General features: G+C 41.5%; 3 protein-coding genes, 1 long non-coding RNA gene and 1 pseudogene across 8 annotated transcripts; 2 read left to right on the plus strand and 3 right to left on the minus strand.

Moving 5' to 3' along the window:
• Positions 1-2,212: 2,212 nt before the first annotated feature.
• GPATCH8 (G-patch domain containing 8) lies at positions 2,213-101,633 on the minus strand. Of its 4 annotated transcripts, XM_032615860.1 has the most exons (9): positions 101,538-101,633; positions 76,466-76,540; positions 68,381-68,453; positions 45,555-45,622; positions 44,836-44,922; positions 29,635-29,706; positions 23,364-23,507; positions 10,015-10,145; positions 2,213-7,071 (listed from the first exon to the last, which is right to left on the minus strand). In XM_032615860.1, exons 1-9 carry the CDS (start codon positions 101,580-101,582, stop codon positions 3,168-3,170), a joined length of 4,599 nt encoding a protein of 1,532 aa, XP_032471751.1. In that variant the 5' UTR covers positions 101,583-101,633; the 3' UTR covers positions 2,213-3,167. The 4 variants fall into 4 exon arrangements, with proteins under 4 accessions (XP_032471751.1, XP_032471752.1, XP_032471753.1 ...); XM_032615861.1 differs by lacking the exon at positions 29,635-29,706; XM_032615862.1 differs by lacking the exons at positions 76,466-76,540; positions 101,538-101,633 and adding an exon at positions 47,670-47,714 and having other exon boundaries at positions 68,381-68,435.
• Positions 32,445-46,066, plus strand: LOC116745276 (60S ribosomal protein L23a-like). 2 transcript variants are annotated; one of them, XM_032615864.1, is made up of 2 exons: positions 32,445-32,960; positions 46,051-46,066. In XM_032615864.1, exon 1 carries the CDS (start codon positions 32,457-32,459, stop codon positions 32,919-32,921), a length of 465 nt encoding a protein of 154 aa, XP_032471755.1. In that variant the 5' UTR covers positions 32,445-32,456; the 3' UTR covers positions 32,922-32,960; positions 46,051-46,066. The 2 variants fall into 2 exon arrangements, with proteins under 2 accessions (XP_032471755.1, XP_032471756.1); XM_032615865.1 differs by having other exon boundaries at positions 32,445-32,956; positions 46,048-46,066.
• On the minus strand, positions 58,929-60,078 carry LOC116745277. Its single transcript, XR_004347361.1, has 2 exons — positions 59,381-60,078; positions 58,929-59,051 (listed from the first exon to the last, which is right to left on the minus strand). It is a non-coding gene; the product is annotated as an uncharacterized LOC116745277 (long non-coding RNA).
• Positions 84,839-93,641, minus strand: LOC116745398 (annotated as a pseudogene).
• A 33,499-nt stretch (positions 101,634-135,132) lies between the features above and the next one.
• Positions 135,133-137,109, plus strand: FZD2 (frizzled class receptor 2). Its single transcript, XM_032615034.1, has one exon. The coding sequence runs from the start codon at positions 135,179-135,181 to the stop codon at positions 136,874-136,876; it is 1,698 nt and encodes a 565-aa protein (XP_032470925.1). The 5' UTR covers positions 135,133-135,178; the 3' UTR covers positions 136,877-137,109.
• The last annotated feature ends 7,070 nt before the right edge of the window (positions 137,110-144,179 follow it).

The following is a 144,179-nucleotide window of genomic DNA, read 5'->3' on the forward strand; positions in this document are numbered from 1 at the left end:
TAGATCTGAGCATCCAACCCAAGGTTCAAGTTGAATAGCTACTCTTTTGTCAAGGGGAGAACACAGCTGTATGAGAGTAGGAAAGAAATAGACCATGTACTGTTCCTTCCTGAAAGGTTGAGGAAGAGAGGAAACTAATTTATCACTACAGATCTATGGTTAGCTTTTAATGCTGAACTTTCCCTGCCTTTTGAGACTTTTCCATACAGAAAAGTAGATAGAGGCTTTTATCTGCTCAGTAACAATTAGGACGTACTTCCTTTTACCAGGTAGCTCTCAAGCACTGTAGTGGTATTAAAGGGTTGAGGAGAATAATTCAGGACTGGTTCTGGTATACAAAACTCCATCTGGAGGGCAAAGGCCAGGCAGGTGACTCATCTCAACTGCCCTGAAGTCCATCCAAAATCCCCAAAATCAAAGCTAGAAATTCCAAACACATTTAGTGAGCACCTATTTGCCATACATTCTACTACACACAGATTGTACATCTAAAATGAGCAAAAGGATAGAAATAGAAGAGAATCTGGGGGACTTCCCTGGTGGTCCAGTGGTTATGACTCCTCGCTTCCACTGCAGGGGGCACGGGTTCAATCCCTGGTCCAGGAACTAAGACTCCGCATGCAGCTCAGCAAGGCAAAAAAAAAAAAAAAATCTGGGGAAGGGTGGAACGGAGGTGCACATTCCAAGACACCTCCATAAGACTGAGAAACTTAACCCTTACTTCCTCCCACAGCATAAGCTTTCCCCTCTACTTGGGCAGGCTGAGCTTTGAGAAGCACAGTCTAAACATCATATGGTTCATAAGAATCTATGATCACTTCAAACAAGATGTTATTTGTAAACCATAACTCCCTCCATCCCTTCCCCACTTGAGTGGATGGTGCAACAATCACGACAGACTCCAAGTTTCCACAAATCATTGGTTTATTAGAAAGTTCCTTTCCCTAATTTTACAGCATATATATCTCTATCATATGTGATAAAGTTAAATACAATCTGTTATGCTTGTAAGTAAGGATAGGTTATTTTTATTTTTTATTTTTAAAATCACTATTCTGGAAATTAAAGGAAACTGCCTCCAGGAAGGCAGAGAGGCAGCCAGAGTATGGCTCAATCTACAAGCTAATGGGAAGCAGCACAAAAATGTTAATACTGTATTATTTAAATATTTACATGGGCTGAAAGCAAAGAAAAATGAGTCCCTTCACTTTGAACAGATGATTTCATTTTCCAGTGCTAGTTATCAAAAAAGTGATGCTTCTGAATCAGATGAGGAAGCACTGAACAGGCAGAAGGCTCAGTCAAGAGTCTTGTTTGCCCAGCACTTGCTTGTCATTAACTCAAAGCCTTTCTCTTTTGGAAATTGAAGAAAGGCAGAACAGAGCCCTGGCCCACGTAAGAAGGGCTTGTTTTTCCTGTCAGGTGACCACCCAACCAATTCTAGCCACAGGAATAGGCAGGGATATGCCAAACAGGGAAGTACTAACTACACCAAAGATGAGACCTACAATATAAACACCTTTGGGTCAGTGTATTAACTAGGTCTGAGAGCCGGGTGAAACGCAAGAAGAGGAGGAAGAGGAATTGAGGTGGTACTTCCCCTGATAAGTGTCATGGGAGAAAAGAAAAAAGGTATCTTTACTGCTTAAACTAAGCTGGGTAGAAGGCATGGAAACAATGAAGCAAAACAATCTGCAGAATCTATAAATGTGCTCACCTCCCAGTAAGTGGAGGAGGAAAAACTGTCCCAACTCTATCATCCTCCAGTCTACTTCTACTTCAGTTTCTAGCCAACCCAAAAGGCACATTAAAAAATTTTGTCAGAGGGGGCTAAGTACTAGGAAGGCAAACGGACTGCCTGGGACAGGCACCCCTGAAACCCAGGAATCCCCCAGGACAATCATACTGAATCTCACCACTTCCAGAGAATAAAGCTCTTGAATCTCTCTCTCCTCCTCTGTGGGGTGCACCTGTTTCTCTGTATAAAACAGCAAAGCACGTGAGGGAGACTCTGTCGTAACTGAGTATCCCTCTGGCACCCCCAGCTGACTGCTGCCCATTAGTTCAAAAATTCTAGTGCTGGGAGCACCACTTACTGCAAATTTTGTCTCTGCAAAGAATGTTAAACAACGTTCCCTCTTCTGTTTTAACGTTTTTATAGTTCGTAACTTCAAAAAATACATGAGCTTGATAAAATATACATGCTTAGTCATTTTTGCATCTAGCAGAAAACAAATACTTTATTTTTTTGTTTTCATTTTATAACCTTTAAAGTTTCTTAATTCAACTAGGGCAAACATATTTACACAAAGCCACCAGAACAAGGATCACTTAAAGAGCTGGATGTAAAAAATATTATTGCAGTATACTACAAATATGGAACCTTTTTTATATGAGCTACAAAAAGCAGCATTTACGTTTATAGAGTTCAGTGCAATTTTTTACATTAAAAAATCCTATAAATTAAGAAGGAAACATCAACATGACAGAAGAAAATACACCCTTCAGACACATGAGCTCCTCTCTGGGGAAGCACATGGGTGACTATGTTCCGCATAGCTTCTATTCACGATAGGATCTTCTTTTCTGGGATATGCAGATGTCTCTTCTGGGATGAGGAACACGAGGACAACAGTGCCAAATGTGTGGCTGTTTGTGTGGGAAGTGGATCGAATGACAGCCTGAGTGGCACCTGGTTCCAGGTCAGACTCCCTTTCCACTTCACCCGGGATAAATAAGGTCACCAAGGTCAAAGACACTGATAAGGCAGGACCAGATGGAAAACCCGCCAGCCAGAGAGGAGGAAAATGTTTTAAAATTTATAGACAAGTGCAGAGGATAGAAAGTAGAGAGAGGAGGAGAGTATCTAAACTCAACAGTTTGGAGATGTTGCCAAAGAGGGGTGGGTAGCACTTACTGGTGTTCCCAAGCTTAGAAACACAGGAGAGGGAGGGACAAACAGAAAGGGGAAAAGGGAAAAAAATCCCTGATAGTAAACCCAAAGCAAACCTCAAATCTAAAACCACCCCTGCAAGCCAAAACTCAATTCTTTGGCTGTCAGACACTGCCCATTCCAGCTTCTACTTGCTGGTATTAATGGCTCAACACCCCAAGGGAAGATTTATGGGTCACCTTCCCTGGCCCTACCTGGGCTCGTATCCCCCAACTCATGTTCCATGGCTGGGGGGGTGCTGCAGGTCCTGACCTGAGAAGATGGGGTGAAGTAGTGGGTGAAGGTGGAGGGCAGTGGCAGCTGCTGCAGCAGGCCGGGGGGCAAGTAGGGTAGGGTAGAGGGCAGCATGTGGAACAGGGTGGAAGGTAAAGGGCCCAGGATGGATGGCTGAGGCGGGAATGATATGGATGGGATGGCTAGCTAGAAAGGTGGCAGGATGGCCAGGGATGATCGAGTGAGTGAGGTGGGACAAGGAAATGGGGGTCAGGTGGGGCTGGGGAATATGATGTACTTGGGCAAGTGGCTGGGGATGAGGGTGGGGGTGAATGCCAATGGCAGCAGCAGCTGCTGCGGCATGATGCTGTAGGATGGCATGCTGAACAGTTGTGATGGAGGTGGCAGAGGCTGTGGCTGGCTGCTGAATGTGGATGGGCTGCAAGGCTGGAGTGGCTGGGGCCAGGGCAGCCGAGGCGGGAAAGGCCTTTACTTGCTTGGCCAGAAGCTGCTGCTGGATGTGTTGCTGTGCGGCCTGCTGGAGCTTGCTGTACTTCTCCATCTCCTCGGGAGTGAAGGTGATGGGCTGGCTTTCCAGTGGGGCTAGGGAAGCATCCTCAACCCCATCAGCTGACTCAATACTAGGCTCCCCACTGGGAGGTGCATAACTGGGGAAGTGCTCAAGGTCTGACGCTATAGGCAGCAAGCTGGATTCCACAGGGCCTGGTTGACTGCCACTATCCAGGGACTCGAGGGTGTCCCCATCACTGGGGTCAGGGAGGTAGTTATGGGAGATGGATGGGTCCCCAGGATAGCAGTCAGAGTGCACTGGGGTGCCTAACGGAGCCACAGGGTGATCAGCAGTAGCTTCTTCAGACTTTGGCTCTTCTGGGGGTGGGTCTGATAAGGGGCCAGCTGTTTCCTCTGAGGAGAACTGATGTCCAAATGGGGCATCACTATTCCCTGGAGGCCCTTCTTCTGTCTCTGACTGCTCTTGCTCTTCCCCCCTTTCTAAGCCAGACTCTTCACATTTCTTGGTGTTGGGCTTTCGGGTAGCTGGGAGCTTCCCTATCAGTGGAAGGACAGGCTTATTGCCAAGAGAAGGGGGGAGCCTGGGCCCAAAATAACCTTGTGGAGGATCCTTGAGCTTGAGCCCAGCTTTATTAGGGGTGGCCAGCACCTCCTCACTCACACTGGGTTTCCTCTCCACTTTCCTTGACTGGATCTTCTCCAGTAGCAGTTTGGCAGTGACAGAGTTCTTGTCTTCAGGGCTGCAGTCACCTTCTGACCCTCTTCCTGGGCCAGTGTTGCTGTTCTGGGAGGGTGGGCCTATCCCTTTACCATCATCTCCTCTGCCATCTTCTTTCTTCTTCTCCCCGGAACCTTCTCCCCGGCCTGATCGGAAATAGTGGGGAGACTGGGAGCGGTAGATCTTAGAGCGAATGAAGTCTCGACGACCAGAACGCCTCTCCTCAGGGCTCTCGTGACCCCACGATCCCTTCCTGGAGCCTGATCTCTGCGAAGGGCTCCGGGTGCTGCAGCTGCGGTCCCGGCTATAGCTCCGACTCCGCTGCCAGCTGTGGGCTGTGGTGCTGCGGCTTCTCCGTTTGCTCCGGCTGCGACTACAACTGCTGCTGCGGCTGCGGCCCCTGGATCTTGAGCGCTCCCTAGTATGACTCCGAGATCGGCTTCGGGACTGGCTGCAACTGAGGCTATAGTCGTCATCAGAAGATGAATATTTGTGCCGCTTGGACCGGTGCTTGGAACTGGTATAGTCTGAGTCATCAGAGTCGTGGGAGCGCTTGGAGTGCCTTCGTGATCGGTCACTATAATCACTATAGCTGTCATCAGAGTAACTGTGTTGTCTACTATAGCAGCTCTGGTCTGAAGAAGCATCTGAGCTACTTGAGTAAGAACGCCGGGAGGAACGGCGAGAGGAATGGTGCCGGCCAGACCGTGAGCGGCTACGGGAATGCTCACTGCCCGACTCTTCTTCCTCCTCTTCCTCCTCCTCCTCCTCACTGTACTGGGATGGAGACTTCTGGTGCAGCCGGCGTGATGAAGCATCATCACTATCCTCATCTCCACTACTGGGTCGACTTCGATGGCTAGACCGGCTGCTCCGTTTGCTGCTAGCTCTTTGCTGGCAGGATGAAGTTGGAGGCTCACCTTTGTGTTTCCTCCCACCATGATCTTGGGAGCTGCCACCGCCTCCACCTTCATCCTTCTTGCCACTGCTCCCTTCTTCAGCTGGAATGGATCTCCGCTGGGAATCATCTTGGGCTCGCCGCCGTCTTCTTGGTGGTGCAGGGCTACCACTACCAGGGGGTTCTGGTTTGGGCCCCCGTTCAGAATCTGCTGGGGCTGATGACTTATTCTTCTTTCGTTTTCGCTTCTTGCGCTTCTTAGACTTCTCCCCAGACTCTGCCTTAGAGCTTTTCTCTTCTGGGTCAGGCTTGTGTTTCCGTTTGTGTTTGCTGGATTTTTTGTGTTTCTTCTTCTTTTTGTGTCGGTGGGACTTCCCAGATCGTTCTTTATTGCTAGGAAGGCTTCTCCCTGTGTCTTCTGTCTCTGACCCATGGCTACCCCCAGGCTCCTGCTTATTCAGGCCGCTACAGGCAGACCCTGGAGCAGGTGCATCTATTCTGCCTCCTGAAGAATGTTCTACATTCTCTCCCTCCTCTTTGCTTTTATTTGGCTCACTAGGATCAAGGCTTTGGAGATGGTCCTTTGAGGAGCCTCCTATATCCTTTGGTTTTTCTGTCCCTTTAGCTCTGGCATCTTTGTTCCTTGAAAGCTTGAAGTCAAAGTACAAAGGATTACAACTGTAAGAAATGGAGGGTTCTGCCTTCGTGAAAATTAATAGTTCTGATGGCCACTGGAGGGCAGTGCTTTCATCTTTGCTTAAAACTGGAAAGAAGGGACCAGTAGGATGTCTGGGTCCCTCTTGGCTTTCTTTCCCTGCTGGAGTGGCCTGAGAGATTTCTTTAGGAGGATTAGACTCACACATTTGGATCTCTGAATCCTTCTGACTCTGACTCTCTAAACTATGCTCACTTACATCGCCTCCTGAGGCCTTCTTTGTCTCAGCTTTGCTTTCAGGCTCTGAGGGCTCAGCCACACTGGTTTCCATCTGCTGTTCAGAGACTTCACCAACTGTCTTTTCTGCTCCTTGGCTTGCTGCCACCTTGATGCAGCCTTTAGGCTTGGGAGAACTACTTTTTTTGCTGTCTAGGGCATTCTTTGGGTGTGTACTACTATCACCTTCCATTTGTTCACTGGCTCTCATAAAGAGTAGGAAAGGAAAATTAGGTTTTACTTTGCAGTGTGCTGGGGGGATGTAGTGGTAATACTCTGGCTCTGTAGCCCCAGCTCCTTCTTCTCGCTTCATTCTTTTTAACTTAGATAATGTTGAGGCAAGGGACCCTCCATCCTGAGGGTCTTCATCCTCTTTTTTACCATCGAGATTACTGCTACCATCGGAGTCTCCCACCTTCTGCAGTCCTTGGTCTGTACCCTTCTCATCAGCTTTTGTTCCATCTTCAGAGGTCCCTTCCTCGGCGTGGTCCTTGAAAACTGATGCTATTGATTCGAGTTTGACAGGAGCCTTCTTGGCAAAGGAAAATGACACTCCCAGTTTTTGCAATGGGGTCCCCAGATTATTCTTAATGCCAAAGCTGACGCCTTGAGAGGCTAGCCCAGGAGACTGTGCCAGTCCAGTGGTATTAGTGATTTGTACTGCAGTGAAAGGGCCTCCTTTATCTGTGGAGAATTCAGATCCCAGGCCACAAGTGGCAGTGGCACTTGTGCCACTGTTTGTTGCTGATTCTTCTTTATCATCATCTCCACCTTCTTCATCTACAGCCACTGTGGTTGGTCTGAACATGGGACCACTTCCAGGTGCACTACACAATGGTTTAGAAAAATGAAAAACAAAAAAAAACAGGTTTAGGGAACATTTCATACTTCTTTTTTTATTTTTGGCCTCCCCACGCAGCATGTAGGATCTTAGTTCCCTGACCAGGGATCAAATCCGCACCCCCTGCAGAGGAAGCATGGAGTCTTAACCACTGGACCACCAGGGAAGTCCCTCATACTTCTTATGATACTAATCCCTTATGCTTGACCATTCATCACAGGCAGATCTTAAAAGACATTGAGTGGTGGTCATTCCCCAGCCCTGTGCTAACAAAAGGAACTTCCTCAGTGAGGTTAGGCAAAGTCTCACACTACTAATCTACCAAGCTACATTCGTAAGGATAGCCAGCTACTGCTGTTCCTTCCCTAGCTGTCGAAAGTATAAAAGCTGAGGTTTACCTCTCAATTCGAATACACTATCATTACCGTCTGGTACAGCCCACCTGTCCTGTATCCACTCTCAATTCTTATTGTATCATCCTACTATCAAACATATGGCCGAACATCTATTCACAAAGGTTGCACAGTTCACCCTTGAATACAGGTTTGCAGGTTTGAACTGCGAGGGCCCACTTATGCACAGATTGTTTTTTCAATACATATCACACAATCTGCGGTTGGTTGAATCCGTGGATGTGGAAATACGGAGGGTTGACTACAAAGTTATACACAGATCTTTGACTGTGTGGATGTGTGAGTGTGTGTGGGGGCTGGGGGTCACTGGCACCCCTAACCTCATTGTTCAAGGATCAACTGTATTTCATACAGCTAAAAAACAAAACAAAAAACCCCTCAATTTCTTCTGTGCTTTCAAATTTCAGTTTTTAAATACGTGCCTAGGGATTCCCTGGTGGCGCAGCGGTTGAGAGTCCGCCTGCCGATACAGGGGACACGGGTTCGTGCCCCGGTCCGGGAAGATCCCACATGCCGTGGAGCGGCTAGGCCCGTGAGCCATGGCCGCTGAGCCTGTGCGTCCGGAGCCTGTGCTCCACAACAGGAGAGGCCACAACAGTGAGAGGCTCGCGTACTGCAAACAAACAAACAACAACAACAAAAAAAGTGCCTATTCCCTGAGTTGAACACAGTCAGAAACCTCCACTGTGCTATACTATGATGGTTTGTGGTTAGGTTAGTATGTCTGTTATAGAAACTAAGAGCCTGTGCCTATCTCCTGGCACCATGCCCAAGCATTAGCTTTGGTTTTCTGATACTTTCTGGGCATTCCATACAATGATCATAATTCTACCAAGGACCTTCTCAGCTTTGAAAACAGGAGCACCAAGGAACCTGAAAGCCAGTGTTTTAAACTCCTGTCACGTCTGAAATTTTTACAGTGTGTGGATTATACAGGTATCTCTCATGCCAAACTCAAGAACTGAAGAGAATTATTTGGATGAAGTCTTTTTAATCTAAACCCTAGCTACTAGCTGCCCTAAACTCAGGGACCAAATATATTTGGATAATATGGTATCCCCTTTGCTATATGAACTCTTGTTATTGCAGGATGGAACCCACAAGATTTGGGTAGCAAGAGATACTCTCACTGTGTCACAAAACCTATCCCACGGGCTTAGTTGCTCCGCGGCATGTGGGATCTTCCTGGACTAGGGCTCGAACCCGTGTCCCCTGCATTGGCAGGCGGATTCTTAACCACTGTGCCACCAGGGAAGTCCGAGGTAGTATATATATTTTTAAGGAGGTACCCTTGCTACAAGTCCAAGAGGAATGTGTTTATTACATAAAGAGTTGCCAAAGAAGGAATCAGAACCAGTTTAATAGGCATTTTAACTCAACATTAGAGCTCATGGGTTAATTCTGTTTTAAAACTTACACTATATGTGTTCTTTCCCTTCTTCCTTCCTCCAAAACAAAAGAAAAGTAAATAAGTAAAAGGATCCAGAGACAAAAATCCAGAGAGTCTATGACCTTGGAAACTCTGGCCCCAACTTGGCTGTAAAGTTTTAAAAGCCACAATCACAGTTTCTCCTTCCACTGTAACCAGTTCCTCCTTTGTTACTGGCCAGCCATTAAAAACAAACATAGGGACGTTAAGTCCTTCGGATTGAGGCACATAACCTCACAAATTCTCAGATGCTCAAAGACTGGGTCCCCAAAGTCTAGTCGCTTGGAAATTCAGCCCTAGGTGGGATAAATTCCACCTAAGGCTAAACACCAGCCCCAAATTTATCATTAAGAACCATGAAGGAACATTAAAAACAACATTCAAGAAGGCAGGAATCTGCAGAGAAATAAATGGATAGAATTTCCTAGGTTTTAATGTTTAGTACTAACTCTACTCTATAGTACTTAAAAGGCAGTTACAACACTTGAATCTGTGCCCCAGTAGAATACTGTGATGTATATGCTTTTCTACATAAGAATAATACTGGAGGGGAATTCCCTGGTCTAGTGGTTAAGATTTGGCGCTTTCACTGCCATGGCCCAGGGTTCAATCCCTGGTCAGGGAACTGACATCCCACAAGCCGTGCAGGGCAGTCAAAAAGAAAAAAAAACGATAAAAGAAAAAATAAGCTGGAGAATGGGAATAATAATTGTTGCATAATTTACTGATTTACTGAGCATCTTCTATGTGCTAGGAACTCTTTTATAAGCACTCTGATATAACAACTTAATGACTTCTCACAACAACTATAAGAAATAAATTGTTATTTCATCTTACAGATAAGGAAACCGAGGCAAGGAGCTTGGATAACTAAGGTCACAAAGATCATAGGATACGGCCTCAGGAGTGCATATTCTTAATATGTTATACTCCAAGTATAGACACGCTTTTAGTTTAAAAGAAGGATCTATTAAAAACTGAAGGATTATATGTCAATTATACCTCAATTTTTAAAAAAAGGATTATAATTCTTAAATCTTAAGGGTTATAATTATTTGTAGAATCCTCGGAGAGAAAATGTCCTCACCATTCAGCTTGTTTTCTTTGCTCTGCCAACTCGTGGAGCCGCCGTAGGGCTTTCTCTTGCTTCTTCTCATCTTTGCGGGATCTTGAAGAGACATTTCGAGCAAACTCTCTCTGCTTGAGATCTTTCAATCTCTGGGTAACAAAAGGAAGGAACAGGGAGTGGGTGATTTAGAATAACCTGGGGATCCTGAAAGCAAGGCTTTCAGAATATTTACCCATAATCAATGGTTATAGCGCTAGTGTAGAATACACTGTTATACTCTCATGGTAATTGAAAACACAATGGCTGATTACTTTGGGTAAAGCACTTGGAGTATCTGCATTCATAATTAGGACAGCATACCATTTGCTTTATTGGGTAAAATTAAATAATTTCAGAAGCAACAAGCAACATTAGGAGAAAAGAACACTAGGAGAAAAGAAAAGGGACTATTTAATCACCTGCTCTTCCAGGATGCAAAACTAGACAAATAGAACATGAGTTAAATTGTAGTAACACAAGCCAAAGAGAACAGAAAGGGGTTAAGCTAGTATAGAAAATTACCCAGGTGTAAGATCTTAAAAAGCAATGTACAGCTTACATGGGGAGGTTATCTGAATCATTCAGACTAATAGAAAGCATACTTTTATTTCACCATAAAAAGGTGCTATTCTTTTCATCATGAACCGTTTTCTTGCTAACTAATCAAACAAACCATCTTCCAATGCTTGCATGTTCAGAGCTCACCAGTCTGACCACTTTCATCTGGTCAGTCTGCTGAAATTAGAGAGTAATACGTGTGCTTTTCATTCCTTCACGGCCCTGAGAGGAACATCCAGGGAATGAGATGGGAGAGTAGAGACAAGTCAAAGTATTACTTAAAATCCTGATAAAAGAATGGGTCTTTTATTCTCAGAGGCTACTATATATAATTTTCCTTAAAACAAAACAAAAACAACGTTATGACACACTGATGACAGACTCCAGACATATCTATCTGCAATGAAGACGTAACTAAAATTATTTTCAACATACTAGATAAGATAAAAGCAAACAAACCAAAACACATATATTAACCTATGCTTTTACAATAGCATTGGGAAAAGGAATCTGACCCAACATAAAGTGGACATTGCTTTGTTTGAAAGGCATGATGTGCAACAGACAGAGGAATTTTCTTATCTAATATTTATGAAATGTGTTTTGAATCTTTTTGAATTGGGAGGGGAAAAGGGTAGAAAGACACACACAAAAAAAGATACACAGCTAAAGACACTAGTAGAAAAACTCACTCTTGTGATCTGGGCTCCCAAATTAGAAGGATTTGCTTTCAATACATCAGCTGAAAATGTCACATCACAAAGAAAAAAAAAAAAGTAAAAAATAAAAACAAGAATGGAAGAGAAAAAAAAATAAAGCAAGCATTACTACACAAGCTCTCTTAGTGAATGTGCAAACTATTATACTGAACAATCAGGGATAAAGCCATCAACTCTAAAAGGGTTGGGGAGAAGGGAAGCACCTATACAAAACATGTATGTGTACCTACACACAGACTGACACAGTAATAATCCCTTCTAGATAAATGGAACCATCTCCATTCCTTTAGGAAAAATGGTTACAGAACTTTAGGAAAGACCACTGTGGTCTAAAAGCAGTTAGTCTTATTTTCATTTACCTTTATTTTGGGTTCGTTCAAGTAACCAAGAGATGGCAAAATTGTTTTACTGAGGCTGGCTGCTCAGAATTAAGATTTTTATAAAAATCACTTCAAGATGGAGGAGCAACTATTTTAAATAAATATGAACTCCAATTTCCTCCTTCCAAGGAGAATGGGGCAGAGAGAAAGAGCCTATCAGGACTATTGTATGATTATTTTAGGCCACAAACCTCGTTTTTTCCTGCCCCAAACACTTAACAGGCTCTCTAGCCAAGATTTAAACAGAATGATATGTTTTTCTCTAGCCACCTCATAAGCCTGGAAAATCTCCCCATGCCCAGTCATTCCCTTCCCTCTTATACTTTTAGGAGTTATTCCCCAAACTACAGGACACTGTCTAAAAGTATGAGCATTTTATCAAAGTCTGGAGTCTCCAAGCTAAGTCAATGACTTCCAATCATTCAGCAGCCACCTGGTACAAATTTGAAGTTGAAGGGATAGAATTATTTCCACATCAGCCTGAAGACACCCTATCTCAAATTCCCACCACAATATAATTAAAGGTAGGGAGGGAAGAAAATGGGATGATGTCAATAAAACAAGTTCAAATCGTGGTCCTATATAGGGTATAGCAAACACTCCTGTATCACCTTTACAAACTTTATAGTTAAGACTGGGGTCTTAAAAACAGAATTGGGGGCTTCCCTGGTGGCGCAGTGGTTGATAGTCCACCTGCCGATGCAGGGGACATGGGTTCGCGCCCCGGTCTGGGAGGATCCCACATGCCGCGCAGCGGCTGGGCCTGTGAGCCATGGCCGCTGAGCCTGCGCGTCCGGAGCCTGTGCTCCGCAACGAGAGAGGCCACAACAGTGAGAGGCCCGCATACCGCAAAAAAAAAAAAAAGAAAAAAAGAATTGGGAGCCCTAGAATTCTAACCCAAACGTTAAAGACAGGGCTTGGCAACTCTCTCAAACCCAAAATGTATATTTGGGGTCTCTCTCAGATAAGGGTGTTCTGATGATAAAAATGGATTCCTAACTCCAAGTCTCTCCTTTCTTCTCAGGGTCAAACTAAATTCCCCTCACAAAGTCTCTACTGATCCCTCACAAAAGATAGGATTTTTCTTCTTTGTCAACTGTCTTATTAACACTTTGTTATAGCAGTGATCTAGCAATCATCATATTTAGCCTGACTATACTTATTCCTGTCTTTCAGAAGGGCAGTTTGTGTAAAATTTCAGAGTGAGAAAGACTTGGGTTCAAATCCATTAATTACTGGCCAAGTGGTTTCACCTCTCTGAGCTGCAATTCCCCCATTAGAAAAACAGGGCTATCTAGCAATAGATTTACGAGATTAAGTGTCAAAATAAATACGAGTAAAGCATTTAGTATGTCCAAATTGTTCAATACTGCCCCTTCCCCTTTATTTGGGGCAGGGACTACAGCTTATCTTTATAATCAACCCTGCAGCGTAAGGAGCAGCGCCAAGGCTACAGAACTCATCTGGTAAATGGCTGGTGAATAATTTGGCTTAAACACTGGATCCTTGATTTTTGACAAATCCTCGTTACCACCTGTAGGAAAGTTTGATATGAAATAGTTTCATGTATCAATATTTACTAGGGACATATTCAAGCTAAATAATGTTTTTCCTAGTTATTACTCTCATACAGTACGGAAGTCTCTCTCTCTCTCTCTTTTTTTTTTTTTTGCCCATGCTGTATGGCATGCAGGATCTCAGTTCCCCAACCAGGGACTGAACCCAGGCACCGACAGTGAAAACAAGTCCTAGCCACTGGATCATGAGGGAATTCCCGCAAGTCTCATTCCTTAGAGAACCAAAAAGCCTATAAATTTAAACCCCTTACTCCTGAACAGAATTGGGCCAATGGCAAAAAAGATACTGACCAGAAACTTCTCAATTTCCCATCTAAAAAGTAATTTTCATAAAGGTACAAGGCCCTCAATTCAGAATCAGATTTTCCAGTTGCCTATTTTATTCCAAAAGGCTACCAAGCTTGGCTCATATGCCACTGAATACCCGTATGAAATTCTCTCTGTGTGTGACCTGTACTTTTTACTTTCCACTTAAATTCTGAAGAGGAACTCAACTTCAGATAGCTTTTTCAAGGCAAGAATAGAGGAGCAACATAACTGTCAGAGAAGAGACAGAGTTCAAGTAAGGAAACCAAAAAGTACAGATGTGTCATCAATCCAGAAACTACTTTCAAAGGCTGAGCAAATTCCATACTGTACACACAAATTCAAGTTAGACTCCAAACTAGCACACAGTCTAATCTGAATGGATCTAATTAATCATTTAAGGTGACTCCAAAGTTACTATGTCCTTATGTCTGAAAATTATAAAGTATGCTTTCTGAAGAGTTACTAATAAATTTGCTTATTTATTAATACTTATTAATATAAATTTGAGCCACATAACACATTTTTAGCTGAAAAATATTTGATTCAAGGGAAAGGAGACCAAACCCCATTCATAATGAAAGGGTTTGAAGATCTTGTTTTCCTGAAAAACGCATAGTATATTTCCAAAAAAGTATACATTTGTGACAGAGAACATAATTTCTCACTGATTTTCACTCACATGGTAGCTGGGTTTTCTATTAAATTTCCCAAAAGACCAGTAGAGGGAAGAACTTAACAAATAACCCAGCACTTGAAATACCCATCCACAGTTGGGCTAAAGACCACTTCAAATGTAAATGACATTCTAGTTCTAAAAACCAGCTAAACAGCACTGTGTTGGCAGAAAAATATCTACTCCAGGCCCAAAATCCTGCTCCACTATTCATCTGCAAACAAATTAAACCAGAGAAATGAGAATCTGGTAAATCTCACCAGGTTTTCAGTGTAGGTGATATATTTGTCCACATTATCAATAATGTGGAGTGTCAATAGCAAGAAGTGGCACTGTGTTTGAGCTGGGAATGAATGAGACAGTTTTCCCTATCAACAAAAGATAACAAGGATCTCAGTCTAATAAAATACTTATATCTTGGGGCTTCCCTGGTGGCGCAGTGGTTAGGAATCCGCCTGTCAATGCAGGGGTCACGGGTTCGAGCCCTGGTCCGGGAAGATCTCACATGCTGTGGAGCAACTAGGCTCATGTGCCACAACTACTGAGCCCGCACGCCTAGAGCCCGTGCTCCACAGCGGGAGAGGCCACCGCAATGAGAAGCCCGCACACCACAACAAAGAGTAGGCCCCACTCTCCACAACTAGAGAAAGCTCACAGACAGCAACAAGGACCCAAGGCAGCCAAAAATAAATAAAGAGATAAATAAATTTATTAAAAAAAAAAAAAAAAAAAAAAAACTTATATCTTTTGATGCTACTCTTCTCTCTTGAATCACAACAAAATTTTATGTTAGAAGCTTATATTTGATTGAGTATACTTTACTAGGAATAAATCTATTATCTTTCTCAAGTATTTTAAATCTATTATTGCAATTTAAAGAATAAAAACATTGTTTCCATGTGAAGGGAATTTCAGGCACCAGAAAATAGGCAGAGAGTATTTTCTATTGCCACTAAAAATCCTATGTTCTAATATTTACTCAATTCTAAAGAGAAACCTAATTCTGTCTCTTCAGGGTCAGATTATCTGTGATTTCTTTTTCTCACCAGATAGCAATCTCACTCTCCCAGAGATTGTTCTTAGTTTTCCTTTATAACTAACCCTGCAATGCACACACCATTGTCTATGGCACAAAAGAGATGTTCAATAAACATTTATCAAACTTGTTTCAGTTTTAAAATCAGTTATTGGGAAAGGGAACACATACATACTTTTACGTATTATTTGTTGGTTACGAACAGAGATGGAAAATGGTGATCAAAGAAGCAGTGGTTGCTTGCAACTCAATCTGTTTTTCTGCCTAAACATGATCCAGCCCTTTCTGAACTCAACTACTCCCTTTCCATTATGTCAACAACCCCACATACCCTAAATCCCCGGCCTCTTCTTCCCACTGTTTCCTGCCTCTCTCCAATGACATAACATTAATGAGGAACTCCTTTCCCCTCCAAAACTGGAGTAGTCATGCTGTAGTTGCCTGGCCAGGTTACCCACTTCAAGTCTCAGTGTTTGATGCCTCTGGATGAGACCAGCCAGAACACTGCCATGTGATGAGGGAGGGAAAAGACCAGTGGAGAACACAGAAAGCCTCAGCGTTAAACTACTCACAGAAAAAAGATTATAGTTGAAAGGTTAAGGAAATCCAAGTTACTGGGCATTGAGGTGTAAATTCTTCTTTTAGCACATGCATATCAGTAAGTGATGAAAATGAGTTTTATTCAGTAACAGAGAAAACCAAATGTTTGGTAACAGAGAAAACTAAACACTAATGATGATTACAGATACTGAAAAAACTCAGAGGGGAAAAAGAGAAGTATACATTCTTTTGGCTAGGTAACAGTAGTTCTAATAGTCATTTATGGCAATACCATTTGTGCCCCATTACTCTGAAACACAATGACTTAGTATCATTTGGTTAATATCAAATTAATTTGTCATAAAATCACTGTTATATTTGCTTTATGTTCAGAAATACAGCAAAAAGCCTTAAAAGTATGTTATATTCTTTAATAGCACCAGGTGTATACTGCTTTAAGGTATTTTCACACACACACACACACACACACGTATTCAATATATGAAGTCACCATCATCACTACCAAAATTTAAGTTTGATAATGAAGTTGTTAAAAATAATTTTATTGATATGTAATTCATGTATCATAAAATTCACCCATTTAAAGTGTAAAATTTAGTGGGTTTAGCATATTCTCAGAGTTGTGCAACCATCAGCACTATCTAATTTTAGAATATTTCCATTATCCCCCAAGGAAAACCCATCCATTAGCATTCATTCCTCACTGCCCCTTTCTACCCAGTCCCTGGAAACCTGAACTATATTATCCATAGATCTGCTTATTCTAAACTTTTCGTATAAATAAAATCATACAACATAAGGGTCTTTTGTGATTGGCTTCTTCCACTTAGCATAATATTTTCAAGATTCGTGCATGTTGTATTTATCAGTAAGTCATTCTATTTTATTGCTGAATAGCATTCCATTGTATAGTTGTACCACATTTTGTATATCTATCCATCAGCTGATGGATATTTCGGTTGCTTCCACTTTTTGGCTATGATGAATAGTGCTGCTGTGAACAATCTTGTACAAGTTTTTGTGTGGACATATTTTCATTTCTCTTAGGTATGTGTTGGTCATGTGGTAGCTCTATATTTAACATTTTGAGGAACTGTCAAACTGTTTTCCAGAGGGGCTGCGCCACTTTACAACCCCACTTGCAGTGTAGGAGAGTTCCAATTTCTCCATATCTTCTCCGGCACTTACTGTGTCTTTTTCATTTTAGCCATCTGAGTAGGTGTGAAATAGTATATACCACTGTGGTTTTGTGGATAACAAGTTTTAAGTATATCTACACAATCCTCTAGAGATCATATCTGGAGGCAAAGATTTGCCCTCTAGGTAAAATCTGAAGGAGCATAATTCGTTAAGAGTTGCTTAGGTCCAAAGCAAATGGAACAGCAGCATCCTAGTTCAGAGTTCTCTTTTCAGTACTGTCGCTCACAAACTTATCATTATTCCTTAAGTTGCTTTAACTTTTCAGACTACAATAGAACATACAGGCTCATCCCAGAATCTCTGCCACAGTGCATCACTGTGATGAATGCATGTGTATAGAAGCAGAAAACCAGTTGAAAGCTACAAAACATAAATTAGGTAGAATCATTTTTATTCACTTTGGAATTGTGTGTCAAGATAAAGAACAGAGTTAGAAATACATAGTATGAGAATACAGGGTTTACCAGCAACCTTAGCTCCCAAAGGGTCTGTTTAGAGTTACCTCGGCTCACAAAAGCAGACAGCTTCCCTAAACAGATGCAGTTTTCCAAGGTAAACTAGGTTGTGACAGCAGGGTGTAAGGAATCTATTCTCAACAAAAGCAGAGGTGGTGGGTATATAAGATTTAACAGGTGAAAAGGCTCGAATCATGCTCAGTTGTTGGAAGACTGGCCAAATGATGTCAATTCTCTTATTAGACAAAACAGTCCCAAAGAAAATGGTATCCACAGTGTACAAAATATCACTGAACCTAAAATTTTCACCTCTCTGATACAGGTTATTAAAATACAACTATAATATGCTTTAGTTCTGAGATACATTCCTCTCTTCACACTTGCTTTTGCTTCTCAAAGAATAATCTCTTCAGAAGTGAACTGTGCTATTTAAGTCAACATTTATGAAGCTTTGGGATTCATAAATACTTTATGATTTTCCTAACCTGTTTCATATCTTTACAATAATCAATTTATGGTTTTCTAAGTATAAACATTCTATAAACACCCAAAATATACAGCACCTATGAAATATCTTCATTGGTATCTGATCTTAGGGATTTCACTTCTTAGAAAGGTCCTTTTCTTTTAGCCCTAGAATTATCTTTTCTCACCTTGCCTTTTTAATTTTGTTTTTACTTCTGCGCTGCCCCCCCAACACCTGCACTGAATATCAAAGTTGCACTGAAAAAGGAATACAGTTACATTTCATCAGATCTGCAGTGGCTTCCCAGAGGTTCAACTGGCTTTGGTGTGCTTACTGTCCTGATGTTACATGTGCCAAGCATACAGAGGATCAAATGCATCGAGAGGCAAAAAAATCTGACCAGTCAATAGTGAACCTTCAAGTGGAAAGTAGTCCAAACTTGAATGAAGTTTATGTGAAGTCCAAAAATGATCATTCCTTCTATCACCAAAAAATTTCTCAGAAAATACTTCAATTCAGAAGTATTAGACAAAGTTTAGACAAAGTTAACTAAACCATGTAGTAGTTATAGATTCTATTCTGTACAATTCAGAATAGAGAAATCACTAATGGCTGCTACAGGATTGATTTGTTTTAGTTCAGTCATTTATAAAGCTCAGGAAACCACGACTTTTACAGATAAAACAGACCTTCGTATTTCTTTTTTTAAAAAATGTATTGAGGTACAGGGGTTTTCATACTGAAGCTACCTTAGCAAAAAGAAGAGGCAGGCTGAAAGCATTCTTTCCTCTGATGGAGATACTGATTCTTTGTACAAGTTAAAGGAATTTCTCAAAGCTGCTTTACAGTACCAGATTTTGATATTGGATTGGACTACCACAGATGGTTTTGAAATTGCAAGGAAGTTGTACCCAACACTAAGGAGGAGTAAGAAGGCATCTTTTCAATGTGCTACTTCCCTAGTGTCAATGAGAACCTGTGGGAGCCTGTGTGGAAAAGAAGGAAAGGTACAGGCCTGGGTCACAAATTCAAATGTTTAGAGGGATCTGGTAGGTAATGTAATGAGTCTCACAGGCTTATGTAAGAGAAGAGATGAAGTGGAAACCATATCTAATTGGAGAATGAGAACATGCCTTTCTAAAGAGAAGGCAACTAATCAGCTTTACCCAACTGTTATGTTGATATGCAAGCCCAATGTTCTCAGATGTTTCAATTTTTCAAGATAAGCCAAAGCCTGAATGATATAATATCTCATTTTAAAAAGTTGGGAACCAACTGAAATTAAAGGAGAAAAAAACTGACACCACAAAGACCAGGCAAAATACAGCTGACCCTTGAATAACACGAGTGTGAATTGTGCCGATCCACTGATATGTGGATATTTTTCAACAGTAAATACTATAGTACTATATGATCTGGGGTTGGTTGAATCCACAGATATGGAACCACAGATAGGGAGGAACCTCAGATATGGAGGGCCAACTATAAATCATAGACAGATTTTCGACTGCCTGGAAGGGTTGGCACCACTAACCCCCGTGTGGTTCAAGGGTCAATTGTACATCTGTGGGACAATTTGTGATCTCTAGTTTATGTACTGGAGGCTAGTGAGGAGAGCCCCTTAGTGGCACAAATAAAAGAGAGTAAGACTGGAAGAATCCTGAGTAGGTAATAAGGCACCAAGAAAGCAAAAGCAAAACCAAAACACACCATCATTAAAATAAGGCACCGACTACTGTGCTGCTACAGATTTACCTCTGGGAAAGAGAATTTTCTTTGGAGTTTGAAATTTAAACCTTGCAAGACTAAAGAAATGGTTTCCATTGTTATATTCATTAGCAGATATGTTCTTTAAAAAGATATGCAAAATAAAGAGGCACGAAGGTAGAGACGGAAAAATGTTTAGTTTCAAAGTCAACTTTAACTTATAACTAAGCCAACAAAGGTAGAAGATGAATACTAATGTTTATTGAGCACTCAGGCATATCAGAACTAACGTATATAAAAATGAATCATACATTGGGTCATCCCTTGAGGAATGGAAGGCTTACCCTTGAAGATTTCAAAATGTATGAAATTATCACTTTTAAAGAGGATTAAACTGCTAAAAAGAGCCAAAATGTCTAATTAGGTTTTTCATCTCTGAAAATCAAGCTGGGTCTTAATATCTGTGTATTAATGACTCTCTTCACAAAATATCTTAGAAAAGTTGAGAAAAACGAGCGAATAGTGAGATGTACACAGCACCAAAGGGCAGGGGGATAAAAAATCACCACAAATAAGGGTGACCACATAGCTCCTTTTTGAGAGATTACTTGTGCTTAATAAAGATAAGGGCATGTTCAGGATCCTGCCTACACTAGTAAGTTTACCACTAACATAATATATATTATTTCTCTGGAAAATTTTAATGGTGAAAATTTGATGAAAGATGCAAACTAGGGATTACTAATATAGGGTTGAATGTACTTACCTATTATCTCAGATTCATAATAATCCTGTGTGCCTTCCTGGAAGACAAGACAGGGTGTCTTTATGATTTTAGAGCATAAATTTGGAAAATGGTAGGTCCATTTGTATGGTAAGTTCATGTCCGTCAAAGAGGAATGAAAAATAGGACCTACCTCCTCCTCTTAGGGATTACTTAGCTGTGTTGTATGTACCAAGGTCAGTTAAAGTCTCCTTAGAAATTCTAAGGGCAGGGAAAAGTAACTATAAAAAATTCAGTACTGTGCATTTTTTTTGTTTATATATTTATAGCATTCTGTTTCAAGATTCTACCACTTGCATTGAGAACAGTATAAAGAAAGATGAAACGCCTACATTTTAACCAAATAGAGAACACTACCAAAAAACAAACAAAATAACAAACTTACACCACATCTCTTCTTTGTTTAAGAACAGCCCACCTAAGATGGGCTTTTGATCAAGGTGAACAAATAAGCTTACATGCATTCATTAATCACACCAGCTAAAGACTTTTTTCCCAGACCAGGGATCACAGATATATTCTATATTAATGGATAAGGCAGTTCAATATAAGAAATCCTTAATTTTGTATTTTCATTTTGATGATAATCTAAAAAAGAGTAATAATAATAAATATTTGAGATCATTTAGATGAGAACATAGAAATGTTTACAACATAACTGGGGACTTAAAATGAAACTGACTGGTTTGTACCAAACAAAGGCCAAACAATACCACAATATCATATGTATTTGAAAGTTTTTCAGTAGTCTTAAGAGAACAGTTTCTCAACCTCAGCACTACTGATCAACATTTTGGGCCAGGTAATTCTTTGTTGCAAGGAGCTTTTCTGTGAATTGTAGGATGTTTAGCGGCACACTTAGTCTCTACCCACTAGGTGCCAGTAGCACCATCTCCCTAGTTGTGATAATCAAAAATGTCTCCAGACATTGCCAAGTGTCCCCTAGGGGACAAAATCTCCCCAGATGGAGAATCACTGCAAAAGAGAAAAGTGATGAGAGAACAGAGGCAACACAAGGTGCACGGGAGAATAAACATGTCAAATTCAAATGAATCAGTTGTAATAATTTCTACTACTCTCAAACTGAGAGCAATATCACTAAAACATTACCATCCATCACATTAATGTTGTCAATGCGAATTTTATTAGTTCCGTATTTTTGCTCAGATTTAATTTGTAAATCTGTTTTGCTCTGATAGAATTTTTTCCCCTTAAAAAGTAAGTCTATGCATGATTCAAGTTTGAATCACACTTTTCCTGGTTCATTTTTTTCTAATTGAAAGGGAAGTCAAGAAACTTCTTTCAACTAAAAATGTAACCTTTCTAATTGTTCTTTTTTGGTGCCTAAAGTTTCCTCTGGAATCTTTTCATTTTTTAAAAAAATTTTATTTTATATTGGAGTATAGTTGATTTATAATGTGTTAGTTTCAGGTGTACAGCAAAGTGATTTAGTTATACATATATCAATTCTTTTAATTTATCATACACAATTCTTAACTGAAGAAATTCTCAAGAGCCCAAAATGGTAGATATGTATTTAGATGTTAAATATCTTTGTTGATTCCTCCAAACAAACAAAACAAAACCAAAACCCCAAATCTGAACTACACACACACCAAAAAGCTGGAAAAGTTACTGGATGAGCAATATTCACTGTTGCATTTGTCTTTCTTGACAGATGATTCTTTGAAGTAGTAAGGTAATTGCTAATATATCTTGTCCATATATATGCTCTCTAGATTTCTCTTCCTCAAATCAAGTAGAGCTGACAATATATTAAAACAATGTCCAAAGTTGTATAAAAAGTTGAAAAGCTGTCTTCAATATAACTCTATCAGTGGAAGAATCTTAAACGGGTTAGGTGTGGTTAAACGTGGAAAAAGTGTAAGACCACAACCAGCTTACAAACTATTCCTGTGCCAGTAAAAGAAAACTTAGTCAAAGCTCGCCTTTTATGTGCACTAAAATCTTATGGTTGGTTGGAAGATGAAACAAAGGTTAAAAAAAAAAAAAAAAGTTGGTTTGACAGGTCCAGCTTACGAGAGCATTCCAGTAATGCTCATAAATCTTACAAATTTAACAACTACAACCATTGTATCCCCAAAGACTTAGCAAGTTCTGCTAAAGTCACCTAAGATCAAATGGCTCAAAATTCTTTAATAAGTTAGAATTGTTCTATAGATGTAAAGATTCATTTCCTCCTTCTAAAATCCCCCAAGGGAATTATTGCCGCCTTCTTTATGCCAGTACTAGTTAGGAATAAGTTTCTTTTCTAAATCAGTGAAAGAAAGAAAAAAAAGAAAGAAAGAAAAGAATAGAATAGAAAAGAAAAGAAAAGAAAAAGACCATAAAGAAGGTGTAATTCATTTTTCAGCAAGCTCTTCAACATGCAGCATCAGAATTTTCTGTTGAAGTTAAAATAGCATCTAACTTGATTTTCCTCCTCAAAATTTATCTATCCTCCAAGGTATACCAAGTAACAAAATGACTTACTGCTAGGAAATAACCAATACAGCATGAATTCTTAGATACAGAAGAGGAAATGACCACAGTCTGAGATAACTATTCAAAGTTTAACAAGTTCAGAAAGGGGGAGAAAGGGAAACAAAGCTCCCAGTGATCCTTAGTTGAAAAATACAAATTTAGAAACCACTCAAAGCCAAAAATTTTATGCACGATTTATGAAGCTCACAATTCTTCACTCTACATACAATCTTGGAAGGATGAGGTCAATGTCAGGACTCTGTCACTGGAGAAAAGTCAAGTCAGTCAGATGACCTCAGATAAAGACAGGCAGATACAAGAAACCATAGTCAACAAGCTTTTTGGGGTACACTCATAAAATGCAATAGTTATAACAAATAAAGTACCTTTTTCTTTGTTAGAAATTAACCGTTCCTCACCTGCTTGTGTGCGTGATCATAGGAGTTGATATGGTTGTCAAATTCCTGATGTTTCTGATATTGCTTATCACAGAGTTCACAGTAAAAGTTGGCTCTGAGGTCTTCCAACGCTTTGGCAATTGCCTTCTCTTTATCAACATAATCCTGTAAGAACCACAAAATAAAACAAAAAATGACTTGGTAGAGTTTTAAGTGAATGTTATAAAAAAGCAGTCTTCCCTGAAGAGGGAAAAAGGGCTTTTCATAACATTTAATGGTACCAGTTAAAGTCAGATAGAGCAGAAGTAGCAATATGGTGGGGTAATTAGCGTGTGGTTATACTAACGGTTGTCTTCAAACAAAGTTCAGAGTTTAATTTTACTTTCTCTTCTGGCAGTGTGGTGGACTAGATACTGTGGCATTCCCTACTCCTATCCCTGGCTAAAAACCCCTCAACTAACCAGATATATAAGACACAATTTTCACTGCACTGCAGAAACCACAGAGAGAAAAGTAAATCCCCAAGAAGGGCAATCGGAGAAGAAAAAACAAAACAAAATTTAAAAATCAGCTATGACCTGAAACTGACATCAGAGCTGTGATGGGCAAGGGCTCTCCTTAGGACATGTGGGTGACACTCGTGCTTGAGGTTTGAGCAAGGTGGGGGAACTAAACTTGAGAAGCCTCACTAGTAAGGAAAAGAACCTGGAAGTAGGCTGGAAATCCCAGGATCTCTGGGTTTTGGCAGTGGGAATAAAATATATTCTCAGAAAGCATCCTCAATTTTGGTCCCAAATTTTTTCCTAGATTAGGATCAATAAAATATGAGTTACAATCAAAGATTACTATACACACAAAAGGAAATAAATCTATCACAAGCAAGAGTCACAAAAAATAAGCAATAGATTTAGTTCCCAAGAACTCAGATTTTGGAATAGTCTGTTACAGAATATAAAGTAACTATAAAATGTTTAAAATATAAAATGGAATTACAAAAATTAGCAAACATAAAACACTAAAAAATCAAAACCAAAAGAATAGGCAGATTGCAGAAAGAACCAAATGAGATTTTTACAACTGAAAAACCTAATTGTAAAAAATAAACAAAAAAATTCACCAACTATCTAGAGGATGGGTTAAAAGACAGTCAAGATATAGCTCAAAAAAATGTAGCAGGGTGGTGAAAACGTTCTGGAATTAGATTGTAACAATGGTTGCACGACCTTGTGGAATATACTAAAAACCACTGAACTGTACACTTTAAAAGGGTGAGTTTTATAGTAAGTGAATTATATTTCTATTGATAGAAATGGCTGAGAATTTTTCAGAACTGATGAAAGACATGACTCCGGAGGTACAGGAAGCACAGGTATACCACACAGGCTAAATAAAAATAAGCACCTAGAAACACTCATTGAGTCCCATAACTATGGGAGCAAAGACAATGAAATCATACTACTACCCAGAAAAAAATTAAGGATCACCCACAATCAGACTGACAGAAGATTCAAAAGCAACATCAAAAGATGGAAGATAGTATGCTTTGGTGTGTGAGAGAAAACATTTTCATTTGTATACCAAATGAAAATATTTTTCAGAAATGATGAAATAAAGGTACTTCCAGATAAAAAGAGAATTTACCACCTACAGATCCATTAAAAAGGAACTTCCTAAAGCAGTATTTCTGAAATCATAGATTGTGACCCACTAGTGGGTCATGACATTGATTTCGTAGATTGTAACAGGCAGAAAAAAAGGAAAAAAAAAAAAAAAGAGTAGAAAAATACAGAGGATATTTCACATAATAAAGGTAAATACTGTCTTCTAAAACTTCTGTTTCAGTTGTGTTTGTGTGGTTGTAATATTAAAAATATTCTTACTGAGGACTTGAAAGTCACTGTTTTAAGGAAGGAAAATGATGCCAGACAAAAAGTCTGAAATACTAAAAGTAAGTGGTAAGAAATGAAATTAATATACAGATTAATAATCACAACAGTAACAACACCACCTAGCTTGCAGGATGGAAAAGAGTTAAAAAAAAATGCTAGCAGACACAGCCATATATAATAGGAAAGGGTGTTTGAAATTAAAGCGTTCTAGAGTCCTTCTACTGATTGAGATGGAGTTAACTTTAGACTTTGTTAAATTAAGCATAATTTGTATTAGAATTCCAAGGGTTGTTATCAGAAAAATAGGAGTAGCAAAGGGGGAAAGATTAAGATAACTTCAATTTTATAAAGGTAAGACAGACAACAAAAAAACAGGAAAATAGAAAGTAAAAAGATGTAAGAAACAGATTTATAAGTAATCACTAGAAATGTAAAGTATTAAAATAAAAAACTGTCAGAAAAACAAATCCAACTACATGCTGATTATAAGAGATATCCCTAAAACATGAGGACTTAGAAAGTTGAAAGTTAAAGGACAGAAAACAATATGCCAGGCAAGTTACTAACCAAAAGAAGCTGGAGTAACTATTAACGTTCAACTTTTTAGACTTTATAGCAAAAAGCATTACTTGAGACTGTGGCCAGCTATGGGGTTAAACGTTACAAGATTATTCTTCAAATAAGATGCACTGCCAACACAGATCTGTTGGTCATCCATTAGTCTTAATGAGGTTTTGGCTCAAAACTGTGGGACTGATCCAAAGAAGTGGTCCAATTTGCCTCAGCAGTTCCACTTAAAAACTAGACATCTCAAAGCAAGTTGAGAATATTCATTTGCTATAAAGCAGCACAGAAGAATGAGAAGGGGAAAGGAATGATAAATGATTCCTTGTTAGCCTTCTACAGCAGGGTAGATAAGTAGCTCCTTCTAGTTAACAGACCTAAAGATAAATCTCATTTCAAAGGCTCTACAATCAGCCTTTCTTTTATTCAGTTTAGTATCTTTTGGATACACTTTCAAAGCATCTCTATCATCTAACATCTCTCCACTATTTCTCACATGAGCTATTTAATCAGTATGCAAGAGAAGGCTGATGTATTTTGTGGAATGCCAGTATTGAACTCATTTGGATAAATTAGTTAAAATTGAAAAGTGAATATATAACACATTATGATTTTTTTCCCTATTCGATCCTTCTCAATAGTTTTCTCTCAGCATCCCGGGCAATTTCATGTTGTCTGGCTATTAAGCTCCACAATGGGAGAGGCCACAACAGTGAGAGGCCCGCGTACCGCAAAAACAGAAAACAAAAAAACCACATACAATCCAATTAAATATTGATTATAAGAGATTCTTTATTGCATCTCAAGTCTTTCAAAGGGAATCACATTCCTTCTTTCTTAAATACTTTCTTTGAAATTTCTTTTAGAAGAGTCTTCTGGTGGCAAATTGATTTTTTTATCCAAAAATTTATCTATTTTTAATCTCTACTCTTTTTTTTTTTTTTTTTTTTGCGGTATGCAGGCCTCTCACCGTTGTGGCCTCTCCCATTGCAGAGCACAGGCTCCGGACACGCAGGCTGAGTGGCCATGGCTCACGGGCCCAGCCGCTCTGTGGCATGTGGGATCTTCCCGGACCAGGGCACGAACCCGTGTCCCCTGCATCGGCAGGTGGACTCTCAACCACTGCGCCACCAGGGAAGCCCTAATCTCTACTCTTAAAAGATATTTTTGCTGGGTGTGCAATTCTAGGTTGATGGTTGTTTGCTCTGAGCACATTCAACATTCCATTAGATTATAACAGAATTGACACTGTATTCTGACTTCCATGTTACTACAACAGTTCTTCTAAGATTGTGTATTTTTCTATGGTATTGTACAGTTTTACTAGGATGTGTCTACACGTAGACTTCTTTTTTATCTTGCTCGAGATTCATTAGGCTTCCTGAATTTGTGAGTTGTGTCTTTCATCAAATTCTGGGATCTCCTCTTTGAACACTGCCTCTGCCCTATTCTTTTTTTTTCTTTCGTTCTGGAACTCTGTCTAGACACATTAGAGCTTCTCATTCTTTATCATCTAACTCTTAATCTCTTCACGTATTTTCCATTTCTCTCTCTTTCTTTCTTGCCCTCCCTCTCTCCATTTTTTCCTGCATCCTGATACTTCTTCAGATGTGTTACAATTTAATATTCAACTTTGTGCAAAATGCTATTAAATCCTCTCATTGAGTTTTTATATGGTCTCTTGCCCTTTACTCATGATCTCAATCCCTTTTTATTCTTAAACATATTAAATATTCTTGTTTTACGCACTGTAATCTGAGCTGACAACTCCAATATCTTAAGTCTTAAGGGGTCTGACTCTACTCTTCTTTTTTCTCCATTAACTCTAGCCCATAGTGTCTAGTTTCTCAGTTGGATTTGTGATATGACTATGATCTTCTGTTTTGGGGAGCTTTATCTATGATTTCTTTTTTTTTTTGGCTGCATGGCTTAGTTCGCCAACCAGGGTGTGAACCCAGGCCACGGCAGTGAAAGCACTGAGTCCTAACCACTGGCCCACCAGGGAAATCCCTAGCTAGGAGTTTTTTGAAGCCTAACTTGTTCTAAAAAAGTTTGAATTTTCTTCTTCCCAAGGGCCTGAGACCACTTCACCATATATTTCATTTACTCTTAAAATGTCATAATTAAAAAAAAAAAAAAAGTCATAATTTTATGTCCCACTAAAAAAAGAAAAGAGAAAACTTCTCAGCCATCATCTCTTGGAATCTATCCCATTTCTCTCTCCTGTTGGGACTTTAGTAATATTGTATTAAACTGTCTGGATATTACCCCATTGATCTTGGATAGTCTGTTCTGTTTTTTTACTTTTTCTTTCAACTTCAGTTTGGATAATTTATATTGACTTGTCTTCAAATTTACTGATTCTATCTTCTGCTGTGTCTAGTCTGCTGATAAGCTCATGGAGAGAATTCTTCATCTCTGATACTGTGTTTTTCCTTTCTCCCTGGGTGATTTAATCCATTTCCGTGACTTCATCAATATGCTAGACATCTCCCAGTCCAATATTTCTTGCTGAGACCAACAAAAGAATGCAGAAATAAAGAGGAAAAGAAGTGGGGAAAAGGGAGGTGGAAAAAATAGAAAGGACAAAATGAGATGGCAGATTTAAATCCAAATATACTGGAAATGACATTACCTATATTTAGATTAAATACTCCAATTAAGAGAGACTGGGGTGGGGGGAAAGATATTGGAAGACTAGATAAAACACCTACAAATAATCCAACTGAATGTTGATTATAAAAGCTAAAAGAAAAACGGTGGAAAAAGACATCAGAAAATACACTAACCAAAATAAAGCTATCAAAATTGATATCAGACAAAAGAAACTTTAAGGCAAAAATATCACTTTATAATAACAGGCTCAATCTATTAATTATAAGTTGTATGCAGCTTCAAAATATATAAGCAAAAATGCCAAAGCTATAAGAAGAAATGGAAAAATCCACCATCAGTGGGAGATTAACATTCCTCTCAGTAACTGATAGTTCAAGCAAGCAAAAAAATTTAGTAAGAGTATAGCTGATTCAAGGAATACAATTAACAGTCTCAAAACAAATAGGATATGTGTAAAACTGCAGCCAACAACTAGAGGATACATATTCTTTTCAAGTAAACACAGAGCATTTAAGAAAACTGACCACTTTAACACATTTCAAACAACTGGTATTATTCTCTGTATTACAATTAAATTAGAAGTCAGTAATACAATAATCAGGGGAAAAAACAGTCACATATTTGAAAATTAAGAAATACTTTTAAATAACTTAGTAAAGAAGAAATCATCATCAAGTAGAAAATATTTCAAACTGAGAGATAAAAATGACACACCTCAACTCCTAAGATGTAGCTGAAATGGTAACACTGAAGTGAAATGGGAGGGGAGGGGGAAAGGGAGGTAGAGGGTGGAAGCAAGGAAAAGGAAGGAAGGGAAGGAGGGAGGCAAGGACGGTGTAAAAACTGGAAAAGATGATGCTGAAATGTCACTATCTGCAGACATTATGTACAAAATCCAACAAACTCTTCAGATAATAAACTCTTACCAAACACTAGTAATGGAAGCTTGCTGGATACATAAAAAACAAACAAACTAACAGAAAACAACAATACCAGGATTTCTGGTATGAATGTGGCAACACAGGAAAACAACTTTCTTTTTCTCTTGAATACCACACAAAAGCAAAATAGTGATATGATCTGGAGAATGAAAAAATGCATAAGAGAAAAAGGCTTAAGAGAAGTATGTGAGGAGAAATGAAGCAGAAGCCATTCAAGGCCAAGTGAGCAGTGAAAAAAGGCCAGCAGTAGCAGATTTTCAGAAAATGACAGCAAAAACATACTTCAATTATGATAAACGGCTCACTTGAAGTGATATACCTACATCTCTTGCACTCATCAAGAATTTCTGAGATCTAGAAAAAGCAGAGGGAAGAACTTGGATTGGAGCAATGGGAGACATCCCTTCAAACATACAAATATCCAAATCCCTTCAAATATACAGGCCAAAAACCCAAAACCAAAACAAAAAAACCCCACCACATGCCTTGATCTACATGTTGAAGGGGCACATTTTGTGCCAATGAAAACAGTCCCAAAACAGTGGTCATAATCAACACTGCAGTAAAGTTATTGAATCTTAAAGGTAAAGAAAGACTCCTCTGAGCAGCCAGGTAAAACCATCAAAGGGAGAAATTAGCCCAGCCTTCAATTTCTTCAGGATTATATTCAATTCCAGAAGCCAGTGGTACAACACTACAAGATATCTAAGGAAAGAAAGTATTAACCAAGGATTTTATAATGTACATATATTTATATATGTGATTGAATTATTTTTATAGGTTCATATAACATATGAGATTATATAACCTCATATTATAAATATATAATATAAAATATAATCTCATATATATTATATATATATAAATAATTCAGGAAATATTGTTTGTACAACCCCCTTTAAAGAAGTTACTAGGAAATAAACAGCAGAAGTGATGAGGAAAAACTCAACAGAAGGACTGGAAGGCTGCTTTGAATACATTTACACGTAGAATTGAGGTTAAAAGAAGTGGGGCTACTAGGGTGTCAGATTACAATGTACATGTTATATGCCCTCATAAGAAAGAAATGGTATAACTAATGTAAGATGGGGAGGGTGGTAGAGATAAGTAAATGGGAATTAGAATTTGCCTTTTGTTACAACTATAATAGACGTAAAAAAGAACTCCATTTAAAACTGAAAATTATGTATTATACAACCATATTTAATTGTATGCTACATACACACTAAGTTTACTGTTATTAGGTGGTAGACGAAATGAAAGGGAGGAAAAAGAGGAAACAAGGAAACTTTCCCCTGCTTACAGTATGAAAATGATGGATACTCTCTAAAAGAAATAAAGAACGAAAGGTAATTTTATTAAGTTATAAAGGTAATTACAACAAAAATATAATCCAACCTATATCCACCTATTTATATCTATCCATCTATCTATAGCTTTATCTACCTTACACTCAGAGAAGAAAAACAGAGCACAGAGTCAGCGATTTAAAAAGATAAATATGAACTAAACATATCTGTCACATAAAATATAAAAAATTAACTCAAAAAAAATGTTTCATACTGTAACACAAAGCAAAACCCAACTCTATGATGATCATAAGAGGCACATTCAAAACAGGGTGATTCAGAAAGATTCAAAAGGATGGAGACATACTAAGCAATACATATACAAAAAATGAAAGCAGGAGTCAGGGTTTTTCAATCAAGGTAGAATTTACATTAAAAGCTTTAAACAAGATAAAGGTACTTATAATGTCAATGAGGTCAACTCATGGTATCTAAAAATCTTAATATCTAACTATCATAATCTAGCAGCAACATCCATAAAACAGAAATTAGAGGAGATTCAAGGGAAACACATGAATATACTAAAGTAAGGAGACTCAAATCATCTCATTACATGACAGGTCAAAGAGATAAAAAATAAACAAGGATACAGAACACCTTAAGGATATTTTAACACAGTTATGTGCCTGAAAATAGGGCATACATCTTTTATAAAAGTACTCATAGAACACTCACCCCAAAAGACCCTACTAGGCTACAGAGGAAACCATAATAAATCCCCCAAAGAAGAAATAATATGAGCAACATATATGAACACAGTACAATGAAACTGGGAATTAACATTTTTTTTTTTTTTTTGCGGTACGTGGGCCTCTCACTGTTGTGGCCTCTCCCGTTGCAGAGCACAGGCTCCGGACGCGCAGGCTCAGCGGCCATGGCTCACGGGCCCAGCCGCTCCGCGGCATGTGGGATCCTCCCAGACCGGGGCACGAACCCGTGTCCCCTGCATCGGCAGGCGGACTCGCAACCACTGCGCCACCAGGGAAGCCCGGAATTAACATTTTTAAAAAGGCCTTTCTACAAATCTGAAACTAGAATATCTAGGAAAAAATGATAACGACAACATTATATATCAATATACACAGGCTACAGGTGAAGCAGTGTTTAGGAAAAACACACATGTTTAACTACTTTAAAGCAATCAAATAATAACAAATAAAAGCCATACCCTGGATAAACTCTCATACGTGTATACCAGGAAATATATGAATCCATTTATATAAAAGTCAAAAACAGTTACATTAAACAATACACATTTAGGGATATGAAACACATGGTAAAACCATCTTAAAAAGGAAGAGAAAATAAAAGAGTTGATAACACTTTCTAATTCATTCCATGAGACCAGTATTACCCTGATACAAAGACATCACAAGAAAACTACAGACTAACATCTCTTATATATAGATGCAAAAATCCTGAACAAATTGCTAGCAAACCAAATCCAGCAGCATACTAAAAAGATTATACACCATGACCATGACCAAGTAGGATCTATCCCAGGAATGCAAAGATGGTTCAACATATAAAAATGAAATCTATATAATATACCACATTAATGGGGGTGGGGGGAACCTCATGTTATTTTTTTCATAGATGCAAAAACAGCATTTGACAAAATGTATCACCCTTTCATGAGAAAAACACTCAACAAACTACAAATAGAAGGGAACTTCCTCAATCTGATAAGGGCATCTAGGAAAACCCCCCAGCTAACATCATACTTAAAAGTTAAAGACCCCCCTTTTCACGAAGATGGCGCCGAAAGCGAAAAAGGAAGTCCCTGCCCCTCCCAAAGCCGAAGCCAAAGCAAAGGCTTTGAAGGCCAAGAAAGCAGTGTTGAAAGGCGTCCACAGCCACAAAAAAAAGATCTGGACGTCACCCTCCTTCCGACGGCCCAAAACACTGCGGCTCAGGAGGCAGCCCAAATATCCTCCGAAGAGCGCCCCTAGGGGAAACAAGCTTGACTACTATGCCATCATCAAGTTCCCCCTCACCACCGAGTCAGCCATGAAGAAAACAGAAGACAACACACTGGTGTTCATTGTGGATGTCAAGGCTAACAAGCACCAAATTAAACAGGCTGTGAAGAAGCTCTATGACATTGACGTGGCTAAGGTCAACACCCTGATCAGGCCTGATGGAGAGAAGAAGGCATATGTTCGACTGGCTCCTGACTATGACGCTTTGGATGTTGCCAACAAAATTGGGATCATCTAAACTGAGTCCTGCTGACTAATTCAAAATATAAAAGTTTTCACTTAGAAAAAAAAAAAAGTTAAAGACTGAAAGCTTGCCCATTAAAATCAGAACAAAGATGTCTCTTCCCCTCTACGACAGAGCTATCTGCTCTTGTCATTTCTACTCAACATCATATTGGAAGTTCTAAGCAGGGCGATTAGACATGTTAAAAAAAAAAAAAAAAAAGGCATCCAGATGGGAAAGCAGACGGGAGAAAGAAGAAGTAAAGCTATCTTTTTTCACAGATGATATGGTATTATATGTAATAAACCCTAAAGAATTCACAAAAAAAAACTACTAGAGCTGCTAAATGAGTTTAGCAAAGTTGTAGGATACAAGATCAATATAAAAAAAACACAGTAGCATAAAAAATGAGAATTCTTAGGATTAAATTTAACAAAAGAAATAGAGCTTAAAAAAACATTATTGAAAGAAATAAAGAAGATGTAAATAAATGAAAAAACATCCTATGTTCATGGACTGGAAGACTTAACATTGTTAAGATGGCAATACTCCCCGAACTGATCTACTGATTCAACATAATCTTTATCAGAATCCCAGCTGACTTCTTTATAGAAACTGACAAGCTGATTCTAAAATTCACATAGGATTACAAGGGACCAAGAACAGCCAAAACAATCCTGAAAATGAATAAAGTAGAAGGGCTCACACTTCTCAATTGCAAAACTTGTTACAAAGCAACAGTAATCAAGAGAGTGTGTTACTGCAAAGACATAAAGATCAATGGAATATACCAATAATTGAGAGAAAAAACCCTATATATCTATGGTCAACTGATTTTCGAATGGCCAAGACCATTCAATGGGGATAAAATATAGTCTTTTCAACAAATAGTGTTGGGACAACTGGGTAGGCACATGCAGAAGACTGAATTTGGACCCCCTACCAAACATGACATATAAAATTTTAAAAAATAAATTTATTTATTTATGGCTATGTTGGGTCTTCGTTGCTGTGCGCGGGCTTTCTCTAGTTGTGGTGAGCGGGGGCTACTCTTCGTTGTGGTGCGCAGGCTTCTCATTGTCGTGGCTTTTCTTGTTGCAGAGCACAGGCTCTAGGCGCGCAGGCTTCAGTAGTTGTGGCACGTGGGCTCAGCAGTTGTGGCTTGCAGGCTCTAGAGCTCAGGCTCAGTAGTTGTGGCACACGGGCTTAGTTGCTCCGCCACATGTGGGATCTTCCCGGACCAGGGCTCAAACCTGTGTCCCTTGCATTGGCAGGCAGATTCTTAACCACTCCGCCAACAGGGAAGCCCACATGACATATAAAAATTAATTCAAAATATATCAAAGACCTAAATGTTAAGAGCTAAAACTATAAAACTCTTAGAAGGAAGCAGAGGTGTAACTTTTCATGGCCTTGGATTAGGCAATGGGTTCTTAAATATGACATCAAAAACACCGGCAGCAGGGCTTCCCTGGTGGCACAGTGGTTGAGAGTCTGCCTGCCAATGCAGGGGACACGGGTTCGTGCCCCGGTCTGGGAAGATCCCACATGCCACGGAGCGGCTGGGCCTGTGAGCCATGGCTGCTGAGCCTGCGCATCTGGAGCCTGTGCTCCGCAATGGGAGAGGCCACGGCAGTGAGAGGCCCACATACCGCAAAAAAAAAAAAAAACAAAAAACAAAAAAACACCGGCAGCAAAAGAAACAAAGATAAAATGGACTTCATCAAATTTTTAAACTCTGAGCACCAAAGGGCATTATCAAGTGAAATGACAACAAAAAGTGGAAGAAAATATTTGCAAGTCATACACCTGACAAGGGACTCGTTCCAGAATTCATATAGAATTCTTATAACTCAACAATAAAAGGACAGCCCAATTTAAAAAATGGGCAAAAGATCTGAAGACATTTCTCCAAAGAACATAGTTAAAAAGGCCAATAAGGGGCTTCCCTGGTGGCGCAGTGGTTGAGAGTCCACCTGCCGATGCAGGGGACATGGGTTCGTGCCCTGGTCCGGGAAGATCCCACATGCCGCGGAGCGGCTAGGCCCGTGAGCCATGGCTGATGAGCCTGCGCGTCCGGAGCCTGTGCTCTGCAACGGGAGAGGCCACAACAGTGAGAGGCCCGTGTACCGCAAAAAAAAAAAAAAAAAAGGCCAATAAGCACATGAAAAGATGCTCAACCAAAACCACAAGAAGGTACTACTACTTCACACCTACTAGGATGGCTATAATAGAAAAGACAGAAAAGAATAAGTGTTGATGAGAATGTAGAGAAATTGTAACTCTCATATAGGACGAGTGAGAAAACAAAATGGTGAAACCATTTGTGGAAAAGAGTCTGGCGGTTCCTTAAAAGTTAAACACTGAGTTACCATATAACTAGCAATGCCATTCCTAGGTATATACAAAAGAGAATTGAAAAATATATTCACACAAAAACTTGTACAAGATATTCAAAGCAGCATTATTCATAACAGCCAAAAAGTGGAAACAACTCATATGTCCATTAACTGATGAATAATTAAACAAACTAGTATATTCATACAATGCAATATTATTCAGCCCTAAAAAGGAGTAAAGTACTGATATATGCTATTTATATGGATGAACTTTGAAAACATTATGCTAAGTAAAAGAAGTCAGATACAAAAGGCCACATATTGAATGATTTAATTTATATGAAATGTCCAGAATAGGCAAATGTATAGAGACAGAAAGTGGTTGCTGGGGGAGGGAGAAGAGGGGGAATGAGGAATGACTGCTAAAGGGTACAAGGTTTCTTCTTGGGATGATGTAAATGTTCTGGAATTAGTGGTGACAGTTGTACAACATTGTGAATATGCTAAGTCACTAAACTCTATATTATATAATGGTTAAAACGGTGAATTTTATCTCAGCAACAGCAAAAACCTACCTGAAAAATTGTAAGTGAATGATAAACACAAAATCCAGGACAGTGCTTACCTCTGAAGGAGGAAGAAATGGGACGGGATCATAAAGTTATGGATAATGTTCTTCTTAAACTGAGCAGAAGACACAGTGTCTGTAGTTACTCTTCATATCTTACACATATTTTTAAAATATCTTATCAATATTTAACAAGATACTAAGGGTATCAAAATGGGACTGCAATTTTTGTTTTTGTTTTCAGTTAAAAGCATGGGTAAAGCTATTTGCTTTAAAACTATGTACAACTTTCATAAAAATGAAAATTAAAAAAAAAAGAATAGAAGGCAGTGAGTGTAGAGACTATTCTTTCAGAATTTTGGTTCTAAAGACAAGTAAAAAGAAAAGATGGCAGTTACAGAGAGTAAGAGTCAACAGAGTAAGGGTTTTTTTTTTTGTAATTTTAGTGGTTCTTTTCCCCCAAGAATGTGTGAGCATGTTTATTGGTGATAGGAAATGAATGAGTGCAAAGTGAGTTTGCCAAGATAGGAAAAAAGATGTAAGGTCCTTGATAATACAGAGAGGATTAGGATCCAGAATTCAGATGTAGTTAGGAATTTTCATTTGACAGATTATGAAACAAGGGAGAAATATTTAAGGATGGGAAGAGGTAGACCCAAGTTTGATGGCAGATATTACAGGTACAGATAATACAGATATTACCATTTGATAGTCCAAATTTTCTTTAAGTTTTCTGCTAGGAGTAAGGGAAGATGGAGGAAGGACAAGGGTAGCTGAGGGAAGATGAGGGCTTAAAGATCAATGTTTGAGAATGACAGCTGAAGAGACTAAGAGGGAGTTGATGCGTAAAAGGATTCCTTGGCAGTTCTGGGAGTCCAGTGAGTTGGCACCAGTCCCACACTGCACTACAGTAAAGACGTAGAAATGAAGAATGCAAATATTTCTGAGTGGGGATAGGTTCTTGGTGAGTAGGTATGACAAAAAAAGGATTAGGAAGGGGGCTTCCCTGGTGGCGCAGTGGTTGAGAGCCTGCCTGCCGATGCAGGGGACACGGGTTTGTGCCCCGGTCTGGGAAGATCCCACATGCCGCGGAGCGGCTGAGCCTGCGTGTCCGGAGCCTGTGCTCCGCAACAGTGAGAGGCCCGCGTACCGAAAAAAAAGGATTAGGAAGAAAAGAAGTTGGAATCAAAGTGTTGAGAGAAGTAAAAAATCAATTTGTGGCGCTCAAGAAGTATAAATTAAGGAGGGGCTAAGTTACTAAAGGTTCCGAGGTCGTGTGAAGGTGAAGAACAAATATGAAATAAAGGAGTGACATCAAGAAGGGGAGAGGGTTTCGCAGGCTGTATAATTCAAAGTTGACAAGATTTCTGAGTAAATAGTCTGATCAATAAAATGGGAGTAAGTAATTCTTGTTGTACCTACCACAAAGAGTTCAAAAGTGAAATAATTTCTTGGTCGGAGGAGAAAGGGCCTCAAAATATAATGTGTAATCTAATGAGGTTGTGAATTAGCCACTTCATGTATTTATTATTTACTTGATAGTGTAACTTTTACTTGAAAAACAATAAAAATGTATTCTCTAAAATGTTTATATTTCTGATAGTATACCAAATAGACCTGGTTTTCCCCATCATTTCCAAGAATTTATTTGTTCGACTCGTATTTACTGAGTACTTATGTGCCAGGCACTATACTGGATGCAGTATACATATTGCCAGACAAATAGACAGTTTCTCTCCTCAAGGCCCTTTCTTTCCAGTACCACAGTCAGCCTATAAATAAGGTTACAAGCAAAAATTTATAATTATAAATTATATATGAGAGTGTTGCAAGAGAATAAAGTAGAGGATTTATTTAAATTGGGTGGTTAGGGAAGATTTCTTGTGAAGTAATATTTAAGCTAAGACCTAAAGGATAAAAGCCAACCACGTGAAAAATTTCTAAACAGTGGCATGATGATTCTATGCTTAAGGACAGTGGTTAGACAGAAGAAGATGGCCCAGGTCCTAACCTGAAGAACTCCAACACCTAAAGTTTAGGCAGCTCTTTTTTGTGGTGCCTCGGAGGCAATCAGCCCCTTCAGGATAAAGCGGAACATCTCTTTCCCAGCTACTGGCTGCCAGAAACTCATTGAAGTGAATGATGAACGAAAACTTCATACCTTTTATGAGAAGCGTATGGCCACAGAAGTTGCTGCTGACGCTCTGGGTGAAGAATGGAAGGGTTATGTGGTCCGAATCAGTGGTGGGAACGACAAACAAGGTTTCCCCATGAAGCAGGGTGTCTTGACCCATGGCCGAGTCCGCCTGCTACTGAGTAAGGGGCATTCCTGCTACAGACCAAGGAGGACTGGAGAAAGAAAGCATAAATCTGTACGGGGTTGCATTGTGAATGCAAATCTGAGTGTTCTCAATTTGGTCATCGTAAAAAAAGGGGAGAAGGATATTCCTGACTCACTGATACTATTGTGCCTTGTCGCCAAAAGAGCTAGCAGAATCCGCAAACTTCTCAATCTCTCTAAAGATGATGTCCGACAGAGTGAAATAAGTCAGAAAGAGAAAAACAAATACTGTATGCTAATACATATATATGGAATCTAAAAGACAAACAAAAAAATGGTCATGAAGAACCCAAGGGCAAGATGGGAATAAAGACGCAGACTTACTAGAGAATGGACTTGAGGATACGGGGATGGGGAAGGGTAAGTTGGGACAAAGTGAGAGAGTGGCATGGACACATATACACTACCAAATGTAAAACAGATAGCTGCTGGGAAGCAGCCGCATAGCACAGGGTGATCAGCTCGGTGCTTTGTGACCACCTAGAGGGGTGGGATAGGGAGGGTGGGAGGGAGGGAGACGCAAGAGGGAAGCGATATGGGGATATATGTATAACTGATTCACTGTGTTATAAAGCAGAAACTAACACACCATTGTAAAGCAATTATACTCCGATAAAGATGTTAAAAAAAATAAAGATGATGTCCGCCAGTATGTTGTGAGAAAGCCCCTAAACAAAGGTAAGAAACCTAGGACCAAAGCACCCAAGATTCACCATCTTGTTACTCCGTGTGTTCTGCAACACAAATGTCAGCGTATTGCTCTGAAGAAACAGCGTACTAAGAAAAATAAGGAAGAGGCTGCAGAATATGCTAAACTTCTAGCAACAGAATAAAGAAGGCCAAAGAAAAACGCCAGGAACAGACTGCCAATAGACAGAGGCTGTCTTCTCTGAGAGCTTCTACTTCTAAGTCTGAGTCCAATAAAAAATGAGATGTTCTAAGCATAACAAATAAATAAGAAGAGACAAAAAAAAGTTCAGGCAGAAGAGAAGGAGTCAACAAAGGAATCTATACAGAAGCAGCAAGAGAGATAAGGAGGAAGAATCTATAAAATCTTCAAAAGCAAGAGAAAAGAAATTGTTTTAAAGAGAAAAGAGTGGTCAATTGTATTGAATGATGCAAAGAAGCAGGACGTGGAAGAAAATAAGAACTTTAAAAGGTCTACTGGATTTAGCAAATAAAGGTATTTTGCAGCCTTGAATAAACTGGTTCAGTGAAAAGTGCTAAAGCCAGTCTAAATGGGTTGAAGAGTGCATAAAGAAAGGGGTAGGGAAAAGAGAACAGGGAAAGAAAAAAAGGAAGAGAAGGAAGAGAGAGATTTCACCATATTGTAACTCTGGATAAAATAAAACACACAGGGCTTCCCTGGTGGTGCAGTGGTTGAGAGTCCGCCTGCCGATGCAGGGGACACGGGTTCGTGCCCTGGTCCGGGAAGATCCCACATGCCGCGGAGCGGCTGCGCCCGTGAGCCATGGCCGCTGAGCCTGTGCGTCCGGAGCCTGTGCTCCGCAACGGGAGAGGCCACAACAGTGAGAGGCCCGCGTACCGCAAAATAAAATAAAATAAAATAAAAATTAATACATAGCTGAGCTCAACATGACAGGGCAATCCCTAGGCACCTAAAGATGAGGCCTCAGGACCTTGATGGTAGAAGGCCTACTAAGCTCTCCCTGTGAAACGCTCAGAGAGATGAATGGCTGTCTCCATCCTTGAAACAGGGACTAGAAAAACGGCACTACATCATCACTTGCTATCCCCTGAACTCATCAAAAAACTCACCATCTACCAAGGTATAAATGGAAAAGGTCATGCATAGAAGGTTGGAATTTCAGACCACAGTCATTGGTGGACCTAAAGAATGTACACCTTTCATCCAAAGCAGGAACCCTTAGCTTAGGTAATAACATTTTAAAACCAGTCCATATAAAGTTCTCAGGTCTTCAGTTAAAGACTTGAGTCTCTAGCAAAAGCACACATGGAACTGCCCCATAAGAACCCCTCTAAAATCCAGGATACGAAAAACATCCAGAGAATGAGATGACAGTCAAAACTGCAAACCACACAAGGAAACAAACCACTGCAAGAAAGTCAGAAGCAGCAAACTACGAAAACACTTACAAAGTACTACAGATAATAGAAGATTTGAAAGAAATTATAAAATAAGAACATTTAGAATGTTTTTTTAAAAAAGGCAGAAATAGTAACCAAAAGGCAAAAAATTTTGTTTTTGTTTAAAAAAATAGCAAATTTTGGGGAAAAGAATCAAAAAGATATTTTAGGAACTGAAAAAAGGGACTTAAAAAAGTGATTGATATATAACAATATTTATATAAGTGTTAATTGTAGAATATAGGTGGTAGGTATATAGGTATTCACTATATAGATCTTTCATTTTTTCTATATGCTCAACAATTTTCATTATAAAATATCACTAAAATAAAAAATAAGTAAATAACGTCAGGTGCGGTGAAAAGAGAAAATCCTCTATAATATCTTCTAAGCTCTATGTTTTTTCCTTTTACATTTAAATCTTTAATCCACCTGCAATTGATTATTATATGGTATGGGGTAGAAGTTCAAATTCACCATTTCCCATATGGATAACCAACTGTCTCAGAACCTTTTACTGAAAAATTCATTCTTTCCCCACTTCTCTGCAATACCATCTTTGTCTTATCAAGTGGTCAAATATGTAAGGGTCTGCAACTGGGCTCTCTTTTCTGTTCCACTGGTCTATCCTTATGCCAATATCACATGTCTTAATTACTGTAGCTTTCTATCTTATACTTTAAGAATGCTTTGACTATTCTTGGCCCTTTATACTTCCATACAAAATTCCATATAAAATCCTGTTGGGATTTTTATATGATTGATTTGAATATATAGAAAAATTGGGGGAAAACAGATACCTTTATAATATTGAGTCCTCTAATTCATGATCATAAAAAAATCTCATTTTTAAAATTCATTGTTCTTTAATGCCTCTAAATAATGCTTCAGAATTTTTGCCTTAAGTCTCCCGCATCTCCATACCCAAGTGTTGCATATGTTTTTTTTTGGTATTACAGTTGGTGACATTTTTGTTATATCCATTTTCTAATATGATAATTTAAATGTATGATTTTGAAAAAAAATGTATGATTTTGTATCTAGCATCCTGCTAAACTGTTATTTGTGTAATTAATCTGTAAATTTTCTTGGATATCATGAACATAATCATACCTGCAAACAATGACAGTTCTGTCTCTCCCTTTCACCTCTTGTATCTTTGTTTGTTTTTGCCTGTCTGCCTTACTGTGCTGCTTAAGACCACCAGCACACTATTTAATACAAACAATGACAGCAGGTATCCCTGTTATGTTTCCCCAACTCAAGAGGAAAGCTTTCGACTTTTCAATATTAACTATGATGTCTCCTATATAGTTTTTGTAGGCATCCCACCTGGTTAAAAAAGGTCCTTTCTTTGTCAAGTTGGACAAGACTTTTCATCATGAATGAATGTTGAATTTTATATAATGCTCTTGGTTTTTTTGCATCTATTGAGATGATCATATAATTTTTTTCCTTTAATCATCTAATATGGTTGACTACATGAATTGATTTTAACATTATATCAATCTTGCATTCGTGGGATAACTTGGTCATGGTATATCCTAAATTGGTTATGGTGTTTTAAGATCTGCATCTGTGTTATACATCATATAATTATTCTTATCATACTGTCCTTGTCAGGAGTTACCATCTAGTCTCTAATTAAATGAGCTGGGAGTTTTTCTTCATTTTCAATTCTCTGGAAGATCAGAAATTGTTGGTCAAGACTGAAGTTACTTCTTTTATGAATTGTGATAGAGCTCACTATGAAATTATTTGGGCTGTATGGAAAGATTTTTCACCACAGATTCAATTTATATAATTTATATATGTTATAGGATTACCAAGGTTTTCTATTCTCTTCAAGTCTATTTTAGCAAGTTATATTTTTTAGGAATTTGTCCACTTAAACCTATCTTTGCATTCAAAGCATAAAGTTATCCATACTATGTTTACCTTTTAGTGCCTGCTGCATCTGCAATGATATCCTCTGTTTTTCATTATTGACATTGGTTTTCTATGTTCTTTTCTTTCTTAATATCACAAGTATGTCAAAGAACTAACATGGATTTGTTGTATGCTTGTTTTCTGTTTCATTCTTTTGTGTTCTTATCTTTATCTTATCTTCATTATTTCTTTTCTTTAACATTCTTTGGGTTTATTTTGCTATTCTTTTGCTAACTTCCCAAGAGGAACGTTTACTTCATTTATTTCCTGCCTTTTTTTTCCTAAGATAAGCATTTAAGGACATGTATTTGCTATCAATACCTAAATAGACATTTCTCCAAAGAAGATATACAGACTGCCAACAAACACATGAAAGGGCGCTGAACATCACTAATCATTAGAGAAATGCAAATCAAAACTACAATGAGGTATCACCTCACTCCGTCAGAAGAGCCAGAATGGCCATCGTCAAAAAAATCTACAAACAGGGCTTCCCTGGTGGCGCAGTGGTTGAGAGTCCGCCTGCCGATGCAGTGGACACGGGTTCATGCCCCGGTCCAGGAAGATCCCACATGCCGTAGAGCGGCTAGGCCCGTGAGCCTTGGCCGTTGAGCCTGTGCGTCTGGAGCCTGTGCTCCGCAACGGGAGAGGCCACAACAGTGAGAGGCCCGCATACTGGAAAAAAAAAAAAAAAAATCTACAAACAATACACGCCAGAGAGGGTGTGGAGAAAAGGGAACCCTCTTGCACTGTTGGTGGGAATGTACACTAATACAGCCACTATGCAGAACAATATGGAGGTTCCTCAGGAAACTAAAAATGGAACTACTATACAACCCAGCAATCCCACTACTGGGCATATACCCTGAGAAAACCATAATTCAAAAAGAGCCATGTACCACAATGTTCACTGCAGCTCTATTTACAATAGCCAGGACATGGAAGCAACCTAAGTGTCCATAGACAGATGAATGGATAAAGAAGATGTGGCACATATACGATGGAATATTATTACTCAGCCATAAAAAGAAATGAAATTGAGTTATTTGTAGGGAGGTGGATGGACCTAGAGTCTGTCATACAGAGTGAAGTAAGTCAGAAAGAGAAAAACAAATACCGTGTGCTAACGCATATATATGGAATCTAAAAAAAAAAAAAAAAAAAGTTCTGAAGAACCCAGGGGCAGGACAGGAATAAAGACGCAGATGTAGAGAATGGACTTGAGGACACGGGGAGGGGGAAGGGTAAGCTGGGACAAAGTGAGAGAGTGACATGGACATATATACACTACCAAATGTAAAATAGATAGCTAGTGAGAAGCAGCTGCATAGCACAGGGAAATCAGCTTTGTGTGCACTTAGAGGCGTGGGATAGGGAGGGTGGGAGGGAGACGAAAGAGGAAGGAGATAAGGGGATGTATGTATATGTATAGCTGACTCACTTTGTTATACAGCAGAAACTAACACAGCACTGTAAGGCAATTATACTATAATAAAGATGTTAAAAAAAAGGACATGTATTTGCTATCATATATCATATTGCTTTAGCTTATCTTACAAGTTTTGATGTGTAGCATTTTTATCTTTCAGTCCAAAATATTTTCCAATTACCATTGTGATTTCTTCTTTTACTGACAGGTTACATGTAAAAATGTGCTTCTTAATTTTGAAACAGAGATTTTTAAAAATCTTTTTAAAAAATTGTTTTATGGCTTGATAACTTGATTTCAGTTCTTTGAAATCTGTTGATACTTTGTTTATGACACAGAACATGGTAAAATATTTGTTTAAATAAATGTTTCATATATATTTGAAATTTATCACTTTCAAAGTGATTGGGTGTATAGTTCTATATAATCATTAGGTGAAATTTGTTAAATGAGATGTTCCAGTCTTCCAAACATCCTTGCTGATTGTTTTCTTCTACTTTTATCAATTACTGAGAGGTATATTAAAATCTCCAACAACTATGGTAGGTATAACATTGCTCCTTGTAGTTCTGTCAGTTTTTGCTTTATATATTTTTTTTACGGTAGAACAGATTTTTTAAAATGAATCCCTTTTCTCTCTTCTCACCTTAAGTATCATGACCAAAATCAGCTTCTATATGATAATCTTCACTAATTCTCTTTCTTATCTTCAAATTTACCTATTTTATGGTAGAAACTGGGCTTACTAAAACATCTTGAAAGGCATGCACCCTTGTCAGTCTTTTCGAAAGCTAACTTATAACATGTTTTAAGCTGCAGTTTTCTATAACAACCTGCTTAAAAAGGAAGATACTGAAGTTCTCAATTGTTTGTCATTCGTCAGACACCTCATCCATTAAAAAAGAAAAGGCTTATCAACAGGTATCAAGCTCTCAAAGGACTCACGAATTTTTACTGCTATTACTACCTAATGTATACCTGGCACTGCATTTTCAAACACTAATGCACTCTCCCCAACAGATAATAATACAAAGTGGTTATTATTATCTCTATAGTTTTTACAGAAGCAATAAATAAGAAAGTAACAGAAACCCGAGGTCTAAGTCTAATCACCAGCAAAGGTCAAACAAATGTTGCTGTCAACAGATTCTTTTCACCAAAATGAATATCTCAGTGTGAACACCCCACATGCAAGAATGGCTTCATTTAAGTACCTTGTACTTCTGTCTCAGTTCTTCCGTGTCTTCTTTTTCTACTTCTAGGACACGGCGCCGTTCGGTAGCATCTTCGGCATAATCAAGCTTAACAAAAACAGATATAATTAGTCTTAATTCCTAAAGTACCCCCAATTAGCCATAAAAAAGTCATTTACACAACTACAGTATTGTATGAAAATAAGAAACTTCTAACTTTTTGCTCAGCTACCTCTTGCTTTATTGTCACCCCACAGAGAAAACAGCATGCAAAATAGTTCATTAATCTTTTCATGCTGGTGGTTCCCAACAGGCACATGTGTTGATGATAACAGACTTTACTTCAATGTTCAATGCCAAAGAATTAGGAGTAAATGGAGAAAAATATTTCAGGCAATGAAAAGAAGATATCACAGATGACAGCTGTACACAGCTCGACAGGGGCAAAGCTTCTACCACAGCAATTATTTTAAGGGTTGAGCAACACTGCCTATGGAAATGAGCACCGGGGTCTGGGTTTAAATCTGACCTTGCCTTGTGGCATAACCCTCGGGAAACCACTCAACTTCTTTATAACAGGGGCATTATTTGCCACCTACCTGCCTCAAAGGCAGCACTAAATGAGAATGTAAAATACATTTAAAAATTTCCCCTCAAAAACATTAAAACTACATCTGAATTTGGAATTAGTATCAATTTTAAATATCCCCAAAACAAGTGAACCAATGAGATCAACTTACCTCCATTTCCATGCGACCCATGCCCATGACATCATACTTGACAACGATTGGAATGGGATCTGTTCTCCCTGTAACAGGAACATATAATTAAGGTTAGATGCAAAGCTAAGTCAACAGTTCGCTTTACACATTGGGTTTGGGTGGTTAGAGATCTTGCCTTGGAGTGCAGAGACCAGAAAGCTACAGTGAACCAAACACAAGCCATTCTCACAGCTTACAACCAAACCTACCTCTCCCAGTTCAAGCCCAACTAACCACCTTGGTTGACCTTCCAGTTGGGGATGATTCCAGATTACTATGGCAAAATTAAATAAGTAATGCAAAAGCACTTCTAAGCAATGGCACCAGGAAGTTTAAAATCAAAAACATTAGAAATTCCTTTTTAAAAATACCTCCAAATAACTTTCCACCAAAAATCACTTCAGTCTTACTGTCCACTGACATCTTCCCACACACACTTTTAAAACTGGTAATAAATATCTCAACTGACATGTTTAAATCGGAAGAGCACAGTTTCAAACATGATACAGGAAAATTCAATAACAGCAACTCAGCATGTTTAATATATTTTTTGTATTCAAAAGATGCTTTACAATTAAATGAGGTGGTGAAAAAAATTAAATAGAAAGCAACAGTTAGTTGCCCTTAGGAACAAAAAATAGTTTCACTTTTAAACTGGTGCTCTGAGGTCCCATTTTCCAGAGTGGATTTAACACTGGCTGTGGCAATCAGTAAGCTGTGAAAAGGACTAGTTGCGAAGAAAATTGACTTTAAACTAATTGATCTATGCTGGAGATTTTAAAAAATGTATATTTAATCCACTCATAACCAGCCAAACAAAGCAAAATGGGGCAGACAAGCACTTTACTACCACAGCTGTTTTACATCACAACTTGCGCTGTTTATTGTGATGTAAGCCCACTGAAAAGAGGACTTACCTTATCCGTTGTATACCTTTAGTGAAAAAACACAATGTTTACTTCCCTCATCACTTCACTCAGGCTGGTGTAAACAACTGTTTTTTTATTTTTGTTTTTTTGTTATACACACATATATATTATACCTTTGGGCTAAAAGTTGAGTTTTGTCAGTCTAAATCTGAGATATTACCAAAAACAAATTTGGAAAAAAAAAAAAAGCAATAAAAGCCATGATCATGACTAGGATTAGTCCAGGAGGAAAAAAAAAAGAAACTGTTTCCAAAGTGACCAGCAACCACTTGTATCCAGTTGCTCTGTATTTGTGGGATTAATTTGTGTTTCAAAAAGTAATGAAAAACAAATTCAGAAGTTCAATTACTTATCACCAATATCCCATTATTGCTTGTAAACAATAAGAAGGTAATTAGGAACAGTGAAAAAAATGTTGAATAAAGAACATCTCATGCCAGAAAAGAGAACCAAGTTCTAAAATACAGCCTTCTTTTAGATACTATCAAATACTGTCAGTTAAACAAAATAAAAATGCATTATTACCTGATGCCCAATGGTATAATAAATAAGCAGTGACTGCAATCTTTAGCAAAAGGACCAAATTAAAGACAGGTTATAAAAATGACTTCCTAGGTGCAATATCACTTTCATAACGTCTCAATCAGGGATTTACTGGTAAAAAGAAATGGTCCAATGAAAGAATTGAAAACAAATGTCAAAGTAATTTTACTTTTCTTTTGATTTGATAACTTTCTATTTGTCAGAATTTGCTTTGTAAGAATCAAGAAAATTTAGGTATAAATTCATTACCTCTGTAAACCCCTGTTATAAACTCTGCATTAGTACTTTTGCCTTCTAAGGCAGTCAAAGTTTGTTTTAATTTATTTATAGATTGCAGTAGCAAGTGCTAGTGCCCGTTATATTGTGGGGAAATCAAGTTTTTACAGTATTAGAATTTAATGTTTTAACTGATTTTTTTTTTTTGGCAGTTCTAACACAAACAGATATATCCCTTCTTAACATTACCCTTTAATGAACAAGGATCAGACAAGTTGCATAAGGAAAGGAAAGGAAAATGAAAAAGACCAAGCAGAAGGATGAAGGCTACAACAGAGAAATTAAGCCTAACATATTGGTGCACTGATGACAAAAGGAGTAATTCAGTCTGAAAATAAAAAATTACCACTGCTAAGTTTACCATCACCACAACAAGTCCAGGATCATAATGCTGTAAAAAAGAAACACCATTTGTTAGGCAGAAACCATTAGGGTAGGAAACAGGCCTTCTAGCAGGCAGACAGGATGGGGTAAGTAACAATTGGGCTTTGTCCCTCCCCCAATTTCAGCTGGGGACATGGGAAGGACACTTTGTGCTACAACGGTTGTTTTCATACTGGTTGGGTCAGGGTGTGAGATTTTTGTACGGCTACTTGAGAACATGAACAACCTCCTCTAAAATAATGCAGGGGGAGGGGAGAAGGTGAGAGAAAGTGAAAAAACTAGCTCTACCTTCCGATCTCTTATTTAACTACTCATTCCGGTAAATCAGTACTCAGGGCCCAAGGTGGGACTTTTTCCTTAAAGAAATAACAGCAAAGACAGATCAACTGGACAGTGATCATCAAGTCATCTGCTACACTAAAAGAACGCTAAGAGGATTTGGGGGGTGGAGGGGTTCATCAAGACCTTATTGAAAATATATAATAAGTAAAAGGTCTGGAAAATAACCTTAGATCTTCAGTGCTTGGAAAACTTATGTGCATTTGAGTTCTGTTATGAACGAATAAAACTCTTGAAGGAGCTTAGAACTTTTGTTTCCTTTTAATGACGTTTTCCCAAGTTCGCCAACATCTCTCTTTCTGCACACAACAAAGCCAAGCTTTGAAGAACACCAGTAACTCCAGAGAAAGTGGCATCAAAAGGGCTGTCGCATTTACAATTAGTCCACTCAGAGGTAACTCACAGAAAACAAACAGTCTGGCTTTAAAAACAATCTGAAGGCAACATTACTGCCTGGGCCAAATAGTAATTTCTTTCATTAGAGGCTCCTGACCAAGGAAAAATCTCACTGGGAAAAGACACTGAACAATACATACAGGAAGAGGTTGCAGCATTTAAAAAAAAGAAGAAAATCCCCTTAATTTATTCATTTGTGATCAATGATAAATCCTATCATAGAGCACATCACTGTGGAACATCTGAATAACAACCTATAGTTATGACTTTTCAAAGGGTAGGTAGCAACAGAATGTTTGCTATTATAATATTCTCTAGAAAACTCAACTTCTTTTTAAAACACATTGAATGAAATCCAGGTTCCCTATTTCTTGGTTTCTCTTAACAGGGACAAATATTTCTTAAAATCCATTAAAATAAGAACATTTTGTTGTTTACTTCATTTCAAAGGAGGCAACTTCAACCATAACACTTACTTTCCTTAAAAGAAACTGTCCTCTTCAGCCAAAGATCTATATATAGATACTATGACTGTGATCTAGCCAACTGGACAAGAGGGGAAATAGGAAAGAAAACATACCACATCTAGAATGTTTCAATACCAATGTATTCATGTGATCGGGGAAAAAAATTGATATTCGTATTTTCTAAATCAAAACTGTAAATCTATATACAAATATCGAATCATTATGTTGTACACCTGAAACTAAAATAATATTGTATGTCATTCGTACCTCAATTAAAAAACTTTTTTAAGGGCTTCCCTGGTGGCATAGTGGTTAATACACCTGCCAACGCAGGGGAGACGGGTTCGAGCCCTGGTCCGGGAAGATCCCACATGCCACAGAGCAACCAAGCCTGTGCACCACAGCTACTGAGCCTGCGCGCTCTAGAGCCTGCGAGCCACAACTAAACTACTGAAGCCCATGTGCCTAGAGCCTGTGCTCTGCAATAAGAGAAGCCACTGCAATGAGAAGCCCGTGCACTGCAACAAAGAGTAGCCCCCGCTCTCAACAACTAGGGAAAGCCTGCGCACAGCAATGAAGACCCAACACAGCCCCCCAAAATCAATTAATTAATTAATTTAAAAAAATTTTTTAAAGAGATGGGAAAAACTTTAAATGATGTTTCATTAACCAAACAGTATTGTACATTCTATATTTTAGAAGGTAGGCTTACTTCTACAATGACAAACATGCTAAAATGTTCACATATTCATCTCTTGCTAAAATGTGATGGTATTATGACTTATCATAACTGAAGAGAGAATAAAGCTAAATACCAAAATCCACTGATTGCTTATAGCCACACAGTTTCTGAGAATAATCCCTCACATTAATCAGTTTTGATTTTGAAACACTTACGGATATACCAATCTACAAAACTGGCCCAAAGAACTGGACTGTGAAGAAATAATTTTTTTTTCTACAAACACTATTTTTTTATTTTATTTATTTATTTTTGGCTGTGTTGGGTCTTCGTTTCTGTGTGAGGGCTTTCTCTAGTTGCAGCAAGCAGGGGCCACTCTTCATCGCAGTGCGCGGGCCTTTCACCGTCGCGGCCTCTCCTGTTGCGGGGCACAGGCTCCAGATGCGCAGGCTCAGTAGTTGTGGCTCATGGGTCCTGCTGCTCTGTGGCATGTGGGATCTTCCCAGACCAGGGCTCAAACCCGTGTCCCCTGCATTGGCAGGCAGACTCTCAACCACTGCCACCAGGGAAGCCCTATTTTTAAATTTTTTTTAAGATTTTTTTTTTTGATGTGGACCATTTTTAAAGTCTTTATTGAATTTGTTACAATATTGCTTCTGTTTTATGTTTTTTGGCCGTGAGGCATGTGGGATCTTAGCTCCCCCACCAGGGATAGAACCCGCACCCTGTGCAGTGGAAGGTGAAGTCTTAACTACTGGACCACCAGGGAAGGCCCACAAACACTATTTTTAAACAAACTAACTCCAGGAATAGAACAACTGGGAAGAAAATATTAAAGGACAACCATAATCTGGTAATCAGCACACTTCAGAAACAGAAGACACGTGACTTCTCCACAGAAATAAATTAGAAATGAAGAAGCTTCTGAAGTGATTAAAACACTAGTTGGATATCAACAGAGGTAAGAACACCCAATTTACCTCAGCTGCCTTTTCCTTTACTGAGATTTACTCAACAACACTTACTGAGTTGCTACTATATACCAAGTACTCTTGGGAGGCTTTGGGCATATGGCAGTGATTGAAATAAAGTCCCACACCCCATGAATTACCTGTAATTAGGCAAAATAATCTTACCAATATAAACTTCTGGCATGGGGGGGTGGGTGGCGGGATGAACACTTGTGGAGCCAATGCACATATGGTTCAAAAAGTTTTTAAATGTCTAATGTCTTTTAAAGATGTCTAAAACTGTTTTTAAAGACTGACCCCAATAAAGCAGAAGTAAATATAAATGCCATCAAAAATAACACAACATTGTAAAGCAACTATATACTTCAATAAAAATAAAAAAAAAAAAAGCCATCAGAAAGTCACAAAATCTACTTCCAAAAGGCCACTCAACTAATAAAAGCCAAGAACCTCACCTGACATCTTTAAATCTATTTCATACTTTAAGCAACTCAAATACATATGTGAAAATCAAGAATAATACAAAATTAGGAGGGTGACTATTCTCTGATTTGCAAAACTATTCAAAATAAGACTCTATAGTAAGCTATGTTAGTGTGTTTAAATATAATTTCATTTACTAAAACATTAGATTAGATACTACTTTCAGAAATACTTCCTGGGTAAAAAGTGGTACATTTATTTCCAAATCAAAGCTTCACTTTTGCATATTTCTCCTGAAAATAACAGTCTTCAGTAGCATAAGAACAATGATTACTTTCAGCATCATTTAGATATTTTTTCCTTAGGAAACATCAAGCATATTAATTATTCCCTATAGAGTTTCTAAGGTTGTTTTTTTTTTTTAAAAGGCTTCCTACTCAAAAGAGAATCCAAATTTCCTAGCACTACAAAAAATAACTATATTCTTGTCACAGCCTGTTTAATGATCTATACAACAACCAGGTTATTTTGATTTTCAAACACAGGTGTTTTTCTAAAAGCACAGAAGTTTAAGTGTGACCAAAAGATCCTTCCATCTTCCCAAAGTATCAGAGCTGCTTTCTAGGATAAAATAGTTCAATTTTAATCATATAATCTAATATATTAATAAACAGGGACAGAAAAGGGGCAAAATAAATTATAAATTAAAATAAAGTGTTAGAATCAGAATGTTAAGCCTGGAAAAGATATCTCATTCAGGGGTGACATGAGATACTCAAGCCCTCAGGAGAGGTAATAAAGGGAATGCCTGAGGTACCATAAATTAAAAAAAAAAAAAAGGCACCTAAAGAAAATCATACTTTCACTCAAAATTTAGCTTAAATCACATCAACTCACTGAACACTGCCTGCTTCACGCTAACCATTTGGTAAGATAAAAATAAATTTATTTTTTAAAGGAGAAAACCAATTTAGTAAATAAATTTCAGGGTAAAATAATCTAAAATATGAGGCATAGGGGGAGAAGACAAAACAATTTTAGGTCCTTAGTTTTTAAAAAATGGGGAACACTTTTGTGCCCTGAGTTTTACTTATGTTTATATCCTGAATAACTGATACAGTATCTGGGACATAATTTGATATAACAAATTAAAAAGCATTTGTTGACTCAAGAGAATGAACATGTTCATAGTGAGTCTCACCTTGTTCAGGTATAAATAAATATTTAGTCATCGCAGTGCTTTCTGCTTCATGCCACAAGATACTGATGATTTAACTGTCTTGTAATCAAGGAATTATTTTATCAAACAGAAGATATATGCTATATTATACAGGTCTCCATATCTCAAAAAATATATACGCTAATATAAAGAAATAGTTGAGTTTTGCATTACTATTCATTACAACCTTGTTCAATTTCTTTTACCTATCATCACTCATTAGCAGACAAGAAGAAGCAGGCACCAAATGCTTAAGGAGTTAGACAGACTTAATGGTCTCTAAGGTTCACTTCAATTCTTAAGTTTGAAGAGTAGAAAATATTTGGGGGAGTTATGCAGATAGTAGCCAGTCCTATGGTATTGTAATAATCCAACAATCCAATGCGTTCTTAGAGCTGTATCCTCTTACTATTGGTTAAGTACTTCCATTAACTACACTGAGAATTTCTTAATATTCCAGGATCACTCTATAACCCCAAAAGACCTTCCAGCTTCATTTAGATTGTTCTTCCTTTACTCTACACATCAACCCCCTCCTCAACTCATCTTTAATTATTTTCTTTCTATATTTTCCTAGGTAGCCCCTAAAAACGCTGGCTACAAAAACTCAGTTCTCCAATAAGAGAATTTCTAAACACTTGTGTGACTTTTGACAATCAGCACATGAGTCTCAGCAGCCTCTCCTGCAAAATGGAGATATTATCCTCACTTTCAGGACTGGCATGTAGATCAAAAGAAACAACAAACAGAAGATGCTTTGTAAACCCTAACGTTTCACTATAAATCACTATACAGGATGCTGTTGAACTCTTAACACTGTCATCTTCTTAAGGCCTCAGAAAATTTAAAAATCAGTTTGTTCTTTCATTTCCAAAACTGGCAATAAGTACCTTAAAATTAAAGACACTCTAAGAAACTGTGATAAATTTTAATGTTCTACCTACAATTTGGTGATAATGAAACAACCCTATTTACAGATGGAGAAAATTATTACCAAAGTATTACCCTCAAATCCTTCCCATGTTATCATTCCATTAACAAAAGAGTGACTACTGAGTTTGAAAAGCAAGGTTATACAAATGTTAAATCCAAGCCAAAAGAATGAAGCATACTTTAGCAAGACCTTCTCCAAATTAAACATATGGTACAAATTGTCTAAGAAAATTAATTAAGCCTAAGCAAAACAGAATAAATTAAAATGCTTACTATTTTACTATTACTGTCATCTGAAGGAAGACAATAGCACCTATGTAAGTGTACTGAACAGCAACTTATTAATCCATAGTATGTCAAATTTGTAACAGATGAAGTCCACGTGGAATGTAGGAGTAAATTCAGAAAGTCAAGCAGATTGAAATTACTCAAAAATCCTCCTTATTTCCTCTGAAGTCTCTGCTAAAAAGCTCAGAGATCCTAGGTCATCCAGAGAAATTTTCTTTTCCAGTTCTGAAGTCTATGATTCCATACAACTTTGAGGGCATTTTTGTCTCCTCTTAGTTCCTACTTATCAAATATTGGTTTAACTAGTGAAAGTTTATATTTTCAACTATTTCCACCTTATTGGACTACTCTAATTACAATGAAATCACTGTCACTCTATACTCTGTATTTCTAATATTAAGTTTCTTGGACACTCCACTTTCTTGCCAAAGTAAGAAACCAGTTTCCACACAAACCAATTTCATTTTGATCATGCAAATTAACCTAGGGCAAGAAGTCCATAAGTAATAATGTAGGAAACAGTGCAAATCAGGCTAAGATAAGACTATAAGAAAAATAAATAGCATTATACTAATTCAGACTAAAAATTAATATATTTTGTATGAGCAAAAGAACCAACTGTCTACCCTACTTACTACAGTCAAGGTAACATTCTTAGAAGCTTATTTTATTCGTATGGTCCAAAGCAAATTATTTAGGGAGCTTGTTTAAAATGTTACTTCCTGAACCCCACCCCAGACCTGCTGAGTTGTGCTGGTTGGGAATCCACATTTACAAAAATATATATATACATATATTTTTTTTGGGGGGGGGGGTGCTGCGTTGGGTCTTTGTTGCTGCACGCAGGCTTTCTCTAGTTGCAGCAAGCGGGTGCTATTCCTCATTGCAGTGCGCAGGCTTCTCACTTGCGATGGCTTCTCTTGTTGCGGAGCATGGGCTCTAGGCTCACAGGCTTCAGTAGTTGCAGCACATGGGCTCAGGAGCTGCAGCACATGGGCTCAGTAGCTGCAGCACATGGGCTCAGTAGCTGTGGAATGCAGACTCTAGGGCACGCAGGCTCAGTAGTTGTGGCTTGCGGGCTCTAGAGCGCAGGTTCAGTAGTTACGGCACATGGGCTTCGCTGCTCCACAGCATGTGGGATCTTCTGGGACCAGGGATCGAACCCATGTCCCCTGCACTGGCAGGCGGATTCTTAACCACTGCGCCACCAGGGAAGTCCTAGGAATCTACATTTTTAACAAGCACCCAAGGTGATTCTGCTACACACTAACGCTTGAGAATCATAAGTCTAATGGAAAAAGTACTGGTGTAGAGGTCAGAAGACTTACAAACATAGCTACTATCCTCAGCAGTTTGACCATGGATAAACACTTATGTTTCTCAATCTATTAAGTGGCATTATCTCCGCTCCATGTATTAGAGAGGAAAATGAGATAGGATACAGGTATAAAACTTATATACCATCATGTTTAATTTCCCCAAACAACTCCCAAATCTTTTAAAAATTTGGGTATATTGAGGTTATAACAAGGTCACACCACTTACTAGTTGCAGAGCTTGAATTTAAACCCAGGTCAAATTTCAAATGAGGTCATAAAGTGGTAACCTGTGGATCAAACATGGGCCTTGAACATGTTTTGTTTATCTCAGATTATTTTAAACTTTGAGCCAACGTTTATCAACTAGTAAATGTCACCAAAATATCTGGATTTCTGGTTTCTTTTTTAAAAAATTCACGTCTGGCAATACCTGAGACTATATTCTTACATGGTAACAATGAGCATGAGCTAGCTGAGTGGCAGTTATTCCTCTCTAGACATGGCACAACTCATACTACTTCCTACTGTCTCACACTCAGTGGGCTTCAATTGTGTATGTTACCACCTGGCCCCAACAGGCACCACAGTTTGCAATTCCTACTCCTGAGACTGTCCTTTGTTCTTTCTGAGCTCCCGCTAGATTTTCTCTGTAACTCTCAATTGGTAGCTATCTACTTCACAGGTTTGGAAAGACTCAGAGAGATAGAAAAGACTGAATTTAAAACTAATAAACCACATTTATAAATGAAAGATAATATTATTTTGTTCCCTTTTCTAAATGTACAATCCCATTACTTCAAACTTTGGTAGCCATTTTTAATAAACAATTTTTAGCTTTTTTCTTTATTAAAATATATTTCTCACAAAACATACTTTTAACTTTGTGTTCTTATCATGTTTACATTTGATCCTACTTTTAAATACCAGTGTTTCTTATGGAAGAATGTGGAGATTCCATGTATCAACTAACAAGTATAGTTGGGCAAATATTGATATAGTTGTTTGCTTCCTTATTCGCACAATATGAGATTTTTCACTTGTTAAATCATTCAAGAAATCAGTTGAAATTCTAAGTTAGGTTGTTCAATTCTCTATTAAGCCCCCACTGTACCTTTAACTTCACGATTATGATATTATACTGCATTGCATTACATTTATTTGTTACATTTGTGTCTATATTAGACATGAGCCTCTGGAGGGCAGAGGCTCTATCTTACTCATTCTTCAACTCTTTAAGACTTACTACAGATCTGCACATTCTAAGGATTCAATAACTGTGTGCAGAATAAAAAACATGAAAAGCAACAGAGAACACATAAATGCCTAGCAATTATTATCATTTAGGAGTTTATAGTCTAATGAGAGTTAAGAGACACATAAACACAAATTATACAAGGTAGAATATATAAAATGCCACAGGAGAGAAATATAAAGTGTAAGAAAAAATAAACGAGGAAATTATAGTATGAGACAGAAATTATAGTATTTTCTTTTCCCCTGGAGATCAATTACCAACTATCCTTAAAAATGTGGCCAAAGTTCTTACCACTCAACCTAGTCTCAAGTTTCTAGCGAATTTATACAAATTTATATTTATTATAAACATATAAGACCACTTCAAGTGCCCTAAGAAAAAATATCACATTCAAAGCTATCTCCAATTTTTGCAGCCAGAATAACTATTGTATATTTTAATTCTGCAGTACTTTATTTCTCACCACCATCACATTTCTCCAGGAGACAGAAGTAACCCACCGCACAGCACTGAAGTACATTATAGATAGCATACTGATTAAAAGCATAGGTTTTGGCAACATGATTCTACCACTTATGCTGTAAGATCCTGGGCAAAGTATTCCTTAGAATGTCCCTTTCCTCGTCTGTAAAGCAGGAATACCTACCGCAGAGAGGATTTAAATTAGATTATACATGTGCAAGCACTCTGTAAACACTTAATAAATGCTAGCTATTATAAAGATTAATACTAAACCCAGTGAACAAAGGCTTGCTAGTAAGACACATGCATGAATTGACTGTACTTTATGCTTCGTAGTTGATTTATCATCCTTCATAACTATACTTTCCTTTCCAGTTCCATTGCTATCACTCTATTCTATGCCCTTATCAACTCATACCTAGACAGCTTTCTAAATAGTTTTACATCTTCATCTTCAGACATACTTTGGCTACACCAGTATTTAACTTCTACCACCAATGTCCTCATTGCTATAATGGAAAGAACAACAGATCACAAATCAGAGAATTGGGGACTGGGTTTCAGCACTTTGGAACCCTAAACCTAAATTTCTTCATCTGTAAAATGAATTTCAGATTAAATTAGCTTTAATATTTCTTCTTGCTATAAAACTCTATACCTCTCTTCTAATCAAAAACTGCCTTTGGCTTACAAAATAAAGTTCCAAATTGGAGCAGCATTAAAGCCCTCCACATTCAGTGTGGTAGTTAGGAGCATGGGTTTTGGAGTCAGAAAGACCAAGGTTTGTATTTTGATACTGTCATTTACTGGTAGCTTATTCTTGAGCAATTTGTCTCTAAGCCTCAGTTTCTTCCTCTGCAAAATGGGATTAACAATAATTATCTCATAGACTTGCTTTAAGAATTAAATGAGATATCTGTTAAGTGCCTAGGACATAAATAGTCAGTAATATTAGATTTGTGCCTATTTGAACCAATTTCCCATTACTGCCTTCTAGTTATGGTTTTCAGACTGCTCCTGGAGACCTAGAACCCTGCTTCAAACAAACAATTGTGGATTTTTTCCACCCTCTCTTTTATACATTAAGGTTCGACATTTAAAAAATATGTAATTTGAGAGGTTCTTCTGCTTTTAAAAAGTATGAAATGCACTGCCCTACGGGCATTCTCTGCTCCAGCCAGCTAGGCCTACTCTTTGCCAACTGTAATCACTTTGTACACATCAGTTATCTCCTTTCTTCCGTAATACCTATTCCTCCCTCCTCAAGACTTCATTGCGAAGTCTTCCCTAGTCATTCACCCTTACAGAATTTATTCTTCAGCTTTCTTCCACTTATCTCCTAAAATAAATGGCAAACTCTATGAGAGTAAGGGCGGTATCTTATAATGTCATGTATATTCTTTATTATGGTCTCTTGAACATAGTATTTAATAAAAGTGCAACTAATTCCATTTAATTCTTCACCAGCGATTGCCTCTTTTAAAGTAATCTACCTTGATAATGTGCAAACTGCTTCTATAACTAGTTCACCCTTTTCTTAGAAAAAAAGTACTAGAACAATAAAATAGCCTTTTATACTTATCTGTTCTAAATCTTCATTAGTAAAATTTGCTACTTCCTTTCTGGTTATTTTGCTGTGAACTTAACATATATTTAATGTCTTCTGATTAAATAACGTCTTAACATATAGTTAATGTCTGTCTTTTTTTTTTTTTTTTGCAGTATGTGGGCCTCTCACTGTTGTGGCCTCTCCCATTGCAGAGCACAGGCTCCGGACGCGCAGGCTCCGGACACGCAGGCTCAGCGGCCATGGCTCACGGGCCCAGCCGCTCCGCGGCATATGGGATCTTCCCGGACCGGGGCACGAACCCCTGTCCACTGCATCGGCAGGCGGACTCTCAACCACTGCGCCACCAGGGAAGCCCGTTAATGTCTGTCTTTAAATGTGACGATCCCTATGCTGAGAAACAAGTAGTCTATATGGCATCTGAATTCACCATTTCCCCTTCTCCATTCCCCCAATCCCTTTTCCTTTCTAGTCTAGCCCTAAAACCTAGACTTCTTACTACAGACTGACAATTCTGACGAATTTTGTTTACTAACTGGGTTCATCTCTTTTGTTTATATTAACTAAATTCCATTAAGATAGTCAGAGGTTGTATAGAATCTGTATCTTACTAAATTTGATACATGAATTATTAAAATTATGCTTACCTTTGGCAATGTATAAAGACTGCATAGCTCATTTAATTAGCAGGGAACAGAGGCCATTATAGCTACAGGTTCCTTCAGCTAGACCAGCAACAAGTATAACTAAGCCTTTCTGACAATCCATACTCTTTTGATTTGGGGGAACTACATGTCTGCTGTCCCCCTCAAACCTACTCTTATTTTCAGCTATCAGCTTTTTCTGAGAAGGGAAAAGATATAAATGTATTAGGTTGGCCAAAAAGTTCCTTGGCTTTTAAAGTAAAAATAAACGACAAATTTTTCATTTTCACCAAGAACTATATTGAACAACGTATTCACCCTTCTGTTCTGCTACCTTCTGCCATTTCCCAGGCAACTTCTTAATTCCATCTTCCCAAAACTTTTTTTTTAATTAATTAATTTTTTATTTATCTTTGGCTGCATTGGGTCTCCACTGCTGCACACAGGCTCTCTCTAGCTGTGGCGAGCGGGGGGCCACTCCTTGTTGCGGTGCACGGGCTCTAGGCTTGCAGGCTTCAGCAGTTGTGGCACGCGGCTCAGTAGCTGTGGCTCACGGGCTCCAGAGCGCAGGCTCAGTAGCTGCGGCGCACAGGCCCAAGCCGCTCCACAGCACATGGGATCTCCCCAGACCAGGGCCCGAACCCATGTCCCCCGCACAGGCAGGTGGATTCGCAACCACTGCACCACCAGGGAAACCCTTCCCAAAACGTTTTATCTTTTTGAGCAAAGAACTGTTCCAGGTGTCTTTTACAGTTTTCCAGGGAAATCAAATTTTTTCCATTAAGAGAATTTTGTAAAGACCAAAATAAATGGAAATCCGAAGGTGCAATGTCTGGTGAATAAGGCAGATGAATCAGAACTTCCCAGCCAAGCTGTAACAGTTTTTGCCTGGTCATGAAAGAAACACGTGGTCTTGTGTTATCCTGATGGAAGATTATGAGTTTTCTGTTGACCAATGCTGGACACTTTTCGTTGAGTGCTGCTTTCAGTTGGTTTAACTGGGAGCAGTAGTTGCTGGAATTAATTGTGTGGTTTTGCAGAAAGAGCTCATAATAGAGGACTCCCTTCCAATCCCACCATATACACAACATCACCTTCTCTGGATGAAGACCGGCCTTTGGTGTGGTTCGTGGTGGTTCATTTCCCTTGCCCCACAATCTCTTCCATCCCACATTATTGTACAGCCACTTTTCATCGCCTGTCACAGTTTGTTTTAAAAACGGTACATTTTCGTTACGTTTCAGTGGAGAATCGTATGTGGAAATATGGTCAATAACGTTTTTTTTGCTTAACTTATGTGGAACCCAAACATCAAAGCTATTAACATAACCAAGGTGCTGCAAATGATTTTCAATGCTTGATGTGGATATTTTGAGTATGTTGGCTATCTCCAGCATGGTATAATGTTGATTGTTCTCAATTAATGTCTCGATTTGATTGATATCAACTTCAACTGGTCTACCCAACCATGGAGCATCGTCCAGCGAGAAATCTCCAGCACGAAACTTCACAAACCACTTCTGACACATTTGATCAGTCACAGCACCTTCTCCATACACTGCACAGATCTTTTTTTGTGTTTCAGTTGCATTTCTACTTTTCTTGAAATAATAAAGCATAATATGCCAAAAATGTTGCTTTTTTTCCCATCTTCAATATTAAAATGGCTACACAAACATTCACCAATTTTGATAAGTTTTTTTTAAACGCACGCTGATATGACAGCTGTCACAATACAATCTAACAAAACTGTTTCAAATGAGGTTAAAGACAACTAAGCACTACTAGAGCCATCTTACGGAAAGAAATGAACGAACCTTTTGGCAAACCCAACAGAAACAGTGATTTCAAAGTTAGGCTTATATTCGAATGGCAGAGACTCAGTAGTTGTATGACCTTTCCAAAACTTCAGTTATAAAATGAGCATAGTAATATGTATTTCATTAAGTAGGACATGCAGAACATTTAGATTCTAGATTTGGCACATAATACTACTGAGTTAGGTGCTATTTCCTTTTCCCAAAGAAAAACAAATTTCAAAGGGAAACTAAGGTAGAAGGACAACTCAGCTTTTACAAAGATCCTATCCAGAAAATTTATCTATGTCATCAAAATATTAAAGGAAAGCTGTTTTCTCCTCAGCCAAAGAATGACTTTTCTTAGGAAGTTAGGTTTTAAAGATCAACATTCTAATTTAACAATAAAGTCTAAATTGTAACCACATATTTCTATTGTATTGAATTCAAATCTAGTTTTTCTTCAGTCAAAAAATGTAGTAGAAGCATTGTTGGGGCTTAACTAATGCAGGGTTTACCCAACTACATTAACCATTTGTTCGCTAACTGAAACTAGAGTGGGAGGAGGGACACGTACATAAAACCAAAGAAACCAACTCTACTCTGCTTTGATTCTGCCTATTCTAAGTGTTTTTCAAAATAATTATTTTCTATATTTTTAATAGTAATACAAGTATATCATATCAAATTTTAAAATACAGTAAAAAGCAACCCACTTTCCCTTCACAGTCTGCCTTAACAAAGATTTTTTTCTGCCTAGTCAAGCAAGTAAAAAATAAATATATAGGCATACCCCACAGAATGTACCCTTTTAATATCTCACAGTGAAATGCTTCAGTTCGTCTTTCTTGACACATTTTCCAGCCAATGGTTTCATACTGTAAAATTTTTATCTTTCAATCTCAAAAATCTAATTCAACATTTTAAGGAAAAGACAAGTGAGAAATCTGGAGTAAATCCACATACAACTTGTAGGACTTCGGGAAAGCTGCTTAAGTATCAACAAAAGGTATGGACATGTTACTACATAGAAAGCAACTGTTAACAACCATAGTAATTATCTGGTAATCAGGAAGAAATGTTTAAGTATTTTATACCTTAATTTTTTAAAAAATTCATAAACAGCCAGCTATGTTTTAGAAATTGGTTAGGGGTTGGGTTGATGTGTAAGCCATTTAAAATAATGGTAAATAGGTTCCCAAGTAGGGTTTTCATACAAAAGGTCTGATTTTCAGGAACAAAATAGTGATTTTTAAGCAGTAGGTATATATCTATCTGCCCACGTATACATGTATATGATATATATCATTTAACACAAGTGGTAGTTTACTATAATACACACTATTCTGCACCTTGCTTCTTTACTTAATGTGTCTTGGAAATTGTTCTATACATATTGAGTACATACGAAACTAACTCAATCCTTTTAAAGCTGCATGGTTTCCCTTTACCCATTTTAGTATCCTATTTCTTCAAATCTAAAATGCCATTAGGGCTCCCCTGGTGGCACAGTGGTTAAGAATCCACCTACCAGTGCAGGGGACATGGGTTCGAGCCCTGGTCTGGGAAGATCCCACATGCCGCTAAGCAACTGGGCCCGTGTGCCACAACTACTGAACCTGTGCTCTAGAGCCCACGAGCCACAACTACTGAGCCCACGCACCACAACTACTGAAGCCCATGTGCCTAGAGCCCATGCTCCGCAACAAGAGAAGTCACCGCGGTGAGAAGCCCGCGCACCGCAACAAAGAACAGCACCCACTCGCCACAACTAGAGAAAGCCTGCGCGCAGCAGTGAAGACCCAATGCAGCCAAAAATAATTTTCAAAATTTAAATGCCATTAACTGTAAAACAGTTTTATGTGCCACTAAGAAAGAAATTTAAAAAGCTGCCAATTGTAACTATAATGCCATTAATAAGGTGTATCTGGGGCTTCCCTGGTGGCACAGTGGTTGAGAGTCCACCTGCTGATGCAGGGTACACGGGTTCGTACCCCGGTCTGGGAAGATCCCACATGCCGCGGAGCGGCTAGGCCCGTGAGCCATGGCCGCTGAGCCTGCGCGTCCAGAGCCTGTGCTCTGCAACGGGAGAGGCCACAACAGTGAGAGGCCCGCGTACAGCAAAAAAAAAAAATTAATAAGGTGTATCTGATTTTATCTTTATTAAAATATGAAAAACGGTCTTAGAATCAAGGAAATATGGTAGACTATTTCTAATCTATCACAGTGATATAATGAATAACTTCAATCATACATTATTTTGTGCATTTCATGAATAAGTTAAAGATAGATAGAAACAGAATTACTGGATCTAAGGATACATGTATTTTAATCTTTAATTGGATCTAAGGATACATGTATTTTAATCTTTAAGTAATTCAAATTGTTTTCCACAGTGGTTTTATCAGTTTATAGTTTCACTGGCTATAATGTAAGAACCTTTTCTCCAAAATCTGACCAGGCTACTCTTTTTTTTAAGCCTTATCCAAGCCAACAAGTGAAAAACGGTATCTCATAGTTTAATATGCATTATCTCTAATATGAAAAGGATTGAGAATATTTTCAAACACCTAAAGGTCATTTGCATTACTTTTCTGTAAACAGTGCTCATATCGTTTCTCCCTTTCTATTTAGGTTATAAGTCTTTTACAAACTGATGATAAATATATAAGGAAATCTGTCCTTTGTCTGTAATGAAATATTACAGATACTTCCCCCAGTTTGTTTTTTTCTTGTTGTTCTGGTTTTTTACCTTATTTATGATGAAATACAGTCAAATTTATCCTTTTTTTAAATGTCTTCTGGGTTTGGAGTTAAAGTTAGAAAAGTTTTCCTCATTCTAAGATTTTTTTTTTTTTTTTTGCGGTATGCGGGCCTCTCACTGTTGTGGCCTCTCCCGTTGCAGAGCACAGGCTCCGAATACGCAGGCTCAGTGGCCATGGTTCACGGGCCTAGCCGCTCTGCGGCATGTGGGATCTTCCCGCACCGGGGCACGAACCCATGTCCCCTGCATCGGCAGGTGGACTCTCAACCACTGCGCCACCAGGGAAGCCCTAAGATTATTTTAAAAATAATAATTACCCCATTGTTCATCTTCATGATTTCATCTTTTACATTTAAATATTTTATTCATCTGGAATATATTTTGGGGTAAGGTATTTGTTCTTTTTTTTTTTTTTTTTTTTTTTTTTGCCGTATGCGGGCCTCTCACTGTTGTGGCCTCTCCCGTTGCGGAGCACAGGCTCCAGACACTCAGGCTCAGCGGCCGTGGCTCACGGGGCCCAGCCGCTCCGCGGCATGTGGGATCTTCCCGGACCGGGGCACAAACCCGTGTCCCCTACATCGGCAGGCAGCAGGTGGCAGGCGGACTCTCAACCACTGCGCCACCAGGGAAGCCCTTGGGGTAAGGTATGACAGTGGGGATCCAATTTCTTTTTTCTGGGTTGCTATACAGTTGTCACAACACCATTGCTCAGTGACTGAGGCTCTTTTAGATGTTCTAACTAAGAGCTCAGAATTACTGAAACAAACACCAATATTAGGGGCTCAGGACCCTACAACATATACAGCATTAAAAGCACAGATCTGGGAGTCAGATATCTAGCTTATCATATTAAACTACTACTGTTACAAATTCTGGGAAATAGAGAGTAGCAAGACAGAGGCTTCTCTATTTCTGATTTTTATTATATTTAGGTTTTTGATGAAGACCTAAAGACGGATTATCTCAAATTCAGTTAAAATATCTAAATATACACTATACATCAGAGGTGTTAATAACAAGTAGCATTTATATAGTGTTTTACAGTTTGTATAAAGTGACTTCACTTAACGTTAATTTACTTTATCCTCATAATCACTCTGTGAGAACAGAGGCAGAGATTTTAATCCCCATTTATTGCTGAGAAAAATAATTCAGTTATGGCAACTTGTCCCTTAAAGTAAGTGGCAAAGCCAAACTCTAACCGAAATCTTACGTTTCCAAATGCTGCTCACACTGCCTCATACCCTACACCAAGTACTTTTAAACAAAAATAAAAGAGAATCCCTACTCTCAAGGAACTTGAAGCAATTTGTCAATTAAATATTCAATTGATCACATACTAAAAAATATAAAACATGGCCCCTGGCTTTAAAAAACCTTCAAAGGTATACAGTAAGTTTAAAAAGCAAGACTTGGGGGACTGGAAAATAAGCCTGAAGAGCAAGAACGATGTCTTATCTACTTTGCCCATGGCTTATGCTATTTACAACTGGTATAACTAGAATACATTATTAGCTCAGTAAATGTTGGTTGTCTGTTACTGACTGAACCCTCTAGACAGCGTGAAATATGAAATAATACCACACCTCATTCATTTTTCTCAGGTGCTGAACTTTTCTTTGTGACCAAAAAATCAGCCAAATCAGCAAACGGCTTAGACAATATAACAAAGGAAGTTCAGGCACCACTTCTGGGCTACACCTACTTACCTATTTCATGGCAAAATAAAGATTCTGAGCTACATTCCATTCCATTTCAAAGCTGCCGGAAGGTTACAAAACAATTTCAAGAACCAAATCCAGCTCAACAGCCACAAAATACAACTATCATTTGCTGTTGCTTTATTCCAAATTAAACACATCCTCTGCCTCTATAATAAAAAACTGTCCATAACATTTCTCATCAACAGGCCTTTTTTTTTTTTTTTTTTTGCGGTACGCGGGCCTCTCACTCTTGTGGCCTCTCCTGTTGCGGAGCACAGGCTCAGCGGCCATGGCTCACGGGCCCAGCCGCTCCGCGGCATGTGGGATCTTCCCAGACCGGGGCACGAACCTGTGTCCCCTGCATCGGCAGGTGGACTCTCAACCACTGCATCACCAGGGAAGCCCAGGCCTTTCTTTATGTTGTTTCCTTCAGACATCTTGTCAACATATCTTTTCTACAGGTCTTTTATTTTTTTAACACTAATAATCACTTACCTGACACACACACAAGTTCCTATTTTTTCTTAACTTTTGAAATATTTTAATAAATACTAGGGGAGAACAAAAGGTGAATAATAAGGGAAATTCAAGTACAAAATTAAACCCACTTTACAAAGTTTAATTTTCTATCGTACCACAGATAATTTTGCTTCAGAGTTAGCATGCCCTATTCTCCAACCTATCCAGTGACAAGTTATATACACTGTAGCCCCAGGGACTGGCACCCTTTGTGAAAATCTTGCATGGGTTGAAATAATTTTTAAACGTTAACAAAAAAATCCTAAAAAGATCAGGTTTAAATTTAGTGGATGGTTGCATGTTAAAAATGTTAGAGCCTTAAAATCAAATAAAAGGAACTAAAGGTTGACAATAAATGAGTAAATGCAAAGAACTTACAAAGCCATGAGCCTAGAAATTATTTGCAGTGACTGGTCTATACAACAGTAAGGAGGCATGATTTTCAGTGGAGCAACAGGGCTTTCTTCAGTGGTTATTTATAGAAAAGGTTTGGTACAATGAAAAAAATCATCATGAATTACCTCAATATACCATAAAGGTGGCTGTATTCTAGATCAAATCATGTGGGTATTACAGAAAGAGCTATGTAAGAGAAACCAGCACAATACCTGCACAACGTTGAATGTGACACTAAAAAATAAAAGAGCCATTTACAAGACAATTAAAGTCACCCCTTAATACTGGCAATAAATAAGGTTCCATTCTTTTTGAAGGGTAAAGACTGTACTAGCTGTTCAAGGTAGATGGGCTTTTGCACAACAATGTGAATTTAGTAAACACTACTGAACTGTACACTTAAAAATGGTTAAGATGGCAATTTTATGTTATGTGGGTTTTGCCACAATTAAAAAGAAAAAAAAAGATGGGCTTCAAATTTCCCTGTTATTTTAAATAAATAATGGATTTATGAGTTACTGAGTGCTTATTATATTCCTATCACCATAGAGATGAAGGTGAAATATGGATAAAACCTAATTTCTCTTTTCAAGGAGCTCAAAGTTTAAAGAGAACCAAATTCAGAAGTGTTCTTAAAATGAAGCAATAATAATAATTTTCCATCACCCAAAAATAGGTGAGTATCCATTTACCTCACCTTTCTTAAACTCACCGTCTGTATGTCCCTCACTCTCTTTCCCTCTGCAGGTTCTAGTTGTACTTTAAAGTCTCTGATGCTTACAATGAAAAATTCTAGGATTCAAACAGATTTGCTAGCCCCTATGAAATGCCCCCCAGTTCTACTCCCTTGTGTCCCTGAACAAAGAGAGTAACAATCAGCAATGCTCCTGGGAATCTCTGAATAGGAAGAGAGGTTTCAAATAGTAGGGAAAGATCAAATCCAATCTTCAGACCTTATTCTGAACTATCGCCTCCATTCAATTCAACCCAACACCTAACTATGCAAACCACTGGGACTAATCCTATCAAGTAGTCATTTCTACTTTAGTCCTGATTACCTTTCTCTCTTCTGGACTCTTACAAAATCTATGGTCTATGCCATACTAATTGCTCTCAACTGTATTCTTTATATCGTGTGCAATAAGTTCTTACGCCACTGGAAAACAAGTTTAATGGTGATCAAATCTTTCTATCTGCCCAAAAGAATAGATGAATGCTTAGTAATAAATATTAATTTGAAATATATTTTTGAGCATTTCCTTTGTGTTACCACTGAATAGAATTTGTGGATGTAAAATATAAAAAGCAAAGGTTTTAAAGACTGAAACATCCTGCTTCATGCCCTGTCCTCTTGTGCCCCTTAATATACACATTTTTTTTTTTTTTTTTTTTGCGTTACGCGGGCCTCTCAATGCTGTGGCCTCTCCCGCCGCGGAGCACAGGCTCCAGACGCGCAGGCCCAGCGGCCATGGCTCACGGGCCCAGCCGCTCCGCGGCATGTGGGATCTTCCCGGACCGGGGCACGAACCCGCGTCCCCTGCATTGGCAGGCGGACTCTCAACCACTGCGCCACCAGGGAAGCCCAATATACACATTTGAACTGATCAGACTTCCCGTTCAAATTGTGGAAATTCATTTCCCAAATTCAAAGAATTAGTCAACAGTAGCGCCCCTCTCCCCAAAGATCCCTTTATACAACAAGACCCTCCATGACCAGAAGTAGAAGTGCAATGATTTCCATCATTTCTGAGGTAGTGTTCACATCTGCAAAGAACAAACAGTAGCCCTTGAATATGAGGGAGCTAAAAAGTGAATGGAGTTGGTTGGTTGGTTTCCAACTAGCAAGAACTCAGAAGCAGAAATGTTAGTATTTTGTTATCCAAATGGTTAGTATAGTTAAAAGAAAAAATAAATGCAATGGAAACTTTAAGCCATACCTTTCCCAGAGACTGATCTGAACTTGAGAAATGGCCTCTCAGAGAACCCTAAGAAGCCTCTGCTTCCATCTTATGTTTCATATAGGTTAATTTTTCTCTCTACTACTACATGGATTCTGATTACAGAAAAAGAACCAGGGCAATCACCAGCTTCAGGGAGAATTTGGGAGGGCAAAAATTAAACTCTGCTGTTGAATGGTTTTCTTTATAATACTGAAGCCACAATACAACATCACTAAATAATACAAAGAAAGCACACTCCAATACTATGTACTTCATTTATTTCACCCACCCATCACCTCCACCCACCCATCACCTCCACCAAAAGAAACTTAAAACAGGTTGAGCCACACACAGTATGTCTGATCTGAAAGTATCTGTGACACAGCAGCTTACTCTTGCAAATTATTAGCTTAATAGTGATTTAAAATATAGTCACAGGAAAAATAGACTATTCTGGGGAGTAAAAGGCAAGTGGGAAAACCCAAACACTTTTTAAAGAAAGACAACAAATATACTCAGGCATAAGATCTGCCATCAGAAACATTTTCTTTTTCTTTCTTTTTTTTTTTTGGTATATTTAACAAACTTACCCTGAAGAGATTTTCCCAATCCCTGGCCCAGCTTCCACCCATGTTTCTGGAGTAAGCGATGTCCAATATTATCCTGACAGACAGAACAGAGAGACAAACCAAAAATATTCCAATAATATATTCTTCCCTTCCTAGTGATATTTAAACAGGTGATGAACAAGAGATAATTCTACATATATGCATGCAAAAAGGTGCTAATAATAGGGTAAATGTGCCCAATAAAGGGGGCATTAATGTAAAAAGAAATACTGGCTAGTATTTTATATGGGAAGAACATACAGGGTAAGGGTCCTTTCTGATGGTGTGCTGGGCAACTTTTGTACATAACACTTTTAAAAGGAGAAAAAAGGGAAGGGGAAAAGGGGAAGAATACACTTATGAAGTTTAAAACTAACATTAAAAAGCAAAAAATCAAGGTACTTATACAATCATATCCACCACCTAGACAGCACCACTTTATAAGTTTTTTAAAGAAAATCTACATTGTGTTTAGTTATTCTGCTTATGTGTCAGGCTTTCATGATACAAAGTAAGTTGTAAGTGTAAGACTGCCCCACCACTAGAAATGAAAACACAATCAGAGCAAAATCCAGGCTAGACTTGATTGGTTTTTTAATATATATATAAATATAAATATTTAACTAGCATGCAGCCAATATTAAACTGAAAAAAGTGAGGTTAGTAAAATAAGAAATTAAATTGATTAAACAGAAAAATAAAATGAGCTCAAGCACAGACTGAGTGATGCATTTCAACATGTAATCTAACAAAAATACTAAAATGTTAGAATGAAACAGGCCTAGCAGTAAGTTAACAGTAAAGAACCATTAGTGCATGTAGGGGAAAAAAACCAATATACATAATGTCTCATCTTCCTAGGAGCACAGTGGAAAAGATCTTTCAATGTAAACCACATGAAAAGACACCAGAAACAACAATTAAATGTCAGCTTTTGTGTAAGGGTTCAAGATCTTAGAAAACTCTGCAGACCTTTGTCCAATTCTTTGCTTTTTACAAATACTGCGAAGTACAGAGACAAAGCTAAAATAACCATTAACACTGTATGAGATAAAATGATGTTACTCATCCAAAAGAAAACATTTAAAAATTTTAAACAAAGTGTTCTGTATGCATTAAAATGTAATTTATAATATTAATTGGGTATCACCATTTGAAAATAATCTCATATTTCCTGAAATCAAATTATTAAGTCAACTAAACCAATTAGTCTCTGAATTAGAATCAAATCTCATATTAAATTGCTTTTATCTTCCAGCTCCATATTCAACAGTAAAATGCTCTTCGGAGTTACAAAGGAAAGAAAAAAATTATTTCACTATTATATTCTCTGATAGTAAGTTACAAAAGGAAAATTAAGCCTCCCCAATGCTCTGTTTAAAAATTTTAAAAAAGGTCAACTTCCTTCTATGAGTTTATGACAGGATCCCAACTGGAAAACTGGGCTGAATTTCATTGATCAGAGGAACAAAGATCGGGATACTTTAAAAAAAAAACAAAAATGTGGCAAATGATAATGAGAAGTCTGTTTCTAAAACAAAACATGCAATTGTTTTAAACCTATATATACAAAATCATTACTGTGCACAAAAGGTCACTAGAGATTATTTTTTGCTAGCAACTGAGAGAATGAGAAAATGCGACGGCTATGTGTAATCCCAGTATAGAATGCCTAAGTATTTATAAATAACTTTATCGTTAAAAAAATTTTTGTAAGTCTTAATACAAGTAATGTTAGCAGAAAAGGAAGATAAAGAGGGCTTTATAATACTACTGTGGAAATAAACTTACCTGTACATAAAATCATTGTTTTACATCATCATAACTCCTACAACTGAATTAACTATGGGAAGGACAAGGATAGCAGAATGACTCTAAGATTATGTAGCTGACGGAAGTATTGTTTAATTTTTTAACAGACTAATTTTGTAACTATACTTGGCACAGATTTACGGTATTAAACCATGCTGACAAAAATTGTTGTCCCTTTTTTTAATTTAAGAAAACTCACTCTTTTGGCTAAGTGGAGATGAGACATTATGCTGTGTTATATTATGAATGCACTAAAATAAACAGACAGATGAAGCAGTATGCTATTTCCAAAAGCAGTGCAAGTGGAGTGAAAGCATTTCCATACGAACCTGGCTTTAAAAACTGGGCTGTCAAAAGAACAGTTAAATGTAACACAAAGTAAGAAACTGTCCAATCACTAACGGTCTTTTTTTTTTTGTCTTGTTTTCAATTCACTGCTTGCAATTAATGTATTTATTAAAGAAGAGTGAAAGCATAAGTAAATTCACGAGTCAAGACCAGCTGAGAGATTCAAGAGCAGCGTGTTGTGACTGGCAACAGTGAAAGGAGAAGCAAATGTTAAAGGGAGAAGGAGGAAAAAGAAAAATTTAGGGTTATACACATTAGCACCACTTTTACAAAACCACTCAAGATGGCTGTCACCTTCTCAAAAAAACTATTGATACAAAATGGCAGTGGCATTTCTCTTCTAAAACTTTAGGTGAAAACTGTTCTTTAATTAAATCTACTTCCCCAAGTATGCACAGGGGATGAACTGTCAGGGGTTATATTAAAATTATTAACATGCCACTCTGTGTCCTTGCAGTTATAACAAATGCAACAAAAATAATAGGCGTATCTCCCAGAAAGTCTTCCCCTCACCAACCTCCTAGATTAAGTGAATGACTAATACAGAAAATCTAAACCTTTCCTACCATTTCAGCCTATCTGCTTTTGGAGGAAAAAAGGCAGTTCTGTGACTCTGGAGAAATGACTAGTATTCATTATGGTCCTTTTTCTTACCAAAAAAAGAAAAAAGTTTTATAAACACTAGTCAAAACTCCAACAGGCTTAAGGATGATGGGTAACAAGAAAGGCACACCAAAATACCTTATAACAAAGTAGAACAAAGCAGACTTGTCTAATCTGAAGTGATCAAAATGTTCATTGAACTTTCACTGTGAAAGAGCAAGGGATTCAATGGCCAGCCTGTGAAAATCATTAATCTACTCTCTCTGGTTAGGTTGCCAATTCTTCCCATGAATGTTATAACAGTAAACTGCAGTAAATAATTTGTAGTCCTAACAGGTAATCTAGACCTAACATGGGCAATGAGTACTATTTAACTTCTGAAATAGTAACAATTTACTATTTTGGTCACTGTAATAGTGACTAAAAAACTTTCAGTTTTTTATTTTTAAATAAAATATATAATTTGCGATTTAGTTATAATCTCATAGAAGCAAAAATAAATAATAGATTTTATTTTTTCTTTTTTAACACAGCCTGGTTTGTGACTAACAAAGGGGCATGTACAGTGACAGGCTGTTTATAATTTAAATGCACATGGAAGAAATGCAGGGAAATACACTATTAATAAAGCAACTGAACTTTGCCCAAGGGAAGTAGGCAAAAAGCTGGTTTTCCACATGATTCACAGAGCTCCCACAACCTATTTGTTTTTTTGTTTCAGGCCGTGTGGCATGGCCTGTGGGATCTTAGTTCCCCGACCAGGGATTGAACCCGGGCCCTCGGCAGTGAAAGTGCAGAGTCCTCATCACTGGACCGCCAGAGAATTCCTCCCACAACCTATTTGTTAGTCTCTGTGCTTGAGACTCCAAAAATGGTGGCAGTGCAGCATTTTCTTTGGCTAGGCATGAAGTTTTTCTTAATTTTGGTTAAACTATGAAGCTGACCTAAAAACTCAAACTTTTTTCACCTAGATTATCTAAATTGGCCTTTACATTTTTTTATATTTCTAAACTTAAATGTAAATTAAAGTGCCATATTTTAACCCTTTGTTCCTCTGTATTATATGTGTGAGAAAGAATATAATTTTTAAATGGGAACATCATTTATAGCAAGAAATGTATATTATAAACAACTACCAATATGCTGAAAACACAATACCAGCCAAAAAACAAAAACAAAAAACCAACTCATTATTGTTTCATCCATTCCTCGACATTTTTATGAATTAAATACCAAGCAGAAAACTTTCCCAGGAACTTTGCTCCATGAAGCTGTACACCACCAGAGTTACAATGATCATTTTGGCAACAGCACCACCAATCTGTATAATGGGAGCCTGCCAAAATACAGATTAAATTTTACTTCACCGTGTGGGGCTGATTCCACATTTTCAATAGGAAATAAAATATCATGTCTCAAGAGAAAACTATACTACAATTATGTCAGTGACTAGATGAATACTAATTCCACACTGAATTTTCTTTTAGTTGACAGCCACATTCAATTTATACCATTTAGCTCATTTTCAACAGTGACAAAAATGGCAAGTCTCTTGAGTGGATTGTAAGCTTTGCTGATTGTGTATTAAAGGCTCTAAGCAAAAACCAAGTGCTACTAGGTGAACCCATGCAAACAACAAGTTGTAAAAATTCCCAAAACAAAAAAATCTATAGCTCACTACAGATGACACAATGAAGACTAGAGAGAAAAGCCATATAGTAATGCTACACCATTCAGCTCCAAGAAGCACATTATTTATAGTGCAGTCCACATATGGTCACTGCTAAATGTCAAATCAGCAGTCTTACGGAGTTACAGTTTGGAACTAGTGGAGTCCACAGATCTAAACAGATATGCAACATGACAAAACCCACTTATACATATACTTCTAAATCCCTAGATATGCAAAGGAAACATCAGCAACTGGAATTTGAAAACTTAACATAAATTTTTAAAACCTGCTCGGTTAACCTGACAACTATACAGACAGAATTTTAATCAGTCAGGTAGAGCAAAGACCAAGTAATGGCTGATGGGTAGTTTTACTTCCAGCTGCAACAATGACAACATATTTTAAGTCTATGGTGCAGGCATTTTAACTTTTGGATAGCTTATAATCACTCTCCCATCTGACTTCTCATCTTCTTTCTATGATAAAGATCATAAAGGACCATATATCCTAAATCACATCAACCACTTCTTGGATCTATGGTGGAATCCTAGACTGGCCTATGGTTTTAGATTAAGTTTTATTTGTTTTCTAAATATTTTATCTTTAAGTATATAGAGGTTATAATTATAGCTGGGACCTAAAAATCTCATAAAGCAATAACTTAAAATATAAGTTCTAAAAGTTTTTTGTAATGAGGGTAAAATATTAATACTTCCTACTTTCCTTTAATTCAGATAATCAAGTTGTCTGGCAATTCTTTAAAAATTTTCTTAGAACAGTGCTTTATTCTTGACCAGAAATTTCACTGAAAGATATCTGGTTGGCTGAAGTATAGAAGGGAAAATAAAACTTTATAACAAAGATTATGAAATACTTTACAAATGCTGGATTCTGATGTGTTTTAAACATTTCCTGATTGAAACTGAAACACCTGTAATCATCTCAGGAACAAAGCTAAGCTTCAGAAGTTTACCAAAAGCATAATGCATTATCACATCTTTGTATCTCATTTCCCATCTTGCCGGTTCGCAACAAATTTACCCTATTACAAAACAAAAGGACCTTAATCCTATACTCACAATAACCCTTCACAAGGGCATATTCTTGGCACAAACCTGTGCAGAGACTTCCTTGGTTACCAGCTGCTGCAGATTACCTTTGTTAGAAAAAAAAATGACTAGACCTTTAGCTCCTGCAATGATCTGTAGACTCCCAAAGCTGCATATTTCCAGCCACTTTTGAGTTGCATGCTGTAGCAAAACAGTCAGCACCTCTCAATAGATATTGCTGCAGAGAAAGATTTTAATTCAGCAGAGACTCTTTCTGTGTGTTAGAAACAACGCCATTTCCCCCTAAAAACAAGATAGTTCAACAAGATAGCCAGCCAGCCAGACATATAACTAATATACACTTATTTGGTGAGCATTCCTAAGGTGATAGGGCACTTGGGGGTTACTACACTACCTATTTTGATGCCAATCATTTTAGGACTTTCTTTTAAAACTTTAAATTTATCCCCAAATGATTTGGTAACAGAAATAAAATCCCTCTCTTTTTGTCCCACTTCTATCTAACACCATGTCGGCTATGAAGCTCCTCTCCCCTACTACCTAAACTACCACATCACAAATAAAGCATATTTTAATGTGTTTCCGGAGTAAATTTTCATTGTAAGTATAATTTATTAATATACATCTCTGAACATGTAACTATTCATAAAAAAATAAATATCTAGTCTGAGTACTATATACCATTTGCTATTTTTAGTGGAGAAGATAATAACCATTTAATAAATAAGGCATATATCAATTCCACTCCTACTTGTTGAGATTACTCAGTCCGACTGAATTCTGATAGTGTTCTCCCTATGACATGTGCTGGAAAAATTCCTGGACAGTGTGAGAGGAAAAAGAGCACTAGTCCCACATGCCAAAGGAATGACTTTTCCAAAAATCTTTAAATGTAGCCCTAAAAGAAGGCTTTAAAAATGTTAAATATCATTTAATTTACTGCTTTTAAAAAAACTTTCTTGAGTATAATAATAATGACTACTAGGCTGCAAACTTAGTCTAGCTAAATTTCCTGCTACTGTTGAGTCAGAGTACCCACAGAATTATAGCTTGTATAATATTAACCAACCATGTACCTTGTAGAATATGGTACTTGGGCCTTTCTTCTAACAGCCATCTGTTCTTAAACTTTGACCCAAAGAAACATTTAAATAAAATGGAAAAATTAAATTATTTTTCAAGTACAAGGTATTGACCTAGCTAGCCTACAGATTTTATTGTAAAACTCTACCTTATGATAATTCCCAAGATGACATAGAACAAGGCAACAACTTCAGTGATTTTTAACTTAGCAAAGTGGGCTTGGCATTTTATCCTTAAATCAAAACAAGACTGGGCTTTCAGCACATCAGGTGTGAATTCTCCCTCTGCAGCATTATCACATGCGTCATCAATTACTGCCATGCCTAAGTCTAGCATCATGCCAGCACATTAAGACAGAGGTACTATATGCAGTGTTCACTGGACCAGAAGAACAGAAATAAGAAGGGGAGGTGGGGGAGAAAGAAACCCTAGAGAAGAAATTAAAAAAAGGCAGACCGTGCAATACAAACCAGATCATGGCTGCTTAGCTAATATGGGCCAACTGCTGTGGAAGAAAAATGTCGAACACCCCAAGTTGTGTAAATTTCTGTAAACATCTAAACACACACACAAACACACACAACACCAACCTAATTAGGAACATAAATATATGTTGATCCTTTACTATGGTACAGTTATGAAAATAAAAGCTAAAGTTAAAATATCTGCTCTCTAAATTGCCTTATTTTCCTGAGGGAGGAGGAGAAGCTAGTGTTTCTTAAAGGGAGAAGGGGGATGTCTTGACTGCTATAGAGATTCTCTCTTTGATGATTTTTCATTCAAGTTAACCAATAACTTCCTGAAACCCTTATTAAATACGTACACTTAAGCACAAATATTAAATACTGACAATACTGACAAGTTTAGACATTTTAACAATGGGCTGTGTAATCTGAAAATAAAGGGCTTTTCAAAATAAAAATAATGTTCAAAAGTTAAGAGTCAGGAAAATAAATCTCCTTGTTCTATTGCTTTGCATCAATATTTAAAATTAAGTTGTGTGAAAAGATACAATCAACTTTTGACAAACACCAGACATCTCAAGCCACAGAAACCAAAATTACCATGTTTCACAAGAGTCTGGTAAATAAAACATATTAGTCCTTAACTGTTCCTAATGGAACATTTCACACATGATTGTGTTGCCCAGGAAAGGTGAAGCTTTTTAAAGGATCAAAATACATTTTACTCCTTTATTCAATTTACAAAAACACTAAACTTCAACTTGCTATCTTTAACAGGATATCAGTATGGGCCAAAAATGATATTTTTCCATCGAAATTCTAAATTGTCTCTAGATTTTTCACTGATTTCCCAACATATTAAATATTAGATTACAACCCAAATTCTATTTGATTACTGTCGGGCATGCAAGACCTCTAAACTGTACTATAAGTTATTAATAAGTTTAACTTCATTCACATCAAGTGTCACACGAACACTACCTATCTGTGACCCAAAATTAAGCACTGATCTTACCGATTCTATAGGCTTGTCAAGTGATGCTTGTTCAATTTCCAAATGTCCTTCTTCATACTGATCAAAGTGATTACCCTGAAAAAACAAGACAACAGTTATTTTTTCTGAAAGCAATAAATGCCAAAATTATTAGTAAAACTAATCAAACTAGGGGTTATTTTAACTTTTCATTCTTTTTTCCGTAAACAATCAAAACTATGCCACAAATTCAGACTTTCTTAAATTTATAAAAACCATCAGAAGTCTAGATCTAATAATGTGAACTCGTCTTCCTATGACGAACATTGAAACTGCTAACTAAAGCATTATCAAACATTTGGGCTATCAACTCTTTCACAGACTGTATTAGGAAGACTGCAGAATCTTAAAAACAGAGGGTTGTATTGTGTTTCACTTTTCCTAAACAATCTTGTGCTACAGAAAATAAACCCTAACGGCAGAATGCAAATAAAATCTGTATTACAATACTGTTCAATGTTGACAACATTGCTTTTAACTAAAACTGCTAAAACATTCAACTTTAAATCATCAAGTTCTAACTCCAAAGTTTCAAGGAATTCAGAAACAATCTCTTGACACAGTATCCCTAATACAGCTATTCCTCTAATGATCTGCCAAAAGAGATAAGCATGCCTGTATAATGCCATATTTGACCACAATCAAGCAAGCTGTCACTGCAATTAGAATAAGTCAAAACAGCTCAATTGAGGATAGGTGCAGACAACTAGGAAATTCTCTCTAATCCTAGTTTTCTCTGCTCTATGAGAAAGGAAGAGCCCACAATTTGGCTTTAAATCAGAGTATCAATTTTCCGGTTTCCTTCGTGTTACAAAGTAGAGGGCATGAGGATTTGTGAGTCCTGAACTGACCTAAGTCAAAAGACTAAAGACCTCAGTCTAGCCTAAATTTAATTCAGGTGTGGAGTGGTATGACAACTTGAATGTTAACCTAACCAAAAATTACTTTGCTTTTTCAAAGTAAAATTTCAGTTGAAAGAATAAAGCTTAATGATAGCAAGCTCCAACATATAGTTTGCCACACTGTATCACAAACATTAGGTTACTTGTTTCCCTCACCAGAATGTGAAGTCCCTAAGGAGAAGAATGGTGGTCTTATAGTGAAGAAAAAGTTCTGCAACTAGACAGTGGTGATAATGGTCGTACAACACTGTTAATGTATTTAATGCCACTGAACTGTGCACTTTAATATAATTAAAATGAAAATTTTTATGTTATGTGTATTTTACCACATTAAAAATAATAAAACTGTGTGGTAGAGTCTATCCAAAAAAAGAAAGGAGTAATAAGACAGGAGTGGGGTTTCCAAAGACAAAAAGCTAATCTTAAAAGTGGAATAGGATTTAAGAGCAGGTATCCCTTCCAAGAATGAGAAAAAGCAATCATCAACAAACACTAAAATGTGAAAAAATAGCTATGAATCTTGAAAGTCTGTTTTAATCTTCAATATTTTGTCCAACGATCTCTTTAAAACAACACCTGCCTCTTGGCATTTTAACTTCTATTCCAACATTTAAAAGTTTAACAGTTACTTAAAAGGTGTTAATTGCAAAGTACAGCTAAATTCCTAAATAATAAATATCCAGATAATTAGATTAACTCAAACCTCACAGTATTATAGAACACCAATGTCCAGCCAAATCTCATAATTCTCTTTCATTCTATAGATTGATATGATCTAATTTTAAAAGAATAATCTCGGGCTTCCCTGGTGGCGCAGTGGTTGAGAGTCAGCCTGCCGATGCAGGGGACGTGGGTTCGTGCCCCGGTCCGGGAGGATCCCACGTGCCGCGGAGCGGCTGGGCCCGTGGGCCATGGCCGCTGAGCCTGCGCTCCGCGGCGGGAGAGGCCACAGCAGTGAGAGGCCCGCGTACCCCAAAAAAAAAAAAAAAAAAAAAAAAAGAATAATCTCAAACTACCAACAATAACTGGGTACTATTTTTAAAATAATTAAATCTTTAGAGTAGTTAACTTAGAACAACCGTGTTTCAAATCAAAAAAGAACTGCTCCCAAATTTATCACTATCAAAAATGATATAATAAAAGCACAAACACTTAAACAGATATTATTAGTGAACTACCAAGTAATTCTACAAAAAAGAAAATGCCATCTGGGAAAACCCATTCCAGTTCATCCTTAGTACACGAGAAATAACTCGAGTTTTTCCAAATAGATCATGAATCATTAGCAAAATCTTTTTTTCGGTGGCCGAACCACACGGGATGTGGGATCTTAGATCCCCGACCAGGGATTGAACCCGGGGCGGCAGTGAAACCGCAAAGTCTTAAGCACTGGACCACCAGAGAATTCCCTACAAATTACTGTTCATAAATACCAGATTCTAAACACAGCTAAGTTTTCAAATCATTCTGCATCTATCTAACACAATACAAAAGAGCATTAATAATACAGTTTGAGTCCAGGAAAAGATCCACACATTTATGTTTTTTTGAAGTACAGTTGATTTACAATATTTATGATTAATTGATCAACAAAGGTTCAAAAACAGAGAAATACGTATTTTCAACATATGGTGCTAGAACTAGGTATTCATATGCGAAAAAATGAGCCTCAATCCATACCTCACACCATAATAAAAATATAACTCAAAATGTATCACAGACCTAAAAGTAGAACCTAAAATTATAAAATTTCTAGAAGAAATATATAGGAGAAAATCTTGGTGACCTCGGGCGAGACAAAGATTTCTTAAGATACAACCCCAAAAGCACAATCTATAAAAGAAAAAATTGAAAACCTGGACTGGGAGAAAATATTCACAAATCTCAAAGACCTGTATCCAAAATAATAAAGAACTCTCAAAACACAATAATAAGAAAACTCAGTTTTAAAGTAGGCAAAGATTTAAACAGACATTTCACCAAAGAATATATATAGATGGCAAGCACTCAACATCATTAATCATTAGGGGAATACAAACTAAATCACAAGGTGATACACTATGCACCTATTAAAATAGCTTAAAAAAAAAAAACAACCAATATCAAGTGCTGATGAAATTGCACAGAAACTCTCATAGATTGCTGGTGGGAATGTAAAATGGTACAGCCACATTAGAAAACAGTTTGGCAGTGTCTTATAAACTTAAACATACACTTAGCAAATAACCCATCAATACTGTCCCTAGGTATTTACACAAGTAAAAGGAAAAACCTACGTTCACACAAAACCTGCCTGTGAACGTCTGGAAACTACTTAAATGTCCCCCAACTGGGAAATGGATTTAAAAACTATGGTTCACCCGTACAATGGACTATTTTTCAGGAATATAAAGGAAAAAACTACTCATATAAGCAAAAACATGTATGAATTTCAAACACATTATGCTAAGTGAAAGAAACCATACTGAAGTTGTGTCATTTTGATTATATAGCATGTGGAAAAAGCAAAATTAGAGAAAATAAAACTGACTGGTGGTTGACAGGAGCTGTAGACTGTGGTGGTGACTACACTATGATACAGCTTTTTAAAATATTTATTTATTTATTTATCTATTTACCTATTTATTTATTTATTTTGGCTGTGCCGGGTCTTAGTTGCTGTACGGGACTTCTTAGCAGCATATGAACTCTTAGTTGCGGCATGCATGTGGGATCCAGTTCCCCAACCAGGGATTGAACCTGGGCCCCCTGCATTGGAAGGTGAAGTCTTACCCACTGGACCACCAGGGAAGTCCCCTATGACACATTTTGTTAAAACACAAACTATACACATTTAAAATGGGTAAATTTCACCTATAATGGAAAATAATCTGAAAAAGAATATTTATATGTATAACTGAATCACTTTGCTGTACACCTGAAACTAACAACACTGTAAATTAACTATTCTTCAATTTTTTTTTTTTTTTTTTTTTTTGCGGTACACAGGCCTCTCACTGTTGTGGCCTCTCCCATTGCGGAGCACAGGCTCCGGACGCACAGGCTCAGGGGCCATGGCTCACGGGCCCAGCCGCTCCGCGGCACGTGGGATCCTCCCGGACCCGGGCACGAACCCGCGTCCCCTGCATCGGCAGGCTGACTCTCAACCACTGCGCCACCGGGGAAGCCCCAACTATTCTTCAATTTTTAATAAATAAATAAATAAAATGGGCGAATTTCACTATATCTTAATTATACTTTAATTTTTTAAAAAAACTGAAAAAGGGTGGGAAAAGCCAGTATTTCTACATTTCCACCCTTAAAAAAATATTTTTAAGCATTAAAAAAGCTTAAATCCTATTCTGTAAACACACTATAGTGGTAGTTACTTGCATCTATACATGTGTTTAAAATAAAAAATCAATATTACTCTGATAGTTTTTAAAATTAAATAAAACAAAGTAAAAAACATGCATAGACAGCTCTAGAATACATACGAGGCTGATTCTAGAGGTTAACTCAGAAACCTAAGTGTCTAAGAGACAAGATGGAGGCCCCGTTTTTAACTGCATGTTTTTTTTCTTTTGAATTTTATACTTAAATACTCTAATACTCATACCCTAATAGAAATCATAATCATTTTATGTTTACCTCTCAATATTTAAAATGAAAGCTATATGTATTTTTGAATCAATACCACTTTAAAATAGATTTTAAAATATTTCCCCAGAAATGTATTTTAAATAGCGTTGATTCAAAAATACATATAGTTATAACACAGACGTAGAGAACAAACTTATGGATACTAAGGGGGAAGGGGGTGGTGGGAGGAATTGGGAGATTGGGACTGACGTATATACACTACTGATACTATGTATAAAGTAGACAACTGATGAGAGCCTCCTGTGTAGAGCAGGGAACTCTACTCAGTGCTCGTGGTGACCTACATGGGAGGGAAATCTGAGAAAGAGGGGATATATGTGTACGTATAGGTGATTCATTTTGCTGTACAGCAGAAACTAACACAACATTGTAAAGCAACTATACTCCAATAAAAATAACTTTTAAAATGTTTTAAAAATAAATAAATAAATATAGTTATGCATTATGCTGCGTTACTTTGTGACTTTTTTCCCAGAAGGAAAAGGTAAGAGGGGGAACACTGGGAGAAGAATATCACATTTTCCACAGCTATTACAAATTTAAATTGCAGATGATATTCACCGTAACACTTCTTTTATATTTTAAAAGTAGAAACTAATGTCCAACAGGGGAAGAGCTTAATACTATTTATTAATGCAACATTAGGGAGTCATCACAAAAGTTTTAAAACTATATAGAAATATGTTAATTTGAAATTAAATGGAAGGGGGAAAAAAATCAAAAAGACTGTGTAAGACTATGTGGACAAGAATTAAGCAGTGTTAAGTAAATGTGACAGGAGCTGGTAAGTATACCTGAAGAAAAACATCTGACAAACATCTAAAGTTTAGTTTTTTGTTTTTTTTGTTTTTGTTTTTTTTTTGCGGTACGCGGGCCTCTCACTGTTGTGGCCTCTCCCGTTGTGGAGCACAGGCTCCGGACGCGCACACTCAGTGGCCATGGCTCACGGGCCTAGCCGCTCCGCAGCATGTGGGATCTTCCCGGACCGGGGCACGAACCCGTGTCCCCTGCATCGGCAGGCGGACTCTCAATCACTGCGCCACCAGGGAAGCCCTAAGTCCTATTTTTATTACTAATTTGCTGTTTGATCTCATACAAATCATGTTATAGTTCTCATCCATTCTGTACTCATTTATAAAATGAAGAATTTGAACTAGACACTCTTTTATGTTGTTTCTTGGTCTAAAATTCCACGAATTTGCAGATTTAAACTGAATTAAATGTACCCTATAGGAAAAAAAAGGCTGACATTTAAAATTTGTTACTACAAAAACATAATTACCATCAATTTCCGCAAAAGCAAAATGTTAACCACAAAGCCAATAATCCCTGGTGGTGAAGCATAAAACATCTTTCATCTACCACCAAAATAAACGTGATGACATGAAAATCAAGTAAAAGCTAGCAATAATCTAGGTGACCCTGGGTTTGGTATTGACTTTCTACATACTACACCAAGGCATGATACAATGAAAGAAATAATTGATAAGTTTGGACTTTATTAAAATGTGTAACTTCTGCTCTGTGAAAGACACTGTCAAGAGAATAAGAAGACAAGGCACAAATCAGGACAAAATATTTGCAAAAAAACCACATCTGATAAAGGGCTATTACCCAAAATATACAAAGAACTCAAACAATAAGAAAACAACTCAATTAAAAACTGAGCAAAATATCTAAACTGATACCTCACCAACAATTAAAAACTGAGCAAAATATCTAAACTGATACCTCACCAAAGAAAATATACATAGAGCAAATAGTATATGAAAAGATGCTCAACATCTTATTTCGTTAAGGAATTGCAAGTTAAAATGAAATACCACTACATATTAGAATGGCTAACATCCAAGACACTGAAAACACCAAATGCTAGAAAGGATGTGGGAGCAACAGGAATTCTCATTCACGGCTGGTGGGAAAGCAAAATAATACTCTGGAAGATAGTTTGGCAGTTTCTTACAAAACTAAACATAGCCGCCTTACCACACGATCCAGCAATTGCATTCCTTGGTATCCAAATGCGTTTAAAACTTATATCAAACAAAATCCTGCACATGACAGTTATAGTAGTTTTATTCATAATTGCTATAACTTGGAAACAACCAAGATGTCAAATAGATGAACAGATTAACCGTGGTACATCCATGCAATAGAATATTATTCAGCGCTAAAAAGAAATGAACTATCAAGCCACAAAAAGATACAGAGGTATCTTGAATACATATTATTTATACTAAGTGAGAGACACCAACCTGAAAGGTTATAATACTGTTATGACTCCAAATATGTAACATTCTGGAAAAAGCAATACTATGGAAACAGTTAAAAAAAAACAAACAAAAAAAACAAAACAAAACAGTGGTTGCCAGGGGCTTAAAGGGGAAGAAGGGATAAATAGATGGAGCACAGGAAATTTTTAGGACAGTGAAACTGTTCTGTATGATACTATAATGGTGGATACATGTCATTATACTACATTTGTCAAAACCACTGAACTACACCAAGAGTGAACCCTAATGTAAACTACAACCTTGGTTGATAACCATTTGTCAATGTTGGTTCACCTCTTGTAACAAATGTACCACTCTGGTGGGAATTGCTGATGACGGTTGATGTGAAGGGGGGAATGGATATATGGGAACACTGAACTTTGAGCTCAACTTTGCTGTGAATCTAAAACTGCTCTAAAAAATAAAGTCTATATTTTTTTTTATAAGTAGCAACAAAAAAAGTTAATAACTTGAGTAAACCCGTAGTCAAAATTTCTAAAGCATTTCTTCAAAACAGTATGTCCAGGGGCTTCCCTGGTGGCGCAGTGGTTGAGAGTCCGCCTGCCGATGCAGGGGACACGGGTTCGTGCCCCGGTCCGGGAAGATCCCACATGCCGCGGAGCGGCTGGGCCCGTGAGCCATGGCCACTGAGCCTGCATGTCCGGAGCCTGTGCTTCGCAACGGGAGAGGCCACAACAGTGAGAGGCCCACGTACCGCAAAAAAAAAAAAAAAAAAAACACAGTATGTCCATTTTAAAACCTGACTACAGGGCTTCCCTGGTGGTGCAGTGGTTGGGAGTCCGCCTGCCAATGCAGGGGACAAGGGTTCGAGCCCTGGTCCAGGAGGATCCCACATGCCACGGAGCAGCTAAGCCTATGCGCCACAGCTGCTGAGCCTGCGCTCTAGAGCCTGTGAGCCACAACTACTGAAGTGCACACGCCTACAGCCCGAGCTCCACAGCAAGAGAGGCCACTGCAGTGAGAAGCCTGCGCACCACAATGAAGAGTGGCCCCCACTCACCGCAACTAGAGAAAGCTGCACGCAGCAACGGGGACCCAACACAGCCAAAAATAAATAATAAATAAATAAATTTATTTAAAAAAAAAACTGACTAAAAAATTGTAAAACTGATAACAATGATTACCTCTAAGAAATGAAATGGAGAATGCAGCACTTTCTTTCACTTTTTACTTTGTTACAATGTAGCCTGAACTTTTATACAGTATCCACTTTTATATTTGTGCTACTTGTTCTGTTTTCGTTTGGGGGGTTTGGTTTTTTTTTGCTTTTTTAGAAGCTTTTTAATTGCTTTATTAACTTTACATTTTTCCAGGCGAATGGGTGAAACTGTACTGTTGGCAGAAAAACTTCGATTGGGTGCCAAGGCAATCTCTAATTAGAAGCTGGTAACACCTGACACATGGAAATTACATAAGGTTCACAGCAAACGGATCGGTAAAGGCATATCAGGAAAATGAAAGGAAAAAGAACACAACATTGGGAATCACAGTATTAATCTCAAGGGAAATGGCAGGAGTCAAGGCATAAGGCAAAATTCATCATGATGGTCATGGTGATTAGAGAGCTCCCCTACAAGTATACAAAGACAATTCCTCAACTGCAGCTCCCTAAGTTTTCTCCTGATTTCTCTCAACCCGTCCATTCACATTTCCATCTCCACCCATCCCATCACTGACCTGTCTACTGGGTATGGCCCACTGGAAATTACAGGCAACTCGGAGAGCCTTTCCCTGTGTATTATTTCCTGCTGGCTGGTGGCCTTCGCCCCCTCCCAAAGGGGGGGTCTTCCTCTCCATTCTTCATGGGCTGCTCCATTTCTTCATTTTCCTAGGCCTATCCTTGCTGTCTTCTTGCTTCTCCGATTCTCGCCACCAGTGCACTGCCGCAACACTTATACCCACAGACCTGCTCCACTTTCCCTGGAGGGATGAAGGCTGCTTTGCTCTGCAGCTCCCAGTCATGTGAGGGCACCACGTCACCGCCAAGCTCACCCCCCAACTCCTGTAGCCAGTGCAGCAGGAGTGCACCCCTCCTGCCTCAAGCACACACACAGAAAACTCCCTGTATTACTGTTTTTAATAATACATTTTAATAAAGGGGGCACAATGTTCTAAAAAATTAAAGATGTTATTAGCACAAAGCTTCCTTACCTGTGACAAGAGGCTATTGGACTACATGCTATATCTAGGTATAAGATTAAAGTTCTACCTACAAGTTGAGTCTAACAGAATGTCTGGGAAAAAGTATTTTACAAAAAACACCCCATTAAGGGCATAATTTGAACAGTGCAAATCATCTTTTTTTTTTTTTTTTTTTTTTTTCCGGCCACACCACGCAGCTTGTGGGATCTTAGTTCCCTGACCAGGGACTGAATGCAGGCCACCACAATGAAAGCACTGAGTCCTAACCACTGGACAACCAGGGAATCCCACAAATCACCTTCAAAAGACTGAAAAAATTAAGGGACAAGGGCAAGGATGTGGAAATACTGAGTCCTTACAACAGTTAAAAAATCATCTTGTATAAACAAACCTCTTCTCTCTTTATTTACATAAAAGGACATGTTATTCTAACCCAACACGTAATATTCACTAATTTTTTGTCATCTACTAGGAAGTGTTCTGGCACAAGACACATAGATAAAGAAAGAGTGCCTGGACTTAAAGAATATGCCTTATGGAGAAGGAAACAGCTAAACAGTGAATTACAATATGGTTAAGTGCCATAACAGAGATGTAAATGAAGAGCTGCAGGAGCACAGACTAGGAGTATCAAGCAAGACTTCAAAGCGGAAGGGGGCTGGATCATAGCCAGGTGCAGGTGGAGTGTGGAGACTCTTCTACTGAAAAGTATAAGGCTGGCTTTGTAGAGCGCAGGACTTATTCTCTGATCTATGATTTACGCTATATGCAGCTAGTAGAGGTCTTTAAGAAAGAGAGTAGTATAGTAAGATTTGCTTTTTAAAACTGTTTATTAAGTTTTTTTTTAAGGAGGTGGGGAGGAGGACCAAATATACAGAAAACAAAGGAGGAGCTGGAAAAGATCAAAGACAATGGAGATTTGGAGGGAATTGCCTTGAAGACTAGATAGCTCCTTCCTCAAAGAAGAGTTAAGAAGGACTATATTGGGCTTCCCTGGTGGCGCAGTGGTTGAGAGTCCGCCTGCCGATGCAGGGGACACGGGTTCGTGCCCCGGTCCGGGAGGATCCCACGTGCCGCGGAGCGGCTGGGCCCGTGAGCCATGGCCGCTGAGCCTGCGCGTCCGGAGCCTGTGCTCCGCAACGGGAGGGGCCACAACAGTGAGAGGCCCGTGTACCGCAAAAAAATAAAAAAATAAAAAAAAAATAAAAAAAAAAAAAAGAAGGACTATATTTTTGTTGGGCATGAAGGTGGTCAAAGAAGATATATGAAACTCTTCATTTTTCTTTAGCAAAGGAAGCAAGCAGTCCCTTGTTTCCCCCGAAACAGATCATTTAAAGCAAATCTTTCTTACCTATAGGAACAACGTTAAATTTTGGATCCATGCTCCTAATGAAGGCTTTTATATCAAGTAAGTCATAAATTTATCTAACAATGCCCCAAACACAAATGTACAAGTCAAAGGGTTTGCTTTAGAAGATTAAACAAATCTACAATAAACATAAGCGTAGGGCCCCACTGAGCTAGAGAATATATATAGGTACTTATGATAAATTGAAATACTTATTAAGTATTAATTACTCAAAATTAATGACAATTATAACATTAACTAAATTTTTGCTCAATGTCAAGAAGAGTCTAAGGAGCCATGACAGCTAAATGTAATGTGATATCCTGTATGGGATCCTGGAATAGAAAAAGGACATTAGGGGAATACTAAGGATATCTGAATAAAGTTAATAATAATGTATTAAGGGACTTCCCTGGCAGTCCAGTGGTTAAGACTCCACGCTTCCAATGCAGGGGGCGCGGGTTCGTTCCCTGGTCGGGGAACTAAGATCCCACATGCCTCTGGGTGCGGCCAAATGCTACTACTACTACTACTACTAATATATCAATATTGGCTCTTTAGTACAAATATGCCATACTAATGTAAAATGTTAACAGCAGGGGAAAATGGGCACAAAGTATATGAGGTGTTATGTGTATATATATGAACTCTGTACTACCTTAGCAATCTCTCTGTAAATCTAAAACTGTACTAAAATAAAAGGTTTATTTTTTAAAAAAAAGTTTTGGGAAGGGTCAATACCACTCCATACACACAGACATGTACAGCTTCTTTTAGCTTTATAAAATACCTCTAGAAACCTTATCCTAAGGTTATTAGGATAAGCTCATGAGATACTCAATACAGGATCTGGGAATCAGCTGAATTTAGGGGATTTTTTTTTTTTATCATCACTATTTTACAAACAAGAGAACTGATACATAAACGGATACAGAGATTGTCACAAATTCACAAAGGCTTCTGATTCTTAGTCTCATATTCCTTCCACTACATTCCCATACAAAGCCCAAAGATTAAAAAAAATAAGCTTGCCTCCATAATTCTGAAATAATATTCCCTATAGAAAGCAGAGTTAGTCGAAACCTAGTTATCAATATATAAAAGAGCTAACTAATAAGAACCTGCTGTATAGCACAGGGAACTCTACTCAATACTCTGTAAGGGCCTATATAGGAAAAGAATCTTTAAAAAAAAAAGTGGATATATGTATATGTATAGCTGTACACCTGAAACTAACACAACACTGTAAATCAACTATACTCCAAATAAAAATTAAAAAAAAAAAACAACAAAAAACCTAGTTATCACAAAAGACACGGAAAGACTGAGGATGTGTTATACATTAGAGGAGACAAAGAATAGCTAAATGTAATCAATGTGGAATCCTGGATGGGATTCTGGAACAGAAAAAGGACATCAGTAGAAAAAGTAGTAAAATTCAAGTAAGCTCTATGGTTTAGTTAATATTATTTTACCAATGTTAATTTCCTAGTTTTGATAATTATATTATGGTTATTGTACAAATACTGTAGCAGGAGAAGTTGGGTGAGTGATATACCAAAACCCTCTATACTATTTTTGGGACCATTCCATATGTCTAAAATAAGTTTAAAATAAATTAGTTTAAAATAAAAACAAAAATCTTTTAGTTATTATTATTATTGAAAGCATATTATTATGAGAAAACAATTAGAGTGCTGAAAAATGTGCTTGCATGCTACCGTTGGAAAGGTAGAATGGAGAATGCTTGTATATATTAAGTAACTCTGAAAGAACCCACATATAATTGGAAATAGTGGTTGTCTTTGAGGTTAAGTGGTTTAACTTTTCACTCTGAATCCTTTTGTCCCTTCTGAATGTCATACTAGAAAAGCAAAACGAAGAACAAAGGAAGGGATATAAAAAGTGATTTCAAACTCCCACGGCACAAACTATGATAGTAGTAGCAATGATGATGATGATGATGATAATTATATTTTATTTCTTGCCTCTCTCCCCCACAAAAATTTTTTTCAAGTCATTCAGATGAACTTACTAAGATCCTTCTTTCCAAAAATAGTCAGTATGGCATCCGATTATCTGAAGACCCCAACAGGGATTTGAACAGAAGTAATTTTTTCTGCTTTACCCTGCTTTCAAAACCACATTTAGATCTCTCAAATCCCGTTAGAGGTAAAATGATCGTATCATACAAACCAGGGCACTCTGAGAGTAAAAGGGAGTGCTAATCGTTATTAATTAGCCAGGACAAGAAGCATAAACCAAACACTGGGTCACCCTAGTGAAAATTCACAGATCCTATGTTAGAGCATTCTTAAAATTTGGTTTCAATGATGACTGCTTTGAACACTTATTCCATTGTCTAAATCAACTCTTCCTTTCTAAATATTACCTGCTTTCAGAATTCAAATATAGTTTTTCATTTATGCTGATCAGAAATGTAATTTCAAAAAGATCAGACACGCACACACCAAAAAATGTGTCAAAGATTTTTAAATGCACACACATGTATACATACACCCAGCTGACTTTCTTTCAACTGCTTCTTCTCTCAAAAAAGTATCAACTTGGGCTTCCCTGGTGGCGCAGTGGTTGGGAGTCTGCCTGCCGATGCAGGGGACACGGGTTCGTGCCCCGGTCTGGGAAGATCCCACATGCCGCGGAGCGGCTGGGCCCGTGAGCCATGGCCGCTGAGCCTGCGCGTCCGGAGCCTGTCCTCCGCAACGGGAGAGGCCACAACAGTGAGAGGCCCGCGTAACGCATAAAAAAAAAAAAAAAAAAAGTATCAACTTGTGGTAGGTCTAACTACAAATGAATAGAAACTGACTGACCTGTGTGTCATTAAAAGTACATGGTAGTTCTAGTTCCTTACAGGTCAAGAATTCTGCTTCCAAGCACAGGACAAATGTGGAAACTTCTCATTACAAATTTAGCTGTAGTGATCATTTAAATATAAATAGAGACAGGGGTTGCCCTAAATTTATCCATATAAATAATCTTGTTTTTTGCTAACCAGTGCTAATTTCGGAATCCACGTAATCCCACAGCTGTACCTTTTCCAGTGATTAACTATATGGTAATTAATAGGGAAAACTAGAGCTAAAGAAAAGTGTGGGCCAATTCTTTAAGGATCACAACAAACAGCCCATAATTTCAAATAGCAAAACACAATATTTAAGACCCTAAAGAGGTGAGTCTCTTCCATGTTCCTATGACTATTAAAATTTAATACCATTTCTTAAAAAAAAGAAAAGAAAAATATTACTCACAGTCAAAGTCGGCAGATACAAAGTTCTGATCTGAATAGTCAAATCAATTATTAACACAAGGATTATACAGACTGAGATTTTAAATCCTGTCTGGCTTTTCCTATCTAGACTAGGTATGAGCCAAGTTTAAAAGTTTTATCTTTGGCAGTTTATTGTACCACTCATGCCAACCCTATCTTAGCACCTGGCTCTGGCTATTTAGCTGCATACTGTAGATGTTCCTGTCTCTCTGCTCCAAATCTCCCCAACCATAATTTATCTTTTGTACTGTATTTACCATTAGCCCCTTAGAGATTGTCTAATGTCTCCAAGTATATATTATTAATCACAGTCCTACATCACAACTCAAATAACATACTTGTTTATAATCTGGACTTTCTAAATACAAAATGTATAATGATGCTGATTCCACCTGCCATGGACCAAAAATAGTTTTGTTTAGCAGACAGAGCCATACAGAACAGCTTCATATTTCATCTATGAATAAAAACAGTCCTCCTCTGTCAACAAATAAATATGAGAATTCATCTGTCTCCCTCTGCCCTACTCATTCCAAATAAACTAATTCTAGTATTATCTTAATTCAGAAAGAAAATGTCTCAGGATGAAAAACCTATCCAAAAAGAAATGGACATTCTGGGACTTCTCTGGCAGTCCAGCGGTTAGGACTCCACACTTTCGCTGCTAAGGGCCTTGGGTTCTATCACTGGTTGGGGAGCTAAGATCCCAAAAGCCTCTTGGCCAGAAAAAAAAAAGGACATTCTGGGGGATTATTGATGTTTTTTTATTAGTATATTTAAAATTTATTTCAATTTAGAAAGTAGACAGAAACACCATTGTGGTCAATTCCTCAAAAACCCCAGTTCTTCACTACTGTTTTCCTAATGACATAGTCTGATTTCCAGTGCCTTCCAGTATATTATTGTAAAGCCAAAGATCTCTGAAGTCAGAGACACCAGAAATCAAATCATTACTGTCTGCTAGCTGTATAACCTTGGGCAGATTACCAAACCACTCTCTGGGTTTAGGCCTGTTTCCGCAGCTGTAAATTCCAGATGATCACACTACAGTATTACTGCATAGGTTTTGAGATTTAAAGAGTTACAAAATAATGAATTATTATTTTAAGGCACTGTTGAGGCCAGTCAGTAACCCAGAAGAATAAATTCACTTATAAAACTTAACTCTATGTAATCTGGTAGGAAAGATAACTGGCTAAGCCATCTCAGTAAATATCTAAGAACTTGAAAACACATTACACTGAGTCAAGGGTATAAGCATATCACACACTCATCTAAAAATACACGTACATCTGTTTGACATATCAAATTTTCTGGATAATTTGACTAGAACAAGAAAGGACTGGTTTCCAAAAACTCATTACACTGAAAAATTAGGAACTTTTTAAAACCCCATAGGAGAAGTCGACCTTTTTCAGAAATGCAGGCAAAGTCAGTAAACAATTTTTGAGGCATTCAAAAAGATATGGAGGGCTTCCCTGGTGGCACAGTGGTTGAGAGTCCGCCTGCCGATGCAAGGGACACGGGTTCGTGCCCCGGTCTGGGAAGATCCCACATGCTGCAGAGCGGCTAGGCCCGTGAGCCATGGCCACTGAGCCTGCGCGTCCGGAGCCTGTGCTCCGCAACGGGGAAGGCCACAACAGTCAGAGGCCCACGTACCACAAAAACAAAAACAAAAAAAAGATATGGAGACAATAGTTAAGAAGTCCTCTGAGGGGCTTCCCTGGTGGCGCAGTGGTTAAGAATCCACCTGCCAATGCAGGGGACACGGGTTTGAGCCCTGGTCCGGGAAAATCCCACGTGCCTCGGAGCAACTAAGCCCATGCGCCACAACTACTGAGCCTGCGTGGCACAACTACTGAAGCCCGCATGCAGCAACGAAGACCCAACGCAGCCAAAGATAGACATAAATAGATAGAAAAAATAAATTAATTAATTAAAAAAAAAGAAGTCCTCTGAGACCCATAGCAATGCTTATTATTTTTCACCACTGGCTGGTACGATAAATGTCTATCTATTTAGACGTTTGACAAAAATTCTGCACTAGTCCAAGGAAAAACAATGTGTATGTACAATGTGTCACACAAAAGGAAACTCACAACTAAAAGATTGCTGAAATTATATACAATATAAAATAAAGTGAGATTATAACTCTCCGTAAGACAACCTCCACACTTGAAATATCCTTCAACTGGCTTTAGGATGTTACAGAACTAATAGGTCAACCTAGATAATCCACAGCACAGCAGGAAGCTGAGCCACCAAGTCTGGACATTCTTCTTAAGACTCTACGAAGTCTTTCCTTCCTACATACATGCCTCTACTTAACCATTAATTCAAATACCTGAGCAACCTGTAGGTGCCAGACCCTGACTCAATACTAGAAAAATGAATAAAACAAGAAAGACTGCATTCAAGGAGTTCCACGTCCAGGAAGATGAGATAAATTATAAGTATTATAATAAGTATTACAAAGTATACCGTAGGAGAAATAAAACAACACAGTGGTTAAAGGCTGAGACTGGTCCAAACTACTTGAAACCTACTTCTTCGACTCACTAGCTGTGGGAAGTGGGGAAGTTTTTCTTTTGTAAAATGGGGATAAAAATAAAACCCACCTTACCAGGGGATTACATGATATAATAATGCATACCACAGTACCTAACAGAGAGAGCACTCTGTACTGTTAGCTACTACTATTACTAATAAAAGTGTTGTTACTGAAATATGACCAAAGTGCTGTGGGAGCACAGAAAATGAAGCAACTAACTCTGCCTAGGGAAGACGACAGAGACAACAGCAAACTGAGTCTTGAAGAATGAGTAGTAAGGGGACTTCCCTGGTGGTGTGGTGGATAAGACTCCCTGCTCCCAATGCAGGGGGCCTGGGTTCAATCCCTGGTCAGGGAACTAGATCCCACACGCATGCCGCAACTAAGGAGCCTGCCTGCCGAAACTAAGACCTGGTGTAACCAAAATAAATAAATATTTTTTTTTTTCTTAAAAAAAGAATGAGTAGTAGGAATTCCAGACAGGTAAGAGCATATGCAAAAACAAAAAACAATGAAAGAGCCTAGCATGTCCAGATAATAACATAAACTACAAAATAGCAGGACAGGACAATGAGGGGAAAGAAAAGAAATACACCTGTTACAATGGCACGAGATGCTTAAGAGTCTTAGAAACCAAGTTAGTGTGTTTGTATCTTATACTTGAAACAATCAGGAAAGACAGGAAAAGTCATATTTTAGGAGAAAACAAGGTTCAAAACTGAGTTCACTGTGTGGCCTCAATTTCTCAGTTTTCTCTTACGTAAAATGAAGGATACCACCACCTGGTTTGGATGGTTACTTAGATTAGATAAATATCTCCAAAATGCCATGGCACGTGGCCTGGCATGTAAAACTACTCAAAAAATAGTAGCTGACAGTAGCATCATTAGATTCCACAGCAGTCAACTTTTGATGCTATAATGGTCATGGATAAGTTTTTGGTATCCTAATTTGACAGTACCCAGTAGAAGTACCACTCTTCTCTGCCATCTACTCTTTTACTGGAACAAATTAACAAAATGGAATAATTTTTTTAAAATCTTATTTTCTTATCTTTTTATGATGCTGTGCTAACAAACAGGCACTCAATAAATGTTTGGGAAATGGAATGGAATTTCTGGTAGGCCTATAAACAGCAAAAAGGCAAGCAAGAAGTCATGAAGAACCAATTAAGCTGAGATGGTTCTGGGAAAAAAAATATTTAATGACAAGCATACCAACTATTTCCTACCAGTTAGTTAATTGGTAGAAAATGCTGCTATGTATTAAAGAGAAACAATGCTTTGCATAATGTAGACAATACCAACACTCATCTCCTCAAAAAGAGGCCAAACTATGTACCACAGCAGAAAGAATGCTACAAAAGAAATCAGAAGATTAAAGTTCAAAACTCAGCTCTGTACTAGGCAAATAACTTAATTTATCTTCAGTTTCTTCATCTATGAAAGACTTACTACCTATACTACTTATCTTGCTGAGTTACTGGGAGAATTAGACAAGAATGTATACAAGGGCACTTATTAAACCATGACAGTATGCAACTACACAATATTACCATTCTAATATCCAGGTTAGATGGTTTTACAACACCCTGGTGCCTCAGTTCCCCTAACTCCTTTCTATAATGATCTTGACCTCCATTCTATCTTAGCCATTTCACTCTCATGGTCATTACTAATAATTTCAACCCTTCCATAATCTCTACTTCAAACACTGTGCTCTCCAACCACAACCTTCTGTCCTTCCAGCTCATTCCCTCTAGTACCTCCACTCCAACAATTCTTAAACCCCATCAGAACCTACAATCCATTGATCCAACTTTTTTCTCTACTCTCCACCCCAAAAGTCCTCACTTATCTCTCTGCCACACTTAAAATCACATAGCCCTTGTATACGCCCTCTACTCCCTTGCCCCCACTCACATTAATTTTGGTTAATGGAGACTGGTTATCACAGCTTTAACTGTATGTATAGCATATCTAACACAACTGTATCTAAATCAATCTTCCTATGTCTATTCTCCTGCTTAAACAACACCTTAAATAGCCAGTACATGCCTGCCTACAGCATTAAAATAAAACTTACTTTTGTATCCCCAGCTTTCACTTTTCCCCTATTTCCAATGTTTTATTCATTGTCCTACAAAAACCAATTCTGCTAGTTCCACTTCTATACTTTTACCCTATTTTCTCCAACTGAATGCCTCCCATTCTTTTCCTTTGCAAGGATGCAAACCCATCTTTCAAGACCCAGTTTAAATGCTAATTTCTTCATAAAGGCACACCTAATTATTCCATTTTAAGGGCTCTCTCTTTTCCTTAGGGTTTTGCATTTATTGACTATAATACTATTCATCTGATAATCATGCTAGTCTTGTGTGTAATAAACTTAATATTATTACTTTTGTTATCTCTCCAGCTAAAACAATAGCTCCTTGAAAAACACCACTTCTTAACCAACTCCGCCACATAATCATACATACTATTCTTAGTACAACCCCTATTCAAATATTGTTTTAACAATTTTTAAAATTAGCTTATATTCTAAAAAATATTCTTGAAGTAAATAAACTTTGCATCTCTCGTGCAGATGATACCCTAAAGTAGTATTAAACCAATTAAATTTTCAATCACTTTTGCCCCTTCTTTAAAAATACTCCATAATTTTACTCATAGCAACAAGAGAAATTATTGACACTACAGCATATAATCCACAAGCATCAGCTTTAGTTTCTTCTATAGTCAAGACCTAAAGTATCAAATTAATTTCTTGATTTTTTTATCAGTACTGCCTATAAAGAGGGTGAAAAATTAAGCTGTTCTTCTCTCATCTACTCTGGAAAAATACTATTACATGAACCATGAGATACGAACACTGACTTTTCCAACAATCATTATTTAAAATGTCAGATACAAAACATGACTAGACTGCCCTGGCAGCGCAGTGGTTAAGAATCCACCTGCCAATGCAGGGGACATGGGTTCAAGCCCTAGTCTGGGAAGATCCCACATGCCACGGAGCAACTAAGCCCGTGCACCACAACTGCTGAAGCCCACGCGCCTAGAGCCCCTGCTCCACAACAAGAGAAGCCACCACAATGAGAAGCCCCCCGCACTGCAACGAAGAGTAGCCCCAGCTTGCCGCAACTAGAGAAAGCCCCCGCGCAGCAACAAAAACCCAACACAGCCAAAAATATATAAATAAATTAAAAAAAAAAAAAAACAAAAACACCATGATCAATGACTTTTCTCTATTACATCTTTAAACCTGGAGAGCTATTTTGTATTTCAGTTCTATAAAACACAGCAATAAATTGAAATTCCCTCTCGAAATCAATGTAATTGCTAAAGAGTGGCAAGGATGGCAAAAAATAATTGGAACCTCACGAGATGAGAGTAAATGTAATATTACAAAGATAACTTTCTGGTTGCTTGACTGACACAAAACACAAGATTTATCTTACCCTAAGATTGTCAGTAAAAAGAAGAATTAAGGCAAGAAACAGGAAACTCGTGGTTTTGGGTCCTAACTTTAATTTCTTACTCTCTATAGCACTTACTAAAACATTGTGTGCTATTAACCTATGTACAATGCCAAACCAACTTTAGCTATACTTTTCCCCCATACATTCCTAAATTAGTATAAAATACTAAGTGTATGTTAAATCCCAAAGATATCATTTTGTGTAAGAATGACAACACGGTATATTCAGCCTGAGCATATTTAATATTTTGCACTGATTAATACAACATGAATTAAGCACATTTGGTTAGACTTCCAAGTTAAATGGACAATTCATTTTTTATAACTGGAAAATCATTACAACATCTTCTGGTATTCACTGCAATATCAAATCAATGCCTTCTTTCAGGATTTGTGGTGGTCATTTGTAATTCCTTTGGTAATTGCCATGAGTCAGCTTTCACTTAATACTAAATGGCAATGCTAATATGAAAAGAGAATGCCAGGCATACAAGCAAAAGTACCAAGTTGTTTCAGGAAGGAATTTGAATAGAATTCAAGAACTGGATGTCTACCTCAAGCTGGAATCCATTTTCATTAATAAAATATTAGAAACTTATTAAATCACAAGAACAAAAATGAAACCTCTACATGGGTTTCAAATCCATAATTCAAGATTTCATGAACTTCTGCTACAACTTTTCCAAAAATGGTAATCTTGACCACATCAAGAAAACAGACTGTTCTTTATTCATTTTATCATGTACCCAAATAGACTGAATTTATATGGAAATTATCTCAGCAATGAAGCAGCACAATCAGGATAGCTAATTATATACATTAAAAAAAAATTTAAGTCACAAACTTTAGTTCTGGTTATATAACTTAAAGACCTGAGAAAATGTGATAAAAGAATCCTTCGCAGTACTTTAATGAGAATTCTGTGACACATACAGACTAAAAGGAAGGAATACAACAGGGACACCTATTTTTCTATAATTTTGACGGCACTCAGCCTAACGATATATTTGTCTAGACATTATTTGTTTCTTCTTGGTCTTCCATGCCCACTTTGAAAACAAATAAATAAGGGTACCATCACATGAAGCCCTATGATCACACTTCTCGCCAACCCCATCCTCCCTTCAACGCAAATTGTAAGTGTCTCTATGATGTTATTCCTTAATATGCCCCACGTTTTTAAGTGCCTTTTGCCTTAAATATATACCCTCTACCCTTCAAATCACCACCAGGGAGCTCTCCTTTATGCTGACCTTTCTTTGGCCACTCTTGATCCCTTGAGAATATACTAACCAATAATTTCGCATTTGCTAATAATAATCATGCCAATTCATCATCAGTATTTTGAAATTTGTACAGCCTTGGTTCCAATCCTTTCCACCTATCATAATGTATATGGGAAACGAAACAGTAATGATTTTGCGTAAGTTTCAGTCTCCCAAGCAAAGCTGACAATGATTTTCATAGCTAGTGGCATCTTTCAGATGACAGGAAACACAGGAAACAGAGATTAGAACACTTGCCCATGTGTGATCTCTGGCATGCCTGCATTAGAATGCCAACTCTATTACACAGACCCACACAGAAAATATATTAATATATTTCTATGACCTAAATATTTTTAAACTGTAAACCTCCTGACTTAATGGTCTCAATTAAGAATTATCTGAAGGTCACATCCTGGTATCATATATGAAACACAAAAAGGAATCCTACAAACATACTACATAAAAGTAATACATGACTTGCTTATTGCTGTGTACCATTATGATTACTATATAGGTTATAGGAAGTTCTTGGGTAATTTTTACATTTTTATTATCACCTTTAAGATAGTTGTTTCTCTCATTATCACTCACTGATCTATTATTGTAGCTCCTTTTCATTAGAAATCTAATGCAGAATACATTCAGAACAAGAAGAAATGAGAGGCTACTCTAAATCACCAGTCCTCTGCAGGTACGCAAGCTGAAGAACATTTCCTCACTAACATTCAGCTGCATCATCATCAATGCTGCGCAACCACTAAACGCTAAGCAGTGTGTACACCTCATAGCTGTACATCACTGTACAAATAGTACTTTCTTTAGTGAACTTGTAGTTCAAAGTGCTGAACACATCTATATTGTAAATTATACTATGTTATTTTCCATTAGTTTGTGTAACATTTCAATCTGTGAACAAGTATGCCTTAATCTGGTAAACGTAGGCAGAGTCATGTCTCATTCAGAAATTGAGGTCAGATTCTTAAAGGAGTAGTTAAAACTCTTAAAACATTAAAAAAATAAATACATCAGCCTAAATCTCAAAACTTCCAAAGATAAAATACCACTTAAAAGGGGTACACAAAAGAATGTCTGAACTAAAACAAGTTAACGATATATCCTGTACAACAAGGTGTAACTTATTACTGTCCGGAGCCTCCCTAGAAGCCTTGGGAGACCAACGAGAAACAGATCTGCACAAAACGGAACAGAGTAAAAACTGTAATTGTATCACCTCTCTAAAAGCTCATTTATTCTTTGTGACCTATAAGTTTATCCTACACATCTGATGACTCGATTACAGTTATATAAAATACATAATTGCCAGTAGAGATAATGGTCATGGGCACACGTTCAAAAGTCAAAAAGCCAAAGTCTGAATCCAGGTTCTGCCATTTACCAGCTGCGTATACTTGGCCAAGTTATTTAATTATCTGTGCCTGAGCTGCCTCATTTGAAAATGAGAGTAATAGTGCCCACCTCCTACAGTTATTGTGAAGATTATGAGATAACACACATAAAGCTCATAGAACAGTACCTGTTTATTAAAATGAAGTTATCAAATGTTTTCAAACATATGTCCCTGATAATAATTACTCTTTATATTCATAAGTGCTTCAAGTGGCATACCAGTTAAGCTCCTCACTATATTATACAAGACACCTTTGAAACTTTAAGTGTTCACAAAATCTAATAGTGAAGCCACCTCTGACTCCATACTAAATTCAAGAGACAGTACTCAAACTCCCCAAAATTTGCACTTGATGGTAAATTGGCAAAGAGTGAAATTCTAAATTATCTTGCCAAATTAAAGGCAAAGAAAATGATAATCATCTAGAACTTACCAGAGAAGGTGCACAGAAAAATTTCCAGTACTAGAAAAAGATCTGTTTAAAGCAACAGGATCTGTGCACTGTGTCTGGAAACCTACTTTGGATCTGTTTTCAAGTGTACTTACTAGCTTCACCTCATTTATCACTTAAGGCCTTAAAAGAAGGCCACAGTTAATTTTGAATAACCTGACCTTGAACAACGTTTCAGATATACTATATGCAGGAGCATCCTATTATGTCTTCCCTCCAATAACTAAATCAAATGACATCATTAATGAAAATCAATCTATATTTTCCCTTTTATTAAAACATCCAGAAAACAGTACTTTTAAGTATTTTAAATGAATGTTTTTTTTAATGTTAGCACAATAATTTACAGAAGTTTTATTATCCTGTAATTGTCCAAAAGTTTTTCATTACCAATGCCCTATTTATCCATAATGCTGGGACATCCGAATTTTAAATACCAATATTTACCTGGCTGACCCAATACAGCAGGAATTGGGTATTCCAATATAAAAGCAGTGCATAAAATATATGTAGTATCTTCAAAGGACTACCAAGCAACCAAAAGCAGATCTCATATAAACGCAACTACAGCATCAAAAGAGAAAGTCATCTTACTTGAAAAAGTAGAGGCTTTCTCAGTTTTTTCAGGTGACGGCATTCATACTCTGCTCCCCAGTTTTCAAAATCTTTCAAGGCCCTGCAAATCCTGCTCTTTGTTTGACTGCTGAAATCCTGTGGTTGACAAACATCTCCCCTCAAAACTCAGTTGTCCATATTATTTATTTTCAATTTTATTAAGTGATCCTCAAATTCTCTCCTCTGAAAAGCACTTGAGGATTTTAGTTACCAACATGTCTCCTTAAAAAACTACCAATAAATCCCACACATCTTGCAGCCTACTCATGTTTTATGGTGCTCCCTAAAACAAACAAACAAAAAACCACCTTTCCCAGGGTTCAGATGGCTAATATGAACTGATGGCTTCCAACTTCCCAGGACCTGCATTATAGCCTTAAACACCTTGAGATCCTGTGTCGTGCTGCAGCTATCAGCAGGCGCGTGATCACAAGGCTTTTCGACAGCCCCAGATCCTTCACTGCTGCAAAACTTCTCATAAGCGTGCTAGGCACCAGATTGTTAACAGTGTTGGCTTAACTGTTTTACCTGTTTATGTACCAACCCAAACATCTCGGAGAATTCAAAGCCTTCAAACTGCCTTCCGAAACCTACCCCGTGTATTCCCGTGTTACTCTGAGAAAGATCTGCAGCGGGATAATAATTTGAGTTCGGCATCCCCTGACCCAAACTGCTGTTGCCAGGATATGCGGTAGTAATGCAGTGGTTTCTTTGAGATTGAGGATGTATTTTAAGCCCATCTCTACTAAATCCCTTTCAGTACCCGAAACTGCTGCGGTAACAATGCTTAACTGGAAGGTATTCGAAAACAGCCGAAAGACGTGTTGTTCTAATTTGGCCTTAATTTTTTCCTCAATAACGCTTGCCATGGCAAGGACATTTTTCCATACAACGCCTGCAACTGAAGGAAAAAAATCAAGCTTTTGGTACCAGTCATCACCTGCTTGTAGTCCATTATCAGGACGCTTCTTACAAATCTCTCGAGGTAGGATTTAGGGCTAAGCCTACATCGACCATCATCCTGTAACTTACTGTTTTCCAAGCCCATTTAATGGTCTAACGACAACAGCAACATTTACGCCCGGAGAAATCTCAATGTCTGACTAACCAAGAAGGCGTCTGATAACTAAAGCCCCCTTTCTCCAGGTGAGGATATGGAAAAATAGACAATGAAAGGGATTTATCTGTTACAATGAGGAAAGAGGGGGAAGGACCCCAAGAAGAGCCGTGAGAGCAAAATCCAGGGGTTCGGGAGCCCCGGTCTCAGCAACACTCGCCCCAAGCCCGCCCTCCCACCCCAATCCAACCGCCGTGTCCCCTGGGAGACAGCCCAGCGCCCGCAACACGCTGGGCACACCCGAGGGCAGCACAGCCCTCCTCCCACCCCCAGCAGCCAGGCTGGGGCTCCCAAACCCGCAGCCCAAACAGGCCGAGGCCGTAAACCCGGCGGCCTGAGGTAAAGAGGTAAGAGGATACGGGGTGAGAGAAGATGCGGCCTCGCCTCAAACCGGGAGGCCCCTTGAGGAATCAGAAGAGGGAGAAAAGGGAGCCGTTTCGGAAGCCGGAGCAGACCCCGGAGAGAAAGCGAGCTGGGAGCGGGGGATGAGGAGGTTCCGGCTCGGCCAGCGCCTTCCCCGGACCTCGGCGACGCCCGTGTTTACCTGAAAGTCTCGGTCCTCGTTGAAGCGGGAGAAGCGGTCCGCCATTTTGCCGCCTTCACTCCTCTCAGGACGACGCTCTCCGGTTCGCTCCTTCCCTCCCGCGACACCCGCCCCCTCGCTCCCCTCCAGTGTTCCCCGCCTCCTCCCACGCCCACCCGCGTACAGGTCAGGGAGGGAGGAAGCGAGATATGCGCGTCCCGACCGGAGCACCGCCGGCGCAGGCGCCTTTCTACCCTGGAGGCGGAACCTTCCCTCACGTCCCCGCTTCGCGCGCGACCCAGAGGGAGACCCCGGAGGCCGCGCTTGCGCACTCGCGCCAGAGGGCTGCAAACGCTTCCGGAGAGAAAGGTCACGAGAGGGCGCTGCGCTCCTAGAGCCGGATGTTTTCAACCTGCTCCCTTCTCCCAGTAGGGTATCTCTTTTTGCACTCTTGCTTGCTTGAAAACGCAGAAGCCCATCCTCTGCTTTCTTTACCAAATAGCAGCATAATGTAGTGGCTGAAAGCGCGGATTTTGGAGTCAGACTTAGTTTCGAATCCCAGGTTCACCCTGAGGATTAAACGGCGCACGAGACAGGAAAGATCCCTTCTCTCATAGGGCTTACATTCCAGTGAGGATAATCAGATAATATAATAACATAATTTTAAAATTAACCAGTGCTACAAAAAACAAAACTGAGGGGCGGTGGTGAAAGGAACGACCTCTGAAGCGACCTTTGACCCAAGGAACAGCAAGGGGCCTGCAGCCTTGGGACAGAGAGAACCTTAGACCCAAAGGGCCAAAGACTGCTAATAATGTGGCATTTTCAAGCGATCATTTGAGAGAAGTATTTCCCAAGAGACCAAAGTTGATACAAATCGACTACAGCTCTCTGGGCTTCAGTTTCCTTTTTAAAAATAAGGAAATTGGTCATTTATACTGCCCCTGACCCTCACTGTCTTTTTTTTTAACATCTTTATTGGAGTATAATTGCTTTACAATGGTGTGTTAGTTTCTGCTTTACAACAAAGTGAATCAGTTATACATATACATATGTTCCCATATCTCTTCCCTCTTGCGTCTCCCTCCCTCCCTCCCTCCCTCCCTCCCTCCCCTCACTGTCTGTGTGTGGGTTATGAATCAGATTTTTCCACCCTTTGACCTTCCTGAGCACCCCACCTAGCCCTACAGCTCCCTTAGCCAAAATACATAAAACACATAGGAGAGGTAGCAGGACTTCCCTGCTTTTGAAAAGAGTAGTTGACAGAAATCGTATGATGGAAAAAGGGCTCTTACCCTGCCCTGAGAGAGTCAAATGGAATGTAATTTTTTGGAGAAAGTGTGTGTATCTTCTATTCCTTTGTTACCTTCTGCTGCACCTAACCCCCAGTCCAAGCGGAATACAGTTCTGAGCAGTGAATAGAGCTCCCTATTTAAGTAGAGGCAGAACACACAGAATTGAAACACTGTGAAGAGACTTGAGGGTAAAGGTGGCAGGTTGAATCCCATGAACGCACGTGACACATTTACCTCTTCTCCCTCTCCCAACCCCACTGAAATGACAGTAAAAGGATTAGAAGGGCGTAAATTCACATGGACAAAAAGACCTGAAGAAAGGACGATAGCAGACAAGAGATGTCAACATCATTCGGAAGCTGGAGAGCATAGATAAATGGAAATGGCTTTAGTAGAATGGAGAAAGCAAAGTCCTGGAGTAGGGAAGCCAGGAAACAAGTTGATTGATGCTAAGGTATAATAGAAAGGCTCAAGAATTGGAATCACCAGGTACCACTGAAGATGAAGGTGTAAATGGCGCTAAAAACAAGAGGACTGGTTACAAGGCAGTTAAGGGAACAGTTAGACTCTAAATCCCTTTCCCACCCAGGTAATGAACTGGAGGGTTCTCCTCTGAAAAGGCTGAACCAGAGAGACTTCATATCTGTGACGACTGAAGAGGGAGATATCATGCTGAAAATGGGAAGATTTCGTAAAAGGCAACATTCTGGTCAGAGAGTCAGGCTTCTCCCAGTGATAGACTAGATAGGATCTATTGACTGAAAAGAAATGCACAACCTAAAAGTTGAGAGTTACGTTTTGTTCGGCAGACATTCTGAGGACTTCAAGCCCGGGAGAGAGGACTCTCAGATCACTCTGAGGGACTGCTCTGAAGAGGCAAGGGGGGAGCCAGGATCTATAGGAATTTTTGCCACAAAGACCAGGTAGTCGGAACATCAAATATTACTATTAATTAAAGAAAAAGAGATATCTCAATTTAAGGAATTTAGCACTTATCTGTGTATGGGAAGATGCAAGAGTCTGGGCTCGCTGAAATCACTCCTTTGATATGCACCTCAGCTATCTGGGGCCAGTATCCTGTGTTTTCTCATCCTGAGATTCCTCAGGGTGCACTATTGGGGTGGCTGCAGCTTGGGCATTGTTTCCAACCAGAGTTCCCTCAGGGCTCACTGTTAGGGAGGCTGTAATGTTATGGCTTGATGGCTGCAACATCCTTTGTTTACTGACATGGCAGGTGATATTTTCATTCACAGATCCTGCTCTGGGAAATTGACTGGCTTAGTGGAAAAAAACCCCGACACTTACCAAAAATGGGAGTGAGGGGTGGGTTCTCCTCAACATAAAGGTCTTCTTCCTGCCCAAATAGCCACAGAGAAGTCCATCATTCAGGTAGCCCCATTACACAGAACTTCCACTCAACTCTTATGTATGAATGGATAGCCAGGATTACCAGAATTGAAGGAAACCTGTAACAGGAGAGACAGAGACAACCCCATCCAAAATCAAAACAAGACAAAACAACAGAAAAAGGGGATTCAGAGGAGTCAGAGATAATGGAGGTAGCAAAAGAAACCTGAAAAGAATTATAATCATTATCTACGGAGACATAAGATCACATTAGGGAACAAGGGTCCACATCAGGGAGCATAAGATGCCAAAAAAGAAAAAAGAATGTTCAGAAATTAAGAAATAAGTTGGAAGTTAAAATTTCTTAAGCAGAAATTTAAAATCCAATAGAAGAGTTAGAAAATAAACTTGTGGGAATTTCCCAGAAAACAGAATAAAAAGACACCCAGGTCCAAGCCACCTTCACTTTCTCCTTAATTATTGCAATAGCTACTAAACGTTCTGCTTCCACCCTGACCCCCTACACCAGCAGCCCCCAACCTTTTTGGCACCAGGGACTAGTTTCGTGGAAGACAATTTTTCCGTGGCCGAGAGGTGGGGGTGGGGGGTGGCGGATATGGTCCAGGCGGTAATGCGAGCGATGGGAAGCGATGGGAGCAGCAGATGAAGTTTTGCTGGCTCACCCGCCACTCACATCTTGCTGTGCGGCCCTGTTCCTAACAGGCCCCGGACCGATACCGGTCTGCAGCCCCGGGGTTGGGGACCCCTGCCGTACACTGTTCAAGCTACGGTGATCCTGCTAAAAAAGTCAATCAGTTACGTCAGTCCCCTGGTCCAACCCTCCAGTGGCTTTCCCTGTCATTCACAGCAAAATCCATCGACTACCGCTTCACCTCTCAGACCTCATTTTCCTCTCTGCCCTCTGCTTCCCTTCTCTCTGAAAAAACTGGCCTCTTGGCTAAGCCTTGATCCCATGGGCTTGCTCCTGCCTCAACCTGCCCCATTTAGGGGCTAATGTATATACTATTCTTTCTGCCTATTATTTTTTCCCAGATATCCACTGACATGGCTTGCCCCCTCATCTTTATTCAAATGTTAGTTTCTCAGTAAGATCCCTGATCACCCTATTTACAGAGCCCTGTATTCTGAACTTCCTAGCCTCCTTCCCTAATTTTACTTTTCTCTATTGTGCTTATCATTTTCTAATATGTAATGTAAACTCCATGTGAGCAGGAATTTTTCTCAGTTTTGTTCCCTTCTATATCCCCAGCATCTAGAATAATGAATGGTACATAGTAGGCATTAAATAAAGATTTGTTGAATGGATAAGATGGAAAACAGGAAAGAACAGATGTGAAAGTGTGAGGATCAATCCAACATCTGAATAGGAGGATTTCTAGGAAGAACAGGGAAAAACATGGACGGAAGAGCATATTAAAGAAATAACATGTAAACACTTTCTGCTATTAATGGCCTGAGTTTCCAAATTGAGAGGGCTTAGCACAATGGATGAAAACTAACTTGCTGCCATGTACAGCACTGTGAAATTTCAGGACACATGAGACAAAGAGAAGCTCCTTAAGGTTTCCAAAGAAGAAAAATAGGTTGGAAATGAAGGACCAAGAATTGGAATGATCTTGGTCTTCTGCAGAACACCAGAGGGGAGGAGACTGAGGAACAATGCCCTGAAGATTCTAAGAGAGGATGGTTTCCAACCCAGAAATCTATATCCAGTCAAATCATTAATCAACTATGAGGGAGAAAAATGACATTTTTGACGTGCAAGCTACCAAAAAAAATTATTTCCCATGTACTCTTTCTCTGGAAGCCACTAAAGATGTTCTACAGCAAAAAAAAAAAAAAAAAAGGAGTAAAACAAGAAAGAGGGAGACTTGAAATCCAGAAAGCAGAGCTCTAACCTGAGAAAGAAGCAAAGAGAGTTCCCAGCGTGACTGTGTAGAGACATTCCAGCAGACCTAAAAACACCCAATACAGATGAGAACAGTAGGACACAGGAGGACAGAGGCCCCCAGGAATGTTGTTGGCAAAAAGAAATCTGATGGAGTACACAGTTGGCTTGAAAGAGAGATTTACACTTCTTTAAAGTGTTTGATGGGAAACATCAGGATAGGAATATAGAAAACTAAGCAAATGGAAAAAAAAAGGAATTAACTTTAGGGGAAAATTGTAGGGAAAAATATAATCATAATAATCCTACTACACAACATGGTTTACCTGTGAAAAATATTTACAATCACACTAATACGAAAACTGAATATTGATCTAACAAAAATGTCATAAAAGTATATTGTATACTCCAATAAAGATGTTAAATAAATAAATAAAGTCAAAAGTATACTGTGAAGATGTGGGAAAGGAGAAGGAAGATAGCCTGAGAGATTTAAATCTTTCTGTTATCGAAAAACAGTCAGTTTTTTGTTTTTCTTTCTGTTTTTTCACTAGCAAAATGAGTTTGTTTGGAGCAGCAAAGAATTTTAGTACAAGCAACTACAGCAAACCCCGTGCAAGTCCCATAAAGCAAAGGAGAGTAAATCCTTTTATAGAGGAGAAGAGGAAGTTGCGAGGGACTGTTATAAACAAAAAGTCCACTGGAGGAAGATAGGAGTTCAAAATATAATGGCTTTTCACTGGTTGAGTTGTGACAGTCTCTCATTGGCTGTGCTGTTGCCAGGCAAGGAGAAAATCTTCCTTCTTCCTGCTGGTGGTAGCAAAGTAGTGTCACTTCCTGCCAGAGAAGAATGGTACATTTCTCCCTGTTGAGATCTGTTTTCATATCATGAATGAAAAATATTCCCTGCCATATCAGTAAACAAAGGATGTTGCAGCCATCAAGCCACTACAGCCACCCACTATGATGAGCCCTGAGGGAACTCAGGATGGGATAAAACAGGATACTGGCCCTAGATAGCTAAGGTGCACATCAAAGGAACAATTTCAGTGAGCCCAGACTCTTGCATCTTCCATACATAGAAAAGCGCTAAATTAATTAACTTGAGATGTCTGGGTTTTCTTTAATTAACAGTAATCTTCTGCTGTTCTGACTACCTGGTCTTTGTTGCAAAACTCCTACACATCCTGGCTCCTCCCTTCCCTCTTCAAAGCAGTCCCTCAGAGCTATCTGAGAGGCTGCCTCTCAGGCTTGAAGTCCTCAGAAAGTCCACCAGATAAAACATAATTCTCAACTTTAGGTTGTGCATCTTTTTTCAGTCGACAATATGGAGTGATATGTGAGTGAGAGCTCCCCCTTCTGTCCTCCCGACTCCATTTTAGTGAGGTTTCCCTTTATTAATTTTCACCCATTTAATTTCAAAATCATCTCAATAGCTGATAACATGATTATCCTCATGGGGTAGATGAAGAGGCAGGGCTCCGAAAGGTCAAATCATTTATCCTTGGTCACACAGCTAATCAGATTCAAACATGGTCTGTTCATCCTTTCTCACTCAGAGGAAAGACAGGAACTTAAGTGTGAGACTTGGGATAGAACTAAGGCAGTGGGAGAAAAGGAGCCTATGGTATTCACAATGCCCAAAGAAAAAAAAGAAAACGCTGCTGGCCATTGGATTCCCCTGTGGTAGGTGGCCAATGCTAGACCAGCTTCCTTCAGTGTTTAGGCATACTCGTTCCTTTATTCATCAAATATTTATCCTGTACCTAGTCTGAAGCAACCCTGCTCTAGTTGCTGGAGATACCAAGCTGAGCACAGCAGGAAAGGTCCTTCATGGAGTTTATATTCTGGCTGTGGGGAGAAGGTGGGGAGAGACAGACAACACACAAGTAAAAAATGAGATCGTTTGAGATGGCCAGGTGCTGGGAAGAAAATAATACCCAGTGATGTGACAGAGAGGAATTGGGTGAGGCTACTTTAAATTCAGTGATAATCAGGTGACATCTCTGGTGAAGTGACATTCGAGCTGAGAGATGGCTGTTATAAACTGGGGCAGACAGTTCCAGACAGAGGCAGGGCCAGTCACACAAGGATCTGTAATCAGAAGGGCTCTATGCTTGGTTTAATGCTCTGCTGTCACATCTTGAAATTCTTAATAATTTTTTAACAAGGGCCCCACGTCTTCATTTTTCACTGGGCCCTGCATGTTATATAGCCAGTCCTGGTTAGAGGTACTGCAAGAAGTGAAAATGTTGCGGGAAGGGAGACCCGGGGCCCGAGAGTGGGCTCTTGTCCAATGCTCAGAAATGAATTGTCACATATATACACTAACATGTATAAAATAGATAACTAATGAGAACTTGCTGTACAGAACAGGGAACTCCACTAACGCAACGTTGTAAAACAACTATACGCCAATAAAAAAAATATATATATATATAGAAATGAATTATCATTTCATTTATCATTTCACTCTCATTTCTTTGTGTATATATATGGACAAAGAAATGAATTATCTGAGGAGACACACATGCTGACAAAGCAAAAGACTTTACAGGGAAGGCATGCCTGGGCAGAAAGCAATAGGGTAAGGGAACCCGGGAGAACTGCTCTGCCATGTGGCTCACAGCCTCAGGTTTTATGGTAATGGGGTTAGTTTCCAGGTTGTCTCTGGCCATTCATCTTGCTTGGCCCATATTTGGTCTGACTCAGGGTCCTTCCCGGTGGCATGCGCATCTCCCAGCCAAGATGGATTCCAGCGCGAAGGAGTCTGGGAGGTTGGTAGGACAGTATTATGGACTGGCGGCTCCTCCCTGCTTTTGGCCCCTCCCAAATTCTCCTGGTTAGTTTTCGGTGGAAGCACCATGTTCCTTATCGAAACCTCCTGTTGTGAGGCAACTCATGCAAGTGGTTATCATCATGCCTGGCCAAGGCTGGTGGTTTCAGTCAATGGTTCCCTAACAGAAAGGGAGGCCGGGACCGTCTTACCTAGGAGGACCTTGAAGTCATGGCAAGGAGCTGGAGCTTATTCCGCACAGGAGGGGGGTCTTTGACAGATTTGGAGAAGAGGAGCAATGTGACCCTACTTACATTTTCAAGAGATCCGTCATTGACTGTATGGAGTATGGATTTTAAGGGGGCAAGAATGGAAGTGGGGAGAACAGATATGCTGCTACTGCAGTAAATTCCATGAGAGGTGATAGACGGTGATGGCCTGGACTAAGATGGTGGCAGTAGAGACGGAGAGAAGGCAGTTTAAGGTACATTTTGAAGAAGGATTGGCAAGATAATGGATTAGATGTTGGGGATAAGAAAAGGATGGAATCAACAATGGCTTCCAGGTTCCTTGTGTGAGTAACCAAGTGGAATGGGGAGTTATTTGCTGAGATTAGGAGGGTTGGGTGGGTGGCGGACAGATCTAGAGGGTATCAAGAGTTGCATTTTGGATGTACTAAGCCTGAGACGTCTCTGAGAGTTTAAATGGAGATGAAAAGAAGTTGTCTATGTGGATCTTGAGTTTGGAGGAGATTGTCAAAATGTGGTCAGAATAACATGGGAGTGCTGTTTAAAATGCAGATTATGGGACTTCCCTGGTGGCGCAATGGTTAAGACTCTGCGCTCCCAACTCAGGGGGCCCGGGTACGATCCCTGGTCGGGGAACTAGATCCCACGTGCATGCTGCAACTAAGAGTTCACATGCCGCAACTAAGGAGCCTGCCTGCCACAACTAAGACCCAGCACAACCAAATAAATAAATACTTTTTTAAATTAATAAAAGGTAGATTACGGTGTTCCCCCCTGCCCAGTTCTGCTGAATCTTAATACCATCCCCATCCCCCAAAACATGATTCTGATGACCATGAAAATGTGAGGCCAACTGCTCTAAGAGTGTTGGCTCTTAGAGAATCTCTCTAAGAGATTCTACAGGGCCAGGGGCCATACCTTCCACCTCCCTTCTGCAGATTCTTCAGGCTGAGTGACCTTTATATATTGCAACATGACTACTACAGTAGTGTTAGCTAACGTGTTTATCATTTTTATGATATCATGTTTATCATTTCTTCTCTGTGTTAACAGTTAAGATTTAGTCTCTCAGCAATTTTGTAGCTTGTAATACAGTATTATTGACTATAATCACTGTGTTGTGCCTTAGAGCTCCAGAATTTATCTATCCACTAGTTGTAAGATAAATTTATTTTTTACATTTAAAATTTTAATCCATCTACAGTTCTTTTTCGTGTATGGTGTTAGATAAAGCTCTAGTTTTATTTTCTTTCATTTGGAGAGCCTGCTATTGCAAAATCATTTTTATTTTTTCCCAATTAACTGAAAACCCCCCCTATGTTATATCTTAGAAATTCATATGTAGTGGGACTTATTTCTGGATTCTCTATTCTGTTCTGATCAATTTTTCTATTCCCATAGCAATGTTAAGGGACTTAATTCTGGAGGCTTCAAAGTCTGTTCTTCTTCTTCTTTTTTTAATATTTATTTATTTATTTGGTTGTGCCGGGTTTTAGTTGTGGCAGGCAGGCTCCTTAGTTGCGGCATGTGAACTCTTAGTTGCGGCATGCATGTGGGATCCATTTCCCCCACCAGGGATGGAACCCCGGCCCCCTGCATTGGGAGCGCAGAGTCTTATCCACTGTTGCCACCAGGGAAGTCCCCATAGTCTGTTCTCATACCCGGTAAGGCAAGACCCCTCTCTATTTTACTTATACTTTTCTTGGCACTCATTATCATCTGTAAAGTTTAAGATCATTGTAACCAATTCACAAAACAAACAAAATTTTTTTGAACTGAGAATAGCTAGGAGAGTGGATTGAAAGAGCATTTCAGAAGGTGGTCAGCAAGGGCAAAGTTTAAGTAGGCAAGAAACAGTACTGGACAGGAAACTCGAATTTGGTGGGGATCGCCGTAGCACGGGGCCTAAGGGGAGAGGAGACAGGGAGAGGGCTGGAGGAGAAGTTGTTGACCGTATTCTGTTTTGGGCACTGTGGACTAAAAGGAGGTCCGACTTGGGGCAGCCGCATTCCGTCATGCCCCGTTCGGTCCCAGCCCCACCCGGAAGTCCGCGAGCAGCTGCCAGGGCTGCAATGAGAATGTATGTGCTGCCACCTACCGTCGACTAGACGCAGTGCATCTGCCTTCGAGCCTCCTCGCCCAACTCGGGGAGATCTCAGATTAGACCAGGGCGGGTCCAGACCCGAAGCAACCTCTCCCAGAAGCCTCCAGCTCTGGGGAGGAGGTTCGCTGGGGCCAGTAGGGATTTAATGCAGCTGGACGGGGGGGGGGGGGGGGGGGGGGGGGGGGGGGGGGGGGCGGGGGGGCGGGTAAGTTCTTAACCTGCACTCCCAGATGCCTGGTCAGACCTAAAAACTGCTTCAAACCTACTGAACCCGACTCTCCCCCATCCCCACCACACCTCCTGATGGTCAGGATTTGGAGCCACTGGTCGTGGCTATTCCTGCCTTCCCTAGGCTGATCACCTAGTGGGGGAGGTAATAAATCAATCCGTAAAATGATTTGATAAGTAGATCATGCAAGAGAAGTCCCAAGGTGCTGCCACTGAATGGGGACAGTCAGTTCTAGTTCTGGGGTAGGAAAGCTCAAAGGGGGCAGGAAGAGGAAGGGCTGGTGGAAGAGGTGGAAGTAGAGGCAGGCCTTGGGGAATGACTCCAATTTGAGGCAGCAGGGAAGGGAGAGTATATACCAACAGCGGGAATGAGGATCTTGAGAGCAGCCTTCTCAACACAATAACGAAATCCAGAAGCCAGTGGGATGATATCTTGAACATGCTAAAAGAAAATAACTTCTGCCCTAGAGTTCAAGAGTGAATTTTCAAACAAAACTAGTAAAATTAAGAAAGCTTGCTACCAGCAGAACCTCACTGAAGGAAATTGTAAAGGATGCAATTCAAGCAGAAGGAGAGTGATGCCAGATGGAAAGTCTAAGATGCAAGAAGGAATGAAGACTTGTACACAAATGTTCACTGCAGCATTATTCATAATAGCCTGAAAGTGGAAACAACCCAAACAGATGAATGGATAAACAGAAGTGGTACATCTATCAATGGAATATTACTCACTCATTAAAAGGAATGAAGTGCGGACACATGTTATGATATGGATGAATCTTTAAAACATTATGTTAAATGAAAGAAGCCAAACACAAAAGGCCACATACTGTGTGATTCTGTTTATATGAAATGTCTAGAATAGGTAAATCTGTAGAGACAGAAGGTAGATCAGTGGTTGCCAGGGGGTAGAGGGAAAAAGGAATGGGGGGTGACTGCTAATGAGTACAGGATTTCCTTTTGGGGTGATGAAGATATTATAAAATTATATAGTGGTGATGGTTGTACAACCTTGTGAATATATTAAAAGCCACTGAATTGTACACTTAAAATGATGAAGTATATCTCAATTAAAAATATTTTAAAGAAGTGAAGAGTAAAGATACGTACATAGATCTAAATAAGCATTGACTTCATAAACAATAATAATAATGTCCTGTAAAGTTAAAGAAGGGAATTAAAATGTACAACATAAATGATAAATGAAGTTAAAGTGTTCTTTGGTCCAGGAGGAAAGTAAGTAAAGGAATAAGTTAACTTCAGACTTTGACGCACACTGTAGTTTTTAGGGAACAGGCCAAAACAATATGCCCTGTATATAATTATAGGATATACTTTATACGATAATCACTAGAAGAATAGAAACAAAGGCATGGAAGCGGCAATCAGGCCTGGTGTGGCCCATTGGGGATCCATCTATTCACAATAGCACCTGGCTGCCTGAGCCTAGTGTTACCGGATGGAGCAGACAGAGATTAGGGGAATCACAAGCAGGACCTGAAGTGTTGCCTGATTCAGCCCACTCTTTTCACATGACCATTTCTGTCACTTATCAGGTATGTGGTGACTCATCCTAGGTTCCAGGCATGGTGCTAGGTGCTGGGGCCGCAGTGGTGCCTGGGCTCATCTTTTGTGGAACTGTAGGACCAGGAGCGGAAGCTGGAGTTGCGAACCAGAGCTCAGCCACACAGAGACTGGTAGGTCAGACCAAGGAGCTCACCACTGATGCCAAGGGCAGCAGGAAGTCACTGAGAAGTTTTCAGGAGTGGATGATATGATCATTCCAGCTGGAGTGCAGAATGGCTTGGGATGCAGCGTGGTGGGCGGATGTGCGAGAGTAAAGGGAGAGGACCGGATGGGGGCAGGGTGGTGAGAAGAGGAGTCCAGGAAACTGAGAGGCAGAAGTCCAGGGACTTGCCAGGCTCCTCAGAGAGCTGGTGGCTGATCCAAGGCTGAGACTGAACCAGGGTCTCTTCACCACACTGCATGAGAGACATGCTGACACCCACGTGGAAATACAGGCCCATGAGAACCAGACAATCTGGAGCCAGGAAGCCGGGGTTTGGCATCCTCAGCCTGTGTGTGATAGTTGAACCTACAAGAGGCCAAGTTCTCCAGGGAAAGAGGATGAGGGAAAGATGGGAAGCTTGGCACACAGCTAGGCTAGCCCGTGGACGTGGAACCAGCAGGGGGCTTCCAGCAGAGCTGTTAGCAGACCCCCAGCTTTACCACTGTGTGCTCTCGGGCCTCTCCCTAACCTCTCTGAGCCTTAGCTTCTGTGGTGGACAGACTCTAAGATGTCCCCACCTCCTGGTGTTTATGTTCTTGTGTGATCCCCCTCCCTTGCTTGTGGGAGGAACTCTCGAGTTGCTTCTGACTTTGTAGAGTCTGGCAAAGGGGATGGGATATCCCATGATTCTATATGGATTATATGGCTCCTTCTTGCTAGCCAGCTCACTCTAGAGATGCTCCTTGCTGGCATGGGGAAGCAAGTGGCCCCGTGAGGCATGATGGCAAGTGTTATGTGTCAGCTTGGCCAGGTTCTAGTACCCAGTTATTCAATCACACACTTATCTAGGTGCTGCTGTGGAGGGAATTTGTAGATGTGGTTAATATCTACAATCAGTAGACTCTAAGTATAGGAGATGATTCCTGGTAATGTGGGTGGGTCTCATCCAATCAGTCAAAAGGCCTTAAGAACAAAACTGAGGACTTCCCTGGCAGTCCAGTGGTTAAGACTCAGAGCCTCCACTGCAGGGGGTGCAGGTTCCATCCCAGGTCAGGGAACCTGCAAGCTGCGCGGCGTGGCCAAAAAAAAAGAACAAAACTGAAGTTTCCCTGAGGAATAAAGAAATTCTGCCTTAAGCCTGCCACATAACCTCCTACCTGACTGTTACCAGCCTGCTGATCTGCCCTACGGATTTCATGCTTGCCAGCCCCACGAGGATGTAAGCCAATTCCTTGGAATAAATATTTTTATGCACGCACACACACACACCCCCTATTGGAGCTCTTTCTCTGGAGGACACTGACTGATACACTGGGAAAGCCCTTGTGGAAAGGAACTGTCTTCAACCAGCAGCCAGCAGGAAGCTGGGATGGTCAGTATACCCTAGAGGAAATGAATTTTGCCAACAACCTGATGGAATTTGGAAACAGAGTCTTCTCCTGTCAAACCTCCAGATGAGAACACTGTCCAGCTGATACCTTGATTGCAGCCTTGTGAGACCTTGAGCAGAGGGTCCGCCTGCTAAGCCATGCCTGGACTTCTAATGCGTATTGTTTTAAGCCACGAGGTTTGTGGCAATTTGTTAGGTAGCGATGGAAAACTAATACACGGGGAACTCCCTGGTGGTGCAGTGGTTAAGAATCCACCTGCGGGGCTTCCCTGGTGGCGCAGTGGTTGAGAGTCCGCCTGCCAATGCAGGGGACACGGGTTCGTGCCCCGGCCCTCTGGAGCCTGTGCTCCGCAACGGGAGAGGCCACAACAGTGAGAGGCCCGTGTACCACAAAAAAAAAAAAAAAAAAAAAAAAAGAATCCACCTGCCAATGCAGGGGACACAGGTTCGAGCCCTGGTCTGGGAAGATCCCACATGCCGCGGAGCAACTAAGCCCGTGTGCCACCACCACTGAGCCTGCGCTGTAGAGCCTGCAAGGCACAACTACTGAGCCTGTGTGCCACAACTACTGAAGCCCGCGTGCCTAGGGCCTGTGCTCTGCAACAAGAGAAGCCACTGCAACGAGAAGCCTGCGCACCGCAACAAAGAGTAGCCCCCGCTCGCCACAACTAGAGAAAGCCTGCGCGCAGCAACAAAGACCCAACACAGCCAAAAATAAATAAATACATTTTTTTAAGTAAAGAAAAAGAAAACTAATACACTTCCCCATCTGTAAAAGGGGGGAGATGATAGTAGTCCTTGGGCGATTATGGGGCTTCAATGAGATAATCCAACAGTGTGCTCGGCATGGGGCCTGGCGTGTATTTAGTGCACAACAAGGTCAATAAATGTTAGCCCCGATTTTTTTCAAAATCAATTTGCAGTGGTCAGAGACTCAGACAGAACTAGGAAGGTCCAGATTCATGAAGCACCTGGACTTATCATATCTCACATAAGGGGGAAAGTGGTTCTGATCATGTCAGAGAAGCGGTAGGTAGTGAGATGGTTTAGCGCACACACTCTGGAGCCAGACTGCCCACGTCAGCCTGGTCCTGAAATCTGATAGCTGTGTCACATCAGGCAGGTGACAAAACTTTCTGTGCCTTGTCTGTAAAATAATAAAAGAATAGCACCTGGCACAAACTAGGGCCATATAAGCTGTAGTGGCTATTATTACTATTACTTGCCTCTAACACATACAGTTCCCCTGAATCTACACTGATTGCGCAAATAAAGATGATCCAACAGACAACTACACTTTAGGGGTTGCTCATTTTACTTAAGCTTCCTATATTCTTGTCAAAGGATTCCGATTGTGCCATCTCCTCAGGAGTGTCTGGGGGATCAGGAAGGACTGTATTTGGCACAGAACCTTCCCCGCACAGAATTTTGTCACCCCCTCCCGTAATCTCCAGCACCTCGCACGCACGCTGCTGCCCCAGGTTCCCAGGTCCAGCAGAGGGCGCTACGGCCTCAAAATGCAGCCGGCATACGCTTCCGTCTCCCAGGAAGCCTGCAGCTAGGAAGGGAGGGTACCTGCAAGGGGGTGGGCCTGACCCCAGTCAGACCCTTTGTCCTAACTAGTCCCTTTCACCGCGAACTCGGCAAACTCCCTGTCACCCACCGCCAGCTGGTTTTCCAAACTTCACTTTGCTCCTTGAAGCGTTTTCTCAAGGCTCCAGCGCTGCAGACCGCTATTCTCTGAACGCCAGAAGCTTCATTTCAGCAGTGAATCATCCCAGCCCGGTTACTGTTTCCAAATTCCATGGCAGCACAGCTGTAAACCTTGGTCTGGCCCTCAAATGAGCCTTCTGCCAGCCACCCACAGCCTTCTCCTCTTCCATCCTATTCCAACTCCACCAGAAAAAACTCACTCACCCCACCCAGCTTACTTCTGCCTCAGTCTGCTACAGGGCAAAGACTTTTTTTTTTTAATTCCTTTAATATCCTAAGTCTTTCAGCTTACAATTGTTTGGGGCCAAGGTTAGCCTCTTTCGGAGATGAAGACTCCAATCTTTATAGAACACCTACTACTGTGTGTGTGCCAGATGTTGTTCTACACACTTCACATAATCCTCACAAAGATCCTACGAGGCTTATTAGACCCATTTTACAGATGAGACAGTTAAGGCAGGGACATGTCTAAGATCAGACAGCTAATAGCTGAGCTAGTATACAAAGCTAGGCAATCTGTTCCAACAACTGGGCTTCTTAAACAAGATGCTATCTGAACTTTTAGCATAGACCTGGGGCTCCATCCCTGATTTCTAGAACTGCGCTATCCACTATGGTAACCACAAGCCATGTGACTACCGAGCACAAAACTAATCCAAGTTGAGAGGTGCTGTGAGTGTAAAATACATACTGAATTCCAAGCACTTAGTTTGAAATACGTATGTATATAATATACAGCATTAAACATTTTAATATTGATTACATGTGGAACTGATCATAATTTGGATCTATTGAGTTAAATAAAATCTATTATCAAAATCAATTTCACCTGTTTCTTTTTACTTTTTTTCAATGTGGCTGCTAGAACTTTGAAAATGGCATAGGTGGCTCACCTTTTATTTTTGTGGGAAACAAAAGAGTTCTAGGAGCTCTCACCCTGGTGGAAAGACAGACAGGCTCTCAGTTCTAAAACAAGGGAAAATGTGGTTTGTGTTCTGACAAGTGAGAACAAGGTGGTGTGAAAGGAACCAGGGACGCTTTCAGCATGGAGGCAGCTTCGCATCAGACTTCCAAAGGTCCTGGAGAGAAGAGCGGTGGGGACAGATAAGGCCAAGGCAGCAAAGCAGAGGGAACAGCAAGTCAGGCAGGCAGGTTGAGGCATCTAGGGCTCCTGGGATAAACAGTGGGTGCCAAGGCCAGAAGACCTCAGACCGCGGGGGGCTTTGACCGTGAGGCCAAAGGCTCTTGACAGGAGAGCTCCAGACACTGAAGTCTGGGGAAGGCGTGGAGGGGCTGGGGGACTTGTCAGCGCAAGGCTCCAGCAGGGGTGGGAGAAAGGGAGAGAGGGTGGGGCAGTGAGTGGCAGGTCCCGCCTCCTCCTTCCTCCGGCCCACCTTTCTCTCCGCTGCCCAGATCCTCCCACCTCCTGCTCCTGGAGGGGAGTGCGGTGAACAGACTCCTTGGAGGAGCTTCGCTGTGGGAGGATGGCTCTTGAGGAGCATTTCCTGCGTTGGGCTCACAACTGCTTCCTGCCCAGAGCTCCAAACACTTGACCCCCATTAAATCCCTTCCTCCCAGGGGAGGTGGGTGGCCATGAGGGCCTCATGGGTTTCAGCAGGTCCAGAGACCCCAGCACTTCAGCAGCTGAAGGAGGCCGGATCCCAAGTGTCCAGAGGCCCAACCTCCCCAGGCCCCTCCGAGGACCTGGAATCCAGGCCTCGCACTGAAACTCCCCGAGGACAGCTTTTGGAGGAGCCGACCTTGCCTCTCTCCGCTGGGCTGAAGATCTCACTTTACTTCCTTTTGGCCCCCTTTGGGCCCCTCAGCTCTGGATGGGAACTCACATCCCTTCTTCATTTATGGGGCACTTTTTCTTCCCAAACAGAGGATCAGGGTTTGTAAAGGGAAAGGAAGGGGTATGTGCAAATTCCACAGGAAATAATGCTAAGTGATTCCTTCCCTAGAACTACCTGGGGCCTCGATTTGCAGTTTCCTCCCTGGTTCTGATGTGAGGCTCCAAGGATGCGAGTTTTGAGAGCCCACTGAAGGTTGATAAAGAGGCCAGAGCTTTTCTTCTTACTTCCCAAGCCTAAACCATGCCCTGCCCCGACATTGGCATGGGTAGTATAATGTCAATACTTAACAAACAGGGAGAGGAAACCTAAAACAGCCGAGCTCATCTCAGCTCAACCATGAACCCCCTGCTCTGCTTCCAAGTCACCCTTGTCCTATTCCCTTCGTAAATCCTGACGACCTCAAGGGGATGTCCCCCAATACCAACCCGCAATCCCCGACTCTTCCAAAAAAGTTGTGAGGTGGGCGGGCTGAGATGACCCCAGGGGAGCCTTAGTCCCTTTATCTTGTCACATCCCTCGATGGCCAGCCGAACCATGGGGCTGGACATCTCGTTCCACTGCCCACATACCCTTTAAAGCCAGGGCCGAATTCCCTTAGAGGATGGGATCTTCCCTTTCAGGGATGTTCAGTCTCGGTGCATGCGGAAGGGAAGGCCGGGTGGGTGCTGGGAGGGACTAGCCGTAGAGTGCAGACTCCGTGCCGGCTCCGGAGCCCCCACTCTACCGAGGATGCTCCCTGGTGGCGACAGAAAAAAACCTACCAGAGACTTGGACGCAAGGGAGGAGAGGACGGTGGAGGAAACTACTAAAGGAGTAAAGGGGGGACTTCCCTGGCGGTCCAGGAGTTAAGACTCCACGCTCCCACTGCAGGAAGTGCAGGTTCGATCCCTGGTCGGGGAAGTAAGATCCCGCATGCTGCACAGCACGGCCAGAAAACTAAAAAAGTTAAATAAAGGAGCAAAGGACTTGGAGTACTCTCCCACTCCCCTTCCCTCACTCGTACCACCAATCCACTCTCCGTGGGGACCAGACGCCAAGGAGTGGGTTTGCGTGAGCCTAAAAGGGGCTCTGCGATTCTATCTCGTCTTTTTCATTTTCCAAGTGTCAGCACCCTACCACTGCCTGAATTAGGGCTCTTGGCCCCCAGCCCGACATTGAGGCCCGCTGAATGAAGGGGGAGCCCAAATTGCAGCATCTAGGGGGCAGGCCAGCCAGGGGAGAAGAAGCGAGCGTCCAATTTCTCTGAGACAGAACCTCCCCTCCCTCATCACCTGGTGCCACCCTCCCGCTCACCCTCTTTCCCTTCCTCTGATCTCTTTCTAAAAACTTCCTTCCATCTCTCCCGTCCTACTGATCCAAAAGCTAAGCCTGATTTGGAGACGGGGTGACAAGTGGGAAGAGAGGAGGGAAGGGGCGGTGCAGCAGCGTGGGTTGAGGAGGGGGTCCCCTCCATCCCCGCCTGGGCAGCCCCAGATTCACATCCCCACCCCACCCCCACCCAAGCCGCCCCTGGTTTGGCACCTCTGGGTGCTTCCTTCTTTGGAGAACTCCAAGGAAGTCAACCGATGAACGGGGAGAGCTGGGGGTTGGGCAGGGAGGAGGGGAGGGGTGGGGAGGGAGGAGAGAGGAGGGGGAAGGGGAACCCTGGCTGGGAGGCTGGGTTTGGGAGGTAAGGGGGCTCGTCCCTCTCAGCCCCGTGGGTTGCAAAGAATTGCTAATTGCAACTAAACGAGGCCTCGGTTTGGGGGAAGGGGCAGTGTCCCGGCTGTCAGGGCCTACCGCCTCTTTGAGTGCCCGAGTAAGGACAGGCCAGCCTGCTCTTCTCATGTAAAGCAGCTTTTTGTCCAGGGGAGCCAGGGCTGGGGCCAGGGGCTGGGGAAGGGGCCCAAGCCGTTAGCAAGCTTCTTGTTCCCCAGAAAGGGAGAAGGGTGCCGAGGCTTCCTTAGAATGAGGACACCCCCCTCCTCCTCCACTCTCAAGACTTTTACGGTGGGGCTTAATGGGGTGCTGCCTAGCGGGAGGGGGTGGGCCTGGGATTCCAGCACCCCCCTTACAGGGCTGTGGGAAAAAACTGAGCACAAAGAAGGGGGCTGGCCCAGCTGAGTCCAGAGAGAGGGCAGCTCTGATCCAGGGATGCCCTGAGCTTGAAGTACCCATCGCTGAAGCCCCTTCTCCCCAGAGAATGGCCCCAGTGGCCATGTGTACCTTATCTGACTTCGTCATTCACTTTGCCAACCCTCCAACCCTTTTGCACTATGGGGAATGGGTCTTGAGGATCCAAGCCTGCTTCCTGCCTGAGCCCAACTGGGAAGGAGAAGGAATCAAACCTCTAGAGAAATCCTCTAAACATAGGAACATAGGCATAATGCTTCCAGACCCTGGGGCCATATAACCTCTAAAGACCTAAGAGTCTTGCCTTCTAATTCCGATGCCCCATTTTATGAGCTTCTATAAGCTTGGACAAGAAATTACATAATTTAATTGAGCCTCAGTTTTCTCATCTATAAGATGGGGGCAATAATACCATGCTTTTAAAGTCCTCGGGAAGATATAAAGAGATGCAAAGCACCCATGTGGCAGTCCCCGGTTCTTGATGTGTTCCCTTCCCTTCCTGGGAACATCCATCCTTTTACACACACACACACACACACACACACGTGCGTGCACACATACACACTCCAGGGATAATGATGTCTTGGTACCTCATATTTGAATTTTCCAGAATGCATGTGTCAGCTCTTGAAATACACTAAGTGGAACAGATTTTTTTCTCCTTATTTGATTGGTGATGAAACCAAATTCAGAGGGACAGTCAGATCTCCTGACTCCTCCGCCACTGCTCATCCCACTCCACAGTGTGGCCTCAGAGATGTCATCTCACAGATTAGAAAACAGAGCTGAGGGCCAGTGTGAAACCAGCGCTGATGGCACAGTCCAGGCACCAGCCAGGTTTCTCAGGTATACGACTTTTCTTGGGGGTCACCTGGGCTCTTCCCCTAAATCGGTGCTTGTGTGGAAACTTTAGGACCATGTGGGTCCCCTTCATTCTGTTCCATATTAGGGTCCCTGAGAAGCAGAGGGCTATGGGTAGGAAGGGTTGTCTGCTCCCCTCCCACCCTGGGAGCCTCTGAGAGGACACCTTCCCTCTGGGAGGTAGAGGGGAGACACAGGGGGAAATAAGGGGGTCATTCAGCTCTTCCATTTCTCCCTTTACCTGCGAGAAGTTGGCTAGTTCACCCAGGAGTGTCTCCTTCCTTCCTTGTCCCCTCTATTTTAGGGACCCCATGGTATCTCCTCAACCCTGGCTGGGCCTGCATCCTCCCAGCCTCTTGTCCAGGTGGAGCGTGCTAACCCCCGCCTGCCAGACACCCAGGGGCTCCAGATCCCAGAGGGCCTTCGGCCAAGGGGCTCTGGCTTTGGGCCAGGGCCTTTCTCACTGCCTGGCTCCCTCCCCACAGGGCCCTAATCCATCTCACCCAGCAGGAAGCCCTTAAGCTGCCTTTTCAGCGGCCTTCCCCAGCCCGCTGCGGGCTCTGTGCCTTTCTATACCACCCTTGGCAGGAGCTGTGTTCTACAAGCTGGAGAGAGCGGCCCCTGCAAAGAGGTCATCGTGCCTAAGGCAGCTTCCAGCTCCAGCAGCCTGTCCTCTCTGGTCATCTCCCCAGGGTTTCCCCCTCTAATGCCCTGCCTGGGCATCCGTGGACACTGACAGCCCTGGCTAACTCACATCAAAGCCCCAGGCTGGATCCAGGTGGGGGAAGGGGGGAGGGATTCCAAGGGGACAGTGGGCAGGAGGCCAGGGGCTGGGGAAGTGTGGCAGGCAGGAGGGGGCCTCTCTGGCACTGTGCCTTGGGTCCTTTTGGCTGTTCTCTCCATTTTTCCTCTGATTCCAGCCCCTGCCCCCAACTCCTCAGAGCTCATTTACAGCCTTCTCAGACTCCGTCGTACAGCCCAGACTGAGATCCAGGAGCGCCTGGCTCCTGGAGAGGTTACAAAACAAGATGCTCCCTGGCCCGCCACCACTGGGTGTTTGGATACATAGAGAGAGAGGGGCCAAGGGGAGGGGGAGAGAAGGCTGGGGGTGGTGGGGGAGGGGGATAGACTGGATGTTTTCTCTCCTCCTGGATTATATTTGGGTGACTGCTTGTACTCCTGGGGTGGAAACCTTACAGCTGAGGACAGGCTTGATTTCAAATCCCCAATCTCATGGTCCCTGCGAGTATACTCTTACCAGTTCTGATTTGGGGTCTGGAAAATATGGTTCTTGTATGGCCTAGTCCCTACCCTGCCCTCAATCCTTTCCTCCCCTCCCTCTCCAGGGAAAAAGTCCCCCCCACTGAGGCCCCTTCTCCGGAGCTGTAGCCCAAACCCCATCCCTGCCTCTCAGCCAGTCTCCAGCTCCAGGAAGCCAGCCTTTAGCTGGCTTGGAGTGGTTAAGGAGAGTTGGGGGTGCCTCTGGGAGGTCTGTTTGTAGTTCAGATTCTTTTCATTCCAGGCTCAGCAGGCTCTCTCTAAGGGAAGCGCCTGGGATGGGGGGGGCGGCGGGATCCTTGGGGCACCAGCTGCAGGGAAGGAAGGCTTCCCAGAGAGAGGAGGGAAGTGTGTTTTCTCCTCCCAGTGACCACCATCCTGTAGATAGGACCTGCCTCTCCCAGTCCTATCCTTGGTGCCCACCTCCCCAGTAGCCACCTCAACATTAAGGCCCTTCCCAGAAAATGGAGATATGCAGAGGCTCAGCTGAAGTCCCGATCTCTTTCTTTGCTTCCTAATGAGTCAGCTTCTCTCCTTTTGGGATGCTTAGAATGTTGGGAGGAGTGGAGGAGGGTGTCAAGACGCCTGGAGAGTGACTGGGTCAGCCCCAGCTTCAAAGAAGCCTTGTCACCCTGTCCCCCAAACTGAAGTCTCTTGTAGATTTTTTTATTGATTGATTGATTGATTGATGGCTGTGTTGGGTCTTCGTTGCTGCACGCGGACTTCTCACTGCCGTGGCTTCTTTTGTTGTGGAGCACCGGCTCTAGGCACGAGGGCTTCAGCAGTTGTGGCGCATGGGCTTTGTTGCTCCGTGACATGTGGGATCTTCCCCGACCAGGGATCTAACCTGTGTGCCCTGCATTGGCAGGCGGATTCTTAACCACTGCCCCACCAGGGAAGTCCTCCCTTGTAGATTTTGACTAAAGTCAAAATCTACAACATTAACGCATTTGTCGGTCTATGCTGCCAGCTCTCAGGCCATAGAACTCCTCAAGGGTTAATCGGAGTGATGCAGCCATGGAGCAAAGCCTCCTGAACTCCTCAGGTCTTAGAAGTCTGACACCTGCCCCAGTTTCCCTGGGAAACCTCCTCTCCAGCTGCCTCTACCTGATCTAGGGGGAGGAGGAAATATAAATCCTAACGACTTGTACCGAGTGTCTACTAAGTGAAGTTGCTGCTCACTTACCCCTTCATCTGAGCCTCCCAACCCTCAGAGAGAGAAGGTTAACATCTCATCTTATAGATGAAGAGACTGAGCTTCAGACAGCATGAGTGACCTGTCCTGGGGAATGTAGCAAGGAAGTGGAGCAGAGATTCAAACTTCCTCCGCTGTGCAGGTCAGTGCTCCGCCCCAGTGTCCCTTCCCAAAGCAATTGTCCCTACAAATCCATTTTCTTTCTTCTTTTTTTTTTGTCTGCATCCTGTGGTTTGCAGGATCTTAGTTCCCCAACCAGGGATCAAACCCATTTCCCCTGCAATGGAAGCACAGAGTCCCAACCACTGGACCTCCAGGGAATTCCCCAAATCCATTTTCTCATTCAATCCTCAGTTCAAAGGGAATAAGACAGATTTTATTGTACCCATTCTGCAGACAGAGAAACTGATACTCAGAAGCAAAGTGATTCACGGAAAGTCAGAGAGCTAGTAAGTAGGTCAGCAGTGGCCTATCAAGGCCATGACCTGAGCACTTAGATCTCCTGGGTCCACTTCATGGGTTCTCTTTATTACGTCAAATTTGTTGTTTCCTTTACTTCTTCTAAGGTGAGACACCAGAACATATTTGCAATTAAATATGGCTTCAAGGAACTGGATAATCTTGTCAAAACTGGAGGCTGAAATGGCCTCCAGACACAGAAATGGCTTGCTCGATTTCTCTTCCTCAGAGCTTAGCTTCTCCCTTCCTGAAGTGTGGGTTCCAGAATGGGGCAAAGTGGTCAGGGTAAGGGAGTTGGGCTGGGCGTCCAAGGCAAGATGCTTGAATCTCTAGATTACTAAACCCAGGGAGTTCTTCAGGCTCTGTCCTACTTATAGTGGGCATTGATTCACTTAACAAATGTTTACTGAGCACCTACAATATACCACCCATTATAAGCACTAGGGCATGTACAAAAACTAAGACACGGCCTCTGCCCTCAAGAGACGATTTTGTTGAGAGTGGAGGGTAGTTAACACGTACATAAACAACACATACCAAATGCTAAATGCCATAAGATACGCACAAACCCAGAGAAAGGAGTGTGGGAATAGTATTAGGGAAGCATCAGAGAAGGGGCCTTAAAAGATTTACCGTGGTGGAAGGACATTTTAGAAAAGGCCCATTGGAGCAAGGACGTATATCATGAAAGTACCAAGTGTTCTGCTCTGTCTAGTTCATGGGTAAAGTGAGGATTCGGTGCAAGAAACGCACCATCCTAGATGATTTATGCAGAAGGGTATTTAATACAGGTGATACAGACTGAATTGTGTCCCCGTGAAATTCACATCTAAGCCCTAATCTCCAATGTGAATATATTTGGACAGAGGGCTTTTAGGAGGTAATTAAGGTTAAATGAGATCATAAAGGTGGAGTCCTAATCCAATAGGATTGGTGGCTTTATAAGAAGAGGGAAAGAGAGATTTTTCTCTCTTCTGCAAGTACACACCAAGGAAAGGCCATGTGAGCACACAGCAAGAAGACAGTCATCTGCAAGCCAGGAAGAGAGTCCTCACCAAAACCCAACCATGCTGGCACCCTGATCTTGGACTTCCAGCCTTCAGAATCGAGACAATAAATTCCTATTGTTTAAGCCACTTGCTCTATGGTGCTTTCTTATGGTAGCCAAAGCAGACTAAGACAACAAGGAATTAGAGCTTGCAAAATTGTTAGATGGACTGGAGGAGCAGACTTTCTAACGTAGCCACAGAAATGAGCCTCCGATGGGAGCTGTCACTTCTGCCAAAATCAGGTAGGGAGAACCATGAGACTGCCACTGGAACTTAGGTCGCAGATGCAACCCCATAGCCTCATGGCCCCAGAGACATCGGTGCCAGGCTGCTACTGTTGTCACAGAAACTGAACTGGGTGCTGCTGCCAGACAGGCCCCATCTCCGGGACCTTTCCTGCAAGCAGAAATAGCTAGAGCAGCAAGAACGTGGCCTCATCTCCCTTCCACCTTCCAAGTCTCGAATGAATGCATTTTGCATCCAGAACTCTAGCCGCAAGGGAGGCTGAGAGATGAGGTTTTTGGCTTTTCAACCTTTGCAGTGCAGGAAGTACCTAGAAGGAGGTGAGAATGGATGCTGAGGGCCAGTCCATCTTGTCCACCACAATAGGGCAAGTGCGGTAGAAATTAATACTGGAAAGGCACATCGGGGTTAGATTTGGAAAGGCGGTTGAATGGGTTTGGAGTGGGGGACAGAGCAAGAGTGGGTGGCTGCCAAGGTTAACCAGGGCTCTGAAAGCTAATTGAGTGGTCTGGAAAGCAGAGAGCTGGAGCATGTGCTTAAGAATCACTTGGGGGGAATTCCCCGGCGGTCCAGGGGTCAGAACTCAGCACTCTCACTGCCGAGGGCCCAGGTTCAATCCCCGGTCGGGGAACTAAAATCCCACCATCACTTGGGGTTTATAAATTCCCGTCATTTGGAGGGCCCAGGAATCTGTATTTCTAATAGGCAGATCCTGCCCTGGTGCCCCTTCTCCCATGATTCTGAGGCATGTGGACTCTAGGCTTTCAGAAACATTGTCCTGGGGCAGGAGCTTGATGGGTCCGTCCCACATAGTGCTGTGAGCTCTGAACAGGTTTGATGTGTGGGAGGCACATGCTGAATTAGCCTCTTCTTCTCCTTCCTGAGAGTTAGTCCTAAAGGTTGGATGCTTGAACCCTGAAGAATACCAGTGACGTGAGGGTGCAGGGGAAGGGGGCTCTGCCGAAAACCCAGGAGTCCAGGGATCTAACCCCCACCACTTGGGGATTCTCTGGCGGTCCAGTGGTTAGGACTCCGCGCTTCCACTGCCGGGGCCTGGGTTTGACCCCTGGTCGGGGAGCTAAGATCCCACAAGCCATGTGGCACAGCCAAAAAATTAAAAAAAAAAAAAAAACCCACACTCCCCCACCCCACCGAGGAGAACGAGGTGGTCAGTCAAAGAGCTTCACAAGCATCTCCTGGGATTGTTAGTCACTTTGTTCTCTATTCCCACCTTGGCCCTGGGGTCCAGGACTCTTGGGACCCTATTTCCGTTGCAGAGGCTCCGTTAGAGAGCACCTTACACCTCGAGGAGTTTAAGGATCTGGCAGAGGAGAGGCAAGGTGAAACAGAAACAGGATGGGAGAGGAAGGGAGCAGGCAGGTGGCACTGCCCTCTAGAATGGCCTTGAGTCTCCACTGGAGCCCAGTGGTGTCGACGGCCCACACTGAATTTCAACACAAAACGATCCGCTCAAATAGATTTCCCTTTTCTTTCTCAGTCATTTTCTTTTTCTGGTTCTTACTCTCCACCCGCAGTCCCCAACCTCCCAGTTCTGAGGGAAAGGCCACAGACAGATGAAGCAGCCCTGGCCTCCTCCTGTCGGCACCCCCAGCCCAGCCCCACATCTCTGGGGAGGGGGTCCAGTCAAGCCAGAGAGGACCGGGTCTAGAGAGCCAGGCTGCCTGGATGGAGGGGCTTTCCTCCTTCCCAGGGTTCCCCTCCCATACCCAGCTCCCTTCGAAGCATCTGCAGCCTCCCTTAGCCAGGGTCCCCCGGGCCTTGCTCCTCTGGGCTGGTTCTGCCAGGACAAGAACAGGCTTTCAGGCTCGGGGAGGGAGTCAGGCCCCCTCACCCCCCAGTTATCACCACAAAGCAAAGTCCAGGGAAGGAGGGGGAAGTGGGCAGGGCTGGGTTGGGGGGTGCAGGTTGGAGAGCCAGGTCCTTGCTAGTAAATCAAAGCTGGTTTCCCAGATGGAGCTGCAGCCGCTTTGATTTCTCAAGTTGCCCCCCTCCCCCTCTACCTCCTCTCACCCCCGGCTCCAGGGTTTCAATTCCTCCCTGAAAAGCAGTGGGGCCTCCTTTCAAACCAGCCCAGCTCCTCCAACTCCCAACAACAGCTTAAGTTACAGGAAAGAGAAAGGGGAGGGGGTGAGGTGGCCCAGCCTGGAGGAAAAGGAGAGACGTTCTGGGAGGAGGGAAGGGGACAAGGGAGAGTGGAAAGAAAAAAGGAAGAAAGAAAGAGGGGGGGGGAAAGGGCAAGTTAGGAGATGGGGTGCAGCCCCAGGAAAGGGAGTGTGTGTTCTGCTGGAGCAGGTGGGGAGCCCCAACCTGGACACAAACTTGTCTCGGCTCCTTCCCCAGTGAGCACCCCCATCCCCATCCCCCCCCAGGACCCCTCCACATCTACAAGTCTACGGTTCAGTCTCCCCCATTCCTCTCCTCTTGGCATTAGGTTCTAGAAGTTTCCAAGAGACAAACCATCTGACTCATTCATTCCCAGGGATGCTGATTTCCTGGGCCAAGAAGGCAATCACGCCCAAGAACCTCACTAACCAAACTCAGCACTGATTCTTTCAGCTTTATCTTCCCCAGTCTGCTCTGAGAAGCCCACACCTTGCTTTTGCTTGGCCTAGGCCTGGGCTAAATAAAATGCTTAATTAAAAGATCATCTGTTGTATCTGTTTAATCCTTTTGTGGCCCATTTTGCCATCCAGAGACCTTGGGAAAGGGTGCTGGAGGGATCAAGGGGATAACGGCTGTACTCTGCCAATTGCCCACTCCCTCTGTCCCCAGAGCTTGTCCCCAGAACTTGGGGTGGAGGAGGGTGAAGTGCAGTGAATGGGACTTACACGTTGGGGCTCCAGGAGTCCTAGACTTCTTGATTATTCTGTGCCTGAAGGGCTGGTTTCCTGAGAACTAAATGGAGGATGGAGTTCAGGGAGAGGGAATTTGGTATCTCACCTGAAGGTGGATTCCAGGCTCAGGAAGAGAGGAGGAAAAGGAAGCTTCTCGAACAGCAGAGGGATACCTTGTGGGTTGGGAATGGGGGTAACCAACTAGAGTCTCTGAAGACTCAAACCTGTTTTCCACCTAGAGTCCAGAACCTACTCCATTGATAGTAGAGTATGTTTGCCCAATCAAACCTTTGAGGATTCAAAGTATCTGAAATCACATTCTCATCCTCAATCCTCCCCTTCCTGAATGGATACACACACCCCTGCCCTTTAGGGTGGAGGGACCTCAGTGCTTCTGGAGGGAAAGAATACTGACCCGGGATTGAGGAAGCAAAGAGGGGACCTGTAACTGCTAGGGAGGATAATTTCTCTGGAAGGAGGGGGTTTTAATGCGAAAGAAGCAAGGAGACAGGGACACGTGCAGTTACCAGGACTCTTCTTTGCAAAATGAAACGTCAGAGGGAATTCCCTGGCAGGCCAGTGGTTAGGATGCTGAGGGCCCTGGTTCAATCCCTGGTTGGGGAACTAAGATCCCACAAACCGAGCGGTACCGTAAGAGTGGGGAGTGCCGGGTAGAGACCCCCAGGTTTCCTTAGCTGGGAGAAGTTCCCTGCGCTCTCAGAGCATACCTGTGGTGTGTTGGCTGTTGTTGACTGGCTATAACACACAAGCCTTTCACCTTGTCCAGGTGGCACCCAGCAAGGACTGTTGCGATGATCCCAATGTATTATATTCACAGCCCCCTACATCTGGCTCAAAGGTAAAATCTATAGACTTTTAAAAAATTAATTAATTTGGATGCATTGGGTCTTAGTTGCGGCACGTGGGATCCTCGTTGCGGCTCTTGGGCTTCTCTTAGTTGCAGCGCCTGGGCTTTCTAGTTCTCGTGCACATTTGGTTGCCCTGGGCATGTGGGATCTTTGTTCCCCTACCAGGGATCGAACCCACGGCCCCTGCATTGGAAATGGATTCTTAACCACTGGACCGCCAGGGAAGTCCCAACAGATGTTTTTATGATCCCCTCATGCAGATGAGGCAGCTGAAGCTAAGGGAGGAAAATGACTTGCCTGAGGCCACTCAATAGGCATGTGTGGAGCGAAACCTGCAGCCCCAAGGCATTCTGAGCCCCAGACCAGGTTTCCTTCTTCTCCACCAGCTATTTGCTCTGCTCTCTGGTAGGGCTGAGACTTCTGCTCCAACAGGCCATCCCACGGAATGGAGCGGGTGGCATTTTTTTTTTAATATTTATTTATTTATTTGGTTACACCGGATCTTAGTTGCCATACGTGGGATCTTCGTTGCCGCATGCGGGGTCTTTGTTGTGGCATGCGGGATCTAGTTCCCTGACCAGGGATCCATCCGCCTGCATTGGGAGTGTGGATTCTTAGCCACTGGACAACCAGGGAAGTCCCTGGGTGGCATCTTTACAGTGGGCACTCAACTCTTATCCCAGATATCAAATTTGTAAGCCAAGAGATAATTGACAGTAGTGTCCCAGGATTTGGGGCAGAAGTGGCAGTGCACTGGGCACTGGGAACACCTGGGTTCCCAGTCAATAGCAGAAGCCCCAGACCAACCGGAAATATTCCTCAGGAAGGAACAGTAGCCAGGTTCTCCGCAGACCATCACCCGCTAGACTGTAAGCTCCCTGAAGCTGCAGCCTAGGTCTCTGCAGACTTTGTCTGCTTTGCATATAGTAGATGTGCAATAATTTGTTGGATGAAAACAATAGCTATTATTTACCAAGCTTTTAGCCTAGCAACAGGTCAAGCTAGTGCCATAATCTATCTCATTTAATTCTCACAACTGAGACAAGGTGAATAAAAATTCTGACTTGAGACTCTCAAGATCCGGGAAAAACAAATCTGGGACATTCTCCTGCTGGCTAGAATCTTTCCTGGCCCTACGGCTCCTTCTCAGTGTCCCTCCTCCACAGCTCATGGTTCTGAAATATTGACATCCCTGAAACTTTAGTCTTCTCACCCAATCCCCTTTCCCTAGGTGATCTTAGCCAATCTCATGGCTTCAACCACAGGCTAAAGGTACCAGATCCAAATCTACGCAGAGCTCCTTCCTGGTCCTGTGTTAGAATAGCTAACTGTTTTCCGGACATCTTCTCTTGGACATACTATCGGCTTGACCTGGCTTGACTGTGCTCATTATCCGCCTGTCCCTGCATTTCCTAGCCTGGTTAATGACATCAGGGCATCTAGATCAGAAAACTTGGTTGGCCTCCTCCCTTACTCTCTCTTCTCTACACTGCCTTGGCTCAGTTCACGCCCTCAGCATCTCTTGCCTGGTCTCTTGCAATCTATTCCTAACTGGTATCTCTGACTCAGCTGACTCAAGTCATGCTCCTTCTAACTGTCCAAATGCACCATCTAAAACTTAAGTGTGGAGACTTCCCTGGCGGTCCAGTGGTTAAGACTCTGCGTTTCCAATGCAGGGGGCACGGGTTCGATCTCTGGTCGGGGAGCTAAGATCCCACATGACATCCCACATGGCTCACGGCGCGACCAAAAATTTAAAAATGAAAAATAAAAAAATATAAAAGTTAAGTGTGACCATTTCACTTCCCTAAACACTCCAGTGCTCTCCACCTCCAGGAGTCCAGATTATGTGCACAGTATCTCAGGTCCCTACTTATTAAAACCTCCTCTGCCGGGACTTCCCTGGTGGTTCAGTGGTTAAGAATCCGCCTTCCAATGCGGGGGACGAGGGTTCGATCCCTGGTCGGGGAACTAAGATCCCACATACTGCGGGGCAACTAATCCCAAGCACCACAACTACTGAGCCCACACGCTCTGCAGCCCGCGCGCCACAGCTATAGAGAAGCCTGTGCACCGCAGCGAAGAGCCCTCACGCTGCAACAAAGATCCCGCGTGTCGCAACTAAGACCTGACGCAGCCAAATAAATAAATAATCAATTAATTAATTATAATAATAATAAAAATAAAACCTCCTCTGCCATCACTCTCCTAGATGTTCACGGGGCTCTAACAGGACCAAAGTGCTTGTATACTTGTGCCCCCTGCCCCTTCCATCCATTTCACTGCACTACACCCTTGCACATGGTGTTCCCTCTGTCTGGAAAACCTATCCCTGCCTTGAGATTATAAGTTCATATATTTTTTTAATTTATTTATTTATTTTTAGCTGCACTGGGTCTTCATTGTGGTGCACGGTCTTTCTCTAGTTGCGGCAAGTGGGGGCTACTCTTTGTTGCGGTGTGCAGGCTTCTCATTGTGGTGGCTTCTCTTGTTGAGGAGCACAGGCTCTAGGCGCGCGGGCTTCAGTAGTTGTGGCACATGGGCTTAGCTGTCCCGTGGAATGTGGGATCTTCGTGGACCAGGGCTCGAACCTGTGTCCCCCGCATTGGCAGGCAGATTCTTAACTACTGCACCACCAGGGAAAGCCCCTAAGTTCACATTTGTATACCTAGCACCTTACACATGGTCTGCAAGGCCCTGCAGGTGTCACACCTGCTGGCCTCTCTTTACCTCATCCTATTTTACTCCTCAGTCCAACCTCAGAGGCCTCCTCTGCCCTCTCCAACTCAGTCAAATTCCCTCCCCAATTACGCTTTCATAGCACCATGGACTTTCCCTTCGTAGCACTCAATCCTGTCGCAATTTCACATCCATTAAAGTGACTATGTGGGCTTCCCTGGTGGCCTCTCACTGCTGTGGCCTCTCCCGTTGCGGAGCACAGGCTCCGGACGCGCAGGCTCAGTGACCATGGCTCACAGGCCCAGCCGCTCTGCGGCATGTGGGATCCTCCCGGACCGAGGCACGAACCCGCGTCCCCTGCATCGGCAGGCGGACCTTCAACCACTGCGCCACCAGGGAAGCCCCCAATATATATTTGTTAAGCGTGTAAAAGCACACAATTTTTATAGACATTAGGGGCTGTGTGGTGTAGGAGACAGAACACAGCTTTAAGATTCAAGCAGGCCTGGGTTTAAATCTCAGCTCTGCCATTTACTACGTGACCTTGAGAAAGTTGCCAAATCTCATCAAGGTCAGATTCTTCATCCATAAACACAATGCAATACCTACTTAGTAGGCATACACGTAATGTATGCGCAGTGCTTAGTAAGTGCTCGATAAACCTTAGTAATTACAATGACTAGGTGTCCATTTCAGGTAAAAATGCCAGATAAGTGTAAGATCTTCATAGAATCACTTTTCTTCTGGGATACCGTCAACTCGTAAAGGGCAGGGATGCTGCCACTTTTCTCTGTCTTGCCCACAGCACCTACCACAGTGGTCTAAAATCAGAAGACTCAATAAAAATGTGTTGCAGAATGAAAGGTTGACTGAGTGAAGGAAAGGATGTCTTTTATTTCTTTTTTCCAGCTTCAGCTCCCCCTTTGCCTTGGGGGTGGCTGGGGAAGGGATAGCTGTCACTTGTCACTCAAGCCTGGCCCAAGGGTAGGAAAACAGGTTTGTCATGGAAGGAAATTGAAGATGCTGCATTTCTATTGGAGATTTACTCTCAATTTCCTATCGGACTGTGAGAGCTTCCTGAGTAGAGTGGAGGAACTAGTCTTACTCATTTTTTGCTTTCACCGCTCAGCTCGGAGGCTTGGTACCAGCTCTAGAGATGTCCTGGAGGTAGAGTAGGAGGGGAGATTTGAAGGAGCAGCCCCTTGGGCTTAGTTTGGGTCCCACAGAGCAGGACAGCACAATTTTCCCACGCCTAGACTGCTCTGGGGTGAAGGTGGACTTGTGGGTGGAATGGAAATAAAATGGAGAGCTAAGGCATAGCCCCCTGATTTTGAAGGGAATCTTTCTGCCTAAAGTAGTGAAAAGTCGACCTGTCCAGGAAGTGATAAGGAGAATTTTCATGTTGTAAAGAACCTGAAAATCTGTATTTCATTCAATCAAGAAAAAAAAAACTGAATCCTATCAAACCTGGATCCATTGTTTTTATCTATGACTTAGAATTTTCTTTCCTTCTGCCTATTCTCTTCTTCTTTTTTTCTCTTAGGTTTCTCTTTTTGTTGTTGTTTGTTTTTTGGTTTTGTTTTTAAAGCAGTCCTTTTCTAGACTGGATCAGGAAACACCTCGCCAGGCTGGGAGGATTTGGCCCATACAGAGAAGGAAAGGGGTTTTCTAAACTCAATTTTCTTTCTTCTTTTTACGTGTCCCCCCTTCCCTCTGAGAGACAATAAAAATATTTGCTCCACCATCCAGTACCAGCCTCAGGAGATTTACATGCAAATTCTCCCTCTCCTCCCCAGAAGCCCCTCTCAAACTTAAAATCCAAGAAGGGAGAAAACAGAAGAAAACCTTTCTAAGCTAGCCGGAACCCTGCTGGCCACCGCCATCCACCCCCAGCCAGGTAAGTGTGGATGTGTGTGTGTGTTAAACCACACAACACCCCCCACCCCACCCCACCCCCGCCTCCTCCCTCGCCACACACACCACCCGTTTCTGGTGTGGAATCACTTAAGATTTGGGTAAAACTCCCCTCTCTCCTAGGAGACCAAATCTGGAAGCTTTTAGGGGGCGGGGGGAGAGGTGGAGAGAGAGGAGGAAAATTCCCCCAAACGTCCTAAAAGAGTCATCTCTTCAGCTCAAAACTGCTCGTCATCCCCCACTCCCCACCATTAACCTCCGATTAAGACCTCCTCGTTATGGCAACTAAACTTTACTTTGCATAATTAAGATTTGCCTCGGAAGAAAGGGGAGGGAGAAGCCGCAGCTCTAGGCCGTTCTCCTTCACCTCACCCCCTCCCACCCCCGCCCCAACCCTCCAGCTCAGGGCCTCTGAGTTCCTGAGTTTTCTCACTTTGAGGTGCCACCGAACACAAAGAACCATAATGGGCTCCTTTGTGCTCGCTACGGGGCAATTACGCCCCGGAGTCCAGGCCCCTTTAAGAGCCTCTTAAAGAGACAGGCTCTCGTTTTTCAGAGGGTTATTTAAGGGTGTATGCAGGGGGAGGAGCGAGGCAAACTCCTAGGGGGTCTACATATAGGGCGACAGGAAATTTTGTCTAGATTCCATGGGAAGGGGCTGAGAGAAAAGTCTTTGTAAACTGATAGTTTTTTAAAAATCTCTCCCTTAAACAATTTTTTCTCAAACTTAATATTTTTTTTACTTGATCTGAAAAATTGGACTGGAATAGGTGGGGTTCGAGGAGCAGGGGCGGAGGCAAGGATTTAAAGAGGCCCTACCCCGGAGAGCGCCGTGGCCCCCCGGGAGAAGAGTGATCCAGGGTTGAGTGACTCGGGTCCGCCGCAGTTCGGGGAACGTGTGTCTCCGGATCTCGCCGCCGCGACTCCAGAGAAATCCCGTGCTGGGCAAAGGGCCCTTAATATAATAATAGCTTGTCTCTTTAAAAAGCAAAAGGCGGGGGGGAAAGTTTTGTTGGCATCTGGTTTCTGATCTCATTATGTTGTGGTTGACCAATCCAGCCCTCGGGGCTGATCCTCGGGTTTAAATCTCATTGGCCGAGAGAACATTTTGGGATGGTGCTTAGAGCTCGACGGGGCGGTTTCAAGGATCCCTTTTTTGGGGGGCTGAGGAGGGGGCGGGGCCGCCGGCGGGGGCCCCCTTGAAACCGACTAATTGGGATCGGAGAGGCCGAGGTGAGGGCTGGAGGAAGGCACAAAGGAGTCGCTGGGCGGAGAAGGGAGGGGAGAGGCGAGAGGAGGAGGACGAGGAGGAGAGAGGGCAAGCAGCGCGCGGTGTCTCCGGCGGCTCAGTCCGACCTCGGCGAGCCAGCGGGCGGGTGCGCCGCCCCCCTCCCCCGCCCGGCCTCCCCAACTCGGCAGCCGCGAACAAAGTTTGCAAAGAGACGCGGGAGGCGGCGGCCGCGGCGAGGCGGCGGCGGGGAAGGCGCGCGGTCTCGGGGCTGGGGGCGGGGGCGGGGGGGCGTCCGGGAGCCGGGTGGGGGGCGGCGGCCAGCATGCGGCCCCGCAGCGCCCTGCCCCGCCTGCTGCTTCCGCTGCTGCTGCTGCCCGCTGCGGGGCCAGCCCAGTTCCACGGGGAGAAGGGCATCTCCATCCCGGACCACGGCTTCTGCCAGCCCATCTCCATCCCGTTGTGCACGGACATCGCCTACAACCAGACCATCATGCCCAACCTTCTGGGCCATACGAACCAGGAGGACGCAGGACTGGAGGTGCACCAGTTCTACCCATTGGTGAAGGTGCAGTGCTCGCCCGAACTGCGCTTCTTCCTGTGCTCCATGTATGCACCCGTGTGCACTGTGCTGGAGCAGGCCATCCCGCCGTGCCGCTCGATCTGCGAGCGCGCGCGCCAGGGCTGCGAGGCGCTCATGAACAAGTTCGGCTTCCAGTGGCCGGAGCGCCTTCGCTGCGAGCACTTCCCCCGCCACGGCGCGGAGCAGATCTGCGTGGGCCAGAACCACTCGGAGGACGGCGCGCCCGCGTTGCTCACCACCGCGCCGCCGCCGGGCCTGCAGCCGGGTGCGGGGGGCACCCCGGGCGGCCCGGGTGGCGGCGGCTCGCCCCCGCGCTATGCCACGCTGGAGCACCCGTTCCACTGTCCGCGCGTCCTCAAGGTGCCGTCCTATCTCAGCTACAAGTTTCTGGGCGAACGCGACTGCGCGGCTCCGTGCGAGCCGGCGCGGCCCGACGGCTCCATGTTCTTCTCCCAGGAAGAGACGCGCTTTGCGCGACTCTGGATCCTCACCTGGTCCGTGTTGTGCTGCGCCTCCACCTTTTTCACCGTCACCACGTACCTGGTGGACATGCAGCGCTTCCGCTACCCGGAGCGGCCCATCATCTTTCTGTCAGGCTGCTACACTATGGTGTCGGTGGCCTACATCGCGGGCTTCGTGCTCCAGGAGCGCGTGGTGTGTAACGAGCGCTTCTCCGAGGACGGCTACCGTACGGTGGTGCAGGGCACCAAGAAGGAGGGCTGCACCATCCTCTTCATGATGCTCTACTTCTTCAGCATGGCCAGTTCCATCTGGTGGGTCATCCTGTCGCTCACCTGGTTCCTGGCGGCGGGCATGAAGTGGGGCCACGAGGCCATCGAGGCCAACTCGCAGTACTTCCACCTGGCCGCGTGGGCCGTGCCCGCCGTCAAGACCATCACAATCCTGGCCATGGGCCAGATTGACGGCGACCTGCTGAGCGGCGTGTGCTTCGTGGGCCTCAACAGCCTGGACCCGTTGCGGGGCTTCGTGCTGGCCCCGCTCTTCGTGTACCTGTTCATAGGCACGTCCTTCCTCCTGGCCGGTTTCGTGTCACTCTTCCGCATCCGTACCATCATGAAGCATGACGGCACCAAGACGGAGAAGCTGGAGCGGCTCATGGTGCGCATCGGCGTGTTCTCGGTGCTGTACACGGTGCCCGCCACCATCGTCATCGCCTGCTATTTCTACGAGCAGGCCTTCCGAGAGCACTGGGAGCGCTCGTGGGTGAGCCAGCACTGCAAGAGCCTGGCCATCCCGTGCCCGGCGCACTACACGCCGCGCATGTCACCCGACTTCACCGTCTACATGATCAAATACCTCATGACGCTCATCGTGGGCATCACGTCGGGCTTCTGGATCTGGTCCGGCAAGACGCTGCACTCGTGGAGGAAGTTCTACACGCGTCTCACCAACAGCCGGCACGGCGAGACCACCGTGTGAGCCGGAGCTCCGGCGCCGCGTCCCCAGCCGGGCCGGCACCTCGCGCTCCGCCCCCAGGGAGGGGGGGGGCGCTCCTACAGACTCCTTATTTTATTTTTTTAAATAAAGAACAATCGAAACCATTCTTTTTTAGGTCGCTTTTTAAAGAGAACTCTGCCCAACACCCCCACCAGGTTTGTAATTAAAACTGTAAATAGTTTTTGTAAATTTAATTATATATTTTCTATTTAAAAGAAAAAAGGAAAAAAAAGGAGGGGGAGCAGTGGGGGGCGCCAGGCCTGAGGAATGGGGAAGAGGGGGAGTTGGGGGGGGTTCTCCTTTCTTCAGTCCCCTTTCAAACACCACCCCCTACTTCGGCTTGAGTATTTTGGTGATTTGACAGGGCTGGGCCTGCTGGAAGAGGCTATAAGTAGTTGGGAGTTACATTCAGGTTCTAAAGCCAAATTTGTGAGCCTTCTCACTGACGCTGGGTCTGTGGAAGCAGTTGGATACTTTTGATCAAGACTTGGATTCGTTTTGACTTCCCTTTCCCCCTTTCTCACTTGTCCTGTCTCCTTCACTCGATCTTTGGAAACTTCCCAAAGGAGATGAAGACGTGGAAAAAAAACCAACAAAAAAACCCCGAACCAAAGGGTGGGGAGAGGGCGGAGATCCTGTGAGGAATGGCCTCCACCCCTACCCTCCGGGCCCACCCCCCTGCTGGCAGGAAGATCTTTCTTCTCTGACTCTTCTTCTTTTCAACTCGCTGCCCCTAGCGCTTGGAGGGGGCAGAAAGTGTTTTGCGTTGTGTGTTTTGAAACAACCCAACCTCCCCACCCCACTACGTTGAGTACCGATCCTGCCCGCCCCCATTTTTAGGGGGAGCATCAGCAGCTCGCAGATGCTGGGATTTGGAGATCACCTCGCATCTCTCTCCTTTCCCCTGCTGTCTGCTCCTCACCTGCTCTCCCCCCCACCCCCAACTGACTATCTCCTCTGGCCTTCAGGTTAGCAGTTTGTGGGGTGGTTTGTGCGCTGTGTGTGGGGTTTTGTTGTTGTTGGGTTTTTTTGTTTTTGTTTTTCAAAAGGCAATAAAATGGGTTTGGTTGGAGGGAGGGAACGGATGGATGGGCTGGTGGGATTTTTAGTTTTCCTTTGACAAAAGACTGGTTTCTTTTCAAACTTGTCCAGAAGGGGGAAGGGGGGAAAAAACGTGGGTATCTTTGCTTTGGAAGAAGGCTCCGGGCAGGCTCTTTGTGACTGTGGGGGTGGGGTTGAGTGTTCGCATGACATTCATAACATGTTTCTTATCTTCCCCCTAACTCCCACAAATAAAAGTCAAGACTTCTCTTGAAGTATCTTTCACGCTGGTATGAGAATTGCAGTTTCCAATACACATCATTTCCCTCAACTATTTGGAGTATTTTAGAATTTTAATTACCATGGATCGATTTGAAGACCAAGGGATGGGGTGAAACAAGTTTGCCCCATAACTCAGCCTTTCAGCATCTCCTGTTTCTTGATAATAGTGCAAATTAAAGCTAATAATCATATAATAAAGTGCATTTAATTATCTTCTAGAGAGCTAGCCCTTTAATTGTATTTAACAGGGTTGTAACATTTTATTAGTTTAACCAAACCAAACACCTCCTCCTTCCATCTCCCCCTGACCTAGTTGGTTGGGGGTGGGGTGGAGAAGAGGTTCCCTGCCCCGATCTTGCTTTTTTAGCCAAACCGTGGTAGGGAAAATGGTGCCTGAACACCCTTTGTTAGCAGGCTTTGGGATAAGGGAGAAAGTAAGTTAGAACCCCTACTTCGAAGTGTTTGCGTGTGTTAGTTTATGTTGGGGGAGGGGATCTGGAAATGTTTGGTGGTAATTGAACACGTATGTGGGGCTTTGTTGGGAATTGAATGAGGCCTGGAGATTTCAGCAGAGTCCCCTTCCCCAAGTGTATAACCCTCCCCCAGATGATTTGTACCCGTGGCCAACATTAGAAGTTAAAACTAGCCTTTTCTCAAATGATGGTGTGTGTGAAGTCCCAACAGGAGATTCCCTCAACTATCAAAGAAGCAGGCCAGGGAGGTGGCACCGCCCTGTAGCTCCATTTGTTGCAAGATTCTAAAGGAACCCCACAAGGGCTGCAGGAAAGAGTTAAATTACAAACAAATTGTGAGCGTCTTTCCTGGAAAGAATGGCCAAAGCTTGCGAAAGGGGGGTTGGGGAGGTGGGGGGAGGTTTCCAGTGGCTGGGATGGAGCCCAGTGGGAAGAGGAGTGCTTGTCTCTGCTGAAGATTTGGGAAGAGCCTCCCCTGCCTCTCAGCCCCCAGATCCCAGTTCTGTGTGCTTTGGGTACATTTTGTCAGTGGACCGTCATGCTGATGGCAGGAGGAGATGGTAGAGACTAGCAACAATACCTTTTTCTTCCCGGAGTGGGGTGGGAGGGAGGGAATTTTGGTAAAGATCCTTCTCAACCCTCCTCCCTCAAAGTCGCCAACGGAGGGGAAAAGGGCATGAGAACACTGAAAAAATAGGTTCTGTGGCTGGGGAGAGGACAGACAATAAGATAATTGCCCCTCTAGGAAAGGATACATCTTCTAGATGCCCTTCCCTTCTCTAAAGGGCTGAATTACCTTACAGAAAGTACGGGGAACTTTCTCTCTGGCTGCTCTCATTGCTCTAATGAAACAACTCTTAGACGGAGGGTGTGGAGGATTTAGGGGACAAAGTGCCCTGGAGCGGAGACCCATAAGTGAAACACTTGAGCTCACTGCCACCCCTGGAGAGGGGTCTGTCTCTGCTCCCTTGTTGGGAAAACCCAGTTAAACACATGGGCTTGGAGGTGTACTTTCACAGATTTCTAGGTCGCCCTTTAGATAGGACACGGTTTACCCCTTGTAAGTGGGTTTGTCCCTCCGTCTTCGGAGGCTTTGTCTGGTGAAGGGTCAAGGGCCCAGTAAGAAAGCCCTTCCGCTGAGGCCCCCAGGCCTGGGGCAGGTGTTAGGCCACAGCTGCTTTCTACCTGCCCTCCCAATCATACCCCATCCCACAAAGGAGCAGCAGTGCTTGGTCTCTAGGAGCAGGGCATCTCTCCTCCAGACTCCCCTGCCTCATGGATCAGACATTTGCTTTTCCTCCCCCACCCCAGATGCCCCTCCCGAAGATGCTTCCACTGTCAGATGCTGACAAACTGTCTGTCCTTTGAAGTGCCCCAGAAAAGAACACTAAGGTTTTCTAAGACAAAATTCTTCTGGACATCCCCAAAGAGTGAGGATCAGTGGGACCTGGACTTCCAGATCTTTCCAGAAAGCTCTCCAAGAGGGTGTTGGGATTCCTGATCTGGGCTAGATTCTGGAAGTGGGGAGATGCTGTCCCAGGGTGCCGTGGGGCACATGTCTGGGGGAGCCGAGCCCAAGCTCCTGCCATTTCTGAGGCATCATCCCTTTGATAATCCCACTGCTCCCTGTAGTAGAGTCCCTTCCTTCTTCAGACATAGTCTCCTCACCTCAAAATGCATCTTAAACTTCTGGGGCCACTGACTCCTCTGAGAACCTGAAATATCTTTGGACACCCTCCTGGGAAAAAGCGGCCAGACCCCGGAACACAATTTTCTATGTAACTTTAGGGGGGTTATGCACTGTCTAGCTGCACACCCCTCCCCCACACCATCCCCGAGCTGGTTTTTCAGTCCCTGGTTTGGACATTATCTAGTCTTCATCACTGGGTAGCTCTACTTCTCCCTGGGGTAACCTTTACCTTCTCAGACTCCAGTATCCCCCAGCCTGTAATTCCCTCTGCTGTGGAAAGGAGGGTCAGGAGGGAAAACCATCGGATCTACAAAACCAGGAACACCCTCAGACTAGGTTATTCACTAGATCCTGTCTCTCTTGCAGGTATCAAGATACAGCAGAGTGGAATGAATGTTAATACTTTCATAGTCGAGGGAAAAAAGAAGAAAGAGACAGACCGTGTGTGGGGAGTTACAGGCATGGGCATGACACGGTGCAGCTGTGAGTCTTTGGGGACATCTAACCCTCCGAGCCTCAGTCCTCACCTGTAAAAGGTGACAGTACCTGTCTGCAAGGTTGTTGTGAAGATTAGATCAGATGATGCATGTATAGAACCAACACATAGCAGAAGCTCAATAAATTGTAGCACTCTTCCAATTACTCAGGATAAATTCCTAAAAATAGAATCACTGGATCAAAGAATGTACATTTCTTGAGGACTTTTGGACTTACTGTTACCGGTAGTTTTAACAAAGCAGAATGATTTCCTGTGCTCCTACTTTTTCTCCCTGACTCGGGGTACCAGCTCACAATCTAGAGGATCCCTGGGGTGGTGGTGGGCAGTGTTTTTCTCCCTTTCTCTCCTCTGATTAGGACAGAAATGTCTTACCCGCCTGAGTGAGCAGGGCACACACGCAGGCGGGCTCTCTCGCTGGCCGGCTTTGAAGCTGGCTAATTAGGGCTAGGGCTGTCACAGCTGGCTTCCCCTGTGCCTCTCCCTGCCTCTGCGCCTCTCCCTCCCCCTGCTCTGCCCCATCCCCAGTCTCATAGCCTGAGAGCGCCTCCCCAGCTGCCTTTCCTTCCACTGCAGGCTTGCGGCTCTTCCCAGCCAGCTGGGAAGGCCCTGGGATTTGAGGCCTGGAAGGGCCAAGGTGAAAGCAGCTGAGAGAGGACAAGATAGGACCTGGGACATGGAACAAGCTCATAGACCATTGGTTGGGTTTACAGAGGACTGCCTGTAGCCCCGGACCCCTCCTTATTCCTCATGCAGTCTGGAGAGGAGCCGGCCTGGGCTGGGGGCTGAGCCCTGGGCCCTTTGTTTGAAAGCCAAGCTTTCTGAAGGTTCCGGCCTCCCAACCTGGCCCTTATAATTAGCCCCAATCAGAGTGTTTATGTCGGAGCCTCGTGCAGAACTCAGAGCCCCATGATTTCATTCCAAACTTGCAGTGGGGGGAAGAGCGGAGAGGGAAAGGGATTTGTGTGGAGGCTGAGGGCAGGAGGTGATGAGAGGGAGACCTGGGGTGAAGGGTAGAGGAGACGGTCCTGGGGAGGGGAGGACCACCACCCTCCATTTGGCCCTTGCAGGGGTCGGGACCCCTCCCAGTGTAGCTGGCACCCTAGCCTCCTGACCCTGGGCAGGCTCTGTGGGTGGGTGGGCTTGTGCCAGTCGGAAATGGTTTGGATGTAATTAACCCGGCCAATCACCAGCCTCAGCCTGGTGGGAGGGGAGGGTACAGCCCAGAGCCTTGGCTCCCCCAGGAAGCTCTGGTCTCCCTATTCTCCTTCCTCTGACTGGGGCCTGGGGTGTGCCAGTCTCTTCGGCTCCTGGGGATGGTGGAGTCAGAGGGTGGGCAGGGAAGGAATGTAGGAAGGAAGGTGCTTCATTCTGATCTCTGGCCTCACCCAGCATGTGACTGACAGGAGGGAGTGTGCCTGAGGTGGCCACAGTGGTGGTGGTCGGAGACTGGGGGGTGACAGCAGGAATCCTGGACACGAGGGAGAGAGGATGCCCAGCCACTGCTCCAGGTGGCACTGGGTGTGTCCCAGAATCAATCAGCACCTCCTTCCAGGTCTAGGCCTCCCAGGGAACTCTGGCATGGGATATGGCTTGTAGGGAATTAAGCGTGCTGGGTTTAGTGTCCTGTGGGTGGGGAGAAGGCAGAGTATGGAGTCTGAGCTTCTAACTCCCCTGCTTAAAATACTGTGAAGCCAGCAAGGAATGTCCCAACTCCCGCCCTCACTCAGCGCATACAGCTTTCCATGACGTGGATCTGGCTCCTATATCCCCAGTCCCACTTCCCATCATTCTTCCCTACACTCTCACGTGCCAGCCTCCAGAACCCTTGTGTTCTCAGACCAACCATGCTCTGTGACTTTGCACATACTGTTCCTGTGGTGCAAATGCCCTTCCCTTCCCCTCACCTGGATATGAACTCCTAGCATCTCAGAACTTACCTGAGGTCAGGTGGCCCTTCTTCAGAGAGCCATATCCCAGGCCAATCCTGTCCCCACACTGTGTTCTCACCTGTCACAGCATATCACATTACTGTTACTCATCTCCTTTCTTGACTGTGACCTCCTTGAGGGAGAGTCTGTGTTTGGTCTTTTATCTCCTTATCCCTGAGCCTAGTAATATGCCTGCCACATAGTGGGTGCCCAAGATCACAGGTTCTGGAGCCAGACTACCTGGGCCTGACTCCTGCCTCAGCTCCTTGCTAGCTGTTGATCCTGGGCAAGTTAATCAACCTCTCTGTGTATTATCTGTAAATGGGGATAGTGATTATACTTACTTTGCAAGACTGGTTTGAGAATTAAACAAACTAATTCAAGTAGAATGTTTAAAAGGCGCCTGGCACCTAGTACGTGCTTAATAAATGCTAATTAAGCGTATTCGTTCATGTGTTGGCTCCATAGATGTGGATTTAGTGCTTACCACAAGTCAGGCACTTGCTGAGTTCTAGAGATGCACAAATTCAGTCCCTGCCCATACGTAGCCTGCCGTCTAGTTTCTTGAATCAGTGAATGGGTGAGTATTAGGTGTAGTACTTGTGAGTTTGGTTGTTATAGGTTTTGTTAAGCAAGTTCACAATTTGACTGTTTGAGAATGTGTCCAGGCTCAAATATGGGATCATGGTCCACTTGGATTGTATTAAACAAGCAATGCAATTGGGGACAATCCCTGATAAAGTTGACATATGTAATCTTGGTGTTTGGCGAACATGGGACAGAGGGTCCTGGAAGCCTCCTGCTCAACCTTCACTGCTAATGAGAATGTTTTAAAAACTATTTTTTCTACAAGGCAGAATAATTACTCTCATAGAAATATACAGTGGACACATCAAAATTTTCATTTAACTCATTAGTTAGTGAAGCTAAGACATTCAAAGTAGAATCCAAAGAACAGAACATATCTAGGCCACCAAGAAATAAATTTGCTTAATGCAAAACTGGGCAGTTTCCACTGGACAACAATCAATTGCATCTCCACCAGACACAATTTACATGGACGAAAATCATTTCCATTACTATCAGTTGTCTGAGTTGTAAAATAACTGAAGATAATAAAACTCAGAGACGGTCTTCAAGGACATACAGTAATATTTTTGACCATTTCAAAGTCTTTTAGTTTTCTTCGATAAGAAGTTCTGAACTCACGTACCTGAAGATGACAAGTGCCACTCACCCCTTCCAATCAAAGAGCTTTAGTGCCAGTAGGGAGCCCAGTTCCATCCAGAGAGAGTTGGAAATCTTCCAGCCATCCCCAGCCTGGCACAGCTTTTGTCCATCTTTTCTTCCCCACCTTTATCTCTCTGGCTCT

The sequence above is a fragment of the Phocoena sinus genome, chromosome 20, assembly GCF_008692025.1.
Source record: "Phocoena sinus isolate mPhoSin1 chromosome 20, mPhoSin1.pri, whole genome shotgun sequence".
Lineage (NCBI taxonomy): Eukaryota > Metazoa > Chordata > Mammalia > Artiodactyla > Phocoenidae > Phocoena > Phocoena sinus.

What these genes read in the sequence shown, in the direction of transcription:
- GPATCH8 (XM_032615860.1), bottom strand. Translation starts at nt 101,582, where the DNA reads ATGGCGGACCGCTTCTCCCGCTTCAACGAGGACCGAGACTTTCAG. An exon ending in ACGAGGACCGAGACTTTCAG is followed by an intron (nt 76,541 to 101,537) that starts GTAAACACGGGC and finishes TTGTTTTTTCAG; the next exon opens with GGTAATCACTTTGATCAGTA. An exon ending in TTGACAAGCCTATAGAATCG is followed by an intron (nt 68,454 to 76,465) that starts GTAAGATCAGTG and finishes TCTGTCTGTCAG; the next exon opens with GATAATATTGGACATCGCTT.
- FZD2 (XM_032615034.1), top strand. Translation starts at nt 135,179, where the DNA reads ATGCGGCCCCGCAGCGCCCTGCCCCGCCTGCTGCTTCCGCTGCTGCTG.
- LOC116745276 (XM_032615864.1), top strand. Translation starts at nt 32,457, where the DNA reads ATGGCGCCGAAAGCGAAAAAGGAAGTCCCTGCCCCTCCCAAAGCCGAA.